A 109,833-nucleotide genomic window follows, 5' to 3' on the forward strand; every position below is an offset into this window, starting at 1 on the left:
TGGTATATTTTAAAATTAATAGCATGCTGTTTTCATTGATTAAAAATGGGAATCGGGTATCTCAATGTCGAGCACACCCGACTGTAGTTTTCTTACGTTTTTTAACTTGAAATTGATTTTGTATAAAAATTGCATTCAATATTGCATCTTTTAAAGCTCGGATTAAAATTCAAAATTCTTGAATTTGTACGTTTTAAGTTGTTAACTGTTTGTAATCTATGTTACATTAATAAATTAAGGTAATTTTTTCCAAAACATACATTTATTGTAATTAATACAAAATGTAGACTCAAATTGAATTATTAATAATTAGTTGATATCTTTGCTTGATCTAGTATCGTTGAACTCTCATATTCCCTCCTCTTGTACTGTTCCAGTAAACTGAATCAACTTGAGCGAGTGACTATAAAGTTATTTAATACATTTGAACTTTGAGTGGCCCCCATTTGGCATCGCTTCGAAATGCCAAAGTCGTTGCAAGTTGTGGATGTTCTGGTGTTGTGGTGTTGTCATCCCTTTATAGCTGCATTTGCCAAAATTTAATTGCCGCTGTTGAGTTTGTCGTTTTGTTTGCACGGCGATGCATTTGCGGTAAACGCCCAGAAGAAAATTTTAAAAAATTGCCACGATATGTGTGGAGTGTGAGGACTGCCAAATGGCAATGGCAATGGCAATGGCAAAAAAGCAGACACGTAGCGCATAAATTGTGTCAAAAAAGGAATTAAATAGAAATTGCAACAACATTGCAACTGTCTCTGTTTCTGTTTTGGGTTGTTGTTGTTGTTGTTGAGAGAGAGGACAACGGGATATCAATCCGCAGAAACATGCCCTTTCACACCGCGTTATCAGAGCGCCCCTTCATTGTCCTGCCATCGTCCCCGTCCCCGTCCCCGTCCTCATTCTCATGCTGCTCTCGTTGTCTGTCCGTCATCATTGGCAGCACATTAGATCATAAATAAAATTAGAGCAGCGCTGCCTCAGCCTCCGCTCTCCGCTCCGTGCTCTACACTCAACTCTCTCCCTCTCCCTCTCCGCTGTCCATTAGGCCATGCGCGTCCTATCAGATACGCCTGGTGTCTGTGTAAATGTATCTATGTCTGTAGCTGTAGCTGTAGCTGTATCTATGGCGCATCTGAATGGGTTGTGTAATATTGATTAAATTGGTGAAACTGCTTCTTCGTTTCACTCTCTCTCATTTCTTTTTTTTTTAAATTACTGTAAAATTTCGCACACTCACGCACAGTGGTTGTAGTCGCCTCCCGTTTCGCATCGTCCCGTTTGTCCGTGTCCGTTTCACCCTTTCATCCGTTCGATTGCTGCTGCTGCTGTTGCTAATAATATTGACACAAAGGATACTTTCTGGTCGTGCACTTCATACAAAAGGTATGAAAAAGAGGATGAAATACAACAACAGCAATAGCAGCAACAACAGCAAAAGCAACAGCAGCCACGGCTTTGATCGGTGAAGTCAATTGTAACACATCGAATTGTTCGCATTGATAGATTTTGATTTATTTGTAGTTATTTATAGGCCTTCAACTGCCACCAGCCAAGTCTCTCTCTCTCTCTCTCTCTCACTCTCTGTCTTTTTTGTTCGATGTGTGCGAGTCCATGACTCGGCGCCTCATTGACGTGGCTTGGCAAGTAACTTTACCTACTTCACAGCGACATTAGATTATCCGTTCTTATCCTCGATTTTCGGTTTTTACCCTTTTGAGTCACTTTCCGCAGCCAATGCCAAAGATATTCGCACACAGTCGCATGCGAAAACAAACACACACACACACACATACACAGAGTGAGCATTAAAGATGTGCTGCACATTGCCTACATGACATTGCATCTGCCTCGCATCGCAAAGTATTTGCATCTGCAGACCACACACACACACTCACACACGACTCACAAAACTTGCCTCAGTCTGAGTCGAGGGCAACTCGGGCAGTTTGGGAAATGAATCTGCAAATTATTCAAATGTCGATCAAGTTAATAGCAGAAGAAAGCCAACAGTGACAACAAATTATAGATAAATTTGTATCTTCTTATCTAAATCTGGACTCAATACATTCATATGAAGAGGTATATAGAAATTTGACTAAAGTAATGTTAATAAGAATGAATAAGCTGATTTAATTATCGCAATAATTTAAAAGTATTCTTACTAAAATGAGAAGATAAGTAAATAACTATTCGGTTGTCATGAATTGAATCAAATTGCATCACAGCTGCATGAAATATCTTTGGGATATTCTTAGATACTGTTAAGTCGATCTGGAAACAGTTGTCTTAAAGAAATTAAAGCAAAAGATGGAAATGATATATTTACTTAAAGTTATTTTGGAATTGACGTTCGATTATAAAATTATCATATTAGTCCTCTAAAGTGTTCTGTTTGTTTATAAAATACAGCAAACTAGAGCTACTGTGGTCGTTAGGCTTTTAATGTTTTAACTAAACTTACAACTATTTCGATTATTTGATGTACTCATTTCTGTTTGTAGAGTGAAAATTTACAAGGATAGAAATGAAATGTATATAATTTATTTTTTACTTATAAACCGTGATCTGAAGATTAATGTTTCAAATTTTTGTAATTAACGCTTGTAAACTTGATCAAGTTTTTTATGTGGGGAATTGGTAATAGATGGAAATAAACTAAACCGATAATATTAAGCCTTGATGTAAGTTTGATGAATTCTTTTCTGTTTTTAGAATGGAACAGTTAGAAACGAAATAGAAATGAATTTTAAAATTATTATTATGAAATTAATTTTAAAATGTATCAAATTAATATATTGCAAAAATACTAAAACTTTCTTTTTAGTTATTATTAAGTTTGAAATCTTTTATTTTTTTCGAAAGCAGCGAAATCATAGAAATAGGTGCCAAGACTTCAAAGGCATCGAAAACTGCTGCAAATTATTGCGTTTTTCGTTATTCATCTGCAAAATGCATTTGCAACTGTTGCAGCCTTACATCATTGCCGATTGTCCAACTGTCGCTTGTATCTGTTGTCTGTTTGTCTGTCTGACAGCCGCCAACCACAGTCCTTGGTCGTAGGGTGGTTGGGCAGAAGATAACTCCACGTGTGTGTCTGTGTGTGTGTGTGTGTGCTTATTGCATATCCTTAAGGTAATCACATTCACAATATAATAAAACCATGCGGTGACGGTTGCTTTTGCGTCTCTTCAGCAGCCGCTGGCCAAGCAGCGAGTGCTGAAATTGCGGCCACAACGACCGCTGGTTGCGCTGCAGCACACAACAGACAGACGGACAGACAGACAGACGGACGGACGGACGGACGGACAGACAGAGAGACAGGCATAAGATATACTCGTATGTGGGCCACAGATAGCAGAGCAAAAGAGAAAGAGACAGCGCGAGAGATATGTGAAGACTAAGAAAACGGCTTTTCTTAGTTTTTTTTTTTTATTCTGCTTTCTTTTTGTTGCTGCTGCTGCTGCTTCTGCTGCTTGAGGAGCTGCTGTTGGTTTTTCGTTTATTTTGAAAAGTTTGTTGGTATCCGGCTACAAGTCCCTTGGGCAGCATTTACCACCCCATTCACAGGCTGCCAACCCCCACACACACACACTCACACACACATGGACACACATACACCTTTGGCTCACACTCGCCTCGTTTGAAATTCTTCAAGTTAATGTTGTTGTTCTCCCCCCCTCCCCTTCCCCTCTCCTCTTCCTCTTCCTCTTCCACCGACCGAGCGACCGAACGTTGTGTGTTGTTTTTTCCTTTTCCAAAATGGACATATGGCCATTGGCAAGCTCGAATCCGAACCCAAACCCTGGACCCACATTTATCAGTGCACACACACACATATGTGTGTGTGTGTGCGGTTATCTTCATGTGGGTTTTAAAACCTTAAACAATTTCGGCAACGGCTTGCGAATAGACTGTAAATTGGGAAATTAATGGCCCTGTTACGGCTCGTGTATTGTTTTTTAAAGGGTTTTTCTTTCATTCGCATTTTTTTCTGTTTTTACTTTCTTTTAACATGTTTTCTTATTTTCCATCTGACTGATAGGAGGCGTTTCGTGCCTGCGGTGGGCGGTCTGCGGGGGTAACATCACACACACACACACACACATACACACACGCATGTATGTGCCACATGAGTGGACCAAGTCTGCATTCTTGTGGCTTTCATTACAAGCCAAAATTTATGGATTCGCAACTTGGCCAACTTCATATTTTTCAAAGGTATTTGTGCTCATTATTTCGCAACTTCTTGTATAGCAGATCAATGGAGTTAGTTCGAGAGTGAGAAAGGATTAAAGAGAGAGAGAGCGGGAGGGAGAGATAAGAAGAATTTGGATGTGCTTTAATAACTGATTTAGAAAAACGAGAATATTTCATTTCATGAACTATCAAGTAAGAAATCTACATTCGAATGTGCAAAACAGTTCTTTACTAATTATAAAATATACCAAATTTATATACCACAAAAATACAGAAAAAATAAACCTAAGACTATATTTGGTATAATGTATTCATACACACATTCTCCCTGTCCGTATGAAACACTGGATCTCAGAGACTATAGCAGCAGTTGTTATTTCGGCATGCAGGTCGAGTTCATTTCAGATTTTGGCAATGTTTACTTCCGCCCCCTCAAATTAAATTTAACATACTCGTATACCTAATTAATATACCACAAGATACTAAAATATAGCATAGGCTATATTGGGTATATAGTTACATTCCAAGTATACCATAGAGTAGTAGAGTAGTATAACGACATATCAGGCTTTGATATATTTTAGTATTTATTTGGTATACAATTTGGTATATATTTATAATAATACCACACTATTTTGATTTTACTGAAAATTGATGGCTTTCTTACTTGCTTGGTATATTTATTTGATATACTCTGAGAATAATATCGCACTGTTTACTAACTTGTTTAACCGAATTCTTATATTATTAAAGTTTTGCGTTGATGGTTGAGATAGTGAGTTAGTTATGAGAATAAATTTCGTGTTTATTAAATTGTGTATGCAACTGTTTTTAATAGCTTGGTTTATGGATTTGCATGAAAAACTGGTTGACAAAAATTTGTCTGTCACACCCAAATTGTTGATTTAAATGAATATTTATAGCTGTAATGCTGTTGATTTAAATGAATCTATAGAGCACTTGACAAATGTCAATGTTATTTAATTTTCCTATATCCAAATTTGGCCATGAGATAAAAATCAAAATAGATTCTGTCCAATACTTATTAGATTTACGTATTTGTCAACAAAGTTTTAACTAAACCTCATTCTCATGGAAAGCTTCCAGACTTTTAATCTGCATTAGATGGCTTAAGATTTCTGAGAAAAGTCGCTTTACTGTGATGAAATGTCGTTAATTAACATATCGCTAAGAAAGTAAGTTTTATACTATGTATTTCAGAAGCATTCTTGTAATCTAACATCTCTCTAAAATGTTGTGTTATTTCAAAATATTTTACAGAAAAGTGTTAAAAGCTCGCAAAATATTTGTAATTCCCCATAGTTCTTAAAATTCAAAATCTGTAAAATAAAAATCAAGAAACTTTTGAATTTCAAAAAGGCAACACGAATCGTAAAAGCCACTAACTAAAAGTAAAACAAAAATATTAATTACTAATTTGAAGGAATTGCACTTTTATGTAGTTGTTTTTCGTTCACGTTCTCATTTCAGTGCTACCTGCAATAATTGATAGCTGTTTGGTTAATTGAAAGCTGGTAAATAAATGCGAGATGCGAAAACATGACAAAAACGTGGCCGCCAAATTGAAAATTCAGTCCGAGACGCAGACACAAAAGATAAAGACAGAAAGAGAAAAGGAGAAGGAGGTGGAGGTGGAGATGAAGATGGAGATGGGAAAGGAAACAAGAGAAACAAGCATATGCAAAAAAATTTAAAATAATAACAACCCAAAGGAAAACAACATTTGCAGATATTTCTCGTTTTTCTGCTGGGTGGTTGTTGTGGCTGTGTGACTGTGGCCAAACGGTTGGCAGGAGGGGGGGCGGGAGAGGCACAGTACGGAACGGACCGGTCAGGACACGCACACAGTTCCCCCCCCCGCACACACACACACACACACACACACATACAGTGCCATAAATGCATACACACACAGAGATAGATCGAATGGAGTGATATAGCATTGAGATCCCAGAACGCGGACTTTGTTGTCGTTGTTGTCATTGTTGTTGTTGTTGTTGTTGGGGGTGACTTCGCAATGAAACGAAACGGAGCAGAGCAGAGCAGAGCAGAGCAGGGCAGGACAAGACAGGACAGGACAGCGCAGGACCTTTTATATTTACATGTCTTAAAATTTTAAAAAGGACACAACACACAAGCGCGAAGGGGCCAACGTGCCAGACCAGCTAAGGACCTTGGCATCTGCTTTGCATACGAGCTTTTCGGGTGTAGTTTTGACAACGAGCATTGGGGCCGTTTCTTCTTCTTCCTCTTCGCATACACATATGTCCACACACACAGACACATGCAGCTGTGTGTGTATTGGGTGGCAGTCAGGGTCCAGAAGAAGCTTGTTCGGTTGCCCGGTTCCGTTTCATTAGTTGGACTGTCGTTTCGTTTACCTTGTGGATGTTTCTATATACACACACACACATCTATTCACACACACGTGTGTGTGTGTGTGCTTTGCGGCTCCGCCGAATGCCGAATTGGATTTATACGTGTATAATAAAAGTACTTGACGGGAGGGCCAAAACACTAAATGACTATAAAAAGCACTTTGAAGAGGGTCAAATGGAGATAAATTTGTATGTGAGTGTGTGTGTGTGTGTGTAAGCATGTGTGTGTGTGACCATAGGAAAGGCGAAGTAGCATGTCCTTCGAGAAAGGATATTTGCTTGTGTCTAATGTGTTTTTATTTTCCAGCTCGTTTTCGTCTTACGTTTTACGATTTCGACGGTCACTTTGTGTGTGGACGTGGACGTGGGACGTTTGCCAGGCGTCAAATGTCCTTCGTCCTTTTGCATAAAAGGGCTATTTGCATGCATGTGTATAGCCGTGTGTGCTCTACTCTGCTCTGCTGCTGTGTCTTTGGGGGGTTAGGTCTGAAGCTCGTGTATTTTATGGCCAAACAGCAAAGCATTTCTGTTTTTTTTTGCTCTGCGCTTTTTGACATCGGTCGACGGTCGACGGTCGACAGTCCAAACCAAAAACCAACAACTCCTTGCCTCCATGTCATTTGAATAGTAACCGTCCATACATTAGAATTGCGACCCCCATCCACCAAAAAGTGTAATAGCTAGCTATGAGACTAGCAAATACCCTAATTACCCTTTTAAAATATTGTAGTAATACCAAATCAATTTTATTTGCTATTTTGAATTTTAGTTTTAGAAATTTCTATCAAGTCTCGTTACACTTGACGTCTGCTACAACCTGGTTTATTTTGTTCTGTATATTGTGAATAGTATTTTAATATACCAACACATGTAAACATTTGAAACAAGTAAGAAAGCGACCCATATTCAAAAATCCCGAAACAATGCGATATTGTTATTTAAATATACCACTTTAACATACTAAATATATACTAAAATTAACTAAATTTATGGCATAGCATGTAGAATTTTTTTGCAGTATATTAACGTAAGATATTTTAAGAATAATACCGTATTGAAAATGCTTAACTTTCTTACTAGTTAAAAATAATCAAATTATGTCTAATTGTATCATTTATGTATTTTTGCAATATATTCATTTGGTATATAATATTTTAAGATTTATACTGCATTGTTTAGGGTTTATTATAAATGCCATTTACCGAATGTCATATGATATATTTTAGTATTTTTTCCAGTATATTAACGAATGACATATTTTAGTATTTTTTCCAGTATATTAAGGTGGTGTATTTTAGCACTAATACCGCATTTTGGGTTTATTAAAAATGTTATATGATGAATTTGAGTATTTTTTTACTCTTCAGTTTTGCTCTTTTGCCAAACATAATTCTCTATCTATGTATAAAGAGAATGGAACTTTCGAGCTATTACTTCAATTGAATTGCAATTCCTGAAAGAGTTGTTGCTGTCTTCATATGCGGCTGAGCTGTGTTAATCCTTTTGCCCAGTTTCACGCTCAGTTTGCTAAAACCTTAACGTTGTCAAAAGCTGCCCTTGCCAATGCATTGGCATTGGCATTGGAAAAACACTTTTTCATTCGTAATTCGATACTTTCGTGCGAAGTGCGAGACGCGACTGGACCTTTGCATCCATTTCTAATTGCAATCTGTCAATTACTCTTGTGCGTGAAAGAGAGAGAGATAGAGTAAGTGCGAGAGTGAGAAAAATAGAGGACTAGAGAGTTATGGGCCAAGTTTGGCCACAGTTCCCGGCGGAATATATATACCATAGTAGACACGTCAAATTGGCCCATCTGGCAAATGGACAGCGGGCCAAATTTGCAATTTTTATGGCTTATAAAAAACCAATAACAACAAGCAGAAACAGTCGAGAAACGAGTAGGAGAAGGAGACAAAACGTTTCGTTTGGAGTTCTTTTTTTTTTTTTTGTAACCCGAAACCAACTTTGACTACTTCGACTACGACTACGACTACTTCGACACTGACATCGATACTTGGCCCATTTCTTCCCCCTTTTCACAAGGTCGTCGACGACGCTTCACTTTCCAGCATGATTAATTTTTTATGCACTTTCAGCGTAGTTGTCTGTCGGTCGATGTTGTTGTTGTTGTAAACTTGTCAAAGAAAGCAACAGCGAAAAGTAAATCAATCATTCGCACGCTTTTCCTCGGAAAAACCCAAAACAGCAACAAAACACGCATCTAATTGGGGTGCTGCCATTTGGCCTGACCGCACTTTTCGTCAAGTTGCCGGACATTTGACCATTGCGATGGTCAAGCCAAGAAGACGACATAAAAACGGGTTGATCGGCACCTCAAACTTAAGCTCAAGCACCTTCTTCTGGGGTTGATTGAGGAGACAGAGACGCATCTCGACCCGGACAACTTTTCCTTATTTCTTGCTCGATCACCTTTTTGTTGTCGGCATCTTGATTAGCACTGAGAGTCACAGAGAGTCACGATACTCTGGCAAAGTTCAAATTGATTAGACCGTTGAATCATTAGGAATAATCCTCATTGTGGTTCTGCTGGCACTTTTGAGGGTAAAAGTGGAAGATTGATGATATTACCGTATCACATTTGTAATTATTACTGTTACACAGCATTTTAGTAATTGCTTTGCAATATTCAAAATTAATTATTTTCGTTTTTCGAATTTCCTTATATTAAATAATTTTCGTTATTCTTTAGATTTGTGAAAAAACACATATTTCATTACTTTGCATTGTTTTCCGAAATTAAAAATCATTAATTTGGCAAAATAAAAAGAAAAAGATTTTCTTCTTTAAACTATAATAAAAAAAAAATTGAATTGTTTTACGACATTCAATATAAATGATTTTGCTTTTATTTTTAAACGTTGCAAAAAAAAGCTTTATTACTTTAAATGGTTTTATGAAATTCCTTTGCATTTCTTTGTATTACAAAAATGAATTATTTTATGAAATTAAAAATAAATTATTTATTTATTTCTTTTTGGAAAGAATAAAAACAACACATTCTGTAATTTTGAACTATTTAACATAGTTTCTGCAATTTTGAACTATTTAACATAGTTCAAATTAGTTTGCAAAAAGAAAGAACATACTTTATTCAATAATAATTTTAGTCCTTTCTATTTCTTGCAACTTTTGCACAATGAAGCTACGTAATTTGTTACTGGTAATTGTTTAACGAAATTAATAATTAAAATGCCAAAGCAAAAACAACACATTGTATTACTTTGAATAATTTAACGAAATTCAAAACAAATATTATTTTCCAAAAAAAAAGAACATATTCTATTGTTTTACGAAATTTAAAATAAATGGTTTTAGTCTTTCGTATTTTTTCATGTCTTGCAAAAAAAACTACATATTTTGTTACTTGCAATTGTTTTATGAATTTAAAAATAAATTATTTTGGTCCGTCGTATTACACAAAACTTTTGTTAAACATATTTTGTAATTTTTAAATGCTCTGATAGTCTCTTCAAAAGTTAAGGGTGATGAGAATTTTCTCCATGAATCACTAATTTAGCTATAATTTAACGGAAATGTATTATAAATTGAAATTTATGGCGTGCGTTTTTGAAAAATGTTGCAATGCATTTAAAAGTCTATTAAAAAAAAACAGAAACAAATTCATTTAATTTTTTTGAAATAAATCAATTTCCATTTTATTATGACTATTATATTCATTTTAATTAAAATAAATATTTTATGGTTTCCTAAAATTATTTCTTCTAAATTCGCCTGTTTCATTTCCTAAATTTAAATTTTTAATATTTCCCTCCCATAGATAAATCTCTACTCACGATCACGTCGAGCACGCAGCTAGCCAGGCAAAGGAATTTCAAATACTGAAGACGGAGATCGAATGCGATCCTCCGTTTCACTCGTATATACAGTCGCGTCGAAAATATTGTTACTTTTGGCATAGCAAAGGTCACCGATTGAGCTCCTCCCCGATCTAATTAGAATTCACATTCATCCAATCGGGAGAGAGCGACACAACTTTAGGGGTAGCTAGCGATCTCAGCTATGAGTCAACCCTTAAAGAACTGTTGTTAATCCAGCTGTGACGGATTCTCAAAGTGCGAGTGAAAGAGATGAATGTAATTTTGAAGTAAGAGCAAAGAGAGAAAGAGACAAAATAGAGAAAATAACCTTTTGTTTACACAATTCAAGCATTTGCATAGTTTAACATTTCAATGATTCAATTAAACTGTACTCTTTAGGTCAGCACAAAAGTAAGAATACTACCGTTAACTTCGGGTAAAGCAATCTACAAATAAGAGTTGAAATTCTTTATTTATTTACCCCACTACATATCTACTAAAAAAGGAAGCTTTTAAAATGAATATAACAAAAATCATGTCAGAACTTCAGATGATTATTAAATGTAATATTTGTATTTTAGTAACTGAAAAACGAATGTTCAATGTTCAACGAATGTTCAAATTCTGCTAGTATATACATATAATTTCCATTTATAAAAAATGTTTAATAATTTTAATTTAAAAATAAAGTGCACAAATAAATTTAGTACCTATAAATTATTGATATTAAAGATAAATGTATGAGTTGCTGATCGTATATAAATTTATTGATAATAAATCAAAATTATTCTTTGAAAACTTCGATATTTTTGCAAAATTTTTGGAGTCACATTTAATTTGCATAGATTGAAAATATGAAAAGAATATATATCTTCCAATATTACATTCAAAATTATAATAATTTAATACTAATACTCTATTTGATAACTTACTTTAATAAAAAATAGAACGAATTAGAAAATAAAATAAATATTATAATAAATACATCTCATTATGATTTTTAATAGCTAAGACTTAATAGTGATTTTTATTGGTGAAACTAATTATAAATTATTTAGAACTATTAAATAATAAATCTTCATGATTTAATTTATTTCTTTTTATCCCGCTCCCCAAATGGTAGAAGGGTATTATTACATTGTGCCAATCAACTGTAGCTTACTTGTTATACCCGCTTCACATAGGGTATAAGGGTATTATAACTTTGTGCCTAGAGAAAATGTAGACATAAGGAGGCATCTCCACCCTCTAAACTATATGTATTCTTGATCAGCGTCAACAGCCGAGACGATATAGCCAATCTGAAAATTTAGTTTATTTTGCGCTCTATTTTGAAATGAATACTATACCAATATACTAAATAAAGTATTTGGTTTATTTTTTGTATTTTTGTGGTAAATAAATTCGGTATATTTTATAATTACAACCGCACTGTATTGCTTTTATTCACAATGGGTATTTCATAGTCGAACACACTCGACAACAGCGTTGCAATTTGCATATTATTAGTATTAAGTGAAGAATTTATAGAACCTACTTGTTTATTATTAATATTAAGTGAAGAATGCATACAAAATAATAAATTGTATTTGTCACTTATGAACTATTAAAAGGTAAATTCAATTTGTTTACCACTGTTTTGCATGATGGGCAGAATGAAAGCGAGTCGCTTAGTAATTTGTATTGCATACTTTCGGGGGATTAGATTAGAGCATTAACACTTGCTGCTTTACATGTTGTGGCAGGAATGTTTATCATAAGCAAATTATTTGCCTGACGAATTCGGAATGTGTGTAGTTCAGCCAGGGTTGCCACACTCCTCCTCCCCCTCCCCCCCCACTCAAGTAATTTGAATAGGCTGGCAGAGGAGGAATTTGTCAAGTCGAGTCTCGTCTAGACCTAAAACAATGAATGTTGAATATCTGTTTGTGATTTGTTTGAAATACTTTTCTAAGGTACACACATACATCGTACATACATATATGTATGTTGACGACGACACTCCCAACGCACACACACACTTGTATTTAAATATCTTTCGAATGGTCTCAAATTAATTTACACCCAATAGACACACACATGCATATGTGTGTGTGTGTGTGTGTGTGTGTGTCAAGTGGGCGGCTTCGAATGACAACAACAACAATTAGAAGCCAAAAAAACGAAGCCGAGTAACAAAAGGCTCCTTCGCATCGGTTTTGCTTCTTTCACTTCTTCTTCATCTTATTCGCCATAGGTAGTTAGCTGTGTGTGTGTGTGTGTGTGTGTGTGGGTGTGTGTGCTCACATGTGTGTAACATTGAGTTGTTGTTTTCCATTTTTTGACTCTGCAGTTTCACTTGGCTGACTCTCGCGGTCCCCACTCAAGCTCCCACTTCCTCTTTCATTTCCAGCTGCAGTTTTCAGTTCGTTCTTTTGCTCACGTTCACGTTCTCGTTCTCGTTCTCGTTCCCATTCTTGTTCTCATTCTCATTCTCGGTCTCGTTCGCACATTCGTTCGTCGTTCAGCGAGAACAAAAGGTTAAATTCGCTTTTCAAATGGTCAGAATCTTTTAATGAGATGGGTTCTTAGGTGGATTGCGGCGGGTTGTTGCCGGCGACGATGGCGATGACGATGGCGATGGCGGACAGGCAGGCGCAGTGCGTCCAACTCGAAATGTGGAAGTGGGCGAGCACCAACACAAAGCCAGCCAACACTGTACACGTATCTCAACGAGTCGATGTGTGTGTGTGTGTATGTGTGTGTGTGTGTGGCAAAAAGGGTTATTGCTGGCGGCAAGTAAACACCACCGGCCACTGTGTGTGGACAACGGACAGCCGACAACCAACAACAGCCTCCCCTCCTCTCTTCTACCTTTGTCTGCCAGCAGACCATCGAGCCGTAAATCCACCCGCCTTCGCCTACGTCTCCGTCTCGCCTCCGCCCCCGTCTCCGCCCCCGTCTCTGTCTCCGTCTCTGCTGACAACGACAACGACGCCATTACGATGAGCATCCATTGCCATTGCTATTGCCGGTGTAACTGTATTTCTCAAACGACCAGCTCGCTATTTTATGCGTCTGTCTGTCTAACTGTTTATTTGCTTGTTTGTGACTCTGTGTGTGTGTGTGTGTGTGTGTGTGTGTGTGTGTGTGTGGGAAGACAATGCTGCCTAAAAACCACGCTGGCCAATGCTGCTAAAGTTGAACGCTTTTCAAATGTTCGGCCTTGCAAGTTCCATGTGCACAATTAGCAAAAAGCGCAAAGTTACTTGCATTTCCATTGAAATATTTAAATCTCTTCGTTTCACAGGCTAATATTGCAATTGAAATAATGCGCGGTTGAAACCCGAGTAAAGCAGGGGTCTAATATTATAATAGATAAAATATTCTTGATAATTTGTTTTTGGTAATCAATAACTTGTGCAATTTCAAACAATACAAAAATCTTAATGTTTAACTAACACAGAGTATTCAAAGAGTGTTTCTTTTTCACGTTATAATAAAAAGACACGCTGCGTTTACAATGCGCTAAAAATGTATATAAATAATTGAATATTATCAACATTATAAAAACACTTATTAGCTACTTCAACTGTAACAATAGAGACATAAGACATTTGCAACATATGAATTTCAGGAAGGTTTGTGCGAAGCGAATTCAGAAAACTTACAATATTATTGTAGTATATTTTTATTATAACTTTGTGCTTGTAGAAACTGTATGTAACAGAAAGAGCAGAAAGAGCAATCTCCGACCCTATAAAGTATATATATTCTTGATCAAGATCAACAGCAGCTCCGTCCGTCTGTCCGTATGAAAATCTAGATATCAGAGACTATAACAGATCGATTTATAATGTTTTTTTTTTCGATAGCACTTGTTATGTGTGCAAATATTGGTATAATATTGGTAACTATAGTCTTTGTAATTCCTGAACATTTGGTTGTGTTTCAATAAAAATTGTCGAAGTTATTAAATGAATACTTTTGAGTGGGTATAGCTTGAATGTATTTATTTATTTATTTAAAGGTTAGCAATAATTAAAATTAATACTAACGCTGTTGATAAAGCAATGGCAGCGAAGGCCTTCAGCTTAAGCTTGAATGTAGTAACATATCAATATACCAAAAATACCAATTGTTATATTTTGAGAATAATACCGCAATATTTATCTTTTATTCAAATTGGGTAGCGGGTATCTCACAGTTGAGCAAGTTGAGCAAACACACTGACTCGCATAAATATGCACAAGAATGTTATTATTAGTATTGTTTTATTGAAATAACAAATATAATTCCTTCTTGCAATAAAGTGAGTCCGAGGGACTAAGGCTATCAGGGAAGACAAGTTATTTGCATGTGAAATTTGATATGTTTGATATTACGTAAATTCGATTAATTTAAAAGTAATTCATATTAACTTAAGGCACCTGCAGCTGAAATTATGTGAAACTGCTATGAAAACAAATAAAATTATTTGTGTGTAAGAACAAGGGAGTAACAAAATAGAGTAGTATAGATGTAGTAATAAAGTGGTATTGAAGTAATAATAGAGTACTGAGAGCTAAATGAGAGAATATTAATAGAATTCTAATAGTAAGAGAATAGTAGTGGGATCTGTTATAGAATAGAAATGACATAGTATAAGATTAGAAATACAGTAGTAATATAATATCAATTGAATAGTAAAATAAGAGTACTATACAAATGTTGGAATGGTAATATTATTTAATTTCAATATATTAGAATAAAATACAATAGGGTAGAATAGAATAGTATATAATTGAATATAATAAAAAAGTAGTAAAATATTGTTGGGTTGTTGATAGTAATAGATTAGAAGTAGAGTAGTAAGGGTACTATTATAATAATATTTGAATAATAAAATAACTGCAATAGAATAGAATATTGTTGGGATAGTAATAGAATATTCGATAGTTGACATCATTGTATATAATTCATCTTCTATATAATTAAAGTATATGCAAACGTATTTCTCGATTCAGTATTTTTTTTCCACAGTAAATGCAGATTGCATACAGTAATTTTAACATACATTAATATAATTAAGAACAAATAGACGATCAACATGGGAATACTCATGTTCATGTCATGTAATTAAGTTGCAATATTTAAAACATATAAGAAAGTTACAAATTAATAATCCGAAAAAATACTAAAATTACTTTACATTACTTTGTTGCATTACTTTGTTAGCACACGTTTATAAAAATATGTAGTTGTTGGTATGTTTTAGTATTTTTTGCTTTTGCTTTTTGTTTTTATGCTAAAAGGAAAAACCTTTTCGAAATTAAAATCAAGCAAAGAAGAATATTAAAATATGTGTAAGACTGCAAAGAATCGAGTTATTTCAATACGTTCTCAATATGCAGACAATTGATGGGCAACATTCATCTTGAGGACAAACTAACTGCTCTAATGTCTGTGAAGAGAAAAGGTGAGGGCATAGAAAAGCGACGACTCGAAAAGGAATATGATCCAAAAGAAGGTGGCAAGGGGGGTGGCTTCAGGCAGGCAGGCAGCGAGGCAGGCATGTCATTAAACTAAGTAGACCGATAAGAGAGTGTCCTTTGAAGTTGAGCTGAGTTGGACAGCAGAGCTTACAGTATACTCGTATACATATAAATATTCAATTCTAATTCTAATACCAAATGTACATAAGTTTCAATTATGTGTGTCCGTCTATGTGTGTGTCCTTTGAGGGTTGATTTGCTAAACTTTATAATGAGAGCAAGGAACACACGCGTGCCTCAAAATATTTACACACAATGGGCCGTGGCCGTGGCCGAACTGAAGACTGGTCAGCAACATTGGCGTTGGCCTTTGGTAATTTGTTGAGCTTCATAAGCGGGACACATTCCAAATACAAATGTCGCCCTGTATGTGTGCGAGTGTACGAGTGTGTGTGTGTTGCTTTTGCAACCCTTGATAAACGATAAAAGTTGTATTGTAACGGGAGACGCGGCCATTGCATCTGGTCGAGCAACTGGATTTGAATTTTATAAACGGGATGTGAACGAACCGAATGCACGTTTATCGTCGAGGAACAGGACATCGCGCTAGGAGGCACAGGGGAGGCTCTCGAGCCAGTTGTGGACAGGCACGCACGCAGAGAGAGATTAAAGGTTAGCACTCGCGACCTTGCCATGAGGCCCCGACAAGGCTCTGTCTGTGTCTCTGTGTGTGTGTCTGTGTGTGTGTGTGTGTGTGTGTGTGTGTGTGTGTGTGTGTGACAGCTTGGCAAAGCAGCTTGTGGCATGTACGTGCTCGTCGTTGCTGCCACATTGCCACAGCCACAGCCACTGCCACTGCCACTGTGTAAGCCGGCCAACCCATTAAAGCGAATCGTAAATCAAATGAGTTGCATAAATGCCTACAAAATGTTTCAATGTTTTCGAATTTTGCGGCCTACGCGAACTCTCGCCGGCATCCGCAAGTAGGCAATAAACATTTGTACAGCCAATTTAGCCAAAGGACCTGCCACAGGCACTCCTTACTGCTCCTAGCTACGACTGCGACGCACAAATCTCAAGCACAGCAACGAAATCTAGATCGAGAGAGAAAAAGAGAGAGAAAGAGAAGGGAAAGTCGCTATAACTTGCTGTTGATTTGCAAATCTGCTGATTATGGCAAATGTTGGCAGTTAGAAGCCAAGTTTACAAATCACAAACGAATTGAACAACTCTACTCTATATTTGAAAGTGCTTAGAAAACTGCATTTGCTTTCAAGATGTTCCATGAACAATAATCAAAGATACGCGAGTTCAAAATACTAACATTGAAGCTTTGAAGAACAAGTGAATTATTATTAGCACATCAAATTAAAAGTTTCTTAATTCACATTTATTATTTTTGTTAATTGACTTATTGTAATAAATTGAATGCTATTTTGTTACTTTAAGAAAAACGCTTTCATTGGTGCAATGAAAGTTAATAAAACTTTCATAAGCAAATAGAAAATACAGACTTATATTTTGATACATTGACATAATATAAATCTTCTGTTAATAAAAAAATTTAATTTTTCGAATTAACTAATGTTATAATGTTATAATTTCGAGCCTTGGCAATTGCTTTAGGATTAATTAAGATCAGCTTTCAATTATTATATACTACACCAAATTGTACTGTACTGTAGAATATTCAATGATACACATTATTAATAAATAAACAAAACAGTGTGAACATAAAAATATAATTAATAATTATACCGAACAAACACGAAAATATACCAAGGGCCACGCTTAGTCAAATGATACTGCATTCAAAATATACCATATTTTAGTACAACATTTACAATATTAATTTACCAAATTAATACAAAAATATATTGAAAGCTATATTTGGTCTATTGATATACCACTTATAAAAAAAAGTATACTGAATAATAAAAGTATTCTGTTAATATAATACAGCATTCAAAATATACCATATGTTAGTACAACACTAATATACCAGATATATACTAAAATATATCAAAAGCTATATTTGGTCTACTGATAAATTACTAAATTAAGAATGTGCCTTACTTTAATGAATACAAAAAATACTCAATTCATATACCTAATGAATACAAAAAATATACCTATATATACAAAAATATATTAAAATATTCAAAATATACCATATTTTAATAAATGTCAACAAATTGATTCTATAATTTGTATAGTTTAAAATATAAATATATGTTATTTGCATATGGACAGGACACATACATATGTATATCTATCTATATCTATTTATATGAAACCCTGTATTGCATTACAAAAAACTTGTATAAAATTCATCCAGATTGAGTTTATCAATATATGATATAATTAATTAAAATAATTACTAGTAGTATTTCGTAAATTGGGTAAAGAAAGAAAACGAAATTCAAATTTCTTTCAAACTTGATTCGATAATCTGGGAATTTCGAAAGTCGTTTCTAGTTCTAAATTAGAATGAGAATTTCGCAGTATTTGCCAACACTATAATTAGTGTTTCTTTTGCTCTCTCGGCTCACACAGATATTCGAGGTTTGCACAAAATTTTCCAAATTTATCAGCCTGGCATGCAGCTCGCTCGCTCGCTCACTCTTCTCACTTCACTTGTCGTTGTTGTTTTTGCAGACTTTGTGTGTGCATGGCCAGAGCGGGCAAGAGGGGTGAGAGGAGGGGAAAGATGGAAGGGGTAGTCGAACTGGGGGACTGCTGCTAACCTAGTCAAATAAAACACTTTCTAAAATTTGACTTTGGGCAGAAACCGCATTCATTACTCTTAGCCGAAGGATGTGTGTAACCCTTGCAGGAATTTACCGTTTTTAATCTCATTTCAAAAGTCCTTTCCAGGCATCGCACACACACGCGCTCATATGAGTGTGTGTGTGTGCGTGTGTGTGTGGTGTAAATATGAGTATTGGTCCACAACTTGGCTAGTGTCAGATGGAAAAATAAGTTCTGGTCGAGGGCTTTTTGGGGCTCCGAATTGGGCGGAGGGTGGAGCATAAGGGGGGCGCTGGGATTGAAAATGATGGTCCGACAGATTTTGAAAATTGCCAGTTGACGGGAGAAGGGGGAGAATCGGGAGGGGTGGAGAGAGGACTGCCAGACAGCCGCCAGGCAGGCGTTGCCAGTCGGCTTGAGGCAAGAGAGCGAGAGCTAAAACGAGGAAGAGAGTTGTGGAGGGTCAGACGACGAGCGCGATGGCGTCGGCAAGTTTCAGAGTGTGAAGCGCGGGGAAGACCGATGGGGAGAGGGTGCGATGGAAGGACTCGCGGCGGCCGCAGACCTGAGCCTTGAGCTGGGTAAATATTTGTGGTTTCCGAAAGGATACTTTTAGCTAAGCGTAAATTCAAAAAGGCAAATTGGCAACTTCTGAGCAGGCGAGCCTTAGCCTCAACCTCAGTCTCAGTCTCAGTCTCAGTCACTACCCCTCCTCCTCCTCCTCTGCTGCTGCCCTGTTGCCAGTTGGCGGCCTTAGCTCATTTGCTGGCCGCTAGATCTGTTAAGGGGGAAGCTTGAGTGTGTCTGTGTGTGTGTACTCCTGAGTGTGTGCGTGTTAGTGTAAATGTGAGTGTGAAGATACATATCTGCTGGCATTGGCGTCAGCCACAGCAGCAAACAAACACACATGAGCCAAAGCTCTGCCCCCTCGGGGCAAGGGTTGGGTCTTGGTGATCAGACGGGGTCGGGGGGTAACTGGGGAGGTCTGAGGCTGCGCTTCGGCCTGGGGCTGATTGGGAGCAGCTTGTGGATGTGGAGACAGGCGTTGGTGATTTCATTAGGACGGTGACCAAATAGATTTATTAATCCTCAGGCTAATAAATAGTGTGTGCGCGACATTGAAAACAGAGCGAACCGCAGCCCGGATGTGGAACCGGTTGATGCTAGAGGAAGAGAGAGAGAGATAGAGATAGAGAGAGGGAGAGAGAGAGAGATAGGGAGAGACTGTGCAAGGGTTGCTGCTCACATTTTCAGGATGAAAAGGGCAAATTTCACAGACTATTTTGCAGCATCAGTCGAGAGATCACTAAACTGCCCCCGCCCCTTGACCCTGTCCCTGCCCCTGCCCTTACCCCTACCCCTACCCCTGCTGCTACTGCTGAACTGCCCATTGGCCAGCTTTAGATGATAATTAACCTCTCGATGAGCCGATGATCTCTCTGTGCTCTCGGATGCTGTGCGCAAAAAAACAAGTTTTTAATCATAATTTCCAAGAGGGGTTTTTGTGTTAATTTTTGTTTTCGTTTAAGGGGTTTTACCTCTGATGACTTGTTAATCTCTTGACCTGTTGACCTCTGTTGCTGTTTTCATCATTTGCGCACAGGGGAATTTAATTAGAGACAATAAAAGCAATGTGTAAGCTGTGTCAGCATCAGCATTCGACAGGCTTCGTCCATCACATGAAAATAGTTGTTGCAGCAGCCAAGCTGAACGTGCAACAATGTCGCATGCCGCACACAACTCTTTCGCATGGCCCTTAAAATGACAACATGTGCGAGTCGCAAGTTGCGAGTTGCCACTTGCCACTTGCCACTTGCCACTTGCCACTTGCCAGCAGCTAAGCCTGCAACTGCCACACTGGACACCGAGCAATGAGCACGCCCCGCATAAATTCGTGCAAAGTGAAATTAAATGGGCGGCACTGCGATTTCAAATTTAATTAAATTAGCCCACGTCCCTTGGCCATGCCTTTTGCCACGCCTTTGCAGCTCTTTTTTATTTGGTTCCTACTATTATTGGGGGGCAGTTGGAATTTGTAGCAGCAATTCTAGTACAAAGCAGGAAGTTAGTCTCAACCATTAGACTCTGCTAAGGGTGGCTCAAAACACTTCAATGCAAAGGCCTCAAAATATTTGATGTACTGAACTGCAAAAAACATTGTCTGCTACTAAAGAGTATAATATAATAAATATAATATAAAAAATAAATTACAAAATATTGAATTCCAGACAATTTCAGCATCAGAAAGTATAATGAAAACTATTAATTTATCAAAACAAAATGAATGAATGATTTTGGAATGAATTTCAAAGCTGGAACATAACAAATATGAACATATTTATAAATTATTATAACTATTAAATTTAAAAATAAATATTATAAATATGCTAAAATATACCAATGGTTATTTTTGGTAAATGGAAATGCCATTAGATTCCAAATAAACGAAAATATACCGATGGCTAATTTGGAATATCAATAAGCTATTACATTTAAAATACCACACATATGTATGTAAATATGGTGAAATATACTGATAGCTAATGAGGTATAACGATATGCCAAAATACTATAATTCAATATTCTAAAATATACCGATTGCTATATTTGGTTTATCGATATACTTTTACATTCAAAACGTATCATGCATTAATATACTAAAATATACCGATGGTTATATTTGGTATACCGATATTCTATTGCAGTCAGAATATACAGTAAATACTTTTACTAAAATAATGACTATTTTTGGTATATCGGGATGCTATTACACCCACTATTTACCTTTATTAAATATTCTAAATTATACCGATGGCTATATTTGGTTTGTCGATATGCATAAATAAATATACTAAAATATACTGATGACAATTTTTGGTATATAGAGATGCTATTGCTCTCAATATATCCCATAAAGAAATATACTAAAATATACCAGTGGCTATATTTGGTATATTGGTATGTCAACTTCAAAATATACCAAACAGACGGACATTGTCATATCGTCTCAGCTGTTGACAATGATCACCTTATTAGGTCTTCCTTTCTTGTAGGCTCACAGTTATAATACCCTTTTGCCTTATAGATAGGGGTATAATAAAATATTAAATAAAAAATTAAATTATTGTAAATAAATAAATATTTCAATTTAAAAACTAAAGTTAAATAAAACATAATTGGGTTGTATAGCAATTCATATCTATATAACTACCATATACTATATATAAGCGATTTAATAAACATGTTTAAAGAAGGGTAAACAAAATCAGGTAAATTATTAGCTCAGTGTATTCGCTGGATAGACTCATATTCCTATTGATATTGGAATGGAAGTGCGTCAAAGAGTTGGTCGTATTCTAAACGGTGGTAATCCTGTTGCCAGTAAAGTGGCAAGTAGCAGCCAGATGATGCAGCCAGTTGTTGCAATGTTGTTGTGTTGTTGCTGTGCCTGATACCGCCACTGTTAGTTGTTAGTAGCAATCGAGGGTCATTAAGGATGCTAAGCGAGGGCAAAGTCGGGATAGAGGATGGTGCGGAGGAGGCTGGAGGAGTCGATTGTCCGTTCGCTCGGCTGCAATTGTGCAACAAAACGTGGCAAGCGTTGCGTGGCGTGGGCAACAAAGCAAAAGTCCGTCTAACATTTAAGAGTGCAATAAAAGAAAGTGAGAGAGAGAGAGAGAGGGAGAATGTTGGAGTCCTAGCAAGGTGGACAAATGGATTTTCCAAATAAGCGAAGCGTGGCAGGAAAGCGGGTGAAAGGGTGAAGCTGGGAGAGTGGGGAGTGAGAGAAAGATAGATGGAGAGAGCGAGAGAGAGCGAGTCAGAAGTGCAGTCGCATTCGTGCATTTGTTTGAAAAGTCGCAAGAACAACAGAAAAACACACACACACCTCCCACTCAGATATATTATACACACACACACACACACACACACACACACACACACACACACACACACACAACAACAACAGCTACAAAATGTGGCGAGCAGCATGAAGCATGCAGCACAAAACCCACAGAAAAGTTGGAGAAGTCATTGAATGTCAGCCATGCAGCAAGGAGGCGGCCCCCAGAAACGAGGAGCCTCGGACCTGCTCCGCCTCTGCCCCCTTCTCCCCCTCCAGTCTCCCTCTGCCCTATCCCCTCCATCCTGCCTGTTTGCCATCCTGTTTCGTGGTAGCCTGTATATATGCTTGCATCCTTGCAGTCCAGCACACACATTCGCCTCGACTTAATGATTCTTTTATTCATTATTACACCCGGTACTCAGCAGTAAAACGGGTATTTCGATTTTGCTAAATTTCGTTATTGAATTTCAGAATAAACGATCTATTTTAATCGTACTCCAAAAAAAAAAAACTAAAATTCTTCTAAGTTGATTTCATCAACTGGCTGAGCTCAAACACTAAAAAATCAGATGGTTAAATGCCGTAATCATTGAAAATTTTATTTTAAAAAAACACGGAATGATAATGATTAATAATCCAAGGTACCCATTTTTTTGATAAAAAAAATAAAAATACAAAGTAAGAAAGCTACAGTCATATCTGCTTGATAAATGAAACGAAAATATTGCTGTAATATTTTTGAAATATACCAACAAAAGTAATACTAAAATATACCAAAGTCTTTATTTGATGTACTATTAGAGTGCAAAATATACCAGATTGTCAACCAAAGCAAAATTATTTTTAAAATAACTTCTACAATTTGAATTCCATCTCGAACAAATTTTCCAGAAACTTAAAAAGTGTTCTTCCAAATAAATGATTATGCATGATTTTTATTTTTCGATGATCAAAATAAGAATCGCTTTTATATACTCAAAAGTTTCTTTAATATTGTTGAAATGTATTTGATTTTTGAATTTAAATATCGCAATGATAATCATCATTTACGGTGCCTGGTATTTCTTACCTAATCGCACGATTTTTTGAGCGATGGGTTATGTAGCATCTTTTTTTAGTATCACGAAAAATAGTCATCTGAAGAATCATACTTCAAGTCGATGCCATTTCTGATTTAGTTATTGAGTGTACGATTACAGTAACAATTAGTTTGATTGCCAATACAGAATAATTTCCATACTATATTAAAAATAATATGAAATAACACAAATGCAGAAAAAAACAAATTTACTATACTACATAAAATTAAAAAATAAATAAATAAATATAATTGCGATAAAAGATATACAAACATTTTTTGTATATTCAGTTTATCTTTGTTTTCCAAACTTAAACGTAATTTGGTATAAGAAATCCTAAAAATTGAATATATTAAGTATTAGCAACTAATTAACTAATGAACTACAGCAAATAAAAACAAATGTTCCATTTGTTTGTAGTCATCTATGTAGGTTCACTTATCGACATTTTACTGTACTTGTAGCTTGGATGCTCTTTGCAATTAGGGAACGAGTATCGAAAAGTTGAGCAAACTGCAAACTATTTGACTGTGTTTTCCCTTCGTTTTTTAACGAATGCGAATATATCGTATGTGCTTTGGACAGCGAAGCGCATTTAGCCAGAACGAAAGTGCCAGCGGGTGCCAGGAGAGAAGAGCAGCGGGCCTAGGCCCCACTGGGTAGAAAGAATGAAAGAGAAGGCCAGAGAGAGAGAGAGAGAGAGAAAGAGTGGAATGGAAAGGCGGGAGGCAAATGGGGCTTTGGGGCTTCTATTAACGAGCCAGCGAGTCCTGTCTACCCTCATGTGTGAGTGTGTGTATGTGTGTGTGTGTATGGGTGTGTGTGTGTGTCCAGGCCAATGCAGCTGCCTCCACAGCTAACCACGCATCACTCCGGCGTGCCTCCCTCTCGCTCCCACACTCACACACACCTGCTTTATCTCGACTTGCTACTTCGCTCTTCTCGCTCTTGCCTCTCTGTCTGTCGCATGCGATGTGCGAGCCAAAGACAATGTATGGACAGTGCACTCCACATGCTATTTTCAACCGCACACACACACACACACCCTCCTCCCCCCTATACAAACACACACACACATGCAGTTGGTCGCAGAACAACACGAATTTTGTGCGCGCCAAAAAGGATGCAATGAAAGGACGCGCGACCAACGCGAGCTTCTGGCTCCACACTCAGCTCCACGCTTCACCTCCCCCTCTCTGCTCCCCTCTCCACTCCTTCGCTCTTCGCCAGCGGAGCTAAATCCAAAGCGCCACAAAGGTTCATGGACAGTATGAGAGTCCTTAGCCTGGCACAAAAGAAAGGCTTAAGTTTCCATTTGGTCTCTAGAGCACGATATCCAGCGTTAGGACGTACCACACATACACAAGGCACACACACCACACACACAAATACATACACATGTGTGTGTGTGTGTGGCAAGAGTTGGAGCCGGAGCCGCAGCTGGAGATGGAGCTGCCTCTGGTTTGGTTTGGTTCGGATGCGTTGCGTTTCGTTTCGTTGGGTTGCCTTGCGGTGGCAATACGAGTGCAACCCTTTTGGCTATCGCATACCCTGCAGCGATGGCGAGTGGCATATGAGTGCTCAACATACCCAGTATGAATACTCTGAAATATTCGCATTATGTTCATTTTATGTTAGCATATCATTTTTATCATTTTCTTTCCTATTATTTCCTTCATTCATAAATTATTATTAATGAGCTTGTGGATTTTATTATACATAATATCATTAAGCATAAAAACTGTTTAACTTTAGTGTTTTTTTGTTTAGAGAAGCAACTACTCTTATTATAGCATATTTGGTGAAATTTGCCTATTCAATAAGGTTTTATCTAAATAATTCTCCCCTTTATGTTCACTGCGCTTTTTGTAATCAAACTTAATCGAATTAACTCTGTTACCCTAAAATACCAAAATTAACTATTAATTTTATTTTTGTATTTGCCAAAAAATAATTAATATATTATATAATAATAATAATACCACGCATGTTATAAATTAAAATAATTATTATTTAAACTTCGCACCAATCACTAATATTGAGTAGAAAAATACAAAGCATAAACCCATTTCATTGTATATGTTTAACTATTTAACTCCAATAGATCAACTTGTATAGAAAGTTGGTTAAATATTTTGCATATACTACATTTAAAATATACCATGGATTGCAAAATATACCAGATTGTCGTAGTTGCTTTCGCTGATCAATTAAATTTCTATATTAGTTGATTTATTCGAGGTAGAGTGCAAAATATATCAGATTGTCAGGTATTAATTTGCCATATTTTAAAATGAGTAGCGGCTATCTCACAATCAAGCACCCTCAACTTTAGCTTTCTTACTTGTTTTTAATTTATTTCTGCAGAATTGTTGATGACTTGATTTTTCTGTAATTTACTGTTAATATATTAAAAAATTTCTACCATAGTTGGTAATCGTAAGTATTTACATACTTAATCCCAAGCTGGATATTACAAGAAAAAAGGGAGAAATGTTTTTACCAATAAAATTTACAAATTATATTTATTGCCATCAATAAATTAGTGCTTTATTTCTACATTTATTTCGATTTCACTTAATTTGACGATTTTCAATAAGAATTGGATGCACACTAGTTTCTATTTTAATATTTTCTTACGACTACTTACTATTTTCGAATATTATGTTGATAGTATGACCAAATAAATTATTCATATAAAGTTTAGTTAATCTCAATCTAATAAAAGTTGAATTGGAATGTCATATTTCGTTGTTTTGTTAGTGGATGAAGTTTTGAAGGGGCTGCTATTTTAATGTTTGCAATTGTACATGCGTATCATACCCTATCACATTTAGTTTTGCAAGGTATTTAATATTAGTTTACCACTAGAATAGTTTATTCTGACTTTTTATCCTAATCATTTACGTTTTTTGAAGCCTATCTCTAGTTGGCAGGGTATTTTGGTAGTCGAGCATGCCCTGTGCAATTGCTGTGTTTGCTTTTACGAATGTTTCAGTGTGTCCATGTGGGCGACGACGATTGCTGACGGCGGTGTGGAGCCGTAGACATTTGTTCTTTGACTTTCTTTGCTTTCCGGGTTGCCTGCCCCTCCTCTACTCTCCACTCTCCACTCCCCACCCTGTCACCCCCTCTCCATGTGTGTGTGTGTGTGTGTGTGTGCAGAAGTTGGTGCTGCCATGACAATGGCCATGGCAGAATCCAATTCAACGTTGAAGTTCGCGTTTTTGGCCATTTTATTTTGTTTGGGCGCTTTTTATTGTTTTCGCCTTTCGCGCAATGATAAAAGTGAACAAGTCCTTTTTCACATGGCCAGTTCCGCGATGCGTTAACACACACACACATCCACATACACATACACACACACATAGTTGGCTCTGGGAATTCGCATTGTGCGCGATAATCAACGCATGTTTCCCTGGACGAAAGTGAGAGAGAGAGAGCAGCGGCCATGTTTGGCCAAGTGTCTGCGTCCTGTTTCGTGTGTGTCCTGTGAGATGCGTATGTGTGTGTGTGTGTGTGTGTGTGTGGTGGGTGTCCTTGTCACATTTGGGTTGCCGCCATGCTGGCTTTGCATTCAATTAAAACATCACCCGTTTTACTGTCCCATCAAGTCGCTTCGTCCTCCTCCTCATCCTTTGACACTCTCAAATTATTCAAGTGGTCAGATGGTGTTGTTCATTATTTCTATAGTTGTTCTTGCTGTAATTGCTTACACATTTGCGATAGGGTTGAACACACACACACACACACACACACACGACTTCGCATATGTGTTTGCATCTGACTCTCCGAGTCCGAACTTACAACTCTTCCTCTCTCTCTTTCTCACACATTCTTTCCGTTGCTCTCTTTCTTGCATGGCAATGGCTCTTACATCCGCTCGCATTAACAGCATTGGCTCGACTCTGTGTCCTGCGTCCTGTGCGTCCTGTGTCCTGACTCCGGTCTGGATTCTCGTTCTGCCTTTGCCTTTGCTGTTGCTGTTGCCGTTGCGAGTGCTTCAATTCGAACATAATAAATTAATTTATCATCAGAAAAGAATCTCTGTAAGCAAGCAGTAAAAGTTTCACCCTTATAGCCACACACACACACAAACTCGCACACACACACATTAAGCGTAGGTTAGCCGTTATATATGGTGAGAGTATCAGGCACACACACTTGAATTGCTCGCAGCGCAAAGCATCGCATCGCATCGCATGGACTAAAGTTGACCCCCCTCAACTCTGTCCCCAGCCCCAACATCATCCCCATCCCCATCCCCATCCCCTCCACCTACACACAACACGTACTTAGTTACAGTCGCCATATTAGCCTGCAAACTGCAAAGCTCAATTTGTCGTCCCATTGGCAAATGCTGGCCAACTGCTCAGCTTTTTCATTTCGTTGACTGTGAAATGAAATCAATAAGACGATAATAGATGCAATTGTAAAGTGTAGTTTCATATAACACTAAATCACAATTTTTCTTTTTTCTTAAATCAAAAGTCATTTGCTCAAACAATTCGTATTTCGAAATTCCTTTTTAAACTCAAGATATAATACTACCCGGCGTCGCCCGCTTTGTATTTTGTAATAATTTTTATACTCCCACCCGATAAGTAGAAGAGTATTATAACTTTATGCTGGCAGGATATGTATATAACAGGCAAAAGGAGTCATCTGGAACCCTATAAAGCATATATTATATATAGCCATGTCCGTCTATCTGTCTGTCCGTATGATGCACTGGATCTCAGACTCTATATGACAACTAACATATGGTATTTATGATTCTCGACTGCGATCGGATACAAATTGTTGAAGTACGCCTTCTTTGATTGGGTGTTAGTTGCTATGGCTGTCAATCTGGTAAATTTTGGCCTCTGTGGTATATTTTGAATGTACACCATACCAACTATGACTATTTAGTATTTTTGCAGTATAAGAATTTGGTATAATTTAAAATGAATACCGAACTGTTTTACTTTCTCACTGTCGAGCGCACTCAATTATAATTTTCTTACTTGTTTTTAATGAAGGTGTTTTTTTCTCTACCGTGGTTTTTCGTATTGAAGTATTAACAATTTCTAGTAACATTTGATGAACAAAAAAAAAAAAGTTCCTTGTGTGTATTTGATAAGATTTATTCTTGTGTGTACCTTTTGTATCAGCTTTTTATGTATATCAATAATGTGTAGGATAGCTTTCAAAGATATATCGTTTTATGTTTATGTTTGGAGATCTATTAAGTTTCTACCATTTTGTAACTGAAGTTCAGAAAATATGAAAAAAAGTTTTAAAATCAAGATGTTGGTCTTAATACAAAGAATTTTGTTCCAAAAAGTGCGTCGAGAACATGAAAATTTTAATGTCAAAAAACACATGTTGATTTCGAGTACATTTGGTATAAGAACCAAGTCTTTGATTGTAAAAGGAAAAAAATCTTATAGTGTAGTATGAGATAAAAACATATTACATATTTTTTTGTTTATTCTATTTATTTATTATTGTATTATATTATTTAGTTGGCGCATTCAGTTATTAAGTTGTATGTTTTTTAAGACGAATGTTCTTGATTTTAGAAATTGGTATTTTTCAGTGTATATCCAGACTTACTTATTTGATAATTAACAAAATGAATGAACACATTAAATGATTAAAGTTATTCAAAAGATAATGTATTTATTGTGCAAATGCCGAGTTCGGAGAAGTGTTTAGAAATCACATTCCATACATTTGTATAACAATTATGAATGTTACAGGAAATATCACATTGTTAAATTTAGCACACTTCAAGCAAATATTTTTCTTTTGTTTTCTAAAATTAACAAAAAAATATGTAATGGAAAATATTAGCTTTATATTTGGTTGACTTACTTGTGATAAATCCAATTAATTTCCTATCGAACAAATCGAGATTTCAGGATCATTAACCTCACAAGATAAACCATTTAAATAATTCTCAATCCAATCCACAATTCGCAGCGAATATTTCTCAGTATAATCCCAAGTATAGCACACCAAGAGCTGTAGAGAAAAGAGCTTGATCAATACCTCCAGAAACTTGATTATCTTCGATCTAGATTTTATGCCACGATTCACCATCAGCAGTATCAAAATCGATGACATAATTAGAAATAGAAAGAATGTCAACATTGCTTTCTCCAATGGCATAAAACAAATTGTTTGCCAATTTAAAGCGATCGCTATTAGCGATGGCAGTAAGTAAACTATTTTTAGGAGAAACATTTTTTACAGCCTTGAAGTAAAATAACAAATTACAACTGATTTGTGAATACAAAGAAATTCAAGGCTAACTTCATTTCTACTTTTGTGAGGTTTTAACAAGATACGAAAATCTTAAATAAAAATTTTATTTATTAGTAAAAAATTTCTTTTCCTAAAAATTAAAAATTAAATAATAACAAAAACTTTGAAGGATTTTATAGGAAATATATTAAAGAAAATTTATAAATTCTTAATTTCAATTTGTTGTCATTTGTGTTTCAGTAAAGTTCTTCCAAGAGTTATCTTTTTTATCAACAGATGCCAGGCAACGAATGTGCTTTATTTTTATACCCGCTACCCATAGGGTAGAAGGGTATTATAACTTTGAGCAGGCAGGAAATGTATGTAACAGTTAGAAGGAGGCATCTCCGACCCTATAAAGTATATATATTCTTGATCAGTATGTATAGCCGAGACGATCGAGCCATGTCCGTCTGTCCGTATGAAACACTGGATCTCAGAGACTATAAGAGATAGAGCTATAATTTTTGGACAGCATTTGTTATGTTTGCACACAGATCAAGTTTGTTTTGAATTTTTGCCACGCCCACTTCAGCCCACGAAAATCAAAAAAATCTAATAACAAGCGTAACTTCAGCTAGAGCTAGAGCTGTGAATTTTGGTGGTGGTGACAATAATAACTATAATAATTCCTGAAAATTTGTTTGCGATCAGATAAAAATTGTGGAAGTTATTAAAGAAATCCTTTTGTATGGGCAAAAACGTTTACTTACTAGGTTTTAGTTGCATTGGCCAAAAATCTGGTATATTATGCCGTCTATGGTATATTTTGAATGTGACACTATATCGAATAACAAATATACCATTTAGTATATTTTTAGTAATTTCGTATTTTTGGTGTATTTTGAAAGAATACCGCAATATTTTGATTTTATTTAAAATGGGTAGCGGGTATCTCACAGTCGAGCACACTCGACTCTACATTTCTTACTTGTTTTAAATATAAAATAAAGAGCGTGAGAAACTTAAAAGGATTTTATACTAAAGAATAATAAAATAAAGAAAAATGTTAAATTATTAATTACAATTTTCAAAGTATTTGTCATTTGTGATCTAATAAATTTCTTCATAGATATTTATTTGTATTGTATATATTATTTGTATTACAGTTGCCAGGCAACGAATGTTCTTGACGAGCCGTAAATAAATGAAATGCAGCATTCTATATATGAAGCATTAACTAATAAAGTATTTCGTATTGTTTTGTCTACGAAGCCGTGGCGGTAATATGATTTTCGGGGTTGGGGGAGGGCGAGAGTGAATTAACTGCTGTAGACCCAACGTTGTCCATTGCTCGACGCAACATGTTCGATGCTGCTGCAAACAAGTTCGAGCCGGCCACAAGCCAGTCGCAACCTTGGGCTTTGGGGTGGTAACGACGACGACGACGACGACGCAACTGCTTGGACAGCGACGCCTGCAGCGCTACGTTGACGGCAGCGTCGACGGCGATGTCGACGTCAGCGTCGACGTTAACGGCTGGATGACTGGCCCACACATGCGCTGCCGTCAACACACACATGTGTGTGGGTGTGCGAGGGTTTTGCACAGACGTTGAATTCCAATGCCAATTGAAGTTTCTGGCTGCCAATTGGGGCGGCCAGTTATGTTGGATTGGTCACTGCTGGTCGAGTTTTGTGCGATGTGGGGCCGAGCATGGGCCACTTCCACGTGTCGGCCACATGGCCAGCGGCCAATGGCGTCCACTGGGCAGTCAGCAAGCTGTGACGCACGCGTTCGCTTTCTCGTTCGCTCTGCGCAGCGCTTCGCTTTCACATGTGTGTATCGATATGCCACTGTACTTGTGTGTGTGTGTGTGTGTGTGTGTGCAACCCATTTGAATACTGAACGTTTGCACGTTAGCGACACCTGGGGGAGCGCTTAAAAGTAGGCAACGTTTTTTACGTAGCTCGCGATCGTTAACGATGAGTTGCCTACTTTTAGGTGCTGCTATAAAATTTTTATAGCAAGCGATCTTCCGCTTAGCCATGTGTTTATATCAACAGCGTGGACTTCAACCCTGAAGTTTAAGTGAAAAATGCATTCTGTACCATTTTTGCAATTTGTATGTATTTTTGTATTTGTATTTCGTAACACAGACAACTATTTTTAATTATTAATTTACGTTTGTTTTTGTTTCTTTTTTTTGTTTTCGTATTTGTTATTGTTATGTTCAAAAAATTACACACACTTGAAAAATATTTTTGTTTTTGTTTTCGTTTTGTTTTTTCTTTGCAATTTGCTTATTCGTTTTATTTTGTTTTATTTTGTTGTATTTCTTGAGTTGCACATTCCGTTTATTGACGGCCAATTTACAACAATTTTATTTAGTTTTTGTTTAAGTATTTTCTTTAGTTTATTTTGTGCTTTCCTTTCAGTATAAAGTTATTTAATTTATAGCTACATTAAATTTTCTAAATTTTGCTTGATAGTTTTTGGTTTGCTTTTTTTTTTCCGCTCAATTTAATTTTCGTTCGGTTTGCTGTTAAAAAAGAATAAAAAATTGAAATAAAAAAATGATATTTGGTGATGAAATAAAAGATAAATTTTGTATGATTTTGTAATATTTGCTTTTTTATTCAGTTTTCTTCATTTGATATATGAACTATATATAGGTATGTATATACATAGATGTATGTATATATTTTATCTATACACATATATATATATATATAATTTAATATATGTATTTTATGTCTTGTTTTGCTGAAACACAATGCATTGTCGATCAGTTTATGAATTTCATTTAACAAAATCTTTTCTTATGCTTTCTCTGCATATCTCTCTCTCTCTCTCTCTCTCTGTTTCATTTGATTTCTCTTTCCCTCTCAACTTGTTTCTAATAAATTATGCACGATAAACTTCATAGTCGGTTTCGAAAATAACAGAAATTGCCTGTATTATTGCAGCAGCAGGAGAAACGGGACGGTGAGTGGTGTGGATTAGGGGTGAGGGGTCAAAGGTCAGGGTTGTCTTTTTTGGGGTGTGTCTACGTCCGCTGCAATTATAGAAACAATTTTCACTGGCTAAATTGTAAAAATTTTAATAAAAAAAAACCAAAAAGGAAAAATATATATGAACAGAAATTTTCAACTATTTTTCTCTTTTCTGTTTTTTTTTCTTTTTTGAGTTTTTGAATTTCGCTCACCAAAAAAATTTGTACTAAAAACGATTTTTTAAATATTAATCAAATTGTGGATTTAGATATAGTTAAGTTTTTAAGTTAAATAACGAAAATCAACAGCTTTAAAAAAAAATGCTTAGAATTTGCTTCTTTTGTCTTCTTCCATTCTTTGCGCTTTTCTTTTTTGTCTTTTCATTTGCCAAACAAGAAAAACAAAACAAAAAACAATCAAAATAAAGGAAAACATAATACATACATTAGTTCCTCAGTCTTCTAAATCTAGTTATTTGTTGTCGATTTGTTTTTGTTTTGTTTTTGTTTTTATAATTGTTAATTGCTTTGAAGTTTTACGTACAAATTTTGTCAACTTTTTATTTCGACTGCATTTTCATCGGTTTTTTTTTTGTTTTTGTTTTTCATTTTGCTGCAATACTTAAACTATCATTTTTGTTTGTTTTGTTTTGTTTTGTTTTGTTTAAAAAAAAAATGTGTTTTACATTTATAGATTTATTTATGTATGTAAAAAATTTGATTATTTTCGTGTTGTTTTTAATTACATTTAATAATAATCGAACTATTTCCTAGGCAAAAAAATGTATCGAAATCAAATAAAAAAAAGCAAAAAAAAATTGAAATAATAATAATTATAATAATTATTTATAATAATAATAATAATAATAATAGTAGATACATACAATATTGTTTATATATTCAATACGATTTTTACAAGTGTTGCTCTTTAGTACCTAGATTTCTAGATTTAGATTTACTAAAATGTACATCGATGTTTAACAAATACGCGACCTTAAATACACACAAAAAAAAGATATATATATATAATTTGTTTATGTCATATGTGTTTTTATATAGTAAAATTTAGCGTATAATTTCGCTCACTGGGAGCGCAATTCGTGTTTGTTTTTTTTTTGGTTTTTTTTTTTTTTTTTGTTTTACGTTTTTAGTGGGTCTTTTCACATAGTTGTTGTAGATGATTTTTTTTTTTTTTTTTTTTTTTGGGTTTTTTCAATAATGTTTGCTTGTTTTGTTTGTTTTTATACAAATTTTGTTTGTTGCTTAATTGCTATAAATACACTGGAAAATGTGTCGCTGGCAGAACGAGTGTCCTGGCTGCAGCTGCTGCTCTCGCTCTCTCGCTCTCTTTCTCAATTTTGTTTATAAATTACGTAAAAATATTTATAAAAAAAAAATTGTTTAAAAAAATTGATTATTGTGCAAATTATGTAATGGTAATATGTTTTTTTTTGTTTTGTTTTTTCGTATGTTTTTAGCTGGACAGAAAAAAAAATGCATTAAAATTATATTACATAACGGTTATTGCTTTGGTATTAAATGCCTCTGGTCGTGTCCTAACGTGTCGTTACATGTCGTGTCGTGTGTGCTTAGCTTTCAGAGTGGCAGCTCGTCAGGGGGCGGTGAGGGAAAGGGCAAGGGGCCAAGGGGTAATCTTTTAGATAGTGCAAAAGACTTGGGGTATTTACAGAGGGGCGGGTCAGAGGTCAAAAGGGGGGAAGGGGCGAACACATCTTTAGAAGATGCGCGACATGAGGCGACTGCGACTGCTGGCCAACTGTTGTTGCTGCTGCTCTTGATGTTGCTGCTGTTGTTGCTGCTGCTGTTGTTGCTGCTGCTGCTGAAGTTGCATCGGGGACAACAACGAGTTGTTGCCGCGCAGTTGCAACGCATGAGGCGGCGGCAGTTGCAGTTGGTGCATCGGAGGTGGCGGTGGCGGTGGTGGTGGTGGCGGGTTGCTGCTCCAGCTGCTAAAAAGTCATGCCTCCTCCTTGAGGGAGATCGAGTGCGCTGGCAGGCTGGACGAGGCGTTCGAATCGTTGTCCCCACTCACGCTTCCCGGCAGCGACAGATTGTGGCCGCCCATCGTACCGAACTGGGGCGGGAAACCGACTGCCACGCCCATGGGACAGGCGGGCGACAGCTGCGATGGGGTCGGCAACTGTTGCTGCTGCTGCTGCTGAGCCTGGGCCGCTGCCTGCAGCTGTTGAGCGGCAGCAGCAGCTTGGGCGGCAGCCACAGCGTTGGCTGCATTCGCCGCTGCGGCGGCAGCTTTGCCCTGGTTGACGACGCACTTGCGCATGTGCTTCTCGAGGGTGGAGGGCACGCTGAAGGGCATGTCGCAGAAGCGACAGCGGTAGACGTCCTTGCCGGTGCGTCCGTGCGTCTTCATGTGGCGGGTGAGCTTGGAGCTCTGGGCGCAGGCGTAGGAGCACAGCTCGCACTTGTACGGCTTCTCGCCGGTGTGGCTGCGGCGATGCACCGTCAGGTTGGAGCAGTTCTTGAACACCTTGCCGCAGAACTCGCAGGTGTCGTTCCTCTGGCGGCTCTCCTTCTTCAGCAGCGGTCCCTGGAGCAGCGAGTTGGCGCCACCCAGGCCCAAGGGTTTCAGTTTCAAGTTCTCGAAGAGCGCCTCGTTGCGGTGGAGGGCGGACATGCCCCACCAGTCGCCGCCGTCCATCTTCATGCGCTTGGACAGCTCGAAGGGATTGGGGAACGGATTGAAGAGCGGCACCTGGGCGGCTGTGGGCGCATCCTGTGGCTGCGGCTGGAACATGTTGCAGTTCTTTGCGAACTCATCGCGCAGTCGGAGCGCCGCAACCGGCAAACCGTTCAGTTTGTCCGACAGCGGTTGAGCACCGTTGCCTCCGGTGGAGCCTCCGCCAGCTGCACCCGCACCTCCTGAGCCTCCGCGATTGTTGTTGTCCACGCCGGCAGCGGCGGCTGCAGCGGCTGCGGCAGCTGCAACTGCGGCGGCCTCTTTGCGTCCCGACTCCTGCAGCGCCTGCTTGTACGCCTCGGAGTACTGGGCGATGTTCGAGAGTCCGAACTTGTCCATCAGCTCACCGACCAGCGATGTGGCACCGGAGCTTGTGGTCTTGGGACTCTGGCTCTTGCCATCGATGCGATTGTTCACGCTCAGATCTTCGGCTTCGTAGTCAACATCGTCGCAATCCTCGAGCTCATCCTCGTCCTCATCCTCTCCCTCACCCTCTGCATCACCATCGACGTCCTCATCGTTCAACTCCTCGTCGGTCTCATCGGGATTGGGATCGTCATCGTTGTCAGCCTCGTTCGTCTCGAGCGAGTCCGCATTGCTGCCGCCATCGTGACCGTCCTGATTGTTATCGCCGCCATTGCTGCTGCCTCCGTCGTGTCCCTCGGCTGTGGGACTGCGATGGACACGCATGTGCTTCATCAGCTTCTGGATGTGCGAGCACTCAAAGTCGCAGGCGGTGCACTTGTACGGCTTCTCGCCGGTGTGCGTGCGCTGATGTATGATCAGATTGTTCTCAAAGCGGAACTTCTTGTCGCAGTAGCCGCACGCAAAGCAGCTCGCCTCGAGCTCATCTCCGACTGTGGTTGCTGCCGCTCCCGCTGCTTGTGGCTTGCTATGTGGCGGTGTGCTGGCCGAACGCGGAGTGCTGGGGAGGGTCAAGTTGTTGGCGCTGCCATTCTCCGGTTTCTCGGGTGGCGTCAGGGAGTGAGGACGCGGTGTCACGGGGGCCACGGAGCTGGGCGAGGGGCTCGCAAAGCGCGGCGATTGCTTCTGTCGTGGACTCGGCGAGCTCGAGTTAACAATGTTGCCAGCTCCAGGGCTTGTTGTGCCCGCAAGCTGACGCAATCGCTGCGAGTAAAAATCCATCTGCTGCGGTTCCAGGCTAGCCGGACTCACTGCGGACTGTTGTGGCTGCTGTTGCTGGGGCTGTGGCTGCTGCTGCTGCTGTTGTTGCTGTTGCTGCTGCTGCTGCTGCGAGCTGAGCGATGGAGGCGGCAACGAGGCGGGCGGCACTGAGCCACGCTGGCTGCTGTTGCTTGACGGCGGTCGCTGCTCGACGGGATTAGGAACATTGACGGCAACACCAGGAGTTGGTTGCTGCTGCTGTTGCTGCTGCTGGTTGCTGGCGGCATTGAACTGCGCCTGGGCAGCGGCGGCTGCGGCAGCCAGATTGAAGCCATGATGGCGAAACTGTTCGCTCACCAGCTGCTCCATGCGATAGTGATCGGCGGGCGTGGGACGACCGAAGAGCGGCGACACGCTAGGAACTACATTGCTCTGGGCCAGCGCCGGTGGCAGCGGCATGCGGAGCAGCTGGAACGGATTCGCGTGCATCGCCTCTGGCGGCGCCAGCAGCGGATGATGCCGCATACCTGCCGCCATTGCTGTGGCCATGCTCTGTTGCTGCTGCTGCTGTTGTTGTTGCTGCTGTTGCTGTTGTTGCTGTTGGTGTTGCTGCTGTGCACGCTGTTGCTGCTGCATCAGTTGTTGTGTGGGAGAGTGGCTGCTGACACTGCTGCTGCTGCTTGTGTTTGCTGCAATTGCTGCTGTGTTGTTGTGGTTGCTGCTGTTGTTGTGGTTACTGCTGCTGCTGTTGCTGCTGCTGCTGCTGCTACTGTTGTTGTGGTTGTGGTTGCTGTTGCTGCGCTTGCCTGCTGGCGAGACCGACTGCGAGGCAACTGCCTGCGCCATCAGCGCATGCAACGGCAGCGGCACGCCCACAGCTGCTGCGGCTGCTGCTGCTGCGGCGGCGGCTGCTGCTGCTGCTGCCGTTGGACTGAGACTGCGATTGGGGCTGCTGTGGTTGCTGCTGCCACTGTTGTTGTTGCTGTTGCTGTTGTTGCTGTTGTTGCTGGCATTCGCAGCAGCCGACGCTGCGGCATTGAGTGCCGCAGGTGTGGCCACAGTGAGTGTGGCGCCTCCGCTCGACTCCACGTAAATCTTGACGCCGTGCGAGTGTTGCACGTGCTGAATCAAGCGCCACGCGGATGTGTATCGGGTCTTGCATGTCGAGCACGTGTAGTTGCTGGGCTCTGTAACGATAGAAGAGAGAAGGGAGAATAGAGAGGAAGGAGATTAGTAAAGTATGCGAATTGACAGGAAATGAGACTGCCAGCAATTTGGCTTATTAATTATTAATAAATTCGGAGCGTATCTATTTATTGATTTTTGCCCAACATGCAACGCATACAAATGCCCCACAGAGGAGTCGCCTACACACACGTCCTGTTTACATAGTTTCATTTCATTTTTTGTTGGTGGTTTGTCGCGACGTTTGTTAATTTGCCACGGAAACCAAAAATCAAAAACCGAAGCGTAAACTCAGCCCACACACACATTCCTCCCTCTACCCCCCTCTCCACCCCCACACACACACACACACATATTCTGTCACAACATGTCCTGCGGCAGGAAATTACACCCATAACTATTGATGGCTAGAGGGAGGACACGGAATTTCGGAATGTCTGTGTGTGGACAGCGTGAACGCAACAGATGCGATTTTTAAAATGAAAAATGTGAAAATGTGCAAAATTTGTTACGCCAAAAGAAATATTAATAAAAAAACCCGAGAACACAGAAAATGCACTACAACGGAACAGTTTGCAAAAAGTTTGAAAAGTTAGGCACGTAGATAAGAGATAAAAATCGAATGTGGTCCAGGGCTAATCGAAGTGGAAGTCGCCACATGTCACCAAACAAGGTGTTAATGCGCAACTATTACAAACAAGGAGACAAGAACTAACCCCCCCAAAAAAAAACCCCTGAAGAAACCCTGAATGGTAGCGAGAGTTGACAACGCACTCTGCATTTAAATGACGTTTTAAAATAAAAGTGAAATAGAAATAGAAATGGGAATGGGAATGAGAATGGGAAAGGAATGGATAAAAGGGAAAAAAGCAGCGCATGGTGAGCACGAGACTCGATCGGAAAATATATTATAGAGAGAGAGGACACACTTTTGCTTTCCTTTGTTTAGTTTTCCACATTTTTGTCCGCTTTTTATTTTTTATTTTTGGTTTTTTATGACGTTCCACGCCACTGCAACTTCCGCTAAAGGTGAGAGAGCGTGCTTAACATGATTTTTGGTCACGACCCGAGCAAGTCGAGCGCAAGAACAACGCCTGATCAGGCGTGGCAAAGGATAGGAATATGGATAGGGATAGGGAAAGGGAAAGGGAAAGGGAAAGGGATAGGGGATCTCAACAAGATGCTATGCGATGCGGGCAGGAAATGCAAATGAATCTGACAGATACGACAACAAAAGGGTTTCATTTAGGGGTTGCTCCCTAACCCCTTGGCACGTCTCATCACAGATAATGATCAACATCATCCGCGGCAGCAGCAGCAGCAGCAGCCGGAGAAGCAGCCGCTAAAAAACGAGGCAAAAGTTGTCGAAAAACGTGCGGCATTTGCGTTGCGAGGCGCGATCCTAAGCTAAAAAACAAATGCTCGCGAGTTGCGCACGCGCCAGGCATATCCTCTCACATTATCCTTGCTGTCTGTCTGCCTGCCTGTCTATTTATCTGTTGTCTGCGCCTGGCACGTTCTGATTTTGGCAGCTCTTTCAGCTGTCGCTGTCTGAGTTGCTGTCGCTGTCGCTATTGCTGTCGCTATTGCTGTTGCTGGCATTGTCCTGCGGGAGTCGAGGACTCTGCCAGTGTCTCAGTGGCAATCTCAAGTGACCCGACTGCATTGAAAGCAGCTCAAACGGAAGCGAGCGCAGAAAACAAAACTGCGACGAGTCAAGGAAATGGCAAATTGACCGCCTGCTGCAAAAAACGTGGAGCCAGGAAGTGCGCCAGGACAATGTTGCGTATGAGCGATGCCAGCACAGCACAGCACAGCACAGGACAGGACAGCACAGGATGAAGCGGGAACACAGCGTGTGGGCTGCTGCTGCTGTTGCTGCACAGAGCTAAAGGGTTGCACAGTAATGGGATAATTGTTGCAGCCTTTCCGCCGCTGTTTTTTGTTGGCAACGTTTGGCGCGTTTCTGTTGTTGTGTTTCGCTGTTTGTTGTCGTCGTCGAGTGTTCTGCGGGCTCCTGCGGCGATTTGCATGGCTCGACCTTTAGCTTAAGCCGGAGCCATCTCCCTCACACACAACTTGCTCTCTTCTTTCTCTTTTTTGCAGTGCTTTATCTCTCTAGGTTTCTTTTTTTTTTTGCCCGCTGCTGTTGTTGTGCACAAAGCGAGTGGAAAAGAGGAAAGGAAAGGAAAGGAAAGGAAAGGAAAGGTATGGAAAGGCGCGCGTAATCCTTTTGTGGGCTCGAGAGCAGGACGTGAAATTGCATGAAGCTAGCGCATTAGCCATTGATTTGGATATTGAAACGAAGTAGAAGAAAAGCACAAGATGTGCGAGGGTCAGCTGCAAAAGTGCGGGGGGGTGAGGGGGTGGGGGGGACTAATGCCTGGCTTAGTGCCAGCATGAGTCAATAATTGAATGCGAGTGCGGTGAATACTGAACAACTGAATGTTGTAACCTTTTTTTGCTTTCTCGAATGAATGGGGTAAATGGGTTCAAGCGGCGTTGTCCTTTGCTGACCCCAGTCCTCCCCCTCTCCTTTCCCCTTCCCTTTCCATTTCCCCTTTCTCCTCCCACACATAACTCGCAACTTTTGATGGTGTTTCATTGTCGTTGCGGTCGCGACATGCTGAGCGAGCGCTGAGAGCCAAACAAATTGATAATTAACATGATTCACACACACACTCACTCATGAATACACTCACATGTGTGACAGGCAACAGCGAAAGTAACAAAAAAAAACTTCCCATTTTGTTGACAGTTTTTCACAGACAGGTGACAGGCGTGGGGAGTGGCAGCAGCGGGGGGAGTTGTCATGGCAGCAGTCGCTCCATATTTATAATTACCAAATGGACAACAATTGCGATGCGATGCGACAACAACTTTCAAATGCGTTGCGCGGCAGCAACGAGAGAGAAAAAACCGAGTCGAAAAATGAAGAAATTAAAACAATGCGTAATTAACGCGACAGATACAGATACAAATGTATCTCTATCTCCATCTGTATCTGTATCTGTATCCGTATCTGTAACTGCTGACAGTTTTGTGCATTGTGTCACAGGAGTCAAACAACTTTGTTGTGTTGTGTCGCTCGTGTCAAAAGCGCAAAGTTCAAGGGTTAAACATTGACAATGTATGCTGGAAATCCGTCTCGCGACATGTGGCTGACAAGCAGTGAGTGCATTCATGAATACACTCACGGTGATGATGTATTCATAGTCAAGTTTGCACTCACTTGGCATCGACTGACTGTCAATCGACTCTCGTTGGCACGCGACGTCACCTCGCCACGAACTTTGACCCCTCGGCGCGTGGTCAAGTCACGACGTCCTCAACTGACCAGCTCCCTTCCCCCTCCTGGGTCAACCTAAAGCATTTCCCTTTCGCTTTTTGCCCGAGTTTAACCCTCTTCTTCTTCTTGTTCTTGTGCATTCTTTTGTGCGTGTGTCAAGTCCAGTTCTGCTTCAGCTTCTTTCTCCATTCACATTCGAGTGTCCTGCGCCTTTTGTCCACTCAAGTGCTTGTCCCTCTGCCCCTGCCTCAGTCCGTTTGCATTCCTTTGCCATTGCCTTTGCTTCTCTCTCTCTTTAAATTAACCCCGAGGGCAGCTCGACTTTTGCTTTAGCTTTAGCTGCCTGCTTTTGTTCTATGTCCTGTTTGCTCTACCCTTCTCTTCCTCTCTCTCTCTCCCTCCCTACCTTTCCCTTTCCATTTCCCTAACGCTCTTTGCTTTTTTATTGTTGTCTTTTGGCTTTGGCTTTTCATCAGCTACAACCACAGCCACAGCTACAGCTATACAGCTTCATCGTCATCGTCATCGTTTTGCAATGCAAAATGTCAAAGTCAAAGGCCAGCAGCCGCGTGACAATCGAAGCCAGCTCCCTCTCCCTCTCCCTCTCCCGCTCTCTCTCTTTCTCTTGTTATCCTTTGCTTCTGCTGTCCGAGTGTCCTTTTTTTTCCTACTACTGCTGTCTGCTGCACATCAGTTTATCAGCCTTTAGCCCGCTTTGATGTTGTTCGCTCTGCTTTTTTCCTCCCCCTCCCACTCCCCCGCCCCCGCTCTCAACCCAGTTTGCAATTGGTCAGAAGGCGCGCGGTTGAAGTGTGTTAATGCAGCCGCAGCTGCAGCTTATCCCCGATCAACTCACACATCAAACACATTTTTGCGCCGCGTTTGATGTGTTTTTTGTTATTTTTTCTGTGCTTTGGTCAGCGATTGTTATTACAAAATACCTTACCTGTATGCACTGTGTTGGCTTCCGCATCGACCAGCTCCATTTTGGGTCGCTTTGCCAGCGGCTGTTGGCAATCAGCATCGACATCAGCATCAACTGCTGCCGTTGTCTGCTCCTGCTCAGTGTCCAGCTCAACGTGATGTTGCTGCTCATCATCCTCATCGTCAGCATACGTTGGCTCCTGCTTGACCTTTGGCTTCTCAACGTCATTGTCATTGTCATTGTCATTGTCGTTGGCATCGTCATCCAAGTGGCAATCGTCGCTGCGTCCAATGTGCGCCTGCTCCGATTGCTCGAGGTCTGCCTTCGGCGTTGTATTGTCATTCTCTGCAAGCAGAAGGAATTCTCATTTAGCTAAGCTCCATCTTTAAGGCTTTCACTTGCCACTTACCGTCTACGAGGCGTTTGGGTGTGCTGCTGGCGCCATCGGCCAACAGATCCGCCGGACTTGGCGGCGGTGTGTGGATCCGTGAACCGCTCGCTGCCGCTGTGGCTGCTGCCGCCGCTGCGGCTGCTGCTGCTGTGGCCGCCGCTGCTGCTGCGGCTGCTGCGGACTGTCCACTTGCTGGCGCTGTGGCGCTGCCAACGGGCGCCGATTTGCGAGCGGCATTTGTGATGGGCGCCGAAATGGAGGGGCGACGATTGACGAGACTCAGCGGACGTCCCTCGTCAGCATCGCGATCCATGCTGGGCGCTTGTGTGGTCTGGCACTGGCCATAGTTCTCCTTGTTGCACTGCAGCACCTTGTGCTGTATGAATCGGACGATGTCCGACAGTGCGAAGGTCTTCTGGCAGGCGCCGCACGTCAGGATGTCCTGTGCGGCGACAGCATCGTTCTCTGTGGAGTCGGAATCTGTGAACAAGAAGAGAGGGAGAAAACGTTTCTTAGTCATTGTCTTTAATGGTCTCGGGTTGAGTTAGGAAGATGGAGATGGAGAGGGAGACGGGGGATACGGGCGAGAAAAAAGGGAGCAACATTTGCACTTGCAGTTCATAAATTTGGGTTGCTTTTATGGGCCATCAATTCTGGCTTAATGCCGCCTTGAAGTTAACCACACGAAAACGAAAACGACAACGAAACGAACAGAATCGAAGCAGCTTCCCTCACACTGTCTCTCATTTAGTTGGTTGTCACTTTTATGGCGACCATGAATAATTTTCGTGGCACCAACTAAATTGGTCATCTATCGATACATGTGCACTCTAGTAGATATCGCTAAGTTATCGATTAGAATACTTTTTGCGGCAGAAACTAGATTAGATTAGCATAAATATCAACAACTATCGTTAATCGATACTAGTTGTCGATAAGTTATCGATTATAATACTTTTAGAATATAGATTAGCTTTATATTCGTGGCTGCATCTAAATTGACACAGCTAACGTCTATCAATAAACTAGTTATCGATAAGTTATCGATAACCCACTAAGCAGCTAGCTGCTAATCAGCGATTGCCAGTGATTTGCCACGCAATTGCCATTTACCATTTGCCATTTGGCGTGGGCATTCATTAAGCGAGCTTAACTAAATAGGCAAACACACACACACACTCGCACTCGCACACACACACAGTCAGACTGGCATAAAGTAGAGTGCGATGTGTCACAATTGATTTGCAACAACAATTTATGCGCTGGGTTTTTACGCAACGGCAACGATTGCAGGCAACCATGACCAACTGTCAGCTACTATGACAACCCTGGCTGGCAGCCCACTTATTTACATATGGACTGTGATAAGCCGGAGAGTGCTGAGTCGTGGGATCGGGGAGGGGGAGAGGCTAGAGGAGGGCGCGTATCGATTCGCTTGCACTTTAATTTATGTATTTTGCGTGCGCCCCGCGAAAAACCAAAGCAACCAAAGCACCAAAAGCAACAACAACACCCCGAAAAATGTAATCTAAGCACACACACACACACACGCACACACTCGTTGCGTTATTTGCATGTGTGTGTGAGTGTGTGTGGAGAGAAAAATGTGAACATAAATTCCAGGCGAGAAAATTTGGCGAGGTCTGCAATTAATTCGCATCGCAATGAACTGATAGAGAAACTTGTGACTGCCGCTGCTGCTGCTGCTGCTGCTGCTTATCCGCCCAGCAACAACAACAACAGTAACAACAACAATAGCAGCAGCGAAAACAATGCCACAACTTGTGGCAAGCGACAGCGCAAATTTGCCCCGCAGCTGCGGCAACTTTTGTCAATTTATCGATGAATTTTGATTGACCAAAGAAGCCAAAAAACAAATATGAATACAAACAACTACAGCAACTAGCACAGCCTGAGGCTGTGTGTTACACCCACACCCACACACCCACACCCACACACCCATACACACACACACATGTGTGTGTGGCGCCAAGGGATATGCAACGAAAACCCAAAACTCAAGTTTTGCTGCCGTTGATTGAAATGTGCCCAAATTGGTCAATCAAAAGTGACCAAATTTACTCCACACAAAAAAAAGAAAGAAAAGAAACAGAAATAGAAAAGGAAATAAATGGAAATTCTATTCTTTATTAAAGAAGTTTCGACTTCCTTCGCTCAATCTCATCTTAAATTGCTTTTATTTATTTGATGGACATATTTTCCCATTTTATTTTCAAAGCTTTTGCTGAATTATTCCATTATCGCACTATTTATTAAGCATTTTTTTTTATAGGTTTAACTACTATACATACTATACAAAATTGTTTTTGTTATACATTTCATTGTTGCTTATATTACTTTAGTATTTTTTAATACTGATATTAAATTTAAATACTTGTATTCATTTACTTCTAATAGTTACATTTATTTTTTTGCCTGTAATTTGCAAGCATCTTTTTCGTTACTAATATAAAATTCGTATATTTAGTTTTTATATGACTAATACTATCTTTTATTCCATATTTATTTAGTTCTATATTCTAGTGTGTTATTTTTTATTTGCTGTTCTGTTTTTTTTTCTCTTTATATTTTGATATTCTATTGTTAATATTTAAGTTTGTTATTAAGTTTGTCTTTCTTTCATGTATTAGTATTAATTATTTCTTTAATATTTGTTGTCTGTTTTTTTTTCTATTCAAGTTTTCTTCTTTATATTTTCTTTCAATATTGTTCTCTGCTATTTCCTTCATCTTCTTTAACTTCTTGTAACTTTTCTCCCGCCTCCTTCGCTTGTCTGACATTGTCAATTAGCTGTCGCAAGGTCCATAAAAAAAAAGCAAACGTCGAGAGTAAGAACAATTTATTGACGCGCTGTCGGTTGCCACTTGTCCAGTTTCAACAATTTGCGGTTGCCCACACACACACACACACACACACCCACGCACACATACACACGGAGATAATGCGCCCTGAAGCGTTGCTCAACTTTCACTTTGTCCTTTGTCCATTCAATCGCCCTTCGCCCTCCGCCCTCTTTCTCGTTTTTTATATCAATTGATTGTCCTGCGACGGGGTGACAACAAGCTGTTCACACACACACACACACACACTCACACATATGTGTGTGTGTATTTATCTCGTATTATTATTATATATATTTAGCCTTTTTTTGTTGCTGATTGTTTGGGTGGGGCAACGCATCGTTTGTCGCTTCGTTTTGGTTTCTGTTTCAATAACAATAAAGAAAAATATGTTTTCGCTTTCCCTTCACATTCTCCTCCCCTTGTCTGACCTATTGACTTTAGCGTGTCGCCGTTTTTTTATGGAAAAAATGCGCTTCATTTTTATTGATTGGCGATCATTAGGCGTGAAATGGACGCAGGACGCAGGACGCAATTAGCCGCCTGTTTGCCTGCCATGAATTAAACATGTGTGCGTTGGCCGCTTTGCTATTGGCCAGTTTGTGGTGCGTGTGGCTTGTGTGGCATGTGGCAAGCAGGTAGATTGAGGCAGCCTTTTACCTGTCTACCTTGTTTTTTTTTTGTAGGCGTTGCCGCTTTGCTTTCGGTTAGCTGGTTAAGAGGGGCGTCGCCAGCTATTTGGCTAAGCGATTAGATTAGATCGAAGTGGAAGTGGAAGTGGAAGAGGAAGGGTGGGGAGATTAGCGCAAAAACTAAGAGTAAATATAAATAATACCAAACTTATTGACAGCTCTCTCCACACGCAGAAAGTCTGCTGCAATATTGCGCGAGGGTTGCAGCAGCAGCTGGCCAAAAGGTGTATTGAAAGGGTGTTCGCCGAGTGCCCGAAACTGTCAAATGTCAGACAGACGCTGACAGTCGCCTGACAAGTGTCAACAGTAGCTAGGTAAGTGTATAAGAGAGACAGCGAGAGTGAGAGAGCGGGAGAGAGAGAAGAGTTCACGTGTATTTTGGGCGAATATTTCATAAAGTCAGCTCATAAATTGAATTATCTGCTCAGAAAGGGCAAAAAGGACACGCTGAAAGGGTTCCAGCATCAATGCTTCCAACTCAGCACACAGCTGTCTGCCCCTCCCCCGTCCCCGTCCCCGTACCCGTCCCCCATCTCCTTGTCTCCTCCTCACTGCTTCATTGACCAGCTGAGCTGACACACAACACAAGCGAATATTGCGTTAGTTGCCACATTGGAAAAATGGCCGCACACAATTTTGTGATGTCATCGCGAAGCGTTGCAATTAATTCAGCCTCCTCTTCTCTACTTACTCCTCCCCCTCATTCACCATACACTCACACACTCACTCACAGATCCTCAGACAGCGCAGCAAATAAATTGAAGTGCGTCGATTTGTAAAGCGGCGCAGCTTAAGAATATTTACGAGCTGCTGCCAAACTATCCTGCGGCTATTAATATGCGCATAACTGTATCTATGTGTGCATGTGTGTGTGTGTGTGTGTGTGTGTGTGTGTGCCGCGGCAAAGTAGGACAATTAAGAATTAACATATTAATAGGACTTTTGCGCAAATTATCAAGACGCACAAATATGAAATTCAAGCGAAAGATACACAGATACAGCTAGAGATACAGATACACACAGCTAGAGATACACAGATACATCTAGACATCTTCTGCTCCGTCGTATTTTTGTTATTTATAACATTTTCATGTTATTGACTGCACGATGCGGCAGCTGCCTCCCCCTCCCTCTTTCCACCCCACTGAAGGCGTGGCACAGGCAGAAAACAATACGTTGATTGTGCTAATTTATGCCCCCACACTCACACTCACACTCACACACATATACACTCCCACTCTCACACACACACACACACACACACATATGTGAGGCAAAAGGACGCGCTTTATGGCCAAAAAGGTTATGGGCCAGTCGAGTTGGCTGAGAGAGCAATGTGCTTCGGTTGGTTTGGGTTGGTTGGGTGGTTGGGCTTAGACCAAGGCTGGCCATAAAAACCAGGCGAGCGCCACACGGTCGACTGTTTTTTAGGTGCCACACACTCACACACACACACACACACACACACACATATCGTGTGGCAAATGAAAAATGGCGGAGTGAAAAACAACGGAAAATTGTCGAAAAAGCCTGTCGAGGCTGAGAAAACAGTGGACACAAAATGTGCCACACAGCTGCAGCGCGAACAGCTTTGATGTGCGGCCAGCGGAAGGTCAGCCTCTACCACACACGAGTATATATACCAAAATACCAAATATATACCATACACCATATATGGTAGAAAGCGTACAAAGAGTTCAAGCTTAAAGCTTTAAGCAGTCAATGTTGAGTAAAGAAAACTGAATAGAAATTGAAGTGAACTAGAAAAGAATTTAAAAATAATAAAAGATACTAATATACCAAATATATACCATACACCATATATGGTAGAAAGCATACAAAGAGCTCAAGCTTAAAGCTTTAATCAGTCAATGTTGAGTAAAGAAAACTAAATAGAAATTGAAGTGAACTAGAGATGAAATCAAATATAATAAAAGATACTAATATACCAAATATATACCACACACTATACATATATGGTAGAAAGCGTACAAAGAGTTCAAGCTTAGAGCTTTAAGCAGTCAATGTTGAGTAAAGAAATCTAAATGGGAATTGAAATGAAATAAACAAGAAATCAAATATAATAAAAGATACTGCAATTCGAGTGTATATACCAAATGTTTTAGTTTAATTGCGAAAGCAAAAGACAAATATATGAAAAGTAAACCTCACTTGTTTTTCTTGGGAATGATGCAATAACAAACTTGAATAAAATCATTTAATCATTAAGCAAACTTATAGATTAATATGCACAGCACAATAAAGATGAAGCATTGTTTTGTGGCGAATGCAAATTGTGAATTGTGATAATAACATTTAACTAAATAATAATTAAGCGCGAATAATAAGCAAATATTGTGTTAGCTGTATCGAAACTCGAATTCAAATTCAATTCTATTTTCTAAATTTCGAGTTGTCGAAATTTCTCAGCTGGAGGCAAGAAGCGAGCGAGCGAGCGAGAGAGAGGGAGAGGAGAGGGAGAGGAGAGGAGAGGAGACAACATTATGTTATTATGACACCAAGTGCTCCATTTCGTTGTTGTATAGACAAATAAATTATGTACTAAAAAACAAGGCATTTATCGTCGTCGTCGTCGTCGTCGTCGTCGTCGTTGTCGTTGTCGTTGTCGTTGTTGAAAAGAAAGAAATGCTGTGTAAATATTTAAAAATGCTGAGCCACATTTTGTTTGTTGTCGCGCTCGCTTTTGGCCAACGCTCAGTGAACTAAAAATGCTGACGACGACAGCGAAAACAGTGAAAGAAAGAAAAAAAGGTTAAACAAATTCGAAATTTGTTTTTTTTGTTACTGCTGCGATAACACACACACACACACATAGTTATTGTGGGGGCGTATTGGTAGTGGACAGACACACACACAGTCACACACACACACACACACACACACATACACAGCTTGACAGTGACAAAGCGACGTCAGGCAGCTGGAAACGAAACGCGGCGGTCGCCTTAATTTGTTTAAACAAATTACTACGTGGATAACCACGGACTGAGTTAAAGGTGTTTCGCAGCTGAAACGACAACAAACACATATGCAATTGCCCCCCTCCCCCACTCCCCACTCCCCACTATGTAGTCTATGTGTGTGTCTGTGTGGGTGTCTTATCAGCAACAACTGGCGCGGCCAGCAAAGTGTTTTAGCATACAAATTTGGTTTTATTTGCGCCGCTGCGTTGTTGTTCAGCTCCCCCCTCTTCTCCTTCCTAGTTCCTTGCTGCTGCTGCTGCTGCTGGTGGTGGCCAGGTGCCCCCCAATGCCAGCGCAACTCTGTTGATAACACCCGCATATGCATATGTGTACGTGTAGATGTGTGTGTGTGTGTGTGTGTGTGTGTGTATCTGGACAAACAAACAGTCCGCCAGGTTGAGTGAATGAGCCATATGCAAATATAGGCGGCCTGGAAGCGAGCATTAAATGTGCTCACACAAACACACACTTATACTACAACACACACACACATACACATACAGTCACAGTCTTTGCCCTAGCAACAATAACAACAAATTAAGCAACGTTCAAATGCCTGTGTGTGTGAGGTAAAGCTGCAAAATGCCGCCGTGTCAAGCCAAAAGCTGGACACACACTGTCTGCTGTGTGGGAAGGGGTGGGAGAGGGGGTAGAGGTAGGGGAAGGGGAGAGGAGCCAACGGTTGACAGCTTTGACGGTTGACAACGCCGACGTCGACGCTGCTGCTGCTGATAAGTTGCTTGCTTTGGCAAAGGAAATGAGCACAAGGCGAAAGCACAACAACAACATCAACAACAACAGCAACAAAAAGCAGGGCGATAGAAAACTATCGATAAGTTACATATCGATCAGAGAAAGTCAATTGAAAGCGCAATGAAATGGTTCAAACTTTGCTAAATTTAATACTCGTAGTAATAGCTAAAACAAGTGATTTCAGCTAGAACAAACTTATTGCAGCCAGTCGATAACTAAGCAAACAATATGTCAAGATATCGATCACAATGTGAGAGAGTCTAGAGAATGAAAGACATTATTTATTGTGCAGTGAAAAGATGTTAATACAGATAGTTAGCAAGCTTAGCTTTATTGCAGCTGATCGATAACTATTAGTTACTTAGTTGTGATTGAAAGAGCGAAAACACAGTTCAAAATAGTGACCTCACTTATTTAATATAAGGTTCACTAAGTTAAGTTAAACAGATTGCATTGCAACTTGAAATAAGAGTTTTGCCAAGTTTGAACTTGGATTGATAACTTTGAAGTTTCTTAGTGATGATCCTTTCGCTCTTTTGCTTGAGAGGCGGCCAAGTCTAAAAGACCTCGAACTGTTTGTTGTTCTTGATAAGAAAGAGAGAGCTATTATTGTTGTGGCTGTTGGCGGGTGTTGCTGTTGTCCGCCTGCAACAATGTTGTAATGTGGAGTTCGTTTTTCATTTTTTATATTTTTTTTGTTTTTCAGGTCGCTAAAATATTTGTATTTTTGTATTTGTGTTTGCGGTGAGACGGCGCGCAGTTTGTTTTTATTTCCCCCGAAAAGTCAACGAGACACAACGACAACGACAACGACAAACGGACATGTCGTATGTAAATAGCCGCGATCTATATACTGCCATAGCTATATCTATAGCTAGCTAGCTAGGTAGGAAGGTAGGTTGGTCTGCCATATAAGTATCTATATGTGTGTCTGTCTGTCTGCCCGTCTGTCTGTCCGTCTGTCTGTCTCTCTGTACATAAATGTATCTCAGATTGTGTGTGTGGGTGCGGGCGTTGGCTTATTACGATTGTTGTTACCATTTGCTGTTGCTGTCGATGTTGTTGTTGTTATTGCTGTTGTTGTTGTGCTTTTCTCGGTACGGGGCGCTTATCAACAACAGCAAATTAAAGAGGGCACAATTTCACTTTATTGAGAGTGTGAGCTCTCGGCAAATGATTAAAAAAAAAAAAAGAAAAAAAGAAACCAAACACACACACGAAAAATGAAAGAAAAAGCGGCAACCGGAAAGTTGGACAAATTCTTAGAAATGCTGCTGGAGGAGATCGTCTATCTCGTTCACATTTCTGATAAGCGAAAAACTCTTCTCACACAACCAAATATCATAATTGGTATTTTGTCATTTCATCATAGTTTTTTGTTTTTTTTTGGCGAGAACTTACGGCTCAGCGAACGGAATCCATGATCCTCACTGATTGACAGCATTTTGTTGTACATTTTGTTGGTGCGGTTGTTGTAGCGAGTATTCACTGTAGCATTTAGCATTTAAAAAAAAAAAGTATTGTTTTCGATTTGTTTAGTCAGTGTTTCTTCGCACTTTTCTCACTTTTCATCACAAATGTTGTTTCACAAAAAAATTGTTTTGAATCGATTCAATTTCGATTTTGATTTCAATGGAGCGGGACACACACACGATCGTAGGTAATCCAATTGTCCTGCGTTGTGTGCGGAACCCGAAAAAAAAAATAGTAATAGTAGTAGTAGTAGTAGTAATAATCGTAACGATTAAGCGGTTGAATCGGTTATGTTTCGGTTCTTGTTGATAGCACGTTTAGCCAGCACGGGGATCTCGAAGCGCATCCTTTTTGTCGAGAAGAAGTGTGTAAAAGTGTTCGTGTGTTTGTGAGGACAGAGCGCGTGTGTTGTTGACCCCACAGAGGCTTCACGTGGACTGACAATCGAAAGTCTTCCTGTGACCGTCGTTGCCGGTCTCGACCGTCGACGGTCGACAGTCGCCGGTCGCAGTCGACGGTCGACGGTCCTGCCTCTCTCCCTCTCCCTTTCCCGCTCACACTCGCACTCATTTCCGCTCCCTTTGGCCTCTGAGGCTGTGCTGTCGACGCTAACGCTAACGCTGACTGCGCTGCCCAGTCACAGTCGCAGTCACAGTCCGTGTGCGGGACATCGACCAACACACAATAAAAAAAAAAACGTGTGTGCGCGCACACACACACACACATGCGGGGTAGTTGCTCTTTGCCTCTCACTCGCGCTCTCACACACACATGGCGAGTGGACGTCGCTAAGAAAAAGGGGGGATGAAAAACATCTTTGCTGCTATCAACAGCTCCCTTGGCCAGCGGCTTCGCTGCTTCAGACTCCGTCTCTGTCTCAGTCTCAGTCTCAGTCTCAGTCGCTGTCTCAGTCACTGTCGCAGTCGCTGTCGATGTTGGCGCTCCTGGCAACGTCGTCGATTGCTCTCCCGCTCCCACTCATGCTCATGCATGCTGCATCGTGCTCCCGTTCCCATTCCCGTTGCACATGCGTGCCCCTGCACCAAATTGAGCTGTTGCAACCAGCAAACAACAATTAATACCAACAACAACAACACAGTCTAAAAAAAAAAACAAAAAAAAACTAGACTACGCAACAGGCTGAATTTAACCCAAAAATCTTCAGAGATATTCCTTATTATAGGCTAGAGCTAGGGGCAACACTAGTTGATATATTGACATAGAAGAAACCCAAAGGAAAGCAATAAGTAATATTAGGAATTTCCCATTATCGAACAAACTCATTATCAAATAGTTTATGAACTTGTATATTTTTGTATTTTTCGGTAAATTAATTTGGTATAGTTGTAGAATAATTCCATACCATTTGTTTTTATTCAAAGCATACTTGTTTTTATATGAATTTATTTTAGTACAAATTTTGCATAATTGGAAATTTTAGAAAGTGCTTAAAAAACAAATTTGATTTTCGCACTCAAGTACAAATAATAAAACAACTTTTTATAATCTAAAACTATAAGTTTCCTTAGAAACGTAGTGAAACTAATGACAGATGTCGAATTGAAAGTAGATTCGAATAAGTAAAGAACGCAATAAGAATTGTTTAGGACTTAGAATAATCGTATAGCATATGTTTTATTTGGAAAGAAATAGTTTTCAATATACCAAATAATAGTAATAGTATATCGATATACCAAATATGTTCCTTAGTATATTTTAGTATTTTCGGTATATTTATTCTACTTTAAGAGTAATATTCGACTATTTAATCCAACTCATTTGTTTTTTTCTTAATTTATTTTAGTAAGAAACTTTGGATAATTGGAAATTCGTAGCGTTGTTTAAAAAACGAATTTGATTTTTGCGCTTAAACATGATTTTAATTATCTTAATGGGTATCTGCTCTCGTAGTATAGACAATAACTAAGGAGTCAAGCAGTCAAATGTGGTAGATGTAAATAACAAAAACTTTCCAAGCAAAGCTTAATAAAAACTAAATATCTGTAATTATAACAGAGCTGAAATTAATAATTTAATTTAAATATGCTGCCAAAAAATATTTACAACAAAAAAACTCTCTCTCTCTCTCTCTAAAAACCAAAAATATAATATAATATCATAAATATGTATAAGTATTAATAGTTACTTCAAAATAATCATGATTAACCTGAATATCTTACAAAACAAATATGTGCCACTGCTTCAATCTGTTTTACATAAAATTCTATGAGAAACAAAGAGCTGAAGATGCTAAGCTGCTTTAGCTAAGAGAAATCTTGTGTTATGATCTATTTTAGTTCTTCTCCATCTCCATCTCCATCTCTATCTGTATCTGCATCTCTTTCGTGAAACTCCAACTTCAACTTTAATCTCCCGCTGTTGCTTCCCCTTTCATTAAATGCGCTGCTGTTTCACTTGGATGCTCAAATCCCTGCATCCTTGCGCATCCTTTTGCGAGTTTGTTGCCCTCTATGCGCTGAGAAATGTGTTAAGCAATGTGCGCAGCTAAATAACGCAAGGAAAAACGAGAGCAGAAAGGAGAGAAGGAAAGAGAAAGAGAGAGAGAGAGAGCAAGGATGTTGGTCCATATGGAAGCTGCGCAATAAGCGTGGCGGCCAAGCAACGGCGCAACGAGTGAGTTTCTTACATTACTCGACGTTGCCCCCCGCTCCTTGCCTCTACTGTTGCCCCTTCCCCTGCTCCTTGTGCGTCTCCTTTCAGTTGAAAGACTCTAATAATAGTCGAGTTGGCAGTTGAGGAGCGAATGCGATGCAAGATCAGCGGACAGCGGATGCCGTAATAGATTTTTCTTCATCATATTCAACACACAATTGTAGGCTGCGTTTTTTGTTTTTCTTCTTTGGACTACAATTTAATCCTTTTGCTTGCTCAGGGGGTAAGTGAGGTTTTTTTTGCGCGCGCATTTCTTGCAATTGGTTTTTTTTTTACCCCTGGCGACGGCTGCGCAGGCGCCGAGTCTCCTTAGATGCGGAGCGTGTAAAAGGATGCTGCTAATGTCCTGCCAGCAGCAGCAGCAGCAGCAGCAGAACAATGCGAACCCAAGAAACACAACAAAAAAACGTGGAAGGAAAAAAACGTGTGCGCTTAATCAAATGCCATTGAAATGCGAATGAAATGTGGCACAGAGGCAGAGGGAAGGCGCAGGGGCAGGGGACAGGATATAAGCGACAGAATAAAAAAAGGAAAAGGGGGCAGCAACTCGGGACTGCATTGCAATTTTTTATGCAATTTTTGCCGATCAACTCAGCGCAGCTTCTTTAAGTTTCCCAAAGAACAAAAGTCTATAAGAAAACTGTGTATGTTTTCTTTTTTTTTTGCACGCGTGACCCGCGGAGATTTGCAACCCTGCAAAAATTCTTGGTCCTGTGTCCTGTGTCGGCCCTGAGGGTGACGTTTTTCCATCCTCAGGTAGGCTCAGGCGACCGTCTTCGTCCTCCCTGAATGTGTATGTGTGTGTGTGTGTGTGTGTAACGGCATTTTTTTTCTATGCAAATTTTTTTATATTAATTTTTTATGCTCCTTGTGCGTGTCCTGTACGTCCTGTCTCTATGTGTGTGTGTGTGTGTGTGTGTGTGTGCGTCCTTGTTGTTTTTTGCTCTTATTGTTTTTTTTTTGTCTTGCGATGTTTTCTGACTGTCAGTCGCCGTCGCCGTGGGTTTCTTGGGTGGTGGCCAAGATTTTCCCAAGATATGAAATATGCAGCGGTATGAGGGGACGATTGGGATGGGAAGAAGGGGAGTGGAGGGTTGTCACATGTGAGGCAGACAAGATTTTGCATTTGATTTAGGCAGCAGCAGAAGCAAGAAACAGGGCACCCAGAAACCGAATCAGGACCCTCGCCGGCTGTGTCCTTGCGCATTGATTACCGTCGCTTTTTTAATTCAATTCAACAATGATATAACAAAAAAAAACAGCATATGAAAAAAACAACTCACGGGAAAAAAAAAACGAGAGAGACACCCTGACAGACAGGACGATTTCCGAGGACAATGCCAGGCAGAAGGCACCAAGACGGGCAATTGTCGTCTCCGGTTCTACGGAAAGATAATTTTCGGGCTGATATTCAATTTGATTTTCGTAGCGTTCGTTTAAATGAGCAAATCTCTTCTTTGAACACAAAAAAATGCATTCGTTTTTAACGGAAAATTTATGGGTAACGGGTTACCCAAAAAAAAAGAAAAAAAAAGTAAGGTCTCTTTATTTTTTGAGAGTTTTTGCATAATTTCTGGTAGTGAGGAAGTTTGGTTTACCGTTGCGTGTTCAAGATACAAATCCATAAAAACTGCGCACTTGGGCAAGAAAATAGATTAAAAACGAGCATGGAAATTTGATCGCTGTAGGAAAAAATATAGTACAAAAAAAGAACCAAAGAAATGACTAGAAACCAGCACTTAATTATGTTAGAATGAAGTGATGTGAAAAATTGTAACGGTTTCCAGCGTTCAACGCAGATCTTGAGAGCGGAGAAAACAAGAAAATTTCGATTAAAAATTCAACAAATTTTGAATGCACAAAATAATTACAAAATTAATATGAATGAAGAGCAGGAGTAGAGTAGAATATAATTAGTAATTTATATATAAAAACTTTTATTACAATTTAAAATAGAATCTTTTCTGCTCAGTTCTTTGCAATAATTTGAATTACTTTCATTGAAGAAATGGTTTTCCATAGTCAAATGAAATTAGTAATTTTGTATATAAAAACTTTTCTTGAAACGGAATTTTGTATTACATTCATTGTTATTTAAACTGTTTTATTTTAGTCTTCATTTTTTATTTTATTCGTATTTATTTTGCATTTACTCAGTATTTATTTAGTATTTCTTTATATTTTTTTTTAGTTTTTATTTAGTATTCGTTACGTATTTATTCAGTATTTCATTAAGATAGAAATTTCTGATAAATCAATACTAAATGTTCAGGTGTTCAATTTTTAACTATTAATTGACTTTTCTGAATTTGTTAGTTTTAAGTAACTAAAATTATTAAAATGAATGTAATCAAATGCGAATATTTATTTGATTAAAAAATTGCTTAAAAAAGTTGGTATTCGATTTGACTTTATCAATCAGAAATTACATCTTGAAACTTTTAATTTCAATTTTCTACTATGAAATCTGTATGAAATATGTTGCTGAAAATATTTTAAAATTATTTTACAGCAATCTTTGAAGCAAACTCAGCTCAAACTGAAGATGATGAACTGTTTTCTGTAAATTTCTCACAATGCTGCTACTGCTTTTCAATCAGTTTTTGAAAGACAATTCATTATTGAATTGGGTTTCTTTTTTCTGGGTTGTCGTCCTCAAATGGCAACCTGCTTGACCCATGCAGGACACAGAGCAGAGAATAGAGAGAATCCCGTTGCCGCTTGTCATAATCGGGCGTATCAATCAGGTTTTCTCTTTGCGCTCGTTAAGTAGATTCTGGTTGATGTTGTTCGAGTGCTTGTCGCATTGCTAATTCCCAGCAACAGCAACAGCAATAGCAGCAGCAACTGGGACACCGACAGCAACAACAATGAGAAATCTACGTGTCATAGTCGTAACTGAGTCGCAGTCTCATGCATAATAACCGAGGTGAGGGAGAGTGAGAGGGAGAGGGAGTCTGAGACGCAGTCCGAGTTCCATTCAGGGCTCGTCAAATGTGTTTTTGACAATTATTGTTAAGGTGCTCCTTTTGCTTTTTATGTGCGGCATCGAAAATTAACAACAAACGCCGAACGAACATCATCATGAACATTGTGATGATGAAATGTTGTCATTGGACGTGGACACAGGTCTTTCCCTCTCTGGCAGAGTCTCAGGCAGGCCGGACAACTGTAGTAGATCACGTATGGCAAGACAATCAGATACAAAACAGAGATACAGATACAAAGATGCGGAGCGTAGATAGGGGAAAGGGAGACCAAGGCGAAGACTGCGACTGAGACGGAGACAAAGTGCCTAAATAGCTGCACGTTGACGCAAGCGTCCAGCGTTTTGGACATGCCAAACGATCGCACACCCGCACACACACACACACACACACTCGAACACACACACACACCTGAGACTGGGTCTCTTGGGAGCGTCGCGTCTGTGATGGGATCAGCAACGCATTGACACGCAGATTGTGCAACTGGCCGCGACAACAAAAGCCGCACAAGCTGCACATGTCCGAGCCAATGGCAATATACCCATCTCTATTTTTCTGTACCTCTCTCTCTTTCTTTCAGTCTGCTTTCGGACAGAAAACTTTCTTGCCGCCTTTTGTTTGCGCTTCCCCATCAAAAAAAGAAAAAAAAATAGACATGGAAATGGAGGAAAATAAGTCGTCGCATTTTGGGGCAACAACAATTACTCAAGTGACACATCTTCATCTGCCGCATCTCTCTCTCTCTCTCGCTCTCTCTCTCTCTCTCGCTCTTTCGGAACGTGTCAGTCTTTCTTTATATATACCATAATATATATATATATGTTTTTTTTTTTGGGGCGCAGCTTCAGCTCGACGTGTTCTGCATATTCGATTAGTTGACATGAGACAGCGACGCTTTTATAAGCCAACAAAAGTAGAAATGTTGTTTTGGTTTGCTACCTGTGCAAATGAGCAAGGAATAAACGCATTTAAGGACCTTTCCAACTGTGATTTACACGCAATAAAATGCAACAAACAAAACAGAGGAACACACAAGTACAAGCACACACAACAAGCACTATTTGTTGTGGTTGTAGCTGACCAACGGCCTAAGGATACAGGACATTATTAGGGACGAGACAATAACAACGCCCACAACAAACAGTAGCAGCAACAACTTCGGACTAAGGACGAGGGCGAGGATGAGCATAAAAGTGAGGGTGACCTACAACCGAATAGTCGAACGCTTTGTTTTGATCCTGTGCGCAATCATAAATATAAATTGTTTATTTTGCTCTCCTTCTCTTTGATTTCAATCGAAATCGAATTGGCTAACCGAACACAAGTGTCGCCAACAGCAGCAGCAGCAGCATCAGCAGCAGTTGCAACAAGTGGCCACAGATGCCACCGCCACAGCAGCGAATTTTTGGAGGCGTTGCTGCATGAAGGACTCTCAAAATTAAGGCAAAGTGTGCCAGCTGTGATCATTGTTGTTGAAGTATGCTAATGATTTATGAGAGTCGATGGAAAGATATGTTAGAACTAACTATAGTTGTGCCTTAGTTAGTGGAAAAATAATTAAGGAACTAAAAGGAGCAATTATTGATAAAATATTGAGATTATCTTTTTACTATTGTTTAACTCTTCCAATATTATTAGTCAATACAATAAAATAGCTTGTAATCGAATAAAGTATTTGTTTAATTATGGATAGTGAAAATATATCGATAGTATAAAAAACAATCTATAGTTTAAATACGTCATATAAATAAACAATCGATAGTATAGCGTTAATGAAAAGATGTCTTATATCGAAACAGTATTATTAACTGAGAGAGATATTTGGAATACATAATGAATCGATATTAAAACGAATGAGTTAACTTATTGCAAAAGAAAAGATGTCATCTATGTAAGTAATCGATAGTAAAGAATTCTAATTTGTTTATCGCTAACGAAAAAATGTAATGTCGAAAATCAATTAATAACATCATAAAATGATTTTCTATGAGATAGTTGAGTGATAACGAATTTGTTTTTGTTAATCGCTAGCAAAGCTCGTAATCGATAGTAAGCTAGATTCGGCACAATTTTTCAGAGCGTCAGCAATCTCGTCTGTGAAATAAAATCAGCATGAAGAACCTCAATCAATTAATCAAAATGATGCGGCAAAGTGAGTTGGACGATTTATCGAAATGCATCTGCGCAACGAATTACGTCGCACTAGAAATAAGTATTTCAAATGCATTTCTCCGGCTGCAATATTATGTTATTATGTCACGGCCGAACATCGCTCGATGCGGGCTGCCAAAAAGAGAGGGACAAGGAAAAGGGTTACACACACACAGTTGGGTCTCCACCAGAAACGCTAAATGTGAATTTAGCTAATTTCATTTTACAATTTAATTAGGTTTTAGATTTCCACATGTCCCGCATGGTGATGCCAGTGGCATGCGGCAAGCGGCAAGCGGCAAGCTACAATTCTTATCCACGGGCTGCGCATGCGCCTTGAATTTTAAAATTTTGATCGACTCATGCGGCGTTAACTCGGTCTGCTTATCGCTTATCGTTTCAAATTGGGGGGTTTACTTAATTGGGTCAGCGTAGTCTTCAAGGTGGCAAGTTTTTACTGACTAACTGTCTAACTGACTGACTGACTGATAGACTGACTAACTGTCATGCGTCAGCGTCGCTTCCGGGCTACTTTTTACTCCAGGGTGCGCCTTTTACTCATATTTCACGCTTCATTCGGCAGACTGATCGAAAGACTGAAACAGTTTTTGCTGTTCATAAAATTGGGCGCATTAATTGCTCGACTAGGCTCCACAATTGTGCTCGTTGTTGTTGTTGTTGCTGTTGTTATTGTTTTTGCCCACGTATCTCACGTGACTGTGGCGCCCAATAAAGCAGACAACTCACAGAGGGAAATAGTTCCTGGCTCCAGGTTGAGTTCGAGCTCCCAGCGAGCAAACCAAAGAACGAACGAATCGAGACGACAATAAAAAGTTCGTGAGAACTTGATGCTTATCGAAGAACGCTGGCAGAACGTTTTGCCTCACAGCAGACGTTGCCCTCACCGAGTGGGCAGCGGGAGCGTGTCCAAAGCTAAAGGTGGAGCTCAAACTGCGAGTGAAAAGCGAGAAAGAGCGAGAGAGACAGTGAGAGGGAGAGAGAGAGGGAGACCAGCTAGAACCAGAGGCAAAGCCAATTCAGTTGACATTTGGCAATTGATTTTATTTTGATTAACAATCGAATGCCACGCAGATGGAGAACAGCAGAGAGCCAGAGATAACTAGATAAACACACACACACACACACACACAAAATATGCAGCGAAAAATAATTGCATGCACAATTTGGCTTGACTTTCTAATAACTTTTAATTGTAAATATTTTTTGAATTTTTATTAATAGTAATTCAGCAATTTTTAGCTGCTTTGGTGGACACTTTGGTATATACATATATGGTCTATGGTATATTTGAAACATAATAGTATATTTATATACCAAGTATTACAAAGGGTATATTTTAGTATTTTCTGATTGAGAATTTGGTATATTGTTCATTCTAGAATCTACTTGAAACATAATTGTATATTTATATACCAAATACAACATTTGGTATATTATGGTGTTTTTGACTGTCAATCTGAGATAATTTGTAGTGTATGGTATATTTCAAACATAATAGTATATTTGTATACCGAATATAACATGTGGTATATGTTAGTATTTTTATTGAGAATTTGGTATATTGTTTATTCTAGAATCTACTTGAAACATAATAGTATATTAATATACCAAATATAACATTTGGTATATTATGGTGTTTTTGACTGACAATCTGAGACAATTTGTAGTATATGGGATATTTCAAACATAATAGTATATCAATATACTAAATATAAACTTTGGTATATTTTTGGTATATAAATTCGGTATATTTGATGAATAATACCGCACCGTTTAGGTTTCATTGAAAATACTTAGCGGGTATCTTACAGTGAAGCACATTTGACTGTAAGTTTTTAACTTAATTTTCAATTTAAATAACACTTTATGCTAAACTTTTATATGCAGACAATATTTATCAAGCATCTGGCACATCTTTTATTATTGTTGTCAATCGTTTACATTAGATTCAGCTGCCTCAATCACACACACACGCAAACACATACACACACGCAGCTCTTTGTTAATCGTCTAGGCGACAAATCCTTAATCCTTTTTCTCACGCACCAAAAAACATTCGCTGCCAATAAAAAGAAATCGCAATAAAGAAAAAGAGCCTCCCGAGCAGTAGCAGCAAAAAAAAAAAATGAAAATGTTCTCAAGCATCTTGCAACCGGGTGACACGTTGCAAATATGCGCCGAGGAGGGGCGAACCAAATGAAATGCGCACTGTCATTGTCCTGGACAAGCGGCGATTTCGCAGCGCTGCGCTGCAGAGCGAAGCGCAGATCTCAGGTAGCTGAACAACTCTAACAACAGCATCTGCATCCTCAGTCGCATTTCGTCGGGGGCAACAATGGCAAATCATGATCAATTCAATTATTCCCCCGATGCGAAGTAGTGCAACGATTTTCATACACGACAGTGAGAGAGCGAGAGAGAAAGAGAGAAGGATATTAAGCAGGACATGCGAAATGGGGCTCAGCTCGCTCAGCACCTGCTCGCTTTTCCCATGACAAGCGAGTTTCCCTTTGGTCTTCTTTTCTACTTTTCTTTTTTTTTTTTTTGGGTGTGGGAGGCAGCTAATCGGGAGGGGAGAGAGAGACAGAGAGGCGGAGAGGCGGAGGAGAGGCACCTGTATCAGCGGGCAGCCTTCTTCGCTCAAGTAGCGAGCAGGACAATGTCCTTGTCGATCGTGAAACCTGAAGACGCTGCATCCTCCCGATCTCTGTTGACCCCTCGCTACGCGCTTAATGTAATGGGATAAGTGCAGTTGCAGTTGCAGTTGCAACTGTGGCAGGGGCAAGTGCGCGATAATGAAATTTTAGACTTGTTCCGGGGCAAAGAGCAACAACATTTTGCTCGCAAATTGTGGGAAAATCCATGTTAATCCCCCGGCTCGATCAATTGTTCCATCCATTTTGCAGGTGTCTATTGTCTAGCGAGGGATCGAGTTTGGATGTGTGTACCGTACGGTGTGTACGTGTGTGTGTGTGTGTGTGTGTGTGTGTGTTCTAGATTTTTTGGGCACAATCGAGCGAAATTGTTGCGAAATTTATTCAATTTATAGAAATATGCGTCTTAAGAGCATTCAATGTGCGATCAGAGCTCTTTAAGCCAGAGCTAAATGAATCGCTATAAGATGAAGAAAATATACGAAGAATAAAGTGAAGATATTAAATAGAGTGTTTACCTCTTTGAATTGAAATAAGATGATGGCTTGGAGGCTTGTTCTATTTTATTAATAATAGTGCAGCCTAGTCTCGAATGATCATTAAATATTTGAGTAATTTGGAACTTTTAGTTAAAATTGAATTTCCAAACTGAAGATGACTGATCTCCATATGGTGTATTTTAAATTTTATGGTATATCGATATACCAAATATAGCAATCGGTATAGTTGAGTACACTTTTGGTATATTGTGTTGGTCCCATATATATGCATGGGTATTTTTAGTATTTTTCTAAACTGTATCAGGCTGATCTGCATATGGTGTATTTTAAATTTTATGGTATATCGATATACCAAATATAGCAATCGGTATAGTTGAAAATATTTTTGGTATATTACGTTGGTACCAAATATTTCCATCGGCATTTTGTAGTAGTTTTTCAGTATATTACTTTGGTACAATATATTTTATGAAAATACCCCAGTGTACTATTTATTTTAGTAAACTAATCTGTCTAACCAAACATTTAAAAAGGTAACGATTTAACTATGGTAAACTCCCGCGATAGTGAAATGTTGTATTGATAACCGAGGTATACATATGTATATATAGTATAGTGGGGAACTGATCCTCAGAGATGCACTTATCAGCTTTTCTCAGGGGTCGCTGATCGTGACTACGAGTGCAAATGGGACTCCTACCTGCGATCGGTTTGTTTGCAGCTTTGCCGCGATAATTGGCGTGTGTGGTGGGAGTTTTCTTGTGGACTAAACAATATATTGTTGGAGTGTTAGTGTGTATAATGCCTGCTCCCAAAACGCATAATGCAGTCCCGTTAGACCGTTAGACTCACCTGCAACGAGAGAAAGAGAGAGAGAGGGAGAAGATGAGCATAAATTTTTAATTAAGTGCGGTTGCAAAATGTAAATAAATTAGCTTAAGACAAGCACAGAAATGGTGAGAAGAGCAGAACTTCAGTTACTGCTGCAAGTTGCAAGTTGCAAGTTGGCCACGTGTTGCACGCGAGTGAGAGAAAGAAGGGAAACGGGAAATGGGAAATGGGAACCGTTCACCGCAGCTGCCAGTGACCAGTAATGACCCCTGGCGGGGGCATTCAAAAAGGGCCACCGTTGCACGTTGCACGTTGCAAGTTGCATGCGGCTAGTTGCCGTTGGTGTTGCAGTCATGTGAATGCGCTCGGGAATTTGCACTCTTTACGAGTACAAAAACAAAAGAAGTGCAGTTCGCATAACTGGAATTAAAGCAGCGCCAAGCCACACACAGCAGCAACACATCAGCAATAACTGCAACTGCAACTGCAACAGCAACTGTGGCACATTCAAAAACGGCGCTCGTGGGTAGCGCGAGTGCTAAATGGGGCACAGACTGTGTGAGTGTGTGTGTGTGTGTGTGGCATGTGGGGGCATGGCCAGCTCACATGCAATCGAAGGCGCAGTGGGCAGTGGGAGAGCAACCACAGCAACAGCAACAGCGACAGCAGCAACCACAGCAACAACCTGAGGATGGGTTGTAGAGTGGACATTGACGTCGTCGTCGTCGTCGTCGTCGTCGTCGGTTTGTCGCGCCGTCACTTCTCGTCGAGTCACTCACCCCAGCCTCGTTCATGTGGCAAAGGCAAAGGCAAAGGCAATGGCAAAGGCAAAGCTTGGGCCAACACAGTGCAACAGTGCAACAGACCAACAGGCCACAAAACAATGGTGGGAATATTCTCATATTAAGAAATCGCGCGATCTGCAGCGCCAGATGTGTGACTGTGTGAGTCGGTCGGTGTCGGTGTTTGTGTTTGTGTTTGTGTATTTGTATTTGGTGCAACGGCAGGTCAACCCACCGCCCACAGCCCGCTGCTGTTGCCACTTCTGCTTGCAACAGCAACAACAACAACAACAGCAGCAGCCCGAAAATGTTCGTGGCAAATTCGCAACGTGTCGTGGTCGTGCCTCCGTTGTCATGTCCGAGAGTGTAACAAAGACCTCGCTGCATAACCCTCTCTTACTCTCTTCCTCCCTTCCCCCCTTTGGCTTTGGCCAGAGCAAACGCCCCCGCGCCAAGTAGCGCGAATAAACATTAAACACAACAAAAACAAAGCAGCAAAATGTAGCGGCAACAACAGCAACAGCGAATGCAACGGCAACGGCAACAACAATAATTGCATTACACATAAAAATAAATTGTAATGAACTTAAGGAAGAGACAACAAAGCAGCAGCAGCCACTGCAGCAGGAGCCACTGCAGCAGCAACTGCAACTGCAGCAGTGGCCAATGTGAAAATCGATGCGGAAGCAGCAACACGAAAGGGCAACAGCAACCACGACAACAACAACAACAACAACAATTGGCAGCTTTCTTCATTTCACTTGAGCTCAACAATCTGAGAACTCAGCTGCAACAACTTTTGGCCAATTGTTTGCTGCTGCTGCATTTGCATTTGATTTTCTTTCAATATTAACATAATTTGACACACATGCAACACTCGGTGGTGTGATCTGATGTGATGCGATGTGCAACAGATGCAACAGCAACAAGAACAACTAGTTGCATTAATCTAACATTTTAATTATGATTTGAAAATATGAGAAGCAGCTCAAGACTCGATGCGACTTGAGCGGGAAATAACTAAATTACAAATAATTTAAATTTTACTTTAATTACTAAGTTGTTCTTATATTAGCAACAGATTTTTGATCTAAGCTTTTACTCTATTCAAAATACTTGGGTATATTTGTAGTATTTTTGTGGTATATTAATTTGGTTTATCTTAAAATTGTTTTGCTTTTATATAAAGTTGTGTATTTTAGAATTTTATAAATCTAAAAACAAATTGTGTATTATTTGAATTTTGTTGACATTATTGTTAAACATTTGTTTTCCTGTTTAAAATAAGTATTATTGTATATATATTATTAATTATTATTCGACAATATAGCCAATCTGACAATCTGGTATATTTTGCTCTCTTTGGTACATTTTGAATGCTGTACTATATGAATATACCAAATATTACCTTTGGTATATATATAGTATGTTTGGTGTTTGTTAATTTGGTATATTTTATAACTAAAATATTATTGTTTACCTTAGCATTTCATAAACTGCATTAAACATATTTTAATTGCAATAAAAATTTTATTTTAAAATTTATTTGTTTGTATTATAGAATTAAAAATGTATTCTCTCTTATACTCTTTTTGCTTAAATGTTTGTTGTGTATTTCGTATGTCATAAAATGTTTTCAAGATTTACAAATTTTTGGAAGTTGCATTTTCTATTTACTCTTTCTTATGCTTTTCAAATTTTATGATTAATTTGCATCAATTTTTAATTACAATTAAATATATTATTCATTAATGATGGATATACATTTAATAGTAGTTATTTTTGCCTAGATTTTTATTGTCTTTAATAGCTCATAAATGCATAAGGTTTACAATTTGCAGCTGCAAAGTGAATTGAGTTTGTCAATTAACATTAAATTTTGAAAATTGTTAAGATTAGTATTTAAGAAGGCTTTAAGTTGCCTCGGCAGTTGTTTAAAAGCAGTGCAAAAGTATCTCAGGCAACGTTTGTTGCAAGTGCTGCAAGTTTGCATTCAGTCTAATTGTCCAGCAAACTCACATGTGTGTGTATGTGTGTGTGTGTGTGTGTGTCAGTCAGCGAGTCAATTAATTAGCCATGATTCTCACGACCTCAAATTAAGAGAAAAGCCATAACAAATAGAAAATAAAACGGCAGCAACGAAACGGAGGCAATTGCTTTAGTTGCAGTTGCAGTTGTTGTTCGTTGTTCGTTGTTGGCTAGCTGCAAATCCAAAAAACAAAACAGAGAAAAACATAGGAAAAAAAGAAAACACAATGGCCCTAACCTGCCCTGGCCTGAACTGAACTAAACTGAACTAAACTGAACTGTGCCAGCGTTTTTGGCTTGGACCATTTTGGCCTTTAAGCCGAAACTCAAGCTCAAGCTTTTCGGCTGGCGCTTGGCCTGAAACGATAACGATTGTCGCCAAGTACAGTGGGAGGAGGATGAGGATGAGTAGGAGGAGGGGGAAGGGGAAGAAGAAGGAAGGTGGAAGCCCCAGTAGGAATGTCAAGCATCTTAGTAGGCGGCGTTGACGTCGACGTCGACAGCAGCAGAAGCAGCTCGCTGGGAGATCTGATTTAAAACGAAATTAGGAATAATGGCAATGGCCTGCACATGACACAAACACACACATACACACACACATGTATTTGTGTGTGCATGCACAGTTACACACACTAAAGTGGAGGGGGCGGAGGCAGAGAAGCTCAGCGTCCGAGCGTTGACAGGCAGCAAATGCGAACAAGACAGTTTTGTACCCACAATAGACCCAAAAAAAAAAAGCAACAAAACGAAGTGAAAAGCTGGAAAAAGCAAGAAAGAAAAGAAGAAGCAGCAGCGGGAGCAGACGATGAGGAGACAGCTGAAGACGGTGCGCGGTGGGAGCCGAAAAAGAAATTATCTCACGGATAATCCGAACAACACGTTCAACTGCAACTGCAACTGCGACTGCGACTGCGACCGTGATGATTGCTGCTCCTCCTCCTCCTCCACCTCCACCTCCTCTTCGTACTCCTGCCCTCCCGGAGCAACCTTCACCCAAATGTTGGCTCACCCTTTTGGGCCATTTCGCTGCCAGCGTCGCCGCTGACTGCGCTGCTTGCGGGGGCGCGCCTAGAAACAATGGCCAAGCATCTGCAGCCAAATGCACCTGACTCAAAGCGAAGCGAAGCTGGCAACTTGCAACTTGCAACTTGCAACTGGAAAGTGTTCGTCCAACGTTGCAACTCTCTGCCGCTGTGGTTGGTCGCATTGTCTGCACTGAAGTTATTTAGTATTTGTTTTTTTTGGCGAGAGAAAGGGTAACAGATTCCCACACTCTTCGACGGACAGACGGGCAGACGGACAGAAGGCGAGGCGGAAGGGAAGAGACTCGCTGTTGACAACTGCGCCAGAGAGCTGGCCCATTGTAAGACTGAGATATGAATAAAATGAATGAGTACGAGTACTCGCTGTTGTTTTTGTTGTTGTTGTTGTTGTTGTTGTTGTTGTATTGGACTCTGTACCAGTTAAACTGTGTGAACATGAACATGACGCTCAGCCTCAGAGCTGATTGATGAATGTCAGGCACAGCCCGAAACTGTCTCTCTCTCTCTCTCTCTTTCTCTGTCTCGCTCTCTAACGGCACCTGAGGAGGAGAGCAGGTGTCATGGGAACCCAGCAAATGGGTCGCGGTCACACACTCAACGCTGACAACAACAACAACAACAACGAGGAGAACAACAGCTACCGAAGGTCGCCAATGGAGATCAACAGCGAGTGGGAGGCACAACTCAGCTTAAGAAGGGGAAGCGGAGGGGGGAAAGTAGAGCTGAAGTTGTGGGAGAGAGCTGTGAGAATGAGAGAACCCTTTAAATGAAATTGATACCTCGAAAATTAATCTAATTGTAACACAGCTACTTGAAATCTTCTTACAAGCAACTTAAGCTGCTTCAATCAATGATTGAAGCTATGGATTAATATGTGTAAAAGTAATGCTCATTGAAATGTTGTCTTGATTGAACTAATTCTTAATTGTTCCAAGTTCAATTTTCTATGAAAATTATTTCAATCGTATCTTTCAATCATTTGCTGATTGAAGCTTGAATCTCTGGATTATTAATCTTGCTTGTTGAAATGTTGTGATTGACACTAAATCTTAATTGAATTTTAATGATTGTAGTTCAATTCTCTTTGCAAACTATTGCAATTTTATTTCTCAATCATTTGTTGATTGAAGCTCGATTTTTAGGATAATATATGTAAGTTTTCTGCTTATTGAAATGTTGTGTTGATTGAAACTAAATCTTAACTAATACAATTTCAATGATTGAACTTCACTTCTCTGTTCAAATTTCTCAAATTATACCTTTCAATCATTTGCTGATTAAAGCTGCATTCTTTTGATTGATAGCTCTTAAATGAATCATATTTTAGCCGCTTTTACTCTTAAAGATCTAATCCTATGTTTATTGATACAAAATGTAACTTCGACTTCAACATCTAATTTAGGCTACTTTCAATCATTTGCTGATTAAAGCTAATCAATTATGTTAAATAATCTTGTTAAAATAACCTTTTAATACCTAGCTATATGCCAAGTTAAAGTTTCACAGAAATTGAAGTTGATGTAATTATCTTAATTGATATCTACGAAATGAATCTAAGTCTAGTTATTTAAATTCTCATTATTTTAACGCTTGAGACAAAATCATAATCATGAATCCACAGTCAACTTAAACTGCTTTCAATCATCTGCTGATTGAAGCTTAAGCCTCTTGGGGGCGTTTGAATGAACTGTCAATAAACAAACAACTTCACTTACTATTGAATGCTTTATTTTAGTGCGCTGTAAATTTGCAACTGTTTTTGGCAACGCTCTCAACTCGCTTTCAATTGCTGTCAATCAGCATTGATTGAAGTTAAATTTGGAGTTGAGTTTACACATTTGCAGTTAGCTCTTGAAGCTGCCCTTTCAATTCATTGCGAATAATCCATCAGCTGAGAGCTGTGCTACACTTAAGAGCACAATCACAATCAGCAAGCAAACAATCATAATCACAGTTATAATTGTAATGATGATCACGATCATGATCATGATCATGATCTCGGGCTGCCAATGTTTGACGTGAAGCACAGAGTTTTTCGTCTAGTGTTATTTAGAGCTATGAAGTTTTAAAGTTTTGCGTTGGTTTTGTTTTTTTTTTTGGGATTTCGCTTAGTGTTTGCTCAGCTCCTGCAAATGGGGCCGCGACCACTTGAATTGAAGCCTTCAATGTGCTTGGGCACATTAATTCAATTTGATGATTTGAACGGCAGCCGAGAGACGAGACGAGACGAGTTGTTGAATGAAATGCGCAAACAAAAAACAAAAGGTAAACAACAATGACAAGTGACGTGCGAGCGGCAAGTGGCAAGTGGCAAAACGGGCAACAGGCGACAACGTGCAACATGCTGAAGGGTAAGGGAGGCAAGGGAAGGGAACAGACTAACTGTACAATGGCAATGCGACTAACCCAAATAGGCAACCAAAAATAAAGCCAACAAAAACGAAGCAACTAAAGTTGAAAGTTGAAGCTGAGTGTCGTCGAGTCGAGTCGAGTCGAGTTGAGCCGAGTCGAGTCGAGTCGAGGCAAAAGTATCTGCCAGATACTTGAGCAGATGCGCTGCCAACAAGCCCGAAAATCCGAATAGAAATCCTCCTCCTCCGTCTCCTCCTCGCTTCGCCAACCTAAAAGTCATTCTCTGCTCTGCGTGATCGACCGACTGTCGAAGAAGAAGTTGCACCAACGATGGCCGACAGCGGCCGACCTAGGTGCCAGCTGCCGCCACAGAGTCAGACAAACAGACAGACAGACAGTCAGACGGACGGACGGACGGACGGACGGATAGACAAACTGTCAGAGTCCCAGAGCAGACCAAGGCATCCATCCATATGTATGAACTGTTTGTATTACGTTTGAAAGTCATGTTGCAGATACTAAACTTAAAGTATCTGCATATCTACGGGCACCTGCAACACCAACACCAACACCATCCACATCCACATCCACCCGCGCCACCCTGCGACTGCTGTGGAAGCTGCAACAGCATCAACATCAGCATCAGCCACAGTCGCCACTTGCATATCAATGTGGCCAAAATAAAATGTGACGGCTAACGCGCACGATTAAAACTGCGATACATGTGTACAAGTGCAGATGCAACTGTATCTTGCAGATACTTTTGGCGCTGCCTAGTGCGTCGTCGCCGTCGTCGTCGTCGCCATCGCCGTCACTCTGTTCGAATTGAAGGCCTCCAAACACACGAGACTACATTATAGAATCAACACTAAAAACAACACTATGATGCAAAAATAATGCTACACTGGAGTTGCAACGACAGAAAGATACTCAGTAAGGTCAAAAAGATACAAAAAGGGTAAATCTAAAATTAAAATGTTATAGACAAATGATATTATAAGGAGAATAAATATTGATTGTTAAAAGTAATCAGCTGAATAGAGATAGAAATCAATAAAAATTATGTAAAACTAATTTGCATTTTAAAAGTTATGCTGAAGATACTTTGCAGTAAAAATATCAACGTTATATTAAACATATTTCATATTTCAAATGTGAACGTGAAATACAATTGGTATCATTAAATACAATTATGATATATTAATCTTTAAACAAATATATCACCGATGAGATAAACCCTAGATCAAATAACATATTTCAATCGTAATGATGATTGTAACTTTAATGTAATCTAAATTTATTTGTAGAATTTCGATCTTGATTTAAGAATAAACCTTCTTGGTTCAATTTTAACATCATACAATCTTGATTCAAGATTTTATTCTTGAATAAAGAATATCCAAATTTGTGTGCGTAGAAAAATATCTTGTAAATTTTAAATATAAAAGAAAGCAATAGCAGATTAACAAATATGTTATTGATTTACCTTTAAGCTATATTCCAAAACAATTAATTTGCTGTATTTAATAACATTTAAGCTTTTTTTTTAAATTTGAATCTATATACATATAAATATATTTAATTTTATAAATGCAAATTTTGAAAATATTTAAAAAGCAGTTGCTTGTCTGCTGATCTGTTGACTGCTTTATAGTTTAGGGTATGCACAAATCGAATCGAGTAAGTAAGAAAAACATAAAAAAAATCACAACAATATGTTGGTACAACAAGCACACACATACACACACAAAACATTGAAAGTGCAACAACAACAACGACAACAACAGCAACAACAACAACTAGCGAGCGTCGTGTTAGCTTTGGCCCTCGGCCTGCCGTCTGCGGTCGGCAATTGAATTCATTCAATGCCTACACCAAACCAGCTCTCTTCTCTCCTCTCCTCACCTCACCACTCAACTCATCAGCTTAGGCCAGACCAGACATTCATAGTCAGAGAGTTACAGACAGCAGAGTTGATTTGCTTTTGGCTTAGTCAACCGCAACAACAACTGCTGCTGAAACACACATACACACACATACACACACATACACACACACACACATCAGCAGATACATTGACGACTCGTCGTTGTCGTCGGACTGGTCGCGGTTACTTTGCAAATTTGTATTTAAAGGATTTCAACGTCGCATCATCCATTCGGACTGCTGCGGTCCGCATGTTGCGCATTTAACTAAAGCTACAACACCGCATCCCAATCCCAATCTCAAACGCAATCCCAAACTCAATTCCAATTCAATTTTCGGCTGCACATTGACAACATTTGCATTTACACGCACTTGCCACAGATCGAACATGCCGCAAGCCCATAGCATGCCACACCAGCAACCAACTCCTCAATATCCATGTCCCCATGCCTCAATATCAATCGGATTGTGATATGAAAGAGAGCGCAGGACAATGGGCAATAATGCTTAAGCTAAGCATATGATTAAACGAAATTGCCAATTGCAAACTGAAGCTAATTATAAATGACAATGAAAACATTTCAATAAAGCGAATTATGGATTAGTCCAGCTAACAATAACAAATGGAATTCACTTGCAATTTAAACTACAATTTCAAGTTGATTTAAATAGATTTTACTGATAAATAGGCAAAAAAAAAACAAGCTACCCGTAACCCATTTGTGTGTGGTTTTTTTTTTTAAAAATATAGCAAAAAATACTAAATTATACCAAAGGCTATATTTGGTATATCGATTTTGAATAGCCAGCAGAATATACAAATTTAAAATACCGAAAAAAAACTACAATTTACCAATGGATATAAATGGTATATCGATATAGAGAACCCAGAAAGAATTACAATTTTTGTATACCAAAAAATACTAAAATATTCCAAAGACTATAACTGGTATATCGATATAGAGAATCTATCAAAAATATACAAATTAAATATTCCGAAAAATACTAAAATGTACCAATATAATTCTCTATAGTAATATACCACAAAGTGTAATATATACTATATAATGTAACAATTTGATCTTAAGGTTGATTGTTATCGAATTTACTAAAAAATAAACAGATAAGAATTAATGACAAATGAAATTTAATATTGAGCCAAACAAATTTAAAATTAAAAATAGATTTCAGTCAACATCAAAGGAATTCAAGTTCTTTACATAAAAATGCGTCTGCTGCCCATGGTGAATGCTTAAGCTGCCGCTCGGAAGGAAGTTGCAACAGGCAGCTGGGTCAGCTGGGAGAGGCAGATTCAGATTCAGATTCCGATTTGGAGTTAGAGTCAGAGTCAGAGGCAGCTTGCCACGCATTGACACCTACCAATAATTTGCTACATGATCCCCTTGCTCTCTCTCTCACTCTCTCGGTCTCTGTTTTGTGGGTGTGAATGTGGCATGCCACGCAGTTGCAACTGCGATTTGTTTCACTTAGTCGTCGTCGTCATCGCCATCGTCGTTGGAAAATTTGCGTAGAGCGTCGCTGGGATTTGAATTGTGTAGACATGCACGCAACATTACCGCGCATTCGTGTAAGTCACATGATGATGACGACAACGATGATGACGATGATGGTGATGATGATGTTGTGGACAAACAAAAGGCAGCAACGTGCACTTGCTGCACTCGCAGAGATTGACATTGGACAGCCTCGAGTCCGAGTCCAAGTCCGAGACCGAATTCGAGTTTAGTTGGCGGCATGAGTTGTGTTTTGTGTTTAGTGGAGCGGCTTAGCGGTCGCTTAACAAAGAGCCCAGCAAATTGAATGCCAACCGATCCATCCATCCATCAGTCAAGTCAGGCGGCAGTCAAGGTTACTAATTAGGCAGAGTTTAGTTTTCGTATTTTTCCGTTGCCCACATGATGCTAATTAAGCGACATTGCATCAAATGTCGAAGCAGACAACACGAAATGAAAATATTCTGCGTTTTCAAGTAAAACGACGAAAACAAATTCCTGAGACTATTTCCCAGCGCACAATTGACATGCCCGGCTTGGACATTGACAATGCTTCCCTCAGAGGTTTGACATGTTAGGCCAAAAGCCGCTCAAACTATTGAGATGTCATCGCCAGAGAGAGAAAGAGAGAGAGAGGGATCATGGGGCCAGGGCATTTGAGTGGGCATGAGACTGCATGGACTGGATGCTATCAAACATACCGAAGGCTGAAGGCTGAAGGCTAACGAGCTTGACTTGTCGACAGGATTGACCGAGAGGGCGCCTCTTTGAATATGCTGCTGCTGCTGCTGCTGTTGCAGTTGCTGGCATAATTAAAAGGCCAACATCGAACAAGTTGCGATTACACGCGTTGGCCATGTAATGGGCCATGTACTTAACTTGTTGCTCCAACTCTACAGCTACAGCTATAGCTATAGCTACAGTTACAGCCAGCCGCTTCATCTGATTGAAATGCCAGCGACCCAGGTCTCAAGTCAGGTCTCAGTTCACTTTGTCTCCCCCTTCCTGCACGTCTCCACGTCTTCATGTCTCTTCAGTCGGGCACTGTATGGGAAATCAGAGCAATGTTCACGTTTCCTTTGCCGTTTGAAGACCACTGACGAAAAATGTGCTGGGAAATTCGTTCGCGATCAGTCGTCGCGGTTCTGTCTTCTCTTCTTCGCTTCATCTTCTTCTGGCTTACATAATGAACGAGCTTTCGACGTACAAACTACACGAATTATTTGGATGTCGAGAAATGTTTTTAGCGAGCACACCTTGATTAGCCCAAAACTTGACCTATACCAAGTCCACATATTTAGCAACTTTTTTATGTCGATGTGTTATCGATAATTTGTGATAAATGGGAGTAAATTACTAACAAAATGACATTCTTAGAGATGCAGATGGAGATCGAACTATGTCAAGCCGATGAAATTAACAACTTCGATATGTTATCGATTGAGAGCAAGATATCAGTTTATAAAACATGTTTATAGATGAAGACAAAACATCACCTATAACTAGTAATTAATATTCGATATATTTATCAACTTGTTTAAGTTGATATGTTATCGATAATTTCTGCCCAACAAAGTGCTATCTTTTTATGAAGGCAAAACATGAAGGAAAAACATGACTTATTCAACATATTTCTCAACTTTCTTAAGTCGATATGTTATCGATAATTAATCGCTTTGAGATTACATGACAAAGCAAAGTGAAAACTTTACGAGACTCGCTTATACAAACGAAAGCAAGAGTTGACCTACGCCAATTCAATAAATATTCAATCAAATTACTAACTCTCTAATGTCGATATATATATAATATATAATATTATCGATAACTCGTAGAAATTACAAATAATATGCATACTTTCCATAACTTGCTTATAGACTAAGACCTTAGAATTCAATAAGCTGTTTATAGCTTATCGTCCCGATATCAATTATAACATACGTTTTCAGTCACGTTTCGATAAGAAATCGATTGCTTATCGAATTGCAATCAATCATTATAAAAGTAAACAGGATTTGCAATTGAATACTTTACCCATACACAATCTGGTAATTTTCTCTTGTTGCAATTTATCGATAGCCAACTCACCTGTAAAGAAATAAAATAAATTGTCAAGTTATAATAAGTTTGCACAGCAAAAAAAAAACTGTTTAATATTAAACTTTATGCATTATGAGCAGTTGAATGTCATATTTAAGATTGCAAGTTGTCGTTTGGGTTTGGTTCCCTAGCATTTGAGGTGTGTGTCTCTCAGTCTGTCTGTCTGTCTGTCTGTCTGTCTGTCTGTCTGTCCACTTGTGTGTGTGGTAGTTTCATTAAAAATCTCCCACGCATTTGAAACCTGGTTGTCTGATGGTCGCCTGGTGACCTAAGCCTGGCCAAGAGGCGAAGCTTATGGCCAACAACACACTAGACGCTAGACACTAGACAAAAAAACAAACAAACAAACAAACAAAGGCAATTGAACGATCTGTGACCGGTTCTCAGTTGGTTGGTTCTTCTGCCTCGCGTTCTTGTTGCAATAAAATGAAACGTAAATGAAATCTATTGTATTCTATATGAATAATGAGACAATTTTAATAATTTATAGACAGCTTTCGGTTAACCGCAATAAGCCGGAGTCGAAGTCGAAGTGGAAGTCGAAGTCGAAGTCGATGCATTGCAGACAATGCATCATGCAGCATGCAATATGTGGCAGCAACATTATCGCACCACCGCAAAAAGTTCGATGATCTTGCTAGCTCAAAAGTCGGATATGGTTTCTCAGCGCTGAACAAAAAAAAAAAACAACAAAACAACAAAAACAACAACAAACTTTGCCCAGTCTTCGTCGTTAGCCATGATAACAAATCGCGATTGGCATCGCTTCCGATTTGGCGACAAAGGTGAGAAAGCTGCAAAGACTCTTCCTTTGGCCACCAACTCCACTCTCCACTCTCCACTCCACTCTACTCCACTCGATTCATTCATTCATTCATTCATGTACTCACTCATTGACCGCAATGGCCACAGCAATCGTTTGTAATTGTATCTGTCGCTGCTGCAATAAGTCAAAGTTGTCGCCCAGTCCAAATGCTTCAATGGCCCGTGGCTGGCTGAGTTTCAGTTACACTTTGGGTTACATGATCCCTTGTTGTGCACGAGCATCTATATTTTTTGTGTCTGCTACTATTTTTCCTCTTCCTCTTTTTGCTTCATGCTCTTTTTATGGCTTGGCTATTAGCAGCAGCAAAAGACGAAGACGAAGAACTAATCTTCGAGATAACTTCCAACTGGTAATTAAATGGCTTCAACCACAGCACAGGTGACAGTTTGCTTCCAGAAATCATCACAACTATTTATAGAGTCGAATGTGGTTGAAAGTGGCATGCGACTGAAACCCTTTTGCTGGCTGCATCAATGTATTCGAGATTCTCATAGAGAAATGCTCGATTATTAGAATCTCTTTTTAGAGAATATTAAATAGAATACTAAACAAGAAAGCTCGGATTGGATCAATATGAGCTAAAACAATGCAGTATTATTCTTAGAATTTATCACAAAAATACTAAAGATGTGCCAAAGTCTATATTTGGTATATTGTTTTAGCATTGCATTCAAAATATACCATAAAGTGGAAAATATACTCGACTGATTTTATATTATATTTATTCATCATTCATATATATATATAACTCTTTGATTTGGTTTTAACTATATTCAGTGTTTTAAATAAAATACTGAGACAGTATACAAAAACTGAAAAAGTATATTTTAAGACACTAAAATAGTCTATTTAGGATAAAATACTAGAATAGTACATTTTGACTGAAATACTAAAATGGTACATTTTGAATAAAATACTTAATTAGTTTAGCTTATGTTTATTCTATATTTTTTTGATTAACTATTTATTTTGTTCTGAATTAGTTCAGAAAGAAGCAGACTTTAAAAGCTACTACATAAAATTCTAAAATAAGTTTCATCAAATAGTTTCAATTTAATTTCAATTTGTTCATCGAATGTTTCTCAACAGATTATATTTCATCTTTATGCTATCTTCATCCATCATCCATTCATAAAAGACCTAAGAACTCTTCCAAAATCTTTATAAGAATGACTGATTAATTATCATAGAGAAAAGTTTAATAATTGGATTATTAGAATTTGCTTTTCCTAGGCCTGCATTGATTGGTAATTCATATTTAATACTTGTATTGCTTTAGTAGTATTTATTCACCTTTGTATATAACTATTATATCATAAAGAACAGTTGGACCAAATGAATTGGACTTAATATTTATTCTATAATCACAACTTAGTTGAATTTATTAATAATGCTGAATAAAAAACGCAGAGTTAAGTTAAGAAACTGATTATTTGAAATAAAATACCAAGAAATTTGAAGATTATTTCAATAATTCAGAGCTAAATTGAACTATTTAGTGTTGCCTTTGAATGTATTGTTTGCTTCATTCAATACACACATATGTACGTATAGCAATGCCATATATAATATATCTAGTCATGGGCGGAGTCCTGTCGCTGTGACTGTTTGTTGGCTTTGGCTGGAATAGTGAAAATATCACGCATACGCCATGACGACTGACCACAGCACACGCCCATTTGTCCAATGTGGTGGCCACCCAAAAATGCTCATACAGTCCAACCCCAATAAGTGTATTCACACATTCACACACACACACACACACATACACAATCGCACACACACACACACACACACACACACACACACAAACATGTGTGGCACAAAACAAGTCGACAAACGCAGCGCAAACCAAAATCAATAGCGCCCCAATGTCGGCCCCCAACTTGCTTTCAATATGAGTTCGCATGTGTGTGTCTGTGTGTGTGTGTGTGTGTATTGTGTGTATGCCGTCTCGCTCTCTGGTCCATGGCTGGGGAGTCCGTTTTGGGGGGTTCGACCGGATGCGGCACTTAAACGTTGACGACGATGACGTTGCCCGAGAGCCAGAGCCGGAGTCAGAGTCGCAGTCGCAGTCGAAGTCAGAGTCGAAGTCAAAGTCGAAGTGGAAGCGAGGAGTGTGGAGAGTGAAACGCACAGGCCGATGACGTTGATAGTACACGTACACATGTGTTCAGAGATATACACATATATATATATATAGTACAATATATATATGTATGTATATATGTTATACATATTGCTGCTGCTGCTTCTGCTTCTGCTGCAACGGTCGCTGGCATTTTTCGCCTCGGGTTCACAATAAAAACTTGAAGTCCTGTCGATTCTATTTGCGCTGCTGTTGCTGCTGCTGCTTCTGCTACTGCTGCTCTGCAGTCTTGCCACAGAGTGTGTCCTGGCAACTGTTTCGCAACATGAACTTTATGCGGCTGCGGCTGAGTGATTCGAGTTGCTTTCTGCTTTGCTGTTTTCGCTGGCCTGGCGTCAATGCCAATGGCAGACATTCTCAGTTCTCAGTTCTAAGTTAGATTTTTAAAGCTATACATGTTCTGGACCTTGGCTATGCTGCCTGCCACTTGCCACGCGTCGCTTTTTGCCACTTATTGGGCAGTGTCCCAACTTCAAAACCGACCAGACATTGCCTCTCTCTCTCTCTCTCACTCTCTCGCTCTCTTTTTGTATGTACAAATATATATATATATATACTTCTACTATATGCTGTGTCTCATGTTGCAGACGATGACTGCAATTTGGAGAACTTAACCGCAACAGCAACGGCAACGGCAGCAGCTTCCACCGCAGGGCAGGACGCAAATTGTGAACAAATGAAAGTAGCGAAAATGTTCGAAGCAGCTTCCAACTCTCCTGTTCATGTGTAGCATTTGCTCCACAAAACTCTGGCTATCTCTCCGTCTGTCTGTCTGTCTGTCCGTCTGTCTGTCTGACTGTCCCTTCTTCGTTCGGTTCGTTTTGTCGCTGACTGTTTGGTTGCTTTTTGTTTTCGCCAGCAATAACAACGACAACGATTCGCGTCTGTTGCCTTTTTTTTCGGCAGTTTAACTGGAGGTCAAAAGAATCGCAATGCATCTGTAGCCGAAAATGCTGACGCATCTTCCTCCCTCTCTCTCTCCCTCTGTCTCTCTCTTTTCTTTCTCTCTCTCGCTCTGCTCTGGTCATTGTATTTGGCCCCATGTGTGGGTGGGCATCGAGTTCCTTCTCTCCCTCCTTTGGCTTTGGTTGCCGCCTTTAACCGCAGGGCGGATGCGACAGGCAAAAAGCGCCAACAAATAAAATACGCAAGTTGAAATAATTGAAAAGCGGGCAAAGTTTATGGGCGAAAATAATTTTCAGGCATTCTGGCAGACAGCCGGCAAAAAGTACAAGCAAAGCTACAGCTACAGCTACAGCTATTGCTTTTGCTTTTGATATTGCTATTGCTATTGCTATAGGTAAGGTAGAGGCAAGCACATAGTGTTAGTTGTGCCTTTACTCGTATTTAAAGGCAAATGAATCGAATTGTTTTAACAAATCCTCGCATTTACTTTTATGTATTGTAAACTGCCTCTATTTACTTAAATATGATATTAGGTTAAATAGGGTTTTTTAATAGAATCTTCCTTAAATGCTTTTGAAAAAATGCAATGTTTAATATATTATGTTTGTAATGAAGTATTTCTTTAACATTATTATTTTTCTTTATTTATTATCAAATGTTTATTATATTTCTTTTGAATGCCATTTCGACTTTCTGAATTTAATTTTTGATTTATTTTATTATTTATTTTATTAAACATTAGTTATGCCTAAAATGTAAAGTGCGTATTAAATTTGATTTTGTTTTTAATTTTTTTAATACATCTTTCTTAACCTATCTTAATTTAAATTCTTTCTGTATATTTTTTATTTTATATGCCAATTTTAAGTTTATTATATCTTTATTTAATGCTATTAATCTGTTTTTAATTTAATTTTTGGTCTGAGGCTAATATATTCAACTTCTAATTTGATTTTTATTTTTAATTCCTATTACTTTTCTTTTAAATATATAATTATATCTCTTTAAAATGCTATTAAATTGATTTTGTTCCCCTACTAATTTTGTACTCGTATTTCATCTCATTAAAGTGCTACTGAAGTGCAGGGATTTATCTGCACTCAATAATAAATGAAATCATATTTTAGGTTTGTTAAAAAGCAACATTCAGAATAAATTTTATAGCTCAATTTCTGTCAATCTCTGAGATATAAATGTTAATAGTAGCGGATGGACGGACGGACAGATAGAGAATTAGTTGACTTCTGTGAAAAATGATTGTTACAGCTCTCTACTAAGCAGTAAGAAGTGTGAATAGTTTGAGCAATAATCGATCACGAGAGTTATTCAAATGCTGAAATAAAGTTTCGAGTTGTCTTATTCAATTGTTTCTCGATGAAGAAAATAGAATACGAATGGCTTATTAGCAAATGGCATAGGCAAGGCTTGTGACACTCAGCGCCGAGTAACACACCCAACACTCATAGACACACTCACATTCATAGTCGAACTCACACTCGCATTCATTCGGGGACTGAGAGACAGGCAGACTGAGAGCTGGCATATTCAAATATGCGGTTTGGCACTCTTCAATTTACAACAAATCGTTCAGCTACACACACACACACAGAGCAACAACAAACATAAATCACACGCACACTCACACTCACACACTCATACTCGCACTCACATTCACATTCACATCCAGAGGCGCATTCACACAGTGCTTGCATATTTCTTACACACAATTGTCTCTTTTCTTTTGGCCTCGCACAATGCAGAGTCGAGCTCCCAGTAGAGCTTCTCTTCTCTTCTCTCACTCTCACTCTCTCACTCTCTCTCTCTTTCTCTAGTCTTTAATGTGTGTGTGTGTGTGGATGCTCCTCCTTTGGGCGGCTCCTTGTCGTTGGCTTTTGTGAATTGGTGTCCAAGCGTTTTATGTTTCAATTATGCGCAACTTGTGCCCAACAATGGCGACGCTTTAGCTGCTCGCTCGCCTGCGCTAAATGATGATGCAAAGTGACTTGGCCCCAGCCAAGTCTGGCATCCAGCATCCAGCATCCAGCATCCTGCATGTATCCCCTCTCCCCACTCTCCTCCTTACGTCTCTCTCTGTGCCAGTTGATGCATAAATTCCTTTAACATATGGCACAACGCAGAGCAGAGTCAACGCTTAGATTGACACACGCAACTTGTGGCCCCCTTCTTCTTCTTCATCTTCTTGTTCTTCTTTCTAGTGTGCAACCCATTTGCAACTACGTTTATTTGCTTGCCACGCTGTCAGATGTGTGTAAGTGTGTGTGTGCTCAAGTAGCCAACGGTAATTTTCAACCGAGGCCTTTGCACTCATCTCACATCAACTTTAAACGCTTGGCGCCCGGCCAGCAAAAGTCCTTCCAAAGCAACTCCTGCATCCTTCTCAATCTCAGTCTCTGACTCAATCTCAGCTCTGATTCTGACTCTTAACTCTCTCTCTCTCTCTGCTGTGCTGTGCTGTGTCCAACACTTTTGGCCAGCACTTGCCAAAGGCACAAGCCAAACTCCAAGCAAAAAGCCATTCAATCTGCGAAGGCCTAGCAAAACTTTGAATACCCTCTAAACACACACACACACATACTTCAGGGCTTGCAGCTTAAAGTTGCAATAAATATCGCTTTTGAATGCCAATTTAAATTCATTGCAATCTTCGCTTAAATTAAGAAATTAAGAACGAACCTCAGCTAATGATCTTTTGTTAATTTTAATCATAGAATTGAGCTAAACTTGTGCCCAACATTCAAAAACATTCGAGAGTTGATAAAGTCGGAACATAATTAGTTCTTTTCGAGAAAAGTTGCATTTTAGAAGCAAGTATTTAATTCCTCGATTTAAGCATATCGGATTTATTAATAAACATTTAATAACATTAAATTTTATTCCCAATAATAGAATCATCATCATAGTCATTTCGAACAAAGTATTTATAATTAAGAATTTTAGATTACATAATATTCTATAGTGTAATATTTATTTTCAATTTCTAAAATCTTTAAACCTTTCGAGCAAAATATATCAAAAAAGTTCCAGTTTCAAATATTTCAAGAATTGTAATTAATTTGAAATATTTCAAAAAGGTTTCCATGTTTAATAATTTTGAGTTTCCCAATAAGCTTAAACTTATGAAAGTTTCTTTATTCGATTTATTTATGAGGGTTTATATTAGGAAGAATCTTCAGTCTTAAACATTTTTAGTTAAGAATCTTAAACAATTTAAGTTTTATATGTTAAATAAGAATTGCCTTTTTCATAAAAAATGTTTTCTTGAGCTTAACATTCTGATATTTCTTGAAAAAAGAAATTTCAATCTTGTTGAATTAATAATTTCTGTGTGTCAATTTGACAAAAGAATTTCAATCATGAAACCCTTTTCAGAATTTACGTTTTAAGCTATTTCTTTTTGGTGTTTTTTACTTGATTTTCTGCGATCTTTGAGCGATCTCGCTTGCTTGTGGAACTCACCCTTAAATCAAAATCAAAGTGCTGGACACAAGATGGACCTAAAACTAAACCCCTTGAAAGACTGCAGCCAATAAGTGTAGCATCTCAAGCTGTGCTCGCTCAGCGGCAAACTTGCAACTGCCCAAAGGTGGCACGAAAGTAGCTCTTGCTCTTGCTCTCACTCGCTCTCGCCTTTGGCTCTGTCACGCAGCCGTCTCTTTCGCACAAAATGGCGATCGAATGAAGTACATAAGAATCGACCAGCTATGTAAGTACAAACATTTAACATACATACATATGTACATAAAGTCGCATCAAGGTGTGCGAAACTGGGAAATGCAAATGACGATGTGGGCATGCTGCGCAGGCGCTGAGTTGAGTTGAGTTGAGTTGAGTTGAGCTGCGTTGAGCTGCGTTTGCCGGGCCCAGTTTGCTAATGACGATGATGATGTAGTTGATGATCATATAGTAGTTGTAGATGCCTTGGCCGAGCCCAGAGACCCAAACTCAAACTCAAACCCAAACCCAAACCCAAACCCTGATCGAAACCCAGGCCGCTGTTGGCAGATTTGGACGTTGTGCTTTTTTTTGTTTTGGGCTTGGCCCGTTCCGGCCTCGGCCTATGTGCGAGTCGAGTGAGTTATCAAGGTCTGGCCAATCAAAAAGCCAATTCGACAGCCACACACACACACACACACAGATTGAATTGCTGTCGTTGTGGAGGCCGCCTCGATCGACAACAACAACAACAACGACAACGTCAGCGACGTCGACAGGTGTGAAGAGCTTCAGCTACGCTGTGGGGCAATAACAAACCGTAACACGGCAGCAGATAAGCAAGCCAACACACACACACACACTTACACATATACAGACTCTCTCGCTGTCTCTCTCTCTCTCTCTCTTTCGCGCTCTCTCTGTGTGTGTACGCTCTCTTGGTGGCCAGCTAAAAACCTGCTCAGCGTCGTGTACTCAATGCTGATATTCATTCAATGCGCTTGGCCACAGTCTCTCCACTCTCCACTCTCTCCACAACGACGGCGAGCCAACCAAACTGGCGACTGGGGCTGGGCCAGGGCCAAGCCAGTGCTGAGAGGCAGCCAGCCAACGGCAAAGCGACGCCAAGCGACGACAGACGGACAGACAGACGAAAACGAAAACGAAGACGGAGAGACGGAAAGACAGATAGACAGAAAGACAGACAGATGAACGAACGAACGAACGGACAAAAGCCCCCCGTAAAGTAAATAACTTATCAGTTGAATTGTAACTGGAGACTTTACTGTGGCAAAAGCACAGCAAAAAAATAAACCGAACGAATATATGTATAAAAGGGGAGGCGTCAACAACAGCGACAGCAACAGCAACAACAACTACAACAATGCTCATAACAATAAGAAGACGACGACGCGACGTTGACAAAGATCAGAGCGCGTCTTGGAGACTGGGCACACACACACACACACACACACACACACACACTAACACACATTCGCACATTGGGGAGACAGTATGCGTGTGTGTGTGAACACAACGAATAGCGAGCAAGCGATTTATAAGTCGCGCGTGCCCATTCAAATCCAAATCTGAATGCGTATCAATTTATTCATGTTTATTTGCCTTTGGCTTACGACAGCCAAGCAGAAAGCGAGACAGCAAAGCACACAGACAGAGATAGACTATGAGTAAGCGAATGCGAATTCAAATTAAAAGTGTTCGCAAATATTTTCTGTACCAAAGTCAAAGAAACTATTTAGAATAATCGTGGAATAGACTCTTAATACGAATGATTTGCTTAAGTCGAAACATTTTTTTATAAATTATCTTGAAAGTTGCATTATAAAAGCAACAATGGAATATAGCAAAAGTTCAATAAACTAATGAAATAGTGTGAAATATTTTAATTGATTTAATTCAAATCGAAAGAAGTAAAATGTGAATGTATAATAATATAATTTTAGATAAATATAACCAAATAATAACATAAGATTATAATATAAACAAAAAATATGAACAAAACAATTGAACATCATACATGGAAGTTGTCTTTTATTTCTTTTGTTTGAGCGGAATTACAATTAAAATAAGAAAATCGTTAAAGTAAAAATATTCGAATTTTGTACAATATCATTTAATTCCAATACATAAATAAATATAAATGTGAATAGAAGAATGCATAAAAATATGAATGAATTAAATTACACATAATAGTCATAAGTATGTATGTGTAAATATGAATGAATATTAGACTGAGGGAATAAAATAATTAATAGTTAATTAAATATTATTCTATAATATAGAATGCAAATGTAGTAATAATAATAATAATAATAATAACAATAATAATAATAATAATAATAATAATAATAATAATAATAATAATAATAATAATAATAATAATAATAATAATAATATAATATATATATAATAATATATATATAATAATAATAATAATAATAATAATAATATATATATATAATAATAATATATAATATATATATATATATATATATAATATATATATATAATAATAATATATATAATAATAATAATAATAAAAAGAATTGTAATAATAATGATACGATGAGGCAACCAAAATACACACTCTAGCTTTTAAGATATTATTGCAACACAGATTGACAGGCAACTGCAACTCCATCGCTGTGGCATGCCCCAAGTGTGGAGACTAGTCCTGGACTCCATTCTTGGGGTGTGCAATGTGACAATGTGGCATCTTAATAACAATAATTACACGCACACACTGATAACAATGAGGCCAAGGAAGGGCGGGTGAAAATGAAGTGAAGGCAAAGAACTGAGGAACTGCAGAACTGAAGAATTGAAGAATTGGTGTGGTGGCATCTCTCGATATTAATCGCCAGGCAAGCGGAAATGGGGAGTGCCACACAGAGATAATTTCGAGGTGGGTCCAGGTGCGGATTGCGGGCAGCAGCACAATTTGGCGGGGGCGCCCTTTGGGGAGCCCCTCACGTCTGTTTGTTTGTTGTTGCACCGTCGAGTGGCATGATTGATTTATTTATTTGAGCTGCGGACGACGCACGCGTTGCGTCTGCTGTTTGCTGTCTGCTGTCTGTGGGCATTGGCAACGTCATTCGCGTCTTCGTTTCAGTTGAAAATCTGTAATCATTGAATTAAATTATGCCAACCCCAGTCCCAAAAAAAAAAATATTCAACTGCTGCTGATGATGATGAAGATGATGATGGTGATGATGATGATGATGATGATCATCATCCCATCCATCCATCCATCTAGCCAGCTATCTGGGGCTGGGCTTTACCGCCGCACCCACACCTACAGAAGAAGAAAACGTTGAACAAAATCTTTGAGATTGCAGCACGCGTTTCAGTTCATGTTGTTGTTGCTGTTGGTTGTTGTTGTTGTTGTTGGTTGGTCACATGCCAAAACTGTTCATTGGCTGTGAAGTTTTTATTGAATTCATCTCCAACCGTCGACACCCACATGAAAAGCAGAGACAGCGACAGCGACAGCAGGAGAGTGAAAATAGCTCCAGTTACAGCTAGAAGTCCAAATGCTGACCGTGCTTCAACTCCAGAGTCTCCTTTTTTTTTTTCTCTCTGTGATTTTTTTTTTTGGGTGCGCCTCACGTTGCGTGGGCTGCGTTTTCAATCTGCGCTTCGTGCGCTATTTATAAACTGAATTGAATTGAACGAACCAACGAACGAACGAATGAATGAATGAGTGAGTGAATGAGCAGACGAACACAGACGGATAGACGGACGGACGGACGGACGGACGGACAGTCAGCGAGGCAGCAAATAATAATTGCGCTGCTCAATTAAAAAAAGCAACGACAACAAGCGGCTAAAGGTAAAAACAAGTAAGAAAGCTTCAGTCGAATGTGTTCGACTGTGAGATACTTGTTTTAAATATACCATATTAATATACCAACAAAATACTAAAATATATACCAAATTATGCATTTGGTGTAATTTCAAGAAAAGTAAAACATTGCGGTATTATTCTCTAATATGTTCATAAAATGTCTAACAAGAAATATACTAAAATACTACCATAATTCATATATGGCCTATTTTCAATAAAAATATTTAGTATATTTGGTATATTTTTAATAAGCAGCAAAAGAGTGTAGTATTATTATTTAATATGCCCATGATTTTTATACAAAAAATATACTTAAATATACTGAAAGATATACTTGGTATATTTGATATTTGCATTTATTAACAAATGCAAAACAATGCGGTATTATTGTCTAATCTGCCAAAATATATATCTGGTATATTTTTAATAAAAATTGAATATTTTTGGTATTTGCCATATATTAAAAAAAAAAATACAAAGCCATGCAGTATTATTGTCTAATCTGCCCATAAAAATATACCAAACTATATATTTTTTATATTTTCAATAAAAATATAGCCACACGATAATATTCTTTAAAAATATCAATTTTATATACAGTATAATGTATTTGGTATATTTGATATATACTTTATGTAAGATGCCTTCTTCTACCTTCTTATAATACTTTTCTAGCCTATAGATAGCGGGTATCAAAATCAACGACAACAACGTCCACTTTGGGTTTCATCTTCAACTCAAAAAGTGGTGAGCAGAGAGGGGGCGAGTTGTTGCCACAACTTTTTGCTGGCTCACATTTTGACATTGCGTTGGCGTTTTGGGCAAAACAAAAAACAAAAAAAAAAAACAAAAAAACAAGAAAAAAACGCTTGTTGCCAAGCCTTTAATGAATGACTCTTTGGCCCTGACACTGGGCCCTGGAACTAATCAAATTGTTGGCTGCCACAACGGGGCAAGCAGCGTTCAGCGTGCAGCATACGGCAATTGGGCGGGCTAATTTATGCGCCCCGTGCGACAAGCAAAAATCACAAAAGCATCTTCGGCGGCTGGTTTTCTTTTTCTGTTTTGCTGTTTTTCATTCTTTATTCTATATATATATTTTTTTTACTTTTTTTTGAGCGCATTTCCTGGCCGGAAGCGGCAGCCGGTCTAGTCTCAAGTTGCGCGTTTAGTTTGGCAACTTGTGGCACGTGCTGCCGTTGCCGCTGTTGCCGCTGTTGCCGCTGCTGCAAGCATTCAAAAAAATAGGCAACAAATTCTGCGAGGCGCGTGCGCCGCACAACAACAGACTAGAGCCTCGATGAATGGAGGCAAATGGAACGCTGCAATCACTCAAATGTTTCTTCTGCTTTTGCTGCTGCTGCTTTTGCGGTTTGTTTTGCTACGCAAATTTTCAACCAGGCTGCACAGCTGCTCAAGGCAGGCAAGGGACAAAGGTGCCAAGTCCTCTTTATGCTCTCCTCTTCCCCCCTACACCTCACCACCCACCCCCACCCACACACAGCCCGGATTTTGGCCTCCTTCTTGCCGTTGTTCGCTGTTGTCGCCATTGAAAGTGAAAAGTTTGCCAAAGTGCGAACATCGTCGTCATCGTCGTCGTCGTCGTCGTCGTCGACGTCGACGTCATAAAAATATGCGCGTCAAAACAAACCTAGTAAAAGATTCATTAAGTTTGCAGCCTTGCTACTCGCTTTCATTTCTTTTTCCCCTGCATTATTTCTCTTTGCAGTTGGTCAGCGTCAGCATTGCGTATACGCAACGTTGCAGCGCACAACTCAACAAATTTTTAAATATAATTTCATGTATAGTTAAACCCCATTAAATGTGTAAGACAATTCATTCAGCTTGTTCCTCATTAAGTAGTTCTTGAATTTCTTCATTCATGATTCTTTTTAAAGTGCTTATTTTACATTAAATTATATGAATCTCTAGTATTTTATATTTCACAAAGAAACAAAAAACAGATGACTAAAATAAACTAAAATGTAAGTGGAAAATCAAAAGAAAGGGTTAATCATTTAAAATATTTATTAAATATTTCAACATATTATAAAGCTCATTCAAATATAAGGGTTAAACATAAAACATAAAACCGAAAACAAAAGAAATTGAAAAACTTGAACTACTTTTTAGCACTTTACATTTAAAAATAAAGATATTTCAGAGTTTCTTTCTTGTATTAAAAAAGTCAAGCATATTTTCTAAATTTACTTCTTTGTACATTGATAATATACATACATATATAATAAATGCAGCTTATTCACATAGCAGCCTTTTTCTAACATTTTTGTGCTAAAAGAAAGGATTAACTTTTATTGGATTAAGGGATTACTAAAATGTATGTTTAAAAGGAAAAATGTATTAATTATAATATTAATAAAACTCATAATACACACAAAAAGTAAAACACAAATTGCTAAAAATTGTATTGTATAACAAAAGGCCTAAATTTGATACATTATGAAATAACTAAATTTTACATTAAAATATTGACTTCTAACGTGAAAAATATAATATAATTCATTAATATATATTACTGTTATCATTGAAATTATACGATAAACAGAAATATCAAAATATCTGCTATTTTTAATTGCACAACTGTGTGCACAAAATGAATGACAATAATTAAAAATGTGTCTCATGTGTTACCATAAGTGTTGTAAGAATTTTCCCAAAACATTTTGAACCACTTTTGTGAACCGGTTCGAGGCTGTTATTTGAGAGAAGAAGAAGAAATTCTTGCTGCAGCTGCCGGGCGAATGAATTCGGTGCATCCTGTTTTAGGACTCGCTGCAGTTGCAGCTTTTATTTTCCCAGTTATATTTATATTTATTTTTATTTTTTGGGAAATTGCCCAGCACACACACACACACTCGTATGTATGTATGTATGTGTGTAATAACTATGCAAGAACTTGCGAAGGGGATTTTTTCGTATTTTTATTTCAAACTGCGCTGCGCTTTGTTTGTCTCGCTTTATTGTTGTTGTTGTTGTTGGTGCTTTCTGCATTTTGTGTGTGTTTTCTTATATTTTGGACGAAAAATTAAAAGTGAACTGAGCGAGCGAGACAGAGAGGGAGAGAGAGAGCGGGAGAGAGAGAGAGAGAGAGGAAAACAAAAGCCATAAGCGTATTTAAAACAAAAGAAAGTGCAAAACAATTCATGCGCCTGGCCGGAATCCTGAATCTGTGAATGTGAATGTGAATATGTGAATAAGTGAATGTGTGTGCACGAATGTGAATCCGCATCCGAGACTTGGGGAGCAGCGACAACAACAATAACAACAACAACAACAACGAGTGAGTGAGTGGCGATTCGTCCTTTTGGCTCGTCCTTTGCTCGACCGCCCGCTGTCGCTAGCCAGAATAAAAAAAGAAGAAGAAAAACGGACACGGCTGCGACCGACGGACTGTTTGACTGCCTGACTTGCTGACTGGCTGGCGGATGCACCTAGTGAGTAGAGACGAGCGCCGAGACGTCGCAGCGGAAGCAAGCTTGCTGCGCGCTGTTGTGGCTGATTATGCTGCCACAGCCAGAAAGAGAGAGGGAGCGAGGGGAGTGAGAGTGAGAGAGAGAGAGAGAGGGAGAGGGAGAGGGAGACAGCCCCCCAACGAAGTTGCAATTTATTTGGGATGTCCTGCAGGCTCCGCAGGAGCATTTCAAATGCACTCCACCCACTGCTCCTCCTCCTCATCGTCCTCATCGTCCTTCTCCTTTCTCCGCCTGCTGCTTGCTGAGCCGTTTAAGCCGCAGCTGGACAAAAGTTTGACATCCACATGACGACGCAAAGCGAGTGAGAGTGAGAGAGAGATAGAGGACTGTTATTTGTTATAACAATTGGGAGAGTGAACGATATGGGTTGCCATGGCAAAGCTGGATAACAATGCCAGCTCGCGGTCGGACAGACAGACAGATAGACGGACGGACGAACGGACGGGCAGTGAAGGAACGGACGGACAGACAGACAGACAGACAGATAGACGGACAGACGGACGGACGGACAGACGGACGGACGGATGGTCGCTCATTTAATGGACAATGTTTGGTCGATAATCAAATTAAAAGCCAACTTCTTGCGTGAAGGTGAGCAAAGCCAAAAGCCAGGCACCAGACCATCAGATGGCCCACAGCAGGTGCCACACTCACACACTCACACACACATACACACACACGCACATTAATGCAAAGCTAGTTCGTGTCCGGCGCGTGTTTCGCTTGAAGTCAGCTGCTCCTTTGGCTCCGCTTGATTAGGCATTTGACCGTTTACTTCTCTGCTTTTTATTTTAATGCTTTTCGTATTCAAGCGCAACGCAAGTCGCCTCAAGGGTTAAGGAAAGTGAATAGTGTCCTGTGACAAAACAGGTGAAAATAATAGTTCATCGAAATTTGTTTGCCACAAAAAATGTCTCTGACATATTTTGACATATCTCTGACATATTTTGATTGTTTAATGGTGAAGTTTCTTTTATTTATATTTACATGAAATCCAATACAAATAAACTTATTCAATTGAACTGCAAAAAATGCTGAAGTTTATTGCATTTTACTTAAAGTCGAAGAAAAAAACTTTTTATGTTGAATTATGTAATCAAAGGGAATATTTTTTGTGGATTTCATTTCTTTAACCCTTTTTAACCCTTTAAGAACCACATTTAATTTCGGGACTTTACGAAATCCCATTAAAAATAATATGCAAATATTTAAAGTTCATATACTACCGGACAGTTGATGAAACTAAAGAATAAAGTGGAAAATCTAAAATTTAAAAATGTCGACTAATACATTGTGACTTGAAACATTTTATACTATGATAATATTGGGAATTAAATTAATTAAAGGGTTGAATAAATGTAAAGTCTTTTAAATGATAGTGTCCCCCAGCGAAATGAAATACTTAGAAGAAAAGTAGTTAATCTGTATATATTTTTTCCAACTCTTCTATACTCCAGAATTCTTAATCCTTAAATTTCATTATTTTCATAAAGTATTTGTTTATGATTCACAAATGTTAACTTAAAATGTTTTAGTACAAAATACTTTCATTTGAGTTCATTTTAAATTAAATAAACTTTATTTTGGTCGTTACAAACGTAAAAGTTTGAAATAATAATAAGTGCTTTGCAGTAATTATTATTCATATATTCAACTGTTGAATAAGAGAAAATTCAATCGCGTAAATAATATAAAATATGCTAAAAATATATACCGTAAAATACTAAAATATGATAAATGGTATATTTGTTATACTGAATAGTGTTGTATTGAAAATATCGGTATACAAAATATACTAGATTTCCCCATACAACAAGATTTTCCAAAATAACTTTTATACTTTTTATCTAATTGCAACCAAATTTACACATTGCAATTAACTGAATATTATTGAATTAGAATTATTTTGCGTATTTTAGTATATATGTACATATATTTATTTTAGTATTTATAGTATATTTATCAAACAATGGTTTGAATTATAATTGACATATCCAAATAAAATATTGTTTGCAATAAAAATAATCAACTTATGGAACATTCAAATGAAATTTGATCAACCTTCTGCAGCAGGTTTATCCTTTTTCTTTTGGCCGAAAGTGATATCGAAAAGAAGAAACAACTAAATTAAGGGGAAGAAGAAAAAAGAGACGTGCTGTTGAGGCATTTGGCAATGGGACTTGTTCTGGGAAATTACTCATTAGTTGCTGATAAGAAGATAAGAATAAGAGGCAGCATGACGAAATCTTGTAAATTCGGAGATCAAAAAGATTCCAACAACAACAACAACAAAGTGACGAACAAATAAATAATGAAATTGTAGCAATTAATTATGATGTGAGACGGACAATGAGAGAGGTGAGGAAAGCGGTGGGGGGAAAAGGGGGGTTAGATAGAGTTGAACAAGAGCAATTTTGGGCACAACACAATCTATCGATAACAGATAACTCGCTCTATATATAAAGCACTTCGAGAGACTCCCAAAAAAAAAAACAGAAAACACAAAACAGACATGAGAATATGGGAAAAGAAGAAGAAGAAGAAGAAGAAGAAATACGTTGTTCTCGATCGTCAGCAATTAGAAGAAGTTGAGGTGGAAGTTTTTCTTATCAAAATTCGAATTGAATGGGAAACATTTCGTGGAAGATACTCTTCACTCCTTCCGCTTTTGATTTGTAGCACAAACTGAAGTCACAAAAAAGAAAACAGGGCAGAAACAACAACAACAACAACAACAATAACAATAACAAGGCAAACAACTTTGCGAGCAATTAAAACTGTTTTGACGACACTTGGGTGGGTGACAGAAAGAGATAGAGAAGGTCTCAGGTGGGGCAGGGCAGGTGATAAATGATAAATGATAAATGGCCAGCGTGTTCTGTACTCTGGGAACGTGGCAAGTGCGTCATTGGGCAGTTCAGGGCTGGACGACGATTGTTATCTAGATAAAGCGCAGATAACAATTGCTCGAATCTCAGCCAAAAAAAAACTGAACAGAAAAAAACACCGCATTGGAGTCACATTTTATGATCAGAGCGATACGGAAATGCCCAAATATGAGTGCAAAATTCACAGGCCCCAGTTTTTTTTTTTTTCCTTTTTTTGTGTGTTTTATGGTTATACGGTTCTGATTTCCCTTTGAACTAGCCGTGACCAGGCGCAACACTCACTCAGTCGCAGTCGCAGTCGCATTCTCATTTATTTGTCATGTTAATTGCGACCATTGAGATCGGACAACAAAAAGGAAAAGCAAAGCAAAGCAAAGCTCGCCAATCGTCGTCATAATAGTAATAATAATAAGAACAATAATAATAATAAGCAATATAGCCTCAACTAAATTGCGGCCAACTGCGTTAACTTTACAACCGCCAACGCAAAACCAAAAGCAACAACAACAACAACAACAACAACAACAAAAAACCAGCCACAACGAATCTGGGAAATCATTGCAAACACACCTAAACGGGCGGGCTCTGATTTCAGAGCATTTGCGATATCGTCGCGATAACCGATTCTGTTCTGTTCTGTTCTGTTCTTTTTTTTTTTGACTCGTGCGAGTATTCGCAGACAGATACGAAAACACTCACACTCACACTCACTCACGAACGAAGGCGAATAATATCGATATATTTATGATGCTCGCTAATTTCTATCTCCTTCATTGTAGATACGAAAGTCCAAGCTGGAATTTCCTAATTTCTATTTCACATTGAAAATAAATATTTATTATGCTTCCCAGTTTCGTTTTAGTTTCAACTTGATTCAAATTCAGATTTAACAAATTCCATATATAATTTTAATATATTCTATTTATTGTGTTTCCTAATTTCTATTTCATTATTTTCGATTTGAATTCACATTGAAAATACATACTTATTATGCTTCCCAAATTCCATATTTGTATAATATGTATTTTGTATTTATTACATCGTTTTTAAACAATTCTTAATCAATTCTATTCAAATTAAAGAAAATAATTGAATAGAATAGAATTTACGAATTTTAGAATTAAAGAAAATAATTGAATAGAATAGAATATACGAGGACAACATTCTTATTTGCTTCTATTTTCGCTTTTTCAATAAATACTCTGTACTATTTTCACTTCAGTTTATATTTTAAAAATTAGTATTTTTAGTACCATAATTTATCACAATTTGTTTCATAGTTTTGAATTCTAAGCTACGCCTATAAAGAATAAGTCAACTGAATACAAAAATATTTTCATATTTTTTTTACACAATTTCTATTAAAGTTATGTCAATATCGCTTTTATCAAGAATAAAACTGCGATACAAGTCAATTGAAATTGTTACCCACAGCGTATACTCAATATTTGGGCAACAATATATTCAAACAAATGTTTGATAGCATTTGCTTTAGAAACTCCATAATTAAAAATTATAGATTTTCCATCGAGTTTGATTTCTAAACAGTGATTTCTTTCGATAGTAAACAGAAGTGAACTATCGATAATTGTAATATTCATAATATTCATTTTAAAATAGATCGATTAAAGTTTAATGAATAAACAAGTAATCTAAACTATTGAATATTCATTATTATATTTCCAATATGAAGAATAGCATATCATTAATATTTAATAGTTTTGAAAATAAGTAATGCACACAAATATTTAAAGTACGTAAATTCAATATCTTTCCTACATATTTAAAGGCTAGTTTTGGTAATAGAAAAGTTAAGTCTTACTATCGCAACTATCGATATGCATATCGATAAGTATCAAATGTTAGAAAATGTCCCAATTAACTTCATTTTACGCATCCCGCATTGGGTTTCCCATTTCCCGTTTCCCGTTTCCAATCCCTACCCACAGGTGTCCCAACTTCCCCCAACCACCCCCTTAAGCTGGTCAGCTTTAAGAGCTTTTGTCAACTTGGGATGAATAGTTGCCAAAAGGGAAGTTTTAAAGGGGTGCACTTGTTGTGCTTGTTCTTCTTCTCCTTCTCCTTCATCTTCATCTTCATCTTCTTCTTCTTCGTACTCACCTTGTGCAATTCGAACCGCGGGCATTTTAATTCTCATTTTTGTTTCAATTTCCAAAGGTGTTTCGAAACTTTGCCGAGCGCTCGCCCCCGCAATGGCAGCTGGGCGGGCTTCCTCTTCTCCTCTCCTCTCCTTCGTTCCTCAAGTTCTCCTCCTTCGTCTTTCCTAGTTGCTCTCTTTCGCTTTGTCGTCAAACACTTGATAAATGTATTGTTTGTTTTTATTTTTATGATTTACTTTGATTTGATTTTTATTATTGCACTTTTCCTTTCTTTTTTCTTTTTTCTTTTTTTTTTGTTTGCTTGTTTGTGTTTCTTTTTTTAATTTTCAATATAAAAAATGCACTACTTTTTTGTTAAATATGTTTTCCAAGTGATTTTCGTGATTTGATCAAATTTGTTTATTTATTTATTTTGTTGTTGTCGGAGGGCCGTTTAAATGTTTCTCAAGCGGCGGCCACTCGGCAGCTTAAGTTTTGTTTTATTTATTGTTGTCGTTGTTGTGGTTGTGGTTGTTGTTGTTGTTGTCATTTTGTTGGCAAGCCTTTAATACAATTACAAAATGATTTATTAACATAATTCGATTTATTTCATTTGATATCGCAAATTGAGCAAACAAAACAAACAAAACAAAAACAAACAGATTCCCATTCGCATTCGCATTCGCACTCAAGCACACGCACACAGAAACAGAAACAGAAACACACACACAAACACAGAGTGCTTGCTTGCTTGCTGGCTGCTTCCTCTTCTCGCTTCCTTCTCTTCTATTCTTTATGCTTCGTTTCTTATTGGAACACTGCCGTTCTTTCTTGTTGCTGTTGTATTTATTTCCCTATGCTTTGCTAGTTGTTGCTGCTGTTGTTGTTGTTTTTGTTGTTTTTAGCGCGTTCTTCATTTTCATTTTTTCTGTTTTTTTTTTTTTTTTGCGTTTTCTGTTTTGCTTCACAACTTTATCGTTCGCTTCGATGTTTTTGTCTGACACATTCACGTTGCGTTGCGGCTTCGTCCAATTGGCAAAACACACCAAAATTCGCCTTCCAATTGGAATACACAACTCTTTAGCACTTGAAAAAAAAAACAATTTGCACTTTCTTAACGTGTGTGTGTGTGTGTGTTGTGAGTATATGTGTGTTTTACCGGCTAGATAATAATGTGTTGTTGGTTGGGCGACGGATGGTTGACGAGGGGGGAGGAAAGGAATGCGCGTTGTGTTTTAGTTTTCAATTGGAGAGCGCGTCAGCATAATTTGTTTGTTTGTTGTCCTGTGGCTAACTGTTAACTGATAACTGTTATTGTTGCAGTTGCGTTTGCTGCTGCTGCTGCGTGCACCGCGACGACGACGACGGCGGTGGCAGCCTCGTCAGTAAAAATGTGTGGTGCTAACGTTAACGGCGGAAGTACGCGACTACTGCGAGGCGTCGAGCGGCGAGCGCGTCTTCGCTGACTCTGCTACAACTGCGACTGCGACTGCGGCTGTCGCTCTGTTGTCGTAGTTGTCGTTGTCGTTGTCGTTGTCGTTGCCGTTGCCGTTGTCCAACCAACAAAGCACAAAGCGCCGTAGCGACACCAACACACACACTCCAACACGAACACCAACACTAACACCAGCGCACTAGCACACGAGGCCAGTGAGTGTGAATGGGCAACGGGCAAAGAGAGAACTTCGTGTATTGTGTCGTCGTCGTCGGCTAAACGAAACGAAACGAAACGAAAGCTTGACGAGTGGACGAACAAACAGTCCACAGTGCGTGAGAGAGTAAGCGAGCGTGCATGTGTGCACGTATGTGTGTGTGTGTGTGTGTGTGAGTGAGCGAATGTACACACATGTATGTAAGGTAGTTTTGTGAGAGAGAGAGAGTCACTGACTGCGACAGTGGCAGCGGCAGCGACTGCGGCAGAGCGCTTTTTGATGCGAGCCTAAGGAAAAGCCAAGCAGCCAAGCCAACAACAACAACACGAGTGCATGGTCCGAACGCGACGATGTCCTGCGAGCGACTGTTCAGATAATTCAATTTTATTTTAGGGTTTTGCACTTTAATGCCAATCTGAAAATTTGATTTTGGCTAAGCGACGCCAACGTCGACGTCAACGTCAACGCTAACGCCAACGCCAAAGCTACGCAGCCCTTTACTGTTGGTGGTGGTTTGTTGTTATTGTTGGTGTCGTTGTTGTTGTTGTTGTTGTTGTTGATGGTGGTGGTGTAGGGTGGAGGGTGGAGGGTGCAGAGGAGGAGGGGAACGAGGTGGGTTGATGGTGGTGGTGGGTTGCTGGGCTGCTGCTGCTGCCGTCGACGTCGCTGTCACTGTCGTCGTTGTCGTTGCGTTTGTTTATTTGGTTTGCTGGCACTCGTTGGTCCGTTGGCCGCATATGTGTGCGTATGTGGGGGTGGACACACACACACACACACACACACACACATATGACTGCGAGAGCGAGCTAGCTTGTGTGAGCGGGCGAGCGAGACAGACTGCGAGAGAGAAAGAGAGAGGCGAAGCTTGCGCCAGTTGAAACAAATGAAAATAGCCAAGTTCGATGTGGCGACGTCGCTGTTGACTGCGCTGCTCTTTGACGCGCCGCGACGCGACGTGACGCTGGCTGATAAGAACGCGTCTCAAACATGTGTGAAGTGTTAGAGCAAGGGGGGGGAGTAGGAGGAGGACGAATACAGCTGAAGGAGACGGAGACGGAGAAATAGAAGTGACAAAAGTTTCAAAGCCGGCATCAACAACAATGCGTGCGATAACAACAACAAGAACAGCTTCGATAACAATAACGATAACAATGCGCGCGCAGCTTAAGCGACTTAAACGACTGCGCAACATTTTTGCCGCGCAAAAATACAAAAACAACAACAACTTGCAGCATTTTTCATATTCAATATGAATGTGTAAATTACCAGCGAATCAAAAAAAAAAAACAACAAAACACTCTCGATATTTTTTTGACACAAAGTTTTCCGACTTTTCGCGCGCGTCGCTTTCGTTGTGTCCCCGGTGGACCGGTTGAACTTGTGGCAGGAACTTGTGGCACGTCCTCACAACGCGGCTGCTCGTGTGCATCTAATAAACTAAACTTAGTTTATGCCCATCTTCCATTCAACAAGAGGCCACAGCGCTACAACCGACCAAACCACTCGCAACGCCAACGTTGGCGTCGTCGTCGTCGTCGTCGTCGTCGTCGCAACGTCAGCGTCGCTGCCAGCGCCAACGGGCAGTTTGTTACTCCCCCTGTGAGCTGTGCGCTCTGCCAGCGTCGACGGCGACGATGACGTTGACGTCGCTGCCATCATTTGGCGTAGTTAGTCAATGAGTTGAGCTTGGTCTTTTTCTGGGTTGAAGTTCAGGTGGCTGCTGGGTGGGTGTTTAGTTGAGTGTACTCACAACTCACAGCTCACAGCTCGTAACTCGCAACTCGCGAGTGCCATGTGAGTGTTTGTTTGCATTGTATTCATTTCAAAGTGAATGTCTGCCGAGATTTCTGTGCTCTGCTCGATTTCTGTCGCTGGGGTATTCACGAATGCATTCAGATTCGCACGTGTTTCGGGCATAAAGTACACTGTTCGAATGTTGCGAGTATATTCACGGGTGTATATGAATGCACCAGGTTATTCATAAGTGTATTAACTTGTAGTATACATATGTATTTGTGAATATATTCACGAGTGTATTCATATGAATTTGTCAATATATTCACGAGTATACCCGTTTTTTTAAAATATATTTTCGAGTGTATGCACATGTATTTTTTTAATATATTCAAGAATGTATTCACATGTATTTTTTGAATATATTCACGAGTGTATTCACATGTATTTTTTGAATATATTCACGAGTGTATTCTTATGTATCTGTGAATATATTCTCGAGTGTATTTATATGTATTTGTGAATGCATTCACGAGTGTATTCTTATGAATTTGTGAATATATTCACGAGTATACCCATTTTTTTAAAATATATTTACGAGTGTATGCACATGTATTTTTTTAATATATTCAAGAATGTATTCACATGTATTTTTTGAATATATTCACGAGTGTATTCACATGTATTTTTTGAATATATTCACGAGTGTATTCTTATGTATCTGTGAATATATTCGCGAGTGTATTTATATGTATTTGTGAATGCATTCACGAGTGTATTCATAAATAATTTTTGAGAAATATTTTGTTCTATAAAATAAATGTCTGAATGCATTCATAAATATATTCGTGAATATACTCGAGAATATTCACGAATCACATATCATATCACACACATTAGCAAATACAAATTGTGGGAGTGAGTGTACTCATAAGTGTGTGTGTGTTGTGAGTGTGTAGGTGCGTACTCGCTGCAATTGGCGTCTGCTGCTGCTGCGAGAATGCTCATAGTTAAGCTTAATGCTCGCCCACCGCGGTCAACACCGGCTAATGCACATTAATCATTGCGGCTGCGACGGCGACTGCGACTGCGGCAGAGGGCAACGAGTTTGGTGGGTGGCTTGCAGCATGTTGCAAGTTGCAAGTTGCGAAGCGGCCAAGTCTGGACGCGGCAAACTGTTCGAACCACACAGACACACACACACACACACACACACACACATATACGAAGCTGCTGTGAACGCTGCTGACTGCGCTGCCGACTGCGCTGCCTAGCATTGCACCCATTAATGTCAGGCGCTTTGATATGCGAAGCACACAGAGCACGTACTCACGTATGTGAGCTTGTCTCTCTGCGTGTGTGTGTGTGTGTGTGTGTGTGATGCTGGCCCAAAAGTGAATGCGAATTGTTTTTATTGCAAAGGTTTTGCCTTATTGTTAATTGTGCTGCGGCTGTGTGTGTGTATGTGTGTGTGAAAGGGAGAGGGATATAGTGATGGGGTGGGGGAACCAGAGCGAGATGGCTAGAGATCATTAGCGCCACACACATGTGCAAGTGTATTGTGAGTGTCCACTGAGACACAACTTCAGCTTTAGCTTTCCTCCCCCTACACACATGAACTTCAGTCGAGTGTGTGTGCTTGTGTGTGTGTGTGTGTGTGTGTATGTGTGTGTAAATCATATGACACTTGCTCGCCTGCAGCTTCGCAGTTCAGATAACCTCAAGCTTAACCCATTGTTTAGTTGCTCCCCCCCCTCCCTCTCTCACCACCTCTCCCACTCCACCACTCGACTCTCCACTCACTCACATCACACACACGCATATCTCATGTGTGTGTCCACAGTTATTGCCCCATGGCTATAGCATATGTATCGGCGCATTTGCTTATGTGCACACACACACTCGCACACTCGCACACTCACATACTCACACGCATTTACACACACTCGCACACACGCTCACATGTGAAACGCACTCACACGAGCGTCGCACACGCGCGTTCGCCCCATCGATTGGCCATCGTTGCTCTCGCCATATACCTCCCGCCTCCCTCCCCTCCCCATTTGTCACTCTTCTTGTCCTCACCAAGTTCACCTCCTCTCTCCCCATAACTCAACCTGCCTGCTGGCGAAGCACCGTTACTCGCGCTCTCACACACAGGTAGCCACTGCGAGAGTCAGAGAGCGTTGCCCAAAACAAATGGGAGAGCGAGAGAACGCTGCTGCTGCTGCTGCTGCTGCCGTTAGCCTTGTCTGGCTGAGAGCAAGAGCGAGCGAGAGAGACGCACATGTGTGAGAGCACAAAGCACATCGAGAGAGAGCGAACAACAGTCGCCGCAGTCGCCGCAGCAGCTATAGCAGCAGCAGCAGCAGCAGCAGCAGAGACGAGTTTGGCCACCTTCGGATGGGGTTACGTGCAGACGAGCTTTGGCATCCGTCGCACGCTTATCAGTCGTCGCTGTTGCGTTGACAGCGCCGGCAGACGCAGACAGCAGCATCATCGCACAAAGGGTTATATGCCAGATCGAAATTGTATAAGCGACACATACATAAACACATGCTACATTCATATGTAGGTTAAGCACGATGACCAGAACACGTATTTACTCGTAACTTGTTGGCCACTTGATTGATGATTGAGTCTTTGAATTTCAGTTGCATCTTGAAAATTTGGATTATAAGAATAACTGAAACTAACGTACCATCGACTGTGCATTTGTATTCGTACTTAACCCATTTAACATCCAAATTTCCCCAGACTTGTATAGTACTAAAAATTAGGTTTAAGCAAAATGATAATTTAAGAACCATAAAAATCATAATGACAAATTTAAAGGTAAATCCAACTAATATACAATAAATGTTGTATTGGACTACCAAAATTAAAATCTATGCCAATCTGAAAGATCAGAATAATATTGTATATAGACAAACCAAAAACTAATGCTTAATTAAATTTATGTATTTTTTTTTTTGTTTTTCTTTTTTCTGAGTTGATGGCCTTAGTAGCTAGCACTCTCTTCTTTTAAATAAATAAATATATATGTATAAATATTCTTTTTTTTTATTAGATCAGTTACAAGTAAATTTAACACCTTGCTGGATTATATAAACATAATTTATTTTTTATATTTGTGTTCGTTAATATCCAATTTCTTAAAATTTTTCCTGAAAGTTTTATTAGAAGATCAGTTAAAAATAAGTTTAACATCTAACTGGAATATATAAATATAATTAGAATACCCAACATAATTTTATATTTATAATTTTGTTAATTTAAAGTTAAAATTTTGTTTTTTAGGTTTTCAAAATACTATTCTTCTCTCTAAAATCACATTTTGGTTTTGATGAATTTAATCTGTTTAAGTAGAAAATGCTTGAGTACGTTCAGTGGCCAAATACAAAAATAATCGAATTTCATCAAATTATACTAATTTAATTAAGGTTCTCCTTTGTTACATTAATTTTCATTTATGTACAGGACGTTTTTAATATTAACTGTTCATAGTTGACTGCACTAGAAAACAACTTGCAAAAAGAAAACCAAATTACCATTTTGTAAAGTAAAAAAAAAAATAAAGCATAAAAGTAGAATATTTTATATAGTTTTTGCTTGGGATTTTTGCAAAATAAATATTATTTATTTGTTGAAATTAGAGAACATTCAGCACAGATATGATTTTTATACCCGCTAACCAAAAACGTATGTTGCAGTCTGTATGCAATCTATGGAATATTTTCAATGTAATAGTATATTAATATACCAGATATACCAATATAGCTTTCGATATATTCATTAAAAATAATTGAAGATTAATGTCGCACTATTGTGATTTTATTTGAAACTTGATTATATCTTTCTTACTTGTTAGTCTTGAAAATGTTTTATATACTATAAATTAAACATCAATATTTTCGGAGTTAAATTTTGTTCTATTAAATGCATATTTTGAAATGTTTTCGTTAAGTATTGTGAATATAATCGACTGTTAGTGAATCCAACAAACTCATCGAATCATAATTATAAACGTAATTTTAATCATACAATGTTGTGACTGCTGACTTTTTAGGGCTTGTCCCTCCGCTAAAAAAAAGGTTAAACGCGCTGTGCGGGTGTGTGTAAATGTGTCTTAATCTGTGTGTGTGTGTGTGTGTGTATGTGTGCGCAACAGTTGCGAGATTTGTATAATAATTTTGTCGATTGTTTTGTTTCGCATTTTGAGTTTTGAGCTGTTACGGAATGCGGTGACATCAAACAGAACCAAAAAGGAGCACTCGTAATTACCCTTCGCAGCGGCATTTCAATAAGTAAATAATAAGCACAGTTCGCCGTGTGGAGGGAAGTGTTATGAATGGATCAGTGTATATACATACATATACACTATATATCGCATAATGTATGCACACACTATACAAAGTATAGGCAAAGCCTCACGCGCTCTTGTTTGTCGGCGAGATGTGAGGTAACTGCAACTGCTGGCTGCAACAAAGCTTGCAACGAAAATTACAGAATTGCCGACAATTACCACGGAATAGGGGGGAGGGAGGAAGAAGAGAAGGAGGAGGGGATTTACTACCTCGCTGTTTGTGACATATGCGGAGCAAGCGAGCCGAACTGCTTGAGTTTTGAGTGTGCACTCCTTGCAACTGCAACAGCAACAGCAACTGCAACCGGGCTTTGCCAAAGTGCAGCGAGCAAGCAAGAGGAGCAACAACAACAGCGGTCATTACGCGATCCTTGCGGCGCATGTCCAGCATTAGAAGTGTCGACAAATTGGCCAAGCGATCGATCGTACGATCGATCGATCAAGCGATCGTTCGCTTGTTGCACACCTTCATCATCTGGCCATGGGGCAGCTGTTGCATTAGCATTAAGCTTGCCACATCTCGCTCGCCGACTGGCCATGATTGCTCCTTAAGTGGCGGCCCCAATTTGCAATTGGCCAGCGGCCGCCTAAGCCACAAAAGCTGCCCATTATCACGGCTACCGTTGTGCAATTCTTCCCCATCCCCCCTCTCGTGCCTCGTGCAATCTCCCAACCTTGCAACCTGCAACCACAAGCGCGCTGCCCTTGCCTTGCCTCTTGCCACAACGGTTGCCGTTTTCTTCGTTTTTTTTTCTCTCTGTCTTTTGCTGGGCAGGGGCCGTGCCAGGCGTCGCCACGGCGTTGCCCAGCTATTAATTGTCGCGTGAAACGGGCTTTTTTGTTGGATCGATTGCGGGTCACAGTCTCGATAGCACCGCTATGTCAACCCAAACTCAAACCCAAACCCAAACAGTTTCCTTGACTGGGTGACTGGCGGACCCAGCGACCCACCAAAAGCAACAAACCAACCAAACCAACCAAACCAACCAACCAACCAACAAACGACCGACAGACCGACCGAGCGGGCGACCGTCGGCGTCACCCGCTGTGCGGCCCGTGGCACCAATTGAAGAGGTCTCTCTCTCAATGCCAACGCTTGGCCGTTGATCGATTAAACGAGCACCAAACAAATCAGCAAAGCAACGGCATCCGCAGCACTACGAATAGTCAAATACTCTTACATTCACTTATAGTAGTTACTATTTGATTTACTGCGGGGAATACCCAGCCACTCGGTAAGAGCTGGAAGGTTTCACTGTAAGGCGATCTTAAGATAACAATTTGTAAGTCTTACACTAATAAAATATATAAATAAAAATTAAAGAGCCATATCAATGCCAACGCTTGGCCACATACCCCTATATATAACGGTAAGGGCAAAAAGGCTGCAAAGCTGGAAAGTTGCAATGCAACGCGATCTTACGATACAAATTCATGAATTATTATTCATATTAATAATAAGTGAATAGGTTTCTCAAATATATTTAGCAATATTTTAAATATTAATAATAAGTAAGTAAGTTATATTTAGCATATAAACTCTTACATAAACTGTAAGAGCTGGAAGGTTGCAATGCAACACGATCTTAAGATAACAATTTCCAAAAGTATTATAAATATAAATACAAGTTGAAGAGGTCTCTTACATTGATTGCTAACGCTTGGCCGTATACTCATATATAATATTTAGCAAATTAATTTTGACCCTAATGGTAAGAGCTGGAAGGTTGCAGTGCAACACGATCTTAAGATATTCATTTTTGAGTTTTGTTCGACTAATAAAATGTAAAGAAAAATTGAAGATGCCAACGCTTGGCCGTATAAATCTATATTTATCAAGTTAACTTGTACCCAAACGGTAAGACCAAGAAGGCTACGAAGTACAAGAAGTACGCTCAAATCTTCATAATAATACATATTTCCTGAACATGTTTAGTACTTGACTAGTCACTTATGTACAGTTCAAACTGCGATGTTAAAAAATAAATTTACAAATTATTATTATTATTATTATTATTATTATTATTATAAAAATTAAAGAGGCCTCGTTCTTATATTTAGCATATTAACTCTTACACAAACGGTAAGAGCTGGAAGGCTGCAATGCAAATCGAACGAAGTTGCTCGACAAGTTGGCTAAAATCTTCATATTGTATATATTCAAAATTTATTATATTTAAAATAGTTACTATTTTACTTACTGATTACACTATCAACGCACAGCCGAAACGGTAAGAGTAAAGAGGCTGCGGGACTATTGGTTAAAATATTTATAAAATTTCTCAATTCTTAAGCTACAAACTTATAAGTTTTGCACAAATCATAAAATATATGTACATACAAATTGAAATATTAAAATTACATACAATATAGCTAAAGTAACTGGGGCTAAGATGATGTTATATTCATAGATTTAATTCAACTTTTGAATACTACGCGTTAGTTACTTAGTTTGATATATGTTTAATAGTTTTCTAAGACAGCAACGAGAATATTTGGCATTTGGCAAAGCAGAAACATCTGAGGCAAAGGATTGCCTTTTTACTTTTCATCTAACCGTCAAATTTCGCTATACCTAAACTTAAAGGAGGCTTTAACTTAGTTTTTGAGTTGTTGTATAGATGTAGATTTAACAGTAAACTACAATATATGGAATAAATTCAGGCTGAATTTCAAGCTCAAGCTCTTCTAGCGTATATTTAAAGTAGTAAAATAATTACTATATAAATCACTTGTATTTAGTTCAACTGTATTATGTGATATGTTGTTCTTCTAATATGTTAATATGTGATATGCTGATATGTTGTTCTAATACTATATATTAGAAAAATAATTACTAAATAAATAACATTCATTTAGTTCAACTGTATTTATGTGATATGTTGATACGTTCTTCTAATATACTGTGTTCTAATATAATATATTGATATGTGATATGCTGAATACTACATATATAATATATTAGAAAACTATAAACGCTTCCTATAAGAATATATTTCTGGAATGATCATACAGATAGTGCTTTGATTACAAATTTTCTGAGAGTATATAGGATTAAATCAAAAAGATCAGTGATTATTAAATCGAAATTTCATTCGATCAATCGAATGTAAGATCGACTGCATGATTTGCGATCTTTTTGATTTTATGTTGAAATATTCACAAACTGGGACAGAGATCATTAGCCTTTACTCTATCGAGTTTCATTGGAATAGCTTCCAAGCAGAGGATCTACATATGTATATATGGTATATAGTAGATGGTATTATTGAAACGAATCGATTAATTGATCGAATGAAACATCGATCATGCACCTTTGGTGGCCTTGACTCTAACTAGTTTCATTGCAATAGCTTTCAAACAGCGCGTCAAGCAATCAGATGTATCATATTGACTCAACTTGGTTGTTAGGGTATCAAAATTTGACAGCCCCTTCCTCGACGGTGGTGTTGTTGTCGGTCGCCACACATTCCGCAGGATGCGGGCCAACGTTTCATTCCGTTTTCGATTCCGATTCTGATTCCGATTCCATATCGTTCCGCGTTGACAAATTGTTGATTGACGCAATCCGTTGGCCAGGGCCGCGTAGCCATGGAATCTGTTTTTTATTTTTTTTTATTTTTTTTTCCTTTCTGTTTGTTGTTTTCCTTTGCGGGCTGCACTGTGGTTAGACTATTGGTGATGATGTTAGCGACTACAGCTGTGGTGTTAGCCAGCTAGCTGAGGTGGTGAGGTGGTGAGATGGTGGTGGTGGCTGCTCTTAGGGGCCTCGTTCGGCCGGTTTGCTTCTTGTTGTTTCCGTGGGCTAAACAAAGTTTATCGATTTAACAAAATTCATTGAGCCCAACGAGCCAACGAGTGCCACATTTGGCTCCAGCCACGGCCTGGCGTTGCAGGTGCGGGACACAGCTGGCACAGAGGAGTGTGGAGGGAGGAGAGACAGAGAGAGAGAGATAGAGTGAGAGAGGGAGGAGGGGACGAAGGCGGCCCTTTGGCGGTTTTGGCTTTGTTTAGATGACCCAACAAACTCTCGACTCGACCCGTTGGCCGGGCACTGCCACCCAACTGATCGATTATACATTCGATGGCCATGAAGGCTAACAACTAAGTACTATAAACGCTCTGTTGTTGTCCTCAATGCCCTTCTGCCGTGCCATAGATACCGATACCAGATGCCCCCCTTCTCCTTCTCCTTCTCCTTTCGTTTCTATTACCTCGCCTTGGGAAATCAGCGCATTTCGTTGTAGATCTTCTTCTTCACTTGTTCCACTTAATCTCCGAAATGCTTTTCATATCAATTACAAATCTATGGCAGCGCCTTTCTCAAGGATCTCGACTTCTTTACCCCTTGCAGCGAAGTCACAGCCACATCTGTGACTTCGCATAATTGAGTTTTCGAATTGTACAAGTGGCCGGCCACACTTGACTTCTCAAGTGCCACTTGATTGCGAGTCCTGTCCATCTCTCTGCCGCCTGTCCATGTCCTGGCAGCAATACGTACCCCATGCAGAGCAGTAGGCGCCCCTTTAAAGGACATTGTTTTTACATTTTGCGGGCAGCTCTTGAAATGAATGATCACCAGAGAAATTATTTGAGTGTCTTTGGTGTGGTTAACTTCAAACTCAAAAGGTTAAAGTGATACTGATCGAATGTTGTGGTAAAGAATTATACGCATCATATTTAAATTTTGAAGAATGCCTTTTTTACGAATAAGGATAATGTATTGCATTTTATTATAAAGACATTTAAAATCTGAAAACTATATTAAAAATTCAAATATCTATCTTTTACTAAAATTGTTAAGAAATATAAATTGGACCAAAAATATTATTTAAATATTGTATGAATAATTAAAAATTTGTTGCATCTTGTTAGTAAGAACTATAATTTTTTTTAATTACATAAATTTTATAATCGAATGTAATACAATATGAAAAAAAAAATATATTTACATTTTGAAAGATCCATTTCTTTAGGGATAAATGAAATAAGTTGTACGTTGTTATAACGAAATACAAATAAATAATTTTACAGTCGAGTAAATGCACAACAATATACCAAATTATGTACCGCAAAAAATACTAAAATTATACCAAATGGTATGTTTGCTATATTGATATAGTACTACATTCAATATATACAATAGAGTGTACAATATACCAACAATATACCGAAGACTATATTTGGTATATTAACAAAATAAAATGTGTATTCGAAATATAACATATCATGAAGAAAATATACCAGAGTATTTTTTTTAGTTTCAATATTTAGATATGTTCAATACTAAACAGTTTAAAAAAAAAAATAGTTTTCATAAGATTCAAATTGTTGTTTAGAATATTTCTTTAAACATTGTTGTTGATAATAACCAATACATAATAAATGTATTTTCAATATTGGTATCATTGATACAAATAATGCTAAAACTTAAATACATATTCAACTACAATAAAATGATTTACTATATTAATTTTCCATTTGAGCTGCAACTCTATGTTAATATTTCATTTATAATTTATAATTTCGAAAGAGACCAGAAAAATTGGGGAAAAGTCCCACATACATTTGGTGTAAACGATTTGAAAACAAGTAAGAAAGTTACAGTCGAGTGTGCTCGACTGTGAGATACCCGCTACCCATTTTTAATAAAGGCAAAATATTGCGGTATCATTTTGAAAATATACCGAAAATACTTAAAAAATACTAAAAATATACCAAATGGTATGTTTAGTATATCAATATAGTACCGCATTAAAAATATACCATATACGGCTCAATATACCAGATTGCCAGCCAAAGTAACTAAGACCCTTATAATAAGGCGTTTTTGCCCATACAAAAGTATTTCTTTTATAACTTCGACAATTTTTATCTGATCGCAACCAAATTTTCAGGAATCATAACTACTATAGTTATTATTATATATACCAAAATTTGCAACTCTAGCTTTAAAATTACGCTTGTTATTCGATTTTTTTTGATTTGCGGGGGCGGAAGTGGGCGTGGCATAAATTTGAAACAAACTTGATCTGCGTGCAAACATAACAAATGCTGTCGAAAAAAAAATATAGCTCTATCTCTCGTAGTCTCTGAGATCTAGGTGTTCATACGGACAGACGGACGGACACACAGACACACAGACGGACAGACGGACATGGCTATATCGTCTCGGCTGTTGACGCTAATCAAGAATATATATACTTTATAGGGTCGGAGATGCCTCCTTCTACCTGTTACATACATTTCCTGCCGGCACAAAGTTATAATACCCTTCTACCCTATGGGTAGCGGGTATAATGAGTTTGAAATTTGAATGTTGTGCGAGTGTTGCGTGGTGTGGGTATGTGTGTGTGTGTATGTGTGTGTATCTCAAGTGTGTCTTGTTTCTCCTCCCTTCTCGATTTACAGTGTCCAAGTGACAATATTGAGAACATTGAGAACAAAGACCGCAAAGACCGAAAATGGGAAACAGTAGCAACATTTGCCATAAAACACAAGAACAAGAACAAGAACGAAAACGAAAACGAGAATGAATGTTTTTGGTAAATGGGAAAATAAAATAAATATTTTTGAATTAATGGAATCTCAAGTGTGTCCACAAATGGAAGCAATGACAATGAGAGCGAGTCGTCGCATGTTGAGTGTTTGGTTCTTTTGGGGTCGCATCGACTGATCGATGGTGAAAAAGGGAAACGTTCTTCTTTTTTTCTGTTGTCTTTTCTGCCCAACAACGCGACACAATGTCAAAGTCGCCAGCGGCAACATTCGGTGGCAGTGGCAGTGGCAGTGGCAGCAACATCATCATCATCAACCACAGCCCCATGGCTAGTCTCCATCTACATCTCCAATGCTGTCCGTCCTTCGTCGTCCGTTCCGTTACGTTCCGTTCCGTTGCGCTGACTGGCATCGCCTCATGGACAAACATATGGCTGACACATGTGCGCGATGCGCCCGCCCAGCTTTCTTTGCTTGGCCGCGAGATCGCGACGCGGGCGTCATGTTATTTTTAAGCATCGTGGGGACAACGGATAGACAGTGCGAGAAAGCAAGAGAGAGAGAGAGAGAGAAAATAAAAGTGAGAGAGGCCACTGAGCCACTGTCAACTATCCAGATCACAGATCCCACTCAGTGACACTCGAATACGGATTCGAATACGGATTCAGATTCGGATTCGGTTGCAAACAGACAAATCACACACCAGGCATTTCTGACCAGACATCGTGCCACAGACCAGACCGCAACCAGACCGAGAAGAGAGGGAGAGCGGAAGAAGAAGAGACCCAGTCCCATTCCTGCCCCAAGAGTTTGGCTCGTAGCAGGGGGTGAACTTGAAAATTTCAACATTAAGTGCGAGATATATTTATACATTTCCTACACTACTCTTTTTTTTAATGGCCGCCACAACATTTGCTCGACTCAACTCGCGACACGCGGTACAGTCAAAGCAATTGCAACGGTCCAACTGCAGTTGACTGCAGGTCACAAGGATCTGATTCAAGATTGTAGTCTTGACATATATTAAAACTAAATAAAGTGTACATTATATTTAATTAACTTTTTCTATTTGTTAGTTTATTTGTCGATTTATTTCTTTTGGGCTTCAAAGTAATTTATATCGACAAGAATGCTTTGAATGCGT

The 109,833-nt window shown here is 39.1% G+C and overlaps 2 protein-coding genes across 2 annotated transcripts; both read right to left on the reverse strand.

The window, feature by feature from the left end:
- Positions 1 to 33,354: 33,354 nt before the first annotated feature.
- LOC133847876 (uncharacterized N-acetyltransferase DDB_G0290199-like) lies at positions 33,355 to 34,763 on the reverse strand. The gene has a single exon (XM_062283147.1). It carries the CDS (start codon positions 34,716 to 34,718, stop codon positions 34,533 to 34,535), a length of 186 nt encoding a protein of 61 aa, XP_062139131.1. The 5' UTR covers positions 34,719 to 34,763; the 3' UTR covers positions 33,355 to 34,532.
- LOC133847874 (uncharacterized) lies at positions 33,901 to 96,223 on the reverse strand. Its single transcript, XM_062283146.1, has 4 exons — positions 94,462 to 96,223; positions 42,450 to 42,911; positions 42,062 to 42,385; positions 33,901 to 37,828 (listed from the first exon to the last, which is right to left on the reverse strand). The coding sequence occupies exons 1-4, from the start codon at positions 94,496 to 94,498 to the stop codon at positions 34,776 to 34,778; spliced, it is 3,876 nt and encodes a 1,291-aa protein (XP_062139130.1). The 5' UTR covers positions 94,499 to 96,223; the 3' UTR covers positions 33,901 to 34,775.
- Positions 96,224 to 109,833: the final 13,610 nt, after the last annotated feature.

The sequence above is a fragment of the Drosophila sulfurigaster genome, chromosome X (genome assembly GCF_023558435.1).
Source record: "Drosophila sulfurigaster albostrigata strain 15112-1811.04 chromosome X, ASM2355843v2, whole genome shotgun sequence".
In the NCBI taxonomy this organism is placed as follows: domain Eukaryota; kingdom Metazoa; phylum Arthropoda; class Insecta; order Diptera; family Drosophilidae; genus Drosophila; species Drosophila sulfurigaster.

Coding starts and splice junctions, on each gene's coding strand:
- LOC133847876 (XM_062283147.1), bottom strand. CDS start 34,718: ATGCACCAACTGCAACTGCCGCCGCCTCATGCGTTGCAACTGCGCGGC.
- LOC133847874 (XM_062283146.1), bottom strand. CDS start 94,498: ATGAGAATTAAAATGCCCGCGGTTCGAATTGCACAAG. Junction 42,912..94,461: donor CGCGGTTCGAATTGCACAAG/GTGAGTACGAAG, acceptor TCTTGTTCACAG/ATTCCGACTCCACAGAGAAC. Junction 42,386..42,449: donor ACCCAAACGCCTCGTAGACG/GTAAGTGGCAAG, acceptor TTCTGCTTGCAG/AGAATGACAATACAACGCCG.